Source organism: Macaca fascicularis, chromosome 8 (genome assembly GCF_037993035.2).
Source record: "Macaca fascicularis isolate 582-1 chromosome 8, T2T-MFA8v1.1".
Classification (NCBI taxonomy): Eukaryota; Metazoa; Chordata; class Mammalia; order Primates; family Cercopithecidae; genus Macaca; species Macaca fascicularis.
Window position 1 is genome coordinate 19,100,863 of NC_088382.1, and position 144,179 is coordinate 19,245,041.

The window sequence follows — 144,179 nt, forward strand, 5'->3', positions numbered from 1 at the left end:
TGTTTTGGAGATTATCTACATACTTATAGGTATGCGTTGTTGAGTGAAGATTTATAGGGAAGAAAAGTTTACAATTTAAGTTTTCATGGAAGAATGTGGGGGAAATAATAATGTGTGTATCTTCTTATTGGCTTGTATTTGAATAGACACTGGAAGAGTAAACAAACAAAAATATCTGTGAAGGAACAGAGGAAGACAACATTAAGTTATAGAAATCAGATGTTTCGTGCATAATTTAAAATACAGTTTGTACTTTGTAGATGCTAATAAATATTTCTTAAAAAGAACGGAAAGTCCAGGGGGTTCCAAGAGAGCCACCTTGGATCCAGTGTGAATGGATTCTGTGATGCGATGCTCTCCACAGCAGCAGGATTAACACAGGAAGGCTCTGAGTCCCAATGTCTGCAGTGTCTATTTTTAAGCATCAATGTGGCCATTCTGATATTGTAGATATAAAAATATGCTGAGACTTGAATTGGGGTCGAGGACAAAGATAGAGGAAAGATGTACGGAGCTAGGTCAGCTCCAGGGTAGGGCCAACAGCTACTTATTGAGACAATGATAAGGGTTTGAAGCCTATCTAATGTAGTGTGTTCAAAGATTAGAGGAGAGGGAAATAAGACATTCATATCAAAATTCTGAGAAATTGAATAGAAATTGTGTCAGGCAATTTCTAACAGACCTATGTGCAAATTAGGAGCAGTTGAGGAAGTACTAAAGCCAGCATTTTCAGTGTATTAATATGGTTTCATTGAGGACGAAGCCAATCCAGCCTGGCTGGACTGTTTCCTTAAGTTAAGCAGTACCATGAAGATAAGAGCGTATATGTAAATCATGCCAGCAGGTCCTGTGGGAAAGGGTACATACATCGTTTTCATTCTAATATGGTGTATTAGTCCAACTTTCATTACTATAAAAGAATACCTGAAACTGGGTAATTTATGAAGAAAGATATTTATTTGGCTTACAGTTCTACAGGGTGTACAAGAAGCATAGGGCTGGCATCTGCTTCTGGTAAGGGCCCCAGGAAACTTCTACTCATGGCTGATGGTGAAGGGGAAGCAGATATATCACAAAGCACTAGAGGTAGCAAGAGAGCAATAGCATGCTCTTTATTTATTTTTGAGATGGGGTTCTGCTCTATCACCCAAGCTGGAATATAGTGGGATAATCATAGCCCACTGCAGCCTGAAACCTCTGGGCTCAAGTGGTCCTCCTGCTCAACCTCCAGACTATAAACATGTGTACCACCTCACCAGCTAATGCTTGTATGCTTATTTTATTTTATTTTTTATAGGTGGGATCTCGCTATGTTGCCCAGGCTGGTAACATTCCTGGGCTCAAGAGATCCTCCTACCTCAGCTTCCCAAAGTGCTGGGAATTCTCTTCTCCATGTCTTATCAAAACATATGGTATGGGTAGGTTTTCAAGTGCGTTCACATCCATTATCTCATGTGAAGCTCAGACTAGCCCTGTTAAATGGCTGGAACTCTTATTTGTTATACTTTCTTAGATGAGAAAACGGATACTTAAGTGGGTAAAACGGCACGTGCATGTTCACTTAACTAGAAGTAGGTTGTGCAAGGATCAAATAGAATTCTCCTTCCTGCTCACTGACTGGGTCATTCATTTATTCATTTATCACTCATTATTGAGTGCCTAGTAAGTCAGGCACTAGGCATCTAAGTATTTTAAGAAGCAATTTCTCCCCTGGCTGGAACAGCTCACCATACTATGAAGCCTCTCTCTGCTAACGCTGTATCCAAAAGGAATTCTCTTCTCCATGCCTTCTATGACACTGTCAAGAAGAAACATGCAAGAAAGGTAAGAAATTCATCTCCAAGGGTTTTCAAGGTCTCCATGGGAGGTCAGAAGGCCTATTTATTCAGGCTCTAATTATTTAGTTTTATGGTTTGATAGGATTCCCCACCCACCACACCAATGCATTTCTTAGGATATTAGCAGCATATCAAGGAGAGCATAGGGAAATTTTTTTTTTTTTTTTTTTTTTTTTTTTTTTTTGAGACGGAGTCTTGCTCTGTCACCCAGGCTGGAGTGCAGTGGCCGGATCTCAGCTCACTGCAAGCTCCGCCTCCCGGGTTTACGCCGTTCTCCCGCCTCAGCCTCCCGAGTAGCTGGGACTACAAGCGCCCGCCACCTCGCCCGGCTAGTTCTTTTTTGTATTTTTTAGTAGAGACGGGGTTTCACCGTGTTAGCCCGGATCGTCTCTCGATCTCCTGGCCTCGTGATCCGCCCGTCTCGGCCTCCCAAAGTGCTGGGATTACAGGCTTGAGCCACCGCGCCCGGCCAGCATAGGGAAATTTTAAAAGGTGGAATACAAATGCATCATTTTTTAATGCATTTTATTATTTTTATAGATTTGGGGGTACAAGTGCAGTTTTGTTACATGGATATATTACATGGTGACAAAGTCTGGGTTTTTAGTGAACTCATTACCCAAACAGTGAACACCCTGTTACTAGCCTTTGAATGAGATGATGAAGAGGCAGCTGGGACACTCACAAAGTGAGGTGCTTGGATTATTTCAAGATAAAAATTATTCATCCTAAACTCTACCCCAACTGCACCATGGATAGGAAAATTAAAGCTTTCCCACAGGCATACTGCAATTTGCCTTGTATGTTATATTTTTATTCTTTTATGTTAAAAACTATTAAAGGCCTTCCCAAATATATTGAATTATTTTCACTTCAGGAATCATTGTTTGCTTACTCATTTGCTTGCTTCGCTTTAAGTTGATGTAGGCAGTGAATAATACAAAGTAGAGATCCTAAAAATGATAGAGCTGAAGCCAATTTGAGGACTGAGGTCTACTGACATATTTTTGCTTTAAAAATGTGGAAACTGTAATCCCAGCACTTTGGGAGGCCGAGGTGGGCGGATCATGAGGTCAGGAGAGCAAGACCATCTTGGCTAATATGGTCAAACCCCATCTCTACTAAAAATACAAAAAAATTAGCCTGGCGTGGTGGCAGGCACCTGTAGTCCCAGCTACTCAGGAGGCTGAGGCAGGAGAATGGCGTGAACCCGGGAGGCGGAGCTTGCAGTGAGCCGAGATCGCACCACTGCACTCCAGCCTGGGTGACAGAGCGAGACTCCGTCTCAAAAAAAAAAAAAAAAAAAAAAAGAAAATCGAATTTAGAGACATCCACAGAAGCTATGTGAAAAAATATTTTTGTCTCTGGCAATTTTCTGGAAGCTGCCATCAATATTCCACTAAGAGTGATTTCAATGACAGTCATAAGTGATTACCGTTTTCAGAACCATTGGTTACTTATTGGTTTCTTTAAAAAAAGGCAAATCTTTGATAACATTGAAAAGAAAATGTGGTTCTCTAACATTCTTCTAAACAGAAGTTTGTGCTAGCCAGGGAGAAAACTGCAGCAAGGTGTTTTAGAAGTAATTTGCTCCTATAATTTTGATTATTTGTCAAGCTTCTATCTTTTTTCCAGTCTGCTCAGTTTGTCCTGTTCTCAACTCAATGTACTCAAAGACTAAAGGAATAAAGGAACAATAGAAAGAAAACCGAAGCATCTCTCATCTTTCACTTTTTTCCCCTCTCAAGTACAATCTTGGTTGAGCAAAACGTCATCACATTTTCATGTAGTGGGCAAACATGACCAAACCCATTACAGTGGGATGAACTAAGATAATCCATTAACCATAGAAAGTTAAACACAGATGTGCACATAGTGAATAATCAAGTTCCATGAAGTATGTCACCCTGATATATTAGGCAAATACCTAGAAGGGAAGCTTCAGGTTAGAGAGAGATTTGAAGAAACTATAAAACTAAAGCCTATTTAACAAATTAATTCAAAAGTAACCATATATATGATAGAAATAGATTTATTCCATTAATCTGATATAATAAAGTCCTGATTCAAGAAAATTGAAATGAAATGTACTGGAATATGAGAGAAATTAAAAATTTATGATAGTAACCCAAATGGTTTGCATGTCACCAAATGAGTTCTACTTGACTTACATATTTTTCATTTCTGATCTGGGCCAATACAGGTTTGATATGTAAAATATTTTATATAGACTTAAACATGTGAATATGTTAGGATAAAATATCTGTGCTTTTTCTTTTTCCCCTCTCTTTTTCCTATTCCATTATTTCCATCATCATCACTCTACTTTTGGCAGTAAATTCTAAAATACAATCTTAGAATAAATGTCATTAGTCTTTAACATGTAGTTAGGGATACATGTTATTAGAATGTTTCTCAAAAATGTTCATTTCAGGCTCAGAAACTGATGTTGGTGTCTTCACCCCTAAGTGATGACCACTGCCTTATTTTTCTTTTGATTGTAATAAAAGTAGATTCAAATGGACAAAATATTAACTATTAGTCCTTTTGACTTTAGGACTCTGGAATATTGTTTCATAGTCACTCTCATGTTTATTGGCTTTGTGCTACCTACCAAGACATTTATTATAGGTATTTACTAACTACTTTTCGATCTCTGTAATTCCCAAGTTAGCATATTTTAAATTTAGATTTCTTATTTTTGATGAATAGTGACATTTTAATTTTACTCACATGGTTGGAGACTTATTTTCTGTTTATGCAATTCTCCCTTCCCTTCACTCCAACCCTCCATTCCCTTCCTCCTTCTCCTTCATACCCTCATTTTCTATCCCTTCTCTTCTTTCTCTCCTTGCCAACCTCTGCATCCTTCTATCTTTTTGGTTGTTTCTTTATACAAATATTTGATGAGTTTCTACCATATGCCCATCGCTACGCTTAGTTCCAGTGATATGGGAACGATTTCTGCTATTGAGGAGATCAAACTAAGATAGCATTAATAGAAGGCAACAATAAGATATTTACAAGGTACTGTGGGTAAAGCTAGAGGAAGAAAGGGGCAGTTACTTGGAGGGTCAAGGGTAGAATGGAAGCATTGGAAACATTCTGATTGTTAACCTTTTAGGAATCTACCAGAGAAATAAGGAGGACATTTTAAGGAAAGGGAAAAATAAAGCAAGTTTGAACAGAGATAGGAAAATGCAAAGGGCGTTGGTGGAGGTGAGTAGCCAGCTCTAGCTCATTGATATGATTTGGCTGTGTCCATACTCAAATGTCACCTTGAATTGTAATAATCCCCACGTGACCAGAGCCGGCCCAGGCGGAGAGAATTGAATCCTGGGGGCGATTTCCCCCATGCTGTTCTCGCAGTAGTAAGTCTCACGAGATCTGATGGTTTTATAAATCGGCGGTCCCCTAAACAAGCTCTTGCCAGCAGCCGTTTAAGAGCCCGCGTTTGCTCTTCCTTTGTCTTCTGCTGTGATTGTGAGGCTTCTCCAGTCATGTGGAGCTGTGAGTCCATTAAACTCTTTCTTTGAAAAATTACCTAGTCTCGGATATGTCTTTATTAGCAGCATGAGAATGACTAATACACTCATGCAGGAGCAAAAGCAGCACAGTTTGAGGCAGCGGAAGCATTAGGTATCAGGAAAGATTTTAAAGGGCCTTCCATTCCGTGGTAATCATCATGTATTTTATCTTGTAGGCAATGCTCCCCTTCAAGTGTTTTCAAAATAGTAAATAGAGTGAACTGTTTTGCTTTAAAAGTTTTTCTAATGTAAGTTGATTAGAGATTTTCTAAGGAAATATATAAACAAATAAGCAAAAACTTTATTTATGATCCCTTCCCAAATAATTTTTATAACCAAATTGCCTGACGCTGTCTTCTCAGGAGCATCTCCTGCTGGGGAAGTGCTGAACCCATTATTTGCTTCAAACCCTACCAGTGAGGCTTTGTGTGGCCAGCACTGCTTAAAGAGGAGATGCAAGGTGTATGCAGAGTCACTCACAGCTGTTCGTGAGCCTCTGTCAGTGAGTTTCAGGAAGCTCAAGTTCATTCCCTTCAGTGTATATTTTGAGTGCATCCAAGCTGTACTATAGCAATCTGAAATGCTGGGGGAAAAAGGACCCCAAATAATATCAGAATAAAGGCATTTATTCAGTGCATTGTTCCTTTCACCCCAAATGCCTAATGGCAGCATATTATTTCTTGAGAAAGATTTCACTCATTTGTTGTGATTAGGATCCATTTTCAGGTAGATGTGGGGGCAGCACGAAATATTTGCTATTGAGTTTTAATCAGTGCCATGGAAAAATTGTGGAACATCTCATACAAAATTGCAGTGATCTTCCTTGATAGCTTCAGCAGAAAAAGTGGAAAATTGAAGAACACTTTTTTAAAAAGAAAGCAGTTAAAATGGTTTCCAATTACTGACAACCTGTCTCTCTCAAACCCTGCTATTTTATCATTTATTTAATGCAATCTATGATTTAGCTACAGTCTTAAATTTCACTGTCAGTTTTCTTTCTTACATTAAGACTGTCTGGCCTTCTCCATCTGGCATCCCAGGAGCAAGCATTTATTCATTCCTGATTACCAAACACCTGGGCAGTTGCATATTTAGGTCTACAGCTCTAAGTGGTGATTAATGCTTATTAAAGACTACCATTTTATGCACATATTTTGTGATCATTCCTGTCTTTAATTAAATCGCAAACATTTCAAACTTTCTGTTGCAGACATTTGAAACTCCTTTTCTTTTTAAAAAGTTATTTATTTTTAATTGATAAAAATTTATATATTCATTACATTAAACATGTTTATGAATATGTATACATTATGAAATGGCTGCATCAAACTAAATATGTATACATTATGAAATGGCTAAATCAAGAGTATATGAAGTAATGATACGTTACCTCATATACTCATCATATTTTTGTGGTGAAAACACTTAAAATCTATTCTCCTAGCAATTCACAAGAATACAGCGTATTGTTATTAACTATGATATACAATAAATCTCTTGAACTTTTTCCTTCTGCTTTCATATCCTTTGACCAACATCAGTGCACCCCACCCTCCCACACCCACTCCTGGTAAACACCATTCTACTCTATACTTCTGTGAGTTCAACTTTTAAAAAATTCTACATAAAAGTGAGATCACGTCTTCCTTTTCAAGCTCAAACCTAATGCTTTTAAATGATAGTAAAATGGATAACCTCTAGCCACACTGAAACTGCCTTTTTAATTAAACAAGGATGTTTGGGCTTTTAATAATCAACAAGTTATTGGTTTCAAAATCATATACAAAAAGTACAGAAAAATGTGCATTATTAATAGAAATACATTTTAAAATAATAATACAATAGTATCAAGGCACTGATCTAAGTCATAAAACGCCTTTCTCCTCTGATTTTGGAGTTGTGATGGTTTGTTCCATTTATTCACCACTTAATCAAAAGTGACCTTGTATTACCCCTTATTTTCTTGTGCAATTATTTGTGTTGCAGGTTTTCTCACTGTAAGTAAACTGAACTCCCAGAAGGCATGAAGTGTACACCATTCTTTTCTAGTATCTAAAACCCCACCTCCAGAACCATACCTGCTGCCTGGGATATTCTGGATTAAAAAATATTCCCTTGGAATTAAATATTTTGATGAGAAACTTGCTTCCACTTCTTTAATATGTTTAAGATACAAATCAGGAAAGTTGATTTGCCTAACATTTGTTATAATCTTATTTGTTCATTTTATTTTTTTTCTTTATCTTAAAGTTCTCTTTATCACATGCTGCTAGCTTTTCTTCCCTCATTATTACAAATTGTCACTTATCTTTACTCACATGTGTGGATCCCCAGAATTCTTAAATTCAGACTGTTGTCACCTTGTAAACTTTGTGTGGTACAGAAGGAGCCAAAGTACTTTCTCCAACAATGGAGAAGTAGGTTTGGAGATAAACTATATTTTTAAATATATAAAATGTGACGACCTGGCCCAGAGAGATGTCTACAACATGTATTTTAAATAGTCACTGTAATGCAATGTGAGAAGGCAGGCAGAGACATCGATAAATGAGAAAAGATAGGAATGCTAGCATTGAAAATGGAGCAGAAGAACCTAGAATGAAACAGAAGGAGTCAGAAAAGAAAACAATTCCGGCAAGAAATGTGAAAGAGTTCAAAAATTAACTTTTATAGGAAATGAGTAAGGTTAGAAAAAAAAATTACAGGAAATATAAAAAAAATATATAGAAGTGTGATCATAGAAAAGGTAGAGAACACTAAAAATGTTCTTTGTAAAGGAACTCATCGTAGTAAGAAAAATCACCTTCTTAGCCCTAGAACTGAAAAACTACAACTTGTAAGTTAAAAATAAAACCTTATAAATCAGTCGAAGATACTAGAGAAATAAGAAAAGCATACTTACACTCTAGAAAATAGACAGGTTAAAAAGTATATATATTGAAAAGGAGCTGAAGTAACTCCTGAGATAAAATTTGTTTAAAAGACAAGATAATTCAAAATAATGGCAAGATTTTTCAATTGTATGTTGAAAGAAAACACATTTTCCAATATGAGAAGGAGAAAAGTGATTCAATACCATTGAAACCCATCAGATGAACAACTCTTTCAACAGCCACTTTGGAGAAGAAGGTCATATTCTCAAACTTCATAGAATTTGCAGAATGTGGTTCAATGCTCTGGAATTTATTCCCAGCTAAAATAATAGCACATGTACATGAAAGAAAAATGAAGTATTTCAAGATTAAAATAGACTTTAGAGAAGTAATAGGTTTTGCAAGTTTAAGAAACTGTCAGCAAAATAGACACCGAATTCCTAGGCACCAGTATATACTCACATAAATTGACGTGTGAAAAATTGATTTCCAGAAATAATTCACAAGCATGTTTTCCAATTTAATTGTGAAACATATATCGAGTCCATCCTATGCAAAAACCAATGTGCTAAGTAGACAAAGAGCTTTATAAGTTGGTGAGGCTGCCTAGAAATCAAATATTGGATGCCACCATTTTTTTTTTTTTTTTTTGGCAACTGGAGAACCAGCCACTATTGTCACTAATTGACTTAGATATCAAGAGACTGGGGCAATGTGATGCTTTAAAAAGATTTCATTGAAGCTGTGACTGACATTTAATGTTCTTCCCAAGTAATGGAGAAGTATTGTTTCCTTGTACTTAGATATATTCACATAGAACCTTGTTAGCCCTGACCTATCAGGAGTGAGGACAAGATAGAATCTTTGATACATTATTGATCTCAAGGAATTATTTGGCCAAAACAAATCTCTGATTATCATTATAGGATGGTACGTGTGTGGGGGATGCCTATGTTATACTTGACTTTTTTTTCTTTCATCAAATTTACAGAGAGTACTAATGGGTCCAATCAATGTAGTATAGGACACCCAATTTCCTCCCCCCTTTCCTAGTTTATATCTACTTATATCCTCTTTTATTAATACAGTTTTTTTGTACCATTATGAGTCCAAACTAATATTTCTTTTAATAGTCAATTTGCATAGGTTCATAGGAACCCAAAGTTCCCCATGCAGTATTAGTGAGGGATATGCCTACACATTTTTCTCATTAAAAAGCCATGCCTGACCCCACTTTTTGCTTTTGGCCGAAGCTTGAGATGTGAGGCTAAGTCTCCTGATAACCAGAACTGTTAGGAGCATCTTCATCTAAGGTAGGGATCTGGAGTCAAATACTTTGGTGCTATGTGGAAAATGATTTGAGTATAAATGAATCAGTCAAGAATTCTGTCCAGTACTCCTTTTAAATCAATATGGAAAACAAATGGAAAGGAAAAGGCCTTCCTTACTACGAACTCTGGAAAGATAATCAAGATTCTTTTAGGCTGTTTTCTCATAATTTTGAATGTTTATACACTCACAAGATGTACCTTCATATCCATTGTTGTCAGTAACCCAGGGCTTTTCTTATCAAAGATGAACTAGCTGACATCATTGTGAATGCTATTACAAAAATCAGATAAAAATATCAACAAGAGCTGAAATATCTTTAAAAACAATGGTTGCAAACAAAAAGATGATTAACGTTATCTCAGCAAGAGCAAGGGTGGAAATGAGCAAATTAATTAATGAGAGCTCAGGCCAAAAGATATAATTTTGAAATTATACTTATGCTTTCGAATATTTCAACGTATGGGAAGAATCTTTTGATGGCACTCCTTTTTATAATTGGATAAATTTGTATTCAGTTCTGCACTGCAATGAAATGAAAAGGACTATGATTTTGCAGCATCTAAATTTTACAAAACATTTAAAAGTGCCATAAATAGGAACAAATTATCCTGGTCTTGCAAAAATGTTTATAGAATAAAGGTACTCTAAAAGGAGGCAAAAACAGTATTTTTGTAAACATCTTAGCTGAAGTATTTATGCATTTTAATACAGAAAATAGAATTGAAAATATATTCTATCTAGCAGATTTTGTACCTGCAGAGAGAATAATTTCTCAATTAAAATATAATCTATAGAATAGAGTCAATTGAAAGCACTAATAATTTTAAAGTTTTTAACCATAAATTGCATCTTGGAAGAAAATTGCAAGCATGGCAGCTTCAAATAGCTATTCTTTCTATAGTGTCTATTAAGCAGGAGTGGTTCCTTCTCTCCACCCTGGAGCACAGCTCTCTCAGCCATTTGGCAAGTACTTCCTTTCCCATTCTACCAACCAGAGTCAGCAATATTTACATTAGCCTACACTTGGGCAGTTCTCCAGTAGTCATTCCGGCAGAAACCACTCCACTCAGCTTTCTTACTGAGGTTTGTGAGCACCTAGGAAGCAATTTAAAGGATTTATCACGTGTCCACCCATGAGACAGAGTCTGTAGAGAAGACCCCTTCTTTGCCATGCTTTATACTTCCACATTTTTACAAAGCATAGTCTAGACTTTGTACTGTATTTTTTTTTAAAAAAATCTAATTCTGGAACTAAAAAAAAAAATCCTTCTTGAATCATCTATTAAATTTTCTGTCAAATAGATAATTCTGTGCTAACATTTTCCTAAAGGTGACTCTAAAGCAAAGGTAGAGACCATCTACAAAGATATTTTCTCCTTTATCCTCCCACAAATTTTGACCTAGAGAAGAAACAAGTAACAGAAGAGGGTGGAAGAAGAGGGAAAAGAAGGCTTTTCAATTGCTCTTGGTTAACAAAAGATGAGCCCCTTTTTGGAATGCAGGCTGGAGCCAACCGTTTTCTGATTTGGGGGTAGATGAATGTTATCATGAGGTCTACTCAGGAAATATTGAGATGGAAGTGATCTGAGAGGCTGCTTTATCTTAGGTGGCCTGATTAAAGTTCTGTCCATTTATTAAAAGTAGCTATAGCAAAGGAAATGACTGGTAGACACCTGGCCTATCAGTCCCAGTTATCAAAACATCCTTGCTTCCAAATCTCTTAGAGGAATATTCCTACTTATCTCAGTACTATGAGCCCCGCACCATGACAAATGTTTCTAACATAGTGTTAAATATTAATTTGTCTCCTGTCACTGCTTTTGCCCTGATCTTATCTGTTACTGTTTTATTTTATTCCTTTCTTTATCATCACCATAGACATTTTACAGAGAGGAAATTATTCTATATATGTATATGGATTTATATGTTTAACTTTTTACTTTATAATTTTCATTTGCAAAACTCTACACAGATACTTCAAGACTTAGAATGAGGTTATGTCCCAATAAACCCATCACACACTGAAAATATCACAAATTGAAAATGCATTTAATACACCTAAACTATCAAACATCATAGCTTAGCCTAGCCTACCTTAAATGTGCTAAGAACACTTACATTAGCCTACACTTGGGCAGAATCATCTCACACAAAGGGTATTTCATAATAAAGTATCAAATATCTCATGTAATTTATTGAATGCTGTATATTATGTCAAAATTGTGACAATTTAGTACCATTGTAAAGTCAACAAATTAAGTCAAACCATCCTAAGTCATTATTGCCTGTACTCAAGAGTTTTATAGAACTTCTTAACTAGAGGGGAATGCATTATGAATGGAATGCATAGAAAAAGGAGGTGGAGGAAGATTTGGGAGTAAAATTCTTAGAGAGCATGAGCGTCTCATCTCATTTGGACAAATGTAATAACAGAAAGGTCCTTGGAAAGAGATAGATGGAAAAAACAGAATATATGCAAGCCAAGGTAAGAAAATGGCATTTCAATCATAGTTTAAGACAGCAGAATAGTGACAGAGAAGGACTGTGATTCTACTCAGGGAAGAAGACAGCCTGGGAGTGGGGGCCTCTCTAGGCATCAGAATCATGTCAACAGGAATAGAAGAGGAACAATTGAGAAACATAGTTAATGGGATTTCTTCTTCTTTATTTTGGATCTAGATAACTGAAAGTTGATTTTAACTGATTACTAATGTGGGAACACCATCATAAAAATCAATAGAAACATTAATAAGCTAATTTCTAAAACTTTGTAATATCTTCATCCTAATCTAGTTCTGAGGGGGCACCAGTCATTAGAAATTTGTTTCACCATAAATGGGAATGAGACAATGTGTCAAAACCAGTCAAGTAGTAAGCTAATCAATAGGAAGATAAAGGTGGATCTAAGACCTAGACAAGAAGTTAATATAAAATACACTAGGCAACCACAACAAATGAGACTAGGTCAGCTTCCTACCATGACCAGTCCTCAACAGGGTGTGGGTAATGAAATCCTGAACTCAGTGAGGTGACTCTGTAACAATCAATCCTCTCAATTCGTAGACATGGTTATAACTCATGCCATGAACTGGGTCAGTGAAGCAATTATGCTTTTCTGATGCCAACGCTTTCCCTGAAACTGTAGCATCAAGGAAAATTCTCTACAAGTAAGGCAGCTTGTAGTACCTGGATTCAGAGAGAAAGGAATTATGAGATCTATTAGAGGTAAGTTCAACATAAGCTCTACATAATATTGTAATTATCTTTAAGTTTGTGGATATAAGAAAACTACCTTCTTTAATAGCAGTGGGGGCTGGGCACAGTGGCTCATGCTTGTAACCCCAGCACTTTGGGAGGCCCAGGAGGGTGGATCACCTGAGGTCAGAAGTTCGAGAACCCAGCCTGGCCAACACGGCACCCTGTCTCTACTAACAATACAAAAATTAGCCAGGCATGGTGGCGGGCACCTGTAATCTCAGCTACTCAGGAGGCTGAGGCAGGAGAATCACTTGAACCCGGGAGGTGGAGGTTGCAGTGAGTCGAGATCATGCCACTGCACTCTAGCCTCAGCAACAAGAGTGAAACTCCATTCAAAACAAAGCAAGAACAACAATAACAAAAATAGCAGTGGGATGTAAGAAAACTTCATTTTTCATAATAGCAGTGTTAAATGGTATAACATTTATACAAAGCAGTGTGGTATTACACAGCAGTTCTTGAACTGTGTTTGTTTTAGTTCTTCTATATTCTATATGTCTTATACCCTTAGCTTTAATCTTTCTATTTATAAAATAGGGATTATAGCATGGGCTCTTACCCAATTGTGGGTTCGAATGTCTCAGTTGTAATGTTTCAAAGTGTCTATTAATTTATATTTGTCATTTAAATTAATAAAATATAAATAATTATGATTTCTCCCAAATATGAGAAAAAAACAACATTCCTGAAACAAACAGAAGAACCCGTTAGATTAGAAAGGGGAAAGATTTCCCCCAAAGTTTATACTGTATAGTTATCTGTCTTCCCCTCTGTCTACCAATATATCTTTTTACAAAGTATAAACTAGTATGTTTCTCAAATTTATAATATATGTGCTGTCTAAAGAGGTGATTCTTTAAAAAAATTTTTCATTTGTTATTTTTGGCACTTATGTTTCAAATTTATTGGCTTGCTATTACCTAGAATTTTGACTTTGGCTTCTCAGTAGCATGCAACATATTTTCAGAATTTAGAAATCAGACAGAACAGGATTGCTTTTTTTCTTTCTTTCTGGTAGTTTTACACGTGAGAAGATTATCCTGGACTTTCCTGTTTGGTCCCTAAATCTAATGACATTTGTGTGGCAGAGAGGTTTGACACAGAATGAAGAGGGAGGAGGCAATGCGACCTTGGAGGAAGAGATTGCAGTGATGTAGCTACTAGTCAAGAGGCTGCCTGAAGCTGGAAGAGGAAGAAATTTGCACAAATTTAGTGGTTTAACACAACACAAATACAGTCAGAAGTCTGAGGTGGATATTAACAGGCAAAAATCAAGATCTCAGCAGTTTGCCTTTCTTTTCTTTTTCTTTTTTTTGGGGGGGAGGCTCTAGAGGAAAATCCGTTTTCTTACCTTTTCCAGCTTCTAGATGCTCCTGCATTCCTTGGTCCAAGGTTTTCTTCATCCATCTTTGGAGCCAGCAATGGTGGAGAAGGTCATCCTCCCTCGTCTAGTTTTAAAGTATTACACTGAGCTCACAAGGATGGTTTTCCTATTTTAAAGTCAGCTGATAAGCATCTTAATTTTATCTGTAACTTTAATCTTCCTTTGCCATACAGCAAAATATAATACTCATGGCTTCGGGGAATAAGGACGTGGGCATCTTTGACCATCTTTACTTCTATAATTCTACCTGTAAACTTAATTTTCTTTGTCATATAACGTAACATATGTATGAATTCAGGGAAGAAGGAAGTGAGTATCTTTGACCATCTTTACTCCTGTATAAACATTCCAGAATTCCTCTAAATTATCTTTAGGTTCTTAATCACCGAAGCAGGTGTGAACACTTCCTTCAGGAAGTCTCTCCTACTCCCTTGTTTTGATGGGTAGGTATTCATCTTGCGTCCTCCTATGACAATCTTCAGTGCCCTTAACCCTTGCACATATTGTACTGAATTTAAGCCACCCCTCTGTACTTTTCTTTTACCTGTAAAATACTTCCAAAATTCTTAACTGTTAAACTCCTTGAAAGCTGTTCTAGTATGCTTCCACCATTTGCCTATGTTCACTTCAATAACTTCACTACCTCAAATAAGTATTTCTCTCTTTCTAGTTTTCCATGACATTTAGCTATTGTGTAACTATAAATACAGATATATTAGTTTAGTATTCTTGATGTCTGAGTTCAGGTACACCTATTTCTCTGGACCCTGACTTGCCTGTTAATTTTTAAGCTTCTTCGGGAATAGTGAAATTCTCAGTTGTTACTCCTTAGTAGTTTATCATACGTACTCACTACTTGTTAGCACTAAATACAGGGTGACCACAGTCACGTTCTTCCAAAATACAACAGTGAGATTGATGTGGGATAAATATTCCCATCCAAAAAGGGAGAAAGAAGAAGAAAAGAAGGGATGCTGGGCCCCAGGCAAGCCCCAAACCTGGCAGGGCAAATTCTATGAGATCTTAAGTCTTGTTAATAATCTTCTTTGGCTTGATGAGCTGACTTCTGTCCCACTAGGGTGACATGGACCCCATGACTCAGCAAGGCCCTGCCCAAATCACTGCTCCTTGGGGTTGAGATACTGCCCCAAAGGCTCTGCTGTGCATCCCCCAGTCCGCAACTCCAGATGGCCTATTCCCACGACTTCTGTTGGAGGCCATCTGCCATGTTGAAACCTAGACAGTGGCCCAGATAGTCTCCAAATCGCCTTTGGGGTTCTCCTTCCCCTTTCTTGAAGGACAGCACACCTTCACAGTCTTTCTTCATTCTGTCTCACTTTGTGTTTCCATTTGTCCCAGTTGTCAGGGTATCTGCTGGTATGAGCCCATCTCTAGTCCTGGTTTCTGTTGAGATGGGTGGTTGAATCTGTGGTTCTCATCCACCCTAATCTCTTTATCAAATGGCAGGTGTGTCACACCCTTTGTGTTCTCTTTCCAACGCACTTTTCACATTTCTTCTAATGTGGACAGGCTGAGAATTTGCCAGATCTTTAGTTCTCATTCATTTTGCTTAACAATTCCATTTTCAACTCATTTTTTTTCTTCTCTTCTCATATTTTACCATAAGCAGTCAGGAAGAACCAAACTGCTCCTCCAACACTTTGTTTAGTATTTTCTTCAGCTGACCATCCAACTTCCATCCTCTCAAGGTTGATTTGTCATAAAACATGAGAACACAAGCACAATTCACCCAGGCTCTTTGCCACTTTGAGATCAGGATCTCCTTTTCTCCACTGCCCAATAACGTGTTCCTTATTGCTGTCTAAGACTGCATCACAGTCACTATTCGTATTCATATTTCTGCCCACATTCTATAGCTGATTCTTTGTGTATTCTCTAAGAATTTTCAGGTCTCCCCTTTTCTTTCTGAGCCCTCACCAGAATCACCTTTATAAGTCACTTAATGATAATAGCAGCCTTTTCTAGCATGCAGCTCAAAACCCTTCCAGCCTCTCTACTTATTACCTAGTAACAAAGCTGCTTCCACATTGTTAGGTATTTGTTGCATGAGCACTCCACTTCTCAGTACCAATTTCTGTTTTAGTCAGTGGGGGCTGCTATAACTGAGTACCATAGACTGGGTGGCTGGAACGATATTTACTTCTCACAATTCTGAAGGCTGGAACTCGGTTCCAGATTAGGTTGCCACAATGGCCAATTCTTGGTGAAGTCCCTCTTCTTGGTTTACTTATGTCATGTTTTTGTTGTATCCTCACATGGTAAAGAGACAAATCGTCTATCTTGTGTTTCTTCTTAGAAGGGCACTAACCCCATTCATGAGGGCTCCACACTCTAATTGTCTCTCAAAGGCTCCCCTCCCACCTCCTAATGCCATTACACTGGGAATTAGGATTTCAGCTATGATTTGGCTTCTTCGTTGATACCTTTCAGGCTGAAAATGGAGGAAGAAAGAGAGAGAGAGAAAGATTCAGAGGGAAATGTTATGGATGATGCCTGTGAGTAGTTTATATTATTTCTTCCCACATTTCTTTAGTTAGAACTCAGCAGTGTGGTCATACCTATCTGTACCTGCATTACTAAGAGGAAGGCAAGCAGATTTGGTGGTAGCTTTTTTTTTTTTTTTCCTTGCCACAAAAGGAAAGATGAGAGATCCGATCTGAGTTTCACAGTTGAGTTCGAAATAATGCATCAAATGGTAACAGAGGTAGGAGTTTGCAAGAGAGTAGTTCTGAAGATCTAAGTTTTATAGATCCAGGGAGGTGACATGTCACTAAGAAAATTTCTTTCTCCATCCTCCTCTTATACATCTTATGAGAGCCAACATACAGATATCAAGTAGCTGGGACAGGGGAAGAGGATGAAAAGATGAAAAATATGACTGGAAAAAGTCATTGGAAGGTTTCCTGACAACATTCTTTCTACTTTGCTATGTTTTCACCTTTCTATAGGGAAGGTGTGAGGAATCCTAAACGATTGTGAATGTCCATATAATAAATGTTAATGCTTCTAAATGGAAAAAAGACTCAGATGTAAGATTCCCCACTGATAAATGGTACCAGGAACACTCAGAATCATTCGGGCATTAAAAATGTTTTGCTTGCATTAGTATTTTTAACTTTCACAGTAGCCTTAGAAAGCAGTTCTCTAATTAGATCAGTTTTACAAAAATAAAAATTGAGCTACAGAGTTTAAGTGGCTTATAAAATGAGTGGAGCTAGGGCTAAGTCCCACGTTAGTTTTACTACAAAGCATTGTACTTCTTTGGTGATATTGGGAATATACAGCAATATAATCAATAATATGGATGTAGACTTTATTTGGAAAAGAATAAAATGTTATTTATCTTGAGAAAGCTATTTACCTTAAGAAGAATACTTTAAAATGTTAATAGGTTACATTTAGTGAGAATCAAATTATAAATGTTTATTTCACATGGATAATTTCAAGGGAAATGAAGACACAGATTTGAATACAACTGCAAAGCATGTAAAGTTTTTGTAAAATCCCTTGTACTTTAACAGCCTTTTCATATAACAAAGTAAAACTTAATGCATTTAAAATTTACTGAGAGAAATGCGTTGCTCTTGGAATAAATCATTTTAATCCATTTTTATATTTGTATTTGGAGAGAGTATCAAGCAATGAAATCTACCTTAGGTTTGGAGGATTGATTTTCCTAAATGAATATCTTGACTGTCTTTTACTGCACAAAGGGAGTTGATGGAGATTGGTATAGAGTTCCACATGAGCCACATTTGCAAAAGTAATCCGTATTAACATAGCCATGTCTATTTCCCAGAGTCGCTTTCAGAGTAATTCTTTCAATGTTTTAAAAAATTGCTTGTTTCTGTGTTGGAATGAAAACTATTCATGACACTCATTAAAAACAGTAGGGAAGACTTCATTTGAGGGAGGCTACTGTAAGAAGGTTTTGTAATAGAGGAGAGAGATGGGGCTCCATTACAAGGAAATGTGAAAATTTATAGCCAAGTAGCAGGATCAGGGTAAAGGTGGGGAGCCAGTGGGGGAAAATGCAGGAGTATGGGTAGCTTCTGGCTAAGCTGACCTACCAGAATTCTTGCTGAAGGCTAGCCAGGATGATTAGACCTAACCTCTGGGATGGTGGAGGAGGAGAAACCTGATTAGATATCAACAGTGATCAGATACTGAAGATGGGGGATTATTGCTAAATTGACTTAGATTTCCTTCTAAAATTGGACAATGTACAGACAAACACGAAAGTTCAAACGTCAGGACCTAATTGAGAAGAGATTTAGGAGGAGCCTGACTAGAGTTTAGTCAAGGAGAGAATCTTTGTCATTTGTCAACATGAAGCTAACATTTCTTGCATCTGTAACAAAATGTATGGTAGTATAACCAAAGCGTTTTTCAACTAAGTTTACTGAAAAGCCAAAATTCAGAGACATAAAATTTAGAACTAGGTCTTCCGAACAAAATTAATTTTAAGGCCAAGTAGAATACTAATGACCTCTTACCAGAAATATGTCAAAGTGTGACTAGATAATTGAGAAAAGGTTCTAAATAAAGAAATTAGTCTAAAACATAAGATCTCAGATAACTGAAACTTCATTATATTTGTTACTACTCTGAAAGATATACAATACTAAAAAAAGAGAATATGACAGAAAAATTGAAAATGAAATTGAGCAAGAAACAGAAAGAAGGTAACTGTTTAACTCTGAAGATGAGTGAGAGCACTTGCGAAATGGAACTGTCAGGTAAAATATAGAGCCCTCAGTTAAAACTCAAGTTCATATAAACAGCAAATTAAGGTTTTCAATAAAGTCTGTTTTACATATTGCATGGAACATAATTATACCGTAAAAATTATTTGTCTTTTATTTTAAATTCAAATTTAACTGATCATCCTGTCATTGTCGCTAAATCTGGCAACCCTATTGAGAACAGATCATTGACTATCTTTTATTTTGATTATCACTATTAAATTCTTATCTTCCACTTTTACATTTTAGGATGGTGTTCTGACTTAACCTTCATTTGTGATCATTTATTTCTGACTTTACTTGGTACACAAAATCCTCTGGTAGTTGTTGCCACAGGATTAACATTTTTGTAAGCATTTAGTTAACTACCTCAGCTTGGCTGCTTCAAGAAGAGGGCACGTAGTTTTACAATGTGTTATACACAGATAATTCATTTTTAACTGTGAATTAATTTACTGAAGGCAAAGGAAGTATTAAATGTACTCTCATGGGTCAGGAATCGCAAACTGAGGAAGGCTTTTCGTAATCTTCATTTCTCATACTATTTTATTTCTCCTAGTCTCATTTGTCTCTTCCTGATTCTTGGATCTATTCCTCTCCATCTTTCACTTTCCTCCTAACCCCTTAAACGGAGTCAACGATTGGGAACTCCCCTTCCACCTCTAGTTCATTCCTACTTAAGGTAAATCTGCCCCTAATGTACCCATCCTGTTGAACTTTTATTGGCTGCTTGTCATTTATGTATAGTGGCCTGAAGTCAAAGCAGTCAAGGTCTCTAAAAATGCATATTGCATGACTACAAGCACTTGCTGCATCTTTACTGCTTCTCAGCAGAGAAACTGCTTACAATGTGTATCGGTTTAAAGTGCAATGAGAATACACACAGAGAAAAACATGTGATAAACCTCTTCAAGCTAGGTCTGTTTTTGAACTGTGTCCAGGCCATCTTACAACAGAATTGTATTGGAATAAATACACCTTTCCCATACGTTGTTGCTATTCCTTGTCTTTATCTCACAATTTCCTATCGCTTCTCAACCTCCATTCATACTACACCACTCAAACAACTTCCAAGTCAACAAGAATATACTAGGTCCTTCAATCCAAAGGACACTTGTTACTTCTCACATTTGAACTCTCTGCAGCATTTGATATACTGCCACCATTCCCTCTCTCTGCAGTCACCTTCAAATACACCCCTGTCAGAAGCGTTTGAACCAGAGTGGCTCCATCTTGAATAGGGGCTGGGCAAAATAAGGCTGGGACCTACTAGGCTACATTCCCAGGAGGTTAAGACATTCTTAGTCACAGGATGAGATGGAAGGTTGGCACAAGATACAGGTCACAAAGACCTTACTGATAAAACACGTTGCAGTAAAGAAGCCAGACAAAATCCTATGACAACCAAGATGGCGAAAAGAGTGACCTCTGACCATCCTCACTGCTCATTATATGCTAATTATAAGGCATTAGCATGCTAGAAGACACTCCCACCAGTGCCATGACAGTTTACAAATTCCATAACAACGTCAGGAAGTTACCCTATATGATCTAAAAGGGGAGGAACTCTGAGTTCCAGGAATGGTCCACTATTGCGGAAAACTCATGAATAATCCACCCCTTATTTAACATATAATTAAAAAGTAACAATAAGTGTAAGTAGCTGAGCAGCCCATGCAGCTGCTCTGCCTATCGAGTAGCCTTTCTTTTATTTCTTTACTTTCTTAATAAACTTGCTTTCACTCGGCTCTATGGACTTGCCCCAAATTCTTTCTTGCACGAGATCCAAGAATCCCCTCTTGGAGTCCGGATCGGGACCCCTTTCCAGTAACACCACTATACTACCTTTTCCTTTAAACATTGTAATGAAATAATTAAAATTACACAAAAGTTTGAATAATAATAGAATGAACACCTATGAGGCCACCATCTGTCTTGAGAGTTAAAATATTATAAATGCAGTTAAAACTTCCTGTACATCTTGTTAAAAGAAAAACTTTAGAAAAATTAGATTTAACAGTGTTCAATTGAGCAAAGAATAATTCACGAATAGGCAGCCCAATGAACTGGAATAGGTTCAGAGAGACTCTATGCTACTTCATGGCTGCAGAGGATTTATGGACAGAAAAAGGAAAGTGACATACAGAAAATGGAACTGAGGTACTGAAACAGTCAAATTGGTTACAGTATTTGCCTTATTGGAACATTGTTTGAACAGCTGGCCACAACTCATGACTGGTACAAGAGTAAGTTACAGTCTGTGTACACATCTGATTAAGTTACAGTTCACTATGTACAGAGAAACCTATAGCCCAAACCTAAAATATGTAAGGCAGCACACTCCATCAAGTTAGAACTATTTTAAACCAGAAAGCAGGAAGATGGCTCACTGACTCAAGGATTTTAAAGTATGAAGCTATCATATTAGGAAGAGATGATTTAACACTAACCACTGATAATTCACTTAACCCAGCAGTTTTCCTAACAGGCAATCCAAATCTAAAAGGACTTCAGCATTAGTGTTTATATTTCATTGATTATCACACAAAAGTCAGGCCCGATTTAAGAGAGATCCCTTTCAAAATAGGGTGGCACTTATTCATAGATGGCTCTTCCTGGGTAATTGAAAGAAAAAGACACAACGGGTATTCAGTAGTTGATGGGGAAGCCCTGGCAGGAATAGTCAGGAAGATTGCCTAATAATTGGTCCACCCAAACTTGTGAATTGTTTATATTAAATGAGGCTTTGAATCACTTGCAAAACCAGGAAGGGACTGTTTATACTGATTACTTATTAGTGATAGTAGATCGCCTCACTCACTAGGTGGAAGCGATTCCCTTTTCAAGTGCAACTGCTAATGATGTAGTTAAAGCATTGATTGAAAATATTATACCCAGGTATGGCAGATAATGAGACTCATTTCACTGCACATGTCGTTAAGAAATTAATCCAAGCACTACACATGACATGGGAATACCATACTCCCTGGCACCCACCTTCATCAGGAAGACTGGAGAAAATGAACCAAATTTTGAAGAGTCACTTAACCAAATTAGTCTTAGAGACTCGGTTGCCATGGACTAAATGCCTTCCCATTGCCTTGTTAAGAATCCAAACTGGCCCTCAGAAAGATGTTGGTTTATCTCCTTGTGAGATGCAAATGGGTTGCCCTGTTGACACTCCACTGCTCACATTCCTATGTTTGAAACAAAAGATCAGATCTTCCACTTTCTCTTCCCTCAGAACTAAAGGTCTTTTAGCACAGGCGCCACCCCTAGAGTTCCTAGCACACCAGCATCAGCCTGGGGATTACATCCTCATCAAAAGTTGGAAAGAAAGAAAACTTGAACCGGCTTGGGAAGGACCTTACCTAGTGTTTCTAACCACCGAAACTGCAGTCCGAACAGCAGAAAGAGGATGAAGTCATCATACTCGAATCAAGAAGGCATCGCCACCTCCAGAGTCATGGGCCATTGTTCCTGGGGAAAGTCCTACCAGACTAAAACTAAGATACCTCCTTTATCTCTTCCAGCTGAGAGGACATGAGCTGTATGGTAACTCTCTTCTAAGACCCCACAGCCTGGGGTAATGAATTCTGCCAAGCTCTCCCTCTCTCTCTCTCTGCTGTTCCCTGAAGTCTGACACCCTGTGGGTCAGCCCCTGAGGGCCATCCAGCCTCTGTCTCCTGATGCCAGTTTTACCTCGTGCCTCTCACGACGGGGAACATTTAGCATTCCTTGGAGACCTAATGGGATGCAGTGAGCTTAAGCCCTTCCAAGAGCATACCAACCAGCCTGTCCTTATTCTATCCCTAATAACACAGCCCCCAGTGGAACAATTACAAAGGTATTTACAAGGCCTTACCTCTTGCAGTTGTTATAGATGTACTTATTCTTGTAGGTAGATTCTAAAAAGTTTGAAGAGGAAAAATTATGAATATCAAGAGGGAGAACTTGTTGGAAACAATGAGTTCCTCCTCAAAGGTTACACTTGTCCTGTTTTCAAAGCCTAACTTCCTTGCCTCCTTGCCCCTAGTTAGAATAAACAACCTTCCAGCCATTCCCAATCTGTAACCCACATCCATTAAACCACATCTGTTCCCAATCTGTAACCCACATCCATTCCCGATCATCTGTAACAACTCACATCTGTTCCTTATTTGGCACCCTTAGTTCCGAACCTGCTCTGTAGCCCCCACCCCTAGCTCCATTTGAAGTAGTCAAGCAGGAACAGCTTAGGTTGCGTCATCCAACCCCAGCCTATGGAGACTGGACACAGTTAGCAGGGACTGACTATGTTAGAGACAAAAATCTTTCCCTTTGTTCTGTGTGTTCTTGCCATTGCTCCCTCCACGAGGCCCAACCTCCTATACAAGTAAATTTGCTCTGCTGAGAAATCCTTTATTTGAGTGTTCGCTTTCTTTGCGACTCCAAGTTCTTATTTCCAACATTTCCCACTGCTTAGTAGACCTTCTTCTGGTAAAAAAAATAAAAGCCACTTTTCAGGCCCTGCTACCAGGCTTGCTGATGTTCTTAACAGATGGAGCACATGAAAAACTAAAGTTTTCAGAGCACTTTCTTTGGGTATCAGACATCACCTTTTCTTTTGGCAGGATTAGACTCGTGGGCTCTATGCCTCCCAGGATGCATTGCACCACTGCCAGCTCTCTCCTTTACCCACCATCTTGCCTACTTGTTTTCTGGAAGCACCAGTCTTCTTTATTGGGTGAAGTGCACCATTCAAACTGCCTCAAAAAGCAGCATTCAGGAAATAGGGAATTTTTTGTAGTCTTTTGAAAGGTTCCCACTATGCTGGGGTTAAGTTTTAATACATGGTTATGGATATTAACACATATTTGAGTCCATAAACAATATTGTTTTAAATATTTGAATATTAACATAGATATAAGGAATTATATTGTATGTATCATTTTGGAATTTGCTGTAGTCAGTGCATATTTTGTGAAATTTTTATATGAAGATCTGATTTATTCATTGTATTTTTATATATAGTATTCTATAGTAAAAATGAAACAAGTTGTATTTATCCATTTGCCACTGTAGGATAATTAGGATATCATTACATTAAAAAAATGACAGTGCCAATGCAAACATGCTTGACAGGATGCCTTATGTACATCAGGGGGATTTTTTTTAAAAAGTAGATTTCAGCCAGGCACGGTCGCTCATGCCTATAATATGAGCACTTTGAGTGGCCATGTCGGATGGATTGCTTGAGCCCAAGAGTTTGAGACCTACTTGGGCAACATTGTGAAACCCTGTCTCTACAAAATATACAAAAATTAGCCGGTGTGGTGGTGTGCGTCTGTGGTCCCAGCTATTCAGGAGGCTGAAGTGGGAGGATTGCTTGAGCTTGAGAGGCAAGAGTTTGCAGTGAGCCATGATTGCACCACTGCACTCCAGTCTGGACCACAGAGTGAGACCCTGTCTCAAAAACATAGTAGATTTCAGAAAATAGATTTGCTGGGTTACAGGTTAAGCATATTGTGTAATGTCACTAGATACCAAAATTGTACTCAAAAGACATGATGCCAGTCTATATTTCCACAAGCAATGTGCAAGAGCTCCATACAAACACATAGTTTTTGTTTGTTTCATTTCCTTGCATAAACGTGCAGTATCAATAGATTTATTAATTTTTGTTCATCTAATGAGTATAAAAATATAGGATAGTATCTCATTTTAATTAGTATTTTCCTAATTATTCGTGAGACTAAGCAATTTATTATTTGTCTTTGGATATTTAGGTTTCTCCTTCTGAGAAAACTATTTTTAGAAATTTGTAGAAATTCTTTATGTATGCTGTATACTAATCATCTGATAGTGATAGTTACATACATTAATTTACTGATTTCTTTTTCTGATGATTTAATATAGGTGTATAGAAACAGAACTAACTTTTGCATAATTTTGTACTCTGCAGTTTTGCTGAACTTATTATCTCTAATACGCATTCTTGTGAATTCTTTGGGATTTTCTACATATGGTGTAATGTCATCTGTAAATAGAAACAGTTTTATTTCTTCCTTCCTTATTTGGATGCCTATTATTTCCTTTTCTTGTATAATGGTTCTAGCTAGAACTTTCCACACAATGCTGAATTATCATGGTGAAAGCCTTGTCCTGTTCCTGATCTTTGTGGGAGTCATTTAGTCTTTCATAATGGAATATGATATTGGTTATATTGTTTCCATAAATGCCTATTATCACGTTAAGAAAGCTCCCTTTGATTTCTAGTTTTCTCTTTTGTTGGATTCTCTCAAATGCTTTTCCTGTATTAATTGAAATGATCATGTGTCTTTTTTTGCCTCGGTTTTATTAATGTGGTATATTATATTGATTTTCTTATGTTGCACCACCTTTGCATTATTGGCAATGGTGTATAATCTTTTTAATATTCTGTTGGATTCAGTTTTCTAGTATTTTGTTAATAATTTGTTTACATTTATATTCATAAGGGATATTGTTACTGTTCTGTAATTTTCTTTTCTTGCAATGTCTTTATCTGGTTTTGACATCAGGATAATTTTGGCCCCATATTTTCACTTAGGAAATGCTTCTCCTCTTCAATTGTTTTTTGTGTGTTTTGAAAGACTTTGAGACTGGTGCAAATTCTTTAAAAGTTTCATAGAATTCACCAGTGAAGCCATCTGGCTCTGGGCCTTGCTGGAAAGCTATTACTAATTCAACCTCTTTAGTTGTTATAGGTCTATTGAGATTTTCTATTTCATGTTGAGTTAATTTAGGTAATTGTATCTTTCTAGGAATTTGTCTATTTAATTAATGTTACCTAATTTGTTTGTCAAAATTTTTTAAAGTCCGTGTTATTTTTGCAGGGCAGTAGTAATGCCCCCACTGTCATTTCTGATTATTTTGTCTTCTCTCCTGTTTCATTTGTCAATCTACTAAAATTCTGTTAATTTTATTCATCTTTTCAAATAACCAGCTTTTGGTTTTGTTGATTCTCTTTATTGTATTTTTATTCTCTATTTTTATCATATCTGCTCTAATTGCTATTATTTCCTTCCTTCCACTGGCTTTAGGTTTACCTTGCTCTTCTTTTACTAGTTCTTCGTGTGTAAAGTTAGGTTTTTAACTTGAGATCTATGTAGGGAAGACTCTCTTTAACTGCATTTCACCTCTACTGTCACTCCAAAACAACAATCACTGATATGGAAGAAGAATTATGTGACTAAATATGTGTGTGTGGGGGGGGGTTTCCCTATGCATTAAGCAGCAGACACCAGCTGAGGGCCTTCTAATTCAGTTTTGACACTATCTACCAGGTTGGAGGCTTAGTCACTAAGACTGTCCCCCATACCCTCAAACACTAGTTGCAAGTTTCTGAACAAATGGCTTCATGTTGGGGTTCCCACATCTTCTTAAAATTGGGTTCATTTAATTTTCTAGAGTAGCTCACAGAACTCAGGGAAACACTTACATTTACCAGTTTCGTATAAATAATACTGCAAAGGATACAGATAAAAAGATGCATAGAATTAAGTATGGGGGAAGGGGTGCGGAGCATCCATGCTCTCCCTGGGCATGCCACCCTTCAGGAACCTCTGCATGTTCAGCTATTTGGAAGCTCTTCAAATTCAGCCTTTTGGGTTTTTATTAAAGCTTCATCATGTCAGCATTCCTTCCCCCAAAGTATAGGTCAGGACTCTTTCTGTTGGAAGGCCTGAAGACCCACAATCAGATAGGTGAGGGAAGACTAGAGTCCTGCCTTGGGGCAGGTGAAAAGAAGGTAGGAAAAGGTCAGTAGCCTCCCCCTGTGGCCTAACACACCCAACATTATAACAAAAGTCTGTAACAAGGCCTAGGGAAGTTATAAATCAGGAGACTTGGGTGAAAATCAACATGTATATCATAACACCAAAAGATCATTCTTCTTTTTAATGTACGTATTTACAGCTATAAATTTTCCTTTGAGTACAGCTTATACTGCATTCCCTAAGTGTTGGTGTATTATGTTTTAATTTTCATTCACCTCCTCCAAGTATTTTTAATTTCCCATGTGAGTTAATTTTTGACCCATTGGTTAAGAGTGTGTTAATTTCCACAAATTTATACATTTTCCAGTTTTCCTTGTATAATAATGCAATACTTACGATAATTTCTAGCTTTATTCTACTGTGCCTAGAAAAGACACTTGTACAATTTCAGTCTTTTAAGATTTATTGAGCTTTTATGGTGGCCATTCAATAACAAATAGGTTGCAAGCCAGATAACATTTCATGTGCATTTGAGAAGAATGTGCATTTTACTGCTGTTGGGTAAAATGTTGTGTGTGTGTGTGTGTGTGTGTGTGTATGCTTGTTAGGTCTAGTTGTTGTATAGGGTAGTTCAAGTCCTCTATCTCCTTATTGATCTCCTTTTTAGAAATGTTAAGCATCATTGAAAGTATTGTATTGAAGTCTTCAACTACTATTGAACTGTTTATTTCTCCCTTTGTTCTGTCAATGTTTGCTTCATATATTTTGGGGCTCAGAGTTTTGGTGCATATCTGTTTATAATTGTTACATCTTTTTGATGAATTTGTGTCTTATCTCTTTTATCAATATATAATGTCCTTTTATTGATATATAATGGTCTTTTCATTTTTTAAGAGTTTTTGACTTAAATTATATTTTGTCTGATATTAAAAGAACAACTTCATTTCTCTTCTGGTTACTATTGGCATGAAATACCTTTTATCATCACTTCACTTTGAATGTGTTTGTGTCTTTGAATCTAAAGTGAGTCTCATGCAGACAACATATAGTTATCATTTTTTAAAAAAATTCATTCTGCCAATTGCTGCCTTAGAGAACCTAATCCATTTGACTTTAATGTAATTCTGAGAAGAACTAATTTTGACATTTTGACATTTTTCTATATGCTTCATACCTTTATGGTTCTCATTTCTTCCATTAATACCTTCTTTTGTATTTAGTTAACTTTTTTGTAGTGAACCATTTTGATTTTCTTCTTATTCCCTTTTGTGAATATATTTTTAGATGTTTTGTTAGTGACTACCATGGTGATTAACATCCTAAATTTATAACATCTATCTTAAATTGATACCAACTTGACTTCAATAGCATTTAAAATCTCTGCTTCTAAGTATTCCATATTTCTCACACTTCATGTTGTTGTCCCAAATTACATGTTTATATGTGTATAATACCATAAACATATAGTTATTTTTAACACTTCCATCTTTTAAATCATGCAGGAAATTATAAAATGACATTATAAACATAAAATACAACAAGACTAGCTTTTATATTTTCTCAGGTACTTACCATTACTGAGGATCTTTATTTCTTCATATGACTTTAATTTAATGTCGAGTGTTCTTCCATTTCAACATGAAGGAGTCCCTTTAGCATATCTCAGAGGGCAGGGCATAGTGGCAATAAACTTCCTCAGCTTTTGTTTATCTGGGAAAGTCTTAATTTCTCTCTCATTTTTGAAGGACAGTTTTACCAGACATGGTATTCTTGGCTAACAGATTTGGGGGGATTTTTTCTTCTTCTTTTTCTTTCGGTACTTTAAATATGTCATCCAAATGTCTTCTGGCCTTATGGTTTCTGTTGATGAGAAATCAGCTATTAATCTTTTTGAAGGTCCATTGTATATGACAAGTTGCTTCTCCCTTGCTACTTTCAAGATTCTCTTTGTCTTTTTCTTTCAGCGGTTTGACCAGTTTGTCTTTATGTGGGTCTCTTGGTGTTGGAGTTTTTGAGATTCTTGGACTTGTAGATTTATGCCCACCATCAAATTTGGGAAGTTTTGTGTGGTATTTATTTACATATTCTTTCTTCTACTTTCTCTCTATCTCTGGGTCTCTCATAATGCATATTTTGGCCCACTTGATGGTGTTCCACATGTCCCTTAAGCTCATTTTACTTTTCTTCATTATTTTTTTCTATCTGTTTCTCAGACTCAATTTAATTGTCCTATTTTCAGATGAACTGATTCTCTTGCTTGTTGAAATCTGCTGTTAAAGCCCTCTAATAACATTTTCATTTTGGTAATTGTACTTTCAGATGCTGTTTCTGTTTGGCTCTATTTTTTGTAATTTGTGTCTCTTTATTGATATTCTAATATGGCTACTACATTGTTTTTCTTATTTCCTTTAATTGTCCATTACTTTTTAAAGAATATTTAAGACAATTGTTTTAATGCCTTTGTCAAGTAGGTACAACATCTGTACTTCCTCAGTGACTATTCTTTTAATTCCTTTTGCTTATTTTTGTTTTGTGATTATCCTGAATTATTTTTACCAAGACTGTGTTCTTTATTGTTGAGGATCACTGAACTCTGTGTTCCTTACTTTGTGTTAAACTAGTGTTTTTGAATGCCAAGCACTAAAAACAAAAATAAAATACAAAATCTGCAACAAACAAACACAACCAACAACAATCCATCTCCCTCAGTATTGCAGATTGTTTCTGAACCTGGGCACGCCTTCAACATTTAGCCAGATTTGCACTAAGCCTGGAGATCAGCCCAAAGTGAAACCTTAGGTTCTTTTCAAGGCATGTGTTTTGCCCTGGGCATGCAGGGGACTTTCTAAATTTCCCTGCATTCATTTTCTTTTTAAACAACCTAATTTCCCAAAGAAACTCTCTTCAGCTTTTGCTACCAAGCCTTATGCTCTCTATTTCATGTTTCAACTATAATGTTGTGACCCACACATTTGAGGGTTGTTACTTCAGCTTACAGTGTTTTTTAACAATGGTCACTACTTTAGCAAACTGAATTCAAAATTAAGTGAAACAGAGATGAATGCTTTGCATCAGTCCTTCAAGGAATGTCTTAGACAGATTAAAACAGACATACATAACCATTTGTGAAGAAGGTCGTCTCTGCTTCCTCTGGAACTAGGGACCAAGGGCCCAAGCTACGAATGTAGACTGCCTACCACTGCCTCAAGACAAAAAGCATTGCTGCATTCAGGAGGAGGTAGGGGGAAGGCAGGTAAAACCATCACAAACTTCATTGTTGTTTCAAAGTTGCCTTTTTCTTGACTTAACATTTGCTTAGTTGCTCTAAAATTTTGACTTTTTTTCAGAGTCCTGACAAAGTTGATTCTAACAGTTTCTATTTATTTTTTGATATTTCTCTAAAGGAATGAGTTCATGAACCTGCCAACTCCACCATTTTGTTAATATTGCTCTTTGTTTCTGTTTAAGTAAATGTACTCAATACTAACATCTACATAAAATCAGTTCTTGTTAAGATACTAACATTTTAAAAATATAAATTCTAAGAGTTTTAAATATAAATTACTCTGCAAAGAAAAATAGCTGATAAATATCAGAAAGGAATACATATTTCACTATGTTATGTGATCAGAAGATTGGTGTGGTTAAAGAAAAAACATTTAAAAATCTATTACCTAACATTCAATAAAGAAAAAGTGCAAAGAAAATGCATAGTTGAAAAAAAATCAGGCTATATTATGGTTATACGGGTGATTGAAAGCCAAAGCCACATCTAGTGCCAAACAGATGTTCCTAAAATTCCTATATACTGTCTCAATGAATTAAAAAAAAATTCAACATAATTGTCTCCTAATTTTGCTTTTCTGAGGGAACATTATTAATTGTCTACCTGATAAACATTGGACTTTTTCCTCCTCTCTGCCAGAATCTTGATTTTATTTAGTTAACATGGGATCTTGAGCTTCACCAGCCTTGAGCTTCTTCAACTCTGGAGGGTAAATAATGCTTATCACTGTAACCCAAGGATGGTTATGTCTTGACTGTGATTGCTTTGGGCATCCTGATCAAACAAATTACTGAGGGTAGAAATATTTCATTTTACCCTTAATAGCAAATATTATTACAGTTGACCCTTAAACAATTTGAGTTTGAACTGTGCACTGTTCCATTTATATATGGGTCCTCCACCTCTACGACCCCTGAGAAAGCAAATCCAAATCCCATCTTTCTCCTTCTCAGCCTATTCAATATGAAAACAACAATAAAGGATGAAGACATTTATGATGGTTCACTTCCACTTGATTAATAGTAAATACATTTCTCTTCCTCATGATTTTCTTAATATTTTCTTTTCTCTATTTTATTGTCATAATACAGTACATCATGCATATAAAATGTGTTAATTGACTACATTATTAGTAATACAAAATGTGTTAATTGACTACATTATTAGTAATACAAAATGTGTTAATTGACTATTTATGTTATTGGTAAAGATTCTGGTCACCCGCGGGCTCTTAGTGGCTAACTTTTTGGGGAGTCAAAAGTTATATGTGGATTTTTCACTGTGCAGGGGGTCAGTGCTCCCAACCTCTGTGTGGTTCAAGGGTCAACTGTATATGATTTGTAATAGGCACATGCTTTAATGTAATACTTTACTTGAGTACAAACTACGATGGTCTATACATTTTGAAAAAATGGAAAGTTTTGATTTGAAGCTATTTAGATAATTTAGGTGGAATATGTTTGGCCCTTAGATATCAATGGTTATTCTTCATTTTCTACATCCCTTTGCTCTTTCTTTTTTCTTCTTCTTTTATTTAAATATACATTTTGCATTTAATGTGATGCTAGATGGCTCAACAAGTAGAATACATTCATTCTGGTCAGCTGAGCTATTTTTTCAAAAAAACCAAATCACAAATTTCTGTTTTTTTAATGGAGTGAATTCAATTCAACATTCCAAAGTAAATTAAGTCCTCAATTTGTATTAGTGCTATTAGGTTCTTTTCTACACTGGACTGAACTTCATAGATTCTCTCAAATACAAAAAGGATTTTTAGATTACTTATTAAAGATGTAACTATGCATAAGTGATAAATCAGCACACATATACCAGACAGCAATAAAGTATTAACAACCCATAGGCACTGATCTCAGACATCCCAAGCAGGCTAATAATGCACATCATTCTTTCAAAAACCATTGTATTTACCTTTTGAAGAAAATACCTAGATAGTGGAATTGAACACAAAGAATTAATAACTAGCTGAAAGTACAGCCAGGGTTTGAGACAGAAAGTGTACATTCAGAATTCATTCTCTTAACCACAAAATTATGCTGCCAGAGAAAATCAGCAATGTTAAACAAGTAGAAGAATGTTACATGATAAAAGTGCATTTTCAGTAGGCTGTTTACAATAATTCCAATTCCAAGGTAAGTTTTTGCCTTTTTAAGTTGGAGGGTTGTGAATCTACCACTTGGTTACTGTGTGTGGTGAGACTTCAGAATATGAAAGAGTGTTTAAGCTTATGCTTTCATTTGCCACTATTAAAGAAAGAACAGTAGAGTAATTCCATAATAGTACTAGTTTACAATTACATTTTTTTGTGAATTGGTCATAGGAAACTTGAAGAATTCTGTTATTTTCAGGGCTGAGGTTGAATTCATTTGGGCTTTAATATCAACTATTGGTCTTTCTGCAGACAGTCACTTTCAGAGTAGAATCACTGTTTTCAGGGTAGCTTTTCACACTCTACACTGTGGCCCTGGGGATGGGTTGACTACCAACAAAAAGTTGCTAAGCTACTTTTTGGGGCATGCTCCGAGTTATTGTCCCTTTAGGACTAAAGAGGCCTCCCCCACCCCCGGTTGTAAATGTTGACTGACTTCATAAAAGACTCCAAAAAACTGAAATTTCTCTTTCTTCTGCACTCAAGATGTTTGCATTCTGTTTGTTAAAATGGAGTAATGAGCTTTACATTTTAACCACCATGTCCTAGAATTGTAACAAGCTAATTATTCAATTTAAAACACATAACAAACTAAGCTTCCTGTTAACAAGTGGCATTTTTGATCCACCAATTATCTGGACAAATATTATGATGGTAAGTTTTCTCATATGTTCTGCTTTCAATTTACTTCATGATTCAATTAAACAGTTGTCAATACATGACAAGAAAAATAAGCTCCCTAGTCCATCGTGGCCAAGACATATCATTAACATTGATATCTACTACACAAGTTATTGCACACTGAGATATCTTAATAGTTGGATAACATCCTTCTTTTAAAATAATATGTGTGGATTGGAGGTTTTGCAGTCTAGGCACAAAAGATATCTTCTGAATCCTTCTATTATTCAGAAAGTAATTAAAATCAACTAAATAGATTACAGAGACAAAAAGAGCAAGAAATTGTAATCTCCTGATGAACATATTATGAATTGGAGTCAATTATTGTTATGCATTTCTATTACACTTGGCCTTTGTAATCTGGAAGCTATAAACTTCAATACGTTCAATTCAACATATAAGTCATTATATTAGAAAATTCCATTTAAAAACCTATAGAAGTTAAAATGGTTTAAATATAGATATAAATGGTAAGTATGAAGGTTTTCAATATGTTAATCCTGTGATTTAAAAATATTATTTGGGCAATATTCTTAATCTCTTAAATATTCATTAAATGGATTTTACAGGAAGAAGGTAATAAAATCATTTTTGAGCAGCGATTTCATAGTTGTGAATGAAAATATGGTGCATTATAAAGTGCAAGTGACTCCAGCATCTTCAGAATGTGAACAGGTTCTTGTCCCCCATTGTCGAATTTTACATTCTTCAATAGATGATTCTCTCCCAAAACAATACACTTCATTCAGCCATATTGGACCAGTACCTGCAATAATGAGGCGCAACTGCATTAGTAAATTTAGAGTTTAGTGTTTCTGTTCGTGTGGGGCAAAGCCATTAATTCCTTCACTAATTAAACAACAAAAGTGTTTATTATTTTCTGTATTCAAGTTCTGTGCTCTCTAGTAGGAATCAAACATTAATCTCCTGCTTCAGAACACTTTATACTGTTAACCTGTAAACTACTAAAATGCAAAGTACCTACACAGTTCTATGAAAGTAGAGATTAAGAATTTTTTAAAGGATTTGACAAATTAGTTTTATTATTAATCTAAAAATAAGAAAGTTTCAGCCTTAATAATCATGAGTGTATGTAATAACCTGATGATCCAAGTGTATATGTATGTCAAAAGATCTTGGGGGTATATTTGTATGTAAGATAAACTGGAAAAAGGAAAACTTAATCGAAGCATCTTCCTCCTTTTCTTATCTTCCCATGTATTTCAACTTATGTGTGCCTGGTTTATCAAATACATTATCTATTTTTAATTAAAGTAGAACTAATTAATCAGCCAAGGGCCTACAAACCATCCTGTAAGGAAACCATGGATTAAGAATGTTACTAATTGCAAGCACAAACAAACAGCAAGAAAATGACAGAGCAAAGGTTTTCATGAGCTGATCAATTAAGAGAGTGGTAATAGTAAGTTGGAGAGCCCAAGTATTTTGTGAGGTGTTTATAACAGTATTGAGCCTTTTTGACTTGAACTTTTAAGGCAGAAGAAGGAAAAGAGTAAAGGAATATGATCTCAAAATCAGAAACCTTGCCAGGGACACTTTTTAGTTCCCAAATTAATCTTACTAGGCATGGCATGTTCCCTTTTGTGTTTGTGATTGTATGTGTGAGCATATTTTTATGTGTATATGTGTTTGTATATCTGTGTTTCCTTTTAAGTATATAAAGTCTATAAAAACTTTTTGAAAGCCTCAAAGGGCTACTTAAAAATACATGCAAATACAAACAATTGCGCAAATAGTAAGACTATTCCCATGTTAATACAGGAGGAAGCCAAAGTACTGAGACATTTGTAAATTGTATCTATTATATTTATTGTCATTTATAAATTGTATAAACAAACAGAAATTAAACTTTTGATGAAAGCCATGGCTCTTTCATAATTTGGAGAGTGTGAGAGTGGCTCCATGAATTCTGAACCTGGGCTACTGTGATGCTTTGGCATTATATTTTGTAGGTCTAGTCAGTGAATTTAGATTTCAGCAGTGCAGAATTTGTACAATCCAGGAAAAGGAAATTGAGAGTGGGAATTCTCCAAATGTCCACAGCACCAGCAAGGTCGTCCCAACATGAACAGCAAAGGAAAAACATTATTTAGTTGATTAATATGCTGACATGTAAACACATGTTTTTAGAAACTGCGGTAAGGGAATTCATGAATGTTAGAATACCAAGGTTGTGGTTGTAATAATGAAAATTTAAGTCCACTCTTTTAAGAATTTTATGTGGCAGGAAACACTTACACATTTGATGTATTATTCCATGGAATCCTCAAATAAATTTCAAAAACTGAATGCCATTATTGTGTCATTTTACTGTTTAGGAAACTGAAAATCAGCGAGGATAAGGAACTATGTGTGCTCAAAGTCACATAGCATTCCCACCCCGTGTCTACCCTGAGCCACTGCCTTTAATCAATGACTTACTGCAACCTCCTTCATTGTTAGACTTACTTATTTAGCAAATCTGCTTTGAGTGCCTACATGAGTGAACAAGACCAAAGTCCACACTCTTGTGGACTGACTTCCTGGGAGGGCTTATCTTCTAGGTAGATGAAGCAACTGAGATCACATATGCAATCATGCCAGAGCAAATATCGTATCTAGAGCCTCTGATTCTTATTCCGGTTATTTTTCCTCTGAGGACACATGGATGTGACAAATGTATTGTGGAATTTGGTATCTCTGTCTTTTGCTATGTGGAAAAGTTTCAGACACAGTGAAATTTTTTTAAGCGCTTGTGTATAAGGTAATATGCTAGGTCTTTTCACATACATTTCTAAATTTACTTTTTATAATTACCTTGTTAAATAATGGTAATTATCTCCATTTCATAGATACATAAACTGAGACTCAGAAAGGGTGTATGACTTTCTCAAAATTACAAAGAATAGATCCAGGCAACAGAACATCATGACACTTAAAGCTTAGTGATATGTATTGGTTACACAGATGTCTAGAGAGAATTATAGAAGTAATTTCCAAAGATTTGTTGTTTTATTTTTACATTAATATACTCAAGACTATTGAGCCCAGGGGAAAAATTTATTTAATACATATTTTCCATCTCATTCCAAATTGTTTTCTGCATTAAAAAATTAATGCAGAGATAGTATAAAATTCATAAAATTTTATCCTTGTGTAAGCCAATGAGATAAAAAACAAATTTGTTTTTATTTCTTTAGATAATAACTGTTACTCAAGGATTTTCGTTGTTGGGGCTGTCATTGTTATTATTTTCTTTGTGCCTCTGAACTATTATTTCTAGTCAGTAGAAAGCTGTACAAAAAGTATGTGTGTTTCTTAGATATGTTTTTAGTCTCTAATCCTCTTCCTCTCTCTCTTTCTCTCTCTCTTATCTTTCCACCTGTATACCTAGCCATATATACATCTATGATTTCTTTTATAATTTGAGGGTTGTAGGGATTGATATTGATTTTATATATACGATATATGATATTGATTATATATATATAAAAGATATATATATTTTATATATATATATCTTTTTTTTTTTTTTTTTGAGACAGAGCCTCCCTCTGTCACTCAGGCTGTAGAGCAATGGTGTGATCTCGGCTCACTGCAACCTCCGCCTCCTGGGTTCAAATGATTCTCCTGCCTCAACCTCCTGAGTAGCTGGGATTACAGGTGTGCACCACCACGCCCAGCTAATTCTTGTATTTTTAGTAGAGACGGGGTTTCACCATGTTGGCCAGGATGGTCTTGATCTCTTGACCTTGTGATCCACCCACCTCAGCCTCCCAATGTGCTGGGATTACAGGGGTGAGCCACTGCGCCTGGCATCCTCTTAACTCTTTATAAAAAATGAAAGATACTGATATTTCTTTGGGGTATTTGGGTATCTTTAATCTTACCAGCATTTCTATGAAAAATAAAAGATAATCAGTTTCATACATCACCCAGATATATTATAAAATGATGAGATTTGAGATCAGCTGCTGAATAGATAAATGGGGGAGCAAATATCGTTAATAGTAAAAAGTGTCTGAATGTGTATTTTCATTATATCTAGTCATGGCTGAGTGACATAAATTTCTATCACTTTTAAGCCTAGTTGGGAAGTGTTTTGTGAACAGTGTCTGCTTTGAGAAAAACATTGTGAATGAAAGTTGAAAACACTGTGGGAATCAAAGTAGAGATGAATGGGTAAATAGTGCATATAGTTTGGATTCTAGTTTTGTGCTTATAGAGAAATCACTTATTTTTCCTCAATTTTATGATATGCAGAATACAGGGGTAAGGGTAACATAGCTTTAAGACTTTGTCTACCTTTAATATTTCATGATTCTAAGATTCTGAAGAAGCAAGCTCTTTAGAAATGAAGTTCTCAAGTATAAAGGACTTGGAAGGATGTTTCATCTGGCGGAGAAAGCATGGTATGAGAGCCAGGTTAAGGCATGAATCTTGACCCTTCTTCCCACCCCCATGCACCCACAATCAACATAATGACTATGTAAATGTGTACAAGTTTGGTGACCTCTGCTAGCCCTACTTATTTTCTCTATGGAAAAAAAAAAAAGCTATTTTTCTATGATTACCCAGCTCTATGGACTGGCCCTATATTACTTTCCATAATATTTGACATTCAAACATTTACATTTTAAAACATTCAACGCACAAAAAGCACTATGTAAAAATTTGACTTGTGACCCTTTGATATATTTATTTATCTTTGAGATTAGTTTTACTCCCATTCATTAAAGGATAGTTCAGAGGTATAGAGTTGTATTTTTTGATTGCCTTCTGTTTGCACTTATTTTTTTTTTTTTGAAAATTTCACATAGAAAATTGATTATAGTATATGAAAGTGGTAATAAAAAAGCAAAGAAAAGTTAGCTAAGAATAACTTCTAAATGGCATTTATGTTTAGATGTTACTTTTGTTTCTGTTTTCAGGTTTGGAATTTCAGCACTCTAAACTCAGGAGAGGATGCAATAGTTACTCCAGATCTTACTTCCTTCACCAGCATCCACACAGGCTCAGATATACCTGGAGCAAATTCTTGAAGGTACCACTGTTGTCTGATAAAGCTCATCCAAGTTTGCTGCAGGGAGGCCACAGGCACAAGAGCTTGGAAAGCCTGGATACAGGGCCAAAAGTACTCACTCTCCTTTCGCTGCCCTGTGCATTGATGAACAGTAGATGCCCCTCAGTGCTTACTTAATTAAACTTGTTTTGGCTGGTCAGAAAAAAGGTGCATCCAAATGAAAGAACCTATTTAAAGGAGCATGCTTGAAACTTTATTACTGTAAGTCATTTTACTGGCAACTGCAAAACTAATTGTTCTTAACACTAACAAGGATTCTATCTGCGAAGCCAGGTTTGCTATTTAAAACTAGAAAAAAAATATGTGGAGACTGTCCAAAAATTACATTGTTTCTGCAATGAGGGATTATATAAAGAGGATTCATTTAAGTTGTTTTCTGGCTGGGCACGGTGGCTCATGCCTGTAATCCCAGCACTCTGGGAGGCCGAGGTGGGCAGATCTCGTGAGGTCAGGAGTTCGAGACCAGCCTGATCACCATGGAGAAACCCCGTCTCTACTAAATACACAAAAAATTAGCTGGGTGTGGTGGAGCATGCCTGTAATCCCAGCTCCTTGGGAGGCTGAGGTAGGAGAATCGCTTGAACCTGGGAGGCAGAGGTTGCAGTGAGCAGAGATTGTGCCACTGCACTCTGGCCTGGGCAAAAAGAGCAAAACTCCATCTCAATAAATAAATAAATAAATAAAACTTGTTTTCCTTTTTGTTTCAATTTTGGTAATTACGTACAATATGATATGAACCTGATTCTTCTCACTTTCCTAAGAGAATGATAAATAATTAAAACATTAATGCATGTTTCTCTTTCACTTCTTTACTCATCCACTCATTTTTCTAAGTCTCTTGTCTCTGCTCTGCATTCAAAATTGCTTTTTTCTTTTTCTCTTACAGTGAAACTGTAAATTTAAGGTGGAGGAGTGAAAAAATGAGGAATGTTTTAAACAGCTTTCCATAAAAACCTCGTTAGCCATGTCAAATCCCCAATCAGTTAATAATGTAAGCCTGTCTCTTGAAATACAATGTCCAGTGAAGTAGATCATAAAACTTACTTTTCAAATCATTTTCTTCAGAGCAAATAATATTGGTTCTATTTTTTTCTCTCAGCTCATTTTGCTTTATTATTTTAAAATTTGCATAATTATTCTTTAGTTGTTTGGTACTGAACTTTAGGCAGGGAGTGGAAACAAGAGCTAAGTCAAACCAGGTGCAGTGGCTCACACCTGTCATTCCAGTACTTTGGGAAGCTGAGGCAGAAGGATTGCTTGAGGCTAGGAGTTTTAAATGAACCTGAGCAACATAGCAAGGCCCTGTCTTGATAAGAAATTAAGATTAAAAAAAAAAATTAGCCAGGTATGTGGTGCATACCTGTGGTCCCAAGAAACTCTGGAGGTGAAGGTGGGAAGATCATGTGAATGTGCAGGAGTTTGAGGCTGCATTAAGCTGTGATTGTACCATTGTACTCCAGCCTAGGTGACAGAGTAAGACCCTGTCTATAAAACAAACAAACAAGCAAAATCTAAGTCATATTAGTGGGATATCTACTTTGAGTTATCCTTGGAATATCACTAATGTCAATATACAATGTAATAGTGATCTGACTCTTTCAAAGATAATAGCAAATAAATGTGTGATTATACAGTTTGTATTGCTGCTAGGAGTGATCTCCTTCAGTATTGCGCAACACAACATTGTGAGTCAGATTTTGTAGTGGTGCTTTCCATATGCTAGTTAACTTAGACTTCAAGACAAATCCACCAGATCGGTGTTATTCTCACTTTATTGGAAAGGAAATTGAAATTCTGAAACACAATAACCACAGCTAAAGTTTAAACTTGCAATGTTTTAAGTTAGAAAACTCCTAATCTTTCCAGTTTGCTTCACTAGATGCTGAAAAATGTAAAAGGATTGTTTGATGATAATAAAACTCTGGGACAATGTACAGAATCACCAACTACCATAAACAAACAGCCTCCTGAAAATTTAGACAAAATTATGTCAAGAAAACTTGAGAGACTTATCTTCACATAGCCAAGTAAATAATTTCACATGAGACTAAACTCTGTCATTGTATTCTTATTTAAACTTAAAAAAAAATTCTCTTCTTAGTATCTCAATATACCTATTGTCTTCCTTTCTTACCAGTTCTTTAGATCAGAAATCCCTATCTTATGGAGATATAAGTAGGAATGAATAAAAGCTCTGAGGAAAATACTATTTTACTCGTGAGACTAAGCCTTAAAGTTAATGCAATTTTAGGGCAATAGTCTTCCAACTATGTGTTTCTCACCTATGTTTGTAACTACGGTGGAAAAATATCTTTGAAGTCCACGGCAAAGCTTCATGCTGAGAGAAAAAATAAAGCTACAGATGATGTCTTGTTCACTTTCATACCACAGGTTGTATTTTGCCAGCACTTACTAGTTTTCCTTGAATTAAAGTACGTATACTACTACTGTTGCTCTCCATTTGATTTCGTGCTCTCCACGAAAAAGCCTCACCTCAACCGCTGTACTACTGGGCTAGTTTCTTAAAGCAAGGGTCCCCAGCCCACAGACCATGGACCAGTAGTGGTCCATGGCCTGTTAGAAACAGGGCTGCACAGCAGGAAGTGAGCAGCAGGCGAGCGAACAAAGCTTCATCTGTATTTACAGCCGCCCCCTATCACTCACATTACTGCCTGAGTGCCGCCTCCTGTTAGATGAGTGGCAGCATTAGCTTCTCATAGGAACACAAACCGTATTGTCAATTACACATGTGAGGGACATAGGTTGCATGCTCCTTATGAGAATCTAATGTCTGCTGATCTGAGGTGGGGCTGCAGCCGTGATGCTAGAGCTGGGGAGTGGCTGCAAATGAAGATTAACATTAGCAGAGAAGTGTGACGGCACAGAGGCAATAATAAATCAATTGCTTGCAGACTCATATCAAAACCCTGTCAGTGAGTGGCAAGTGACAAGCTGCATCTGAGGGCAGGCTTTAGAGTGGAAAGTGAGTTGATGTACTTCAGTTGTACAGCTGCATTTGGTGCCTTTAAAAGTATGTCTGAGACAACTTCAAATCTCCATACCTTCTGGATTAAAGTTTTAAAGCAGAATATCCTGAAACTGCCACAAAAGCACTGAAAAGGTTGCTTCCATTTCCAACATCTTATCTTAGTGAAGCAGGGTTTTCTGCAGTGACAGCAACCAAAATGAGATTATGGAGTAGACCGGACATAAGCAACACACTTTTGGTGTCACTGTCTCCCATAAGCCCCAGATGGGACCGTCTAGTTGCAGGAAAGCAAGCTCAGAGCTCCCACTGATTCCACATAGTGAGTGGTATAATCTACATCAGAATGACTTGTATAATCATTTCATTATATATTACAGTATAATAATCACAGAAATAATGTGCACAATAAATGTCATGTGCTTGAATCATCCCCAAACTTTCTCCCATCCCTGGTCCAGAGAAAAATTGTCTTCCATAAATCTGGTTCATGGTGCCAAAAAGGTTGGGAACCACTGTCTTAAAGAAACAATGCTAAAGGCAGAGTTGTCAAATCCTGCATAATGTAAGCATCAAAATAATTCATCCAGACTAGGGGTATTTTAGGGTACTTTTCTTTTTTTATACTGAGCTTGTCTGCATTTATTATATTATCTAAATAACTGGCAATTTTTATACTTCATTTGTCAACAAAAGCACATCTTGAGAATCCAAAACATCCACATGCTTTTATTTCTAAAGCTGAAGAATCTTCAGTCATTTACCAGGTGACTAAGAACATGGATAATAATCGTTATGTCCTCTGTTAGAACTCTGGGTGTCCCCTTCATAGATGGTAATAGTCACTTGAAATGTTTTATGTGATTATGTATTTAAAATAAATGGTCTTTCATTCTGTGAATGTTAGTTATCATAGAAATGGATTCTGTTCCCACAAAACAATTTGGAAACGTGGGCTGGGTGTGGTGGCTCACAACTGTAATCCCAGCACTTTGGGAAGCCAAGGTGGGTAGATAGTTTGAGCCAAGGAGTTTGAGACCAGCCTGGGCAACATGATGAAACCCCATAGCCACCAAAAATATAAAAACTAGCCAGGCATGGTGGTGCATGCCGGCAGTCACAGCTTCTCAGGGGCCTGAGGAGGGAGAATCACTTGAACCCAGGAGGCAGAGGTTGCAGTGAGCCGAGACTGCGCCCTGCACTCCAGCCTAGGTGATAGAGGGAGACCTGTCTCCAAAACCAAAAAAACAAAAACAAAAACAAAACAAAAGACCAATGTGGAAACTCAAATTAGGAGCTCAGTCTTGTTAAATAACTGAGGGCATCATTCAATTCTCTAGGGATGAAGAGTTGAGGATTGTTTTTTCTTTTTCCTCTTCTCTAAAACAACAAAAAAGAAAAACAAAACAAAAGCAAATATCTAGCTGTTGACCTTGAAAATATCTTACTGTTTTACTTTTGGAGATAAATTTTATAGGTGCAAGAATGATTTCAAACCCACACTTTTCAACCTGGGAAAAATGTTCTAAATATGGGACAGGGATGGAAAATTTGGAAACTCCAGAGATCTATTTGAAGCTGTTTATTTCCTTTGTTTCTTCTATGTAAACCTTTAGGGTGCAAGTTACAAACTGGGGCCAGGGGCTGAACCTGGCTACAGAAGTTCTGCACATTACCACTCTGTTTTCTGACATCTCCTCTCTTCATAAAATTAAATTATCCTTCTGGGATCTGAAGACTCTAGAACCTGAGCCTTCTGCTTAAATCCATCTCTTAAACCTAATATGATAATAATAATATATATATTTTTGAGACAGAATATCACTCTGTCACCCATGGTGGAGTACAGCTTGGCTCACTGCAACCTCTACCTCCTGGGTTCAAGCGATTCTCCTGCCTCAGCCTCCCGAGTAGCTGGGATTACAGGCATGCACCACCATGCCTGGCTAATTTTTGTATTTTTAGTAGAGATGGGGTTTCACCATGTTGGCCAGGCTGGTCTCAAATTCCTGACCTCAAGTGATCCACCCACTTCAGCACCCCAAAGTGCTGGGATAACAGGTATGAGCCACCATGCCCGGCCTAATACGAAAATCATTTTAGGATGTAATTGTGACCTATTATTATTACTATGCAGGTATTTAACACAATGCCTGGCACATACTCATTACTCAATAAATCATAGTATATTAGCACTTGGCAATATCTTCTAGGCATTTGAGAAGTTCATCTTACCTTTTTCTAGTTTTCTGTAAAAATTTGTTTTTCAGAGACAGGCCTTGCTCTGTCACCCAGGCTGCAGTGCAGCAGCATGACCATAGCTCGTGTAACCTGGAACTCTTGAGCCCAAGCGACCCTCCCACCTCAGCCTCTGTAGTAGTTAGGACTGCAGGTGCATGCTATCATGCCTCGCTTTTTTCTTTTCTTTCTTTCTTTCTTTTTTTTTTAATTGGTAGCGATAGCATCTTACTATGCTGTCCACGCTGGTCTTGAACTCATTTATTCTAGTGATCTTCCCGCTTCAGCCTCCCAAAGTGCTGGGACTATAAGTGTGAGCCACTGTACCCAGCCTAGACTATGTTCCTGTCACTACTTTGTTCTGTGTCATTAGAAAATGCCTGCATTTCATTTTTTTAAAAACAAAACTTTCTGACCAAGCATCGGTGGCTCACGCCTGTAATCCCGCACTGTAGGTGGCCGAGGCAAGCAGATTACGAGGTCAGGAGATCGAGACCATCCTGGCGAACGTGGTGAAACCCCGTCTCTACTAAAAATACAAAAAATGAGCCGGGCGTGGTGGCGGGCACCTGTAGTCCCAGCTACTAGGGACGTTGAGGGAGGAGAATCGCTTGAACCCGGGAGGCAGAGGTTGCAGTGAGCCGAGATCGCGCCACTGCACTGCAGCCTGGGCGACAGAATGAGACTGCATCTCAAACAGCAGCAACAACAACGACAACAAACCCCACAAGATTTTCTTTCAATTACCTTGTCCAAAATGAGCTGCCTTGTGCACGGCTTGAACACCTGGGTATCCCAAACTCCTACAGATGACCTGTCCAACACGCACTTCCCAGCGATCGTCACAAATTGTACCCCACTGGCCGCTGTGGAGTATCTCCACTCTCCCCTCGTGAGGGCCGCTCCCACCGACCAGTCGAACTTTCTTAAATGAGGCTGTTAAAAAAAAAATTCAGACAAGCAAGGACTAATTATGTACACACTGCTTTATAGCACCTTTTTACAACACACAGAAAAACATTTTAGCACATTTTTCCAGTAAGTTAAACTATTGCAATAAATATTAAACTTTCTAGCACCACCTATTGGTAAAGAGTTTAACTGCAAATATTGCAGTTTTAACAGTTGAAGAGCAAAATCCAATCTGTCTTACATGTAAGTTATATACATATGAGGACACTTCAAACATTATATTCCAACGACTTTCAATTTTAACAGATACAAGTTTACTGTCATATAGATCTTTCATACCATTGAAAAATTATAACTAAATGGTTCATTATTTTCTTGACATGAAAACATACAAACTTATGAACATATAATGCAGAGATTTTCAATGGTATAGGAGGTCGGGGAGCAGATATTTTAGAATATCACAAACACAAAAATAGGTGACCAAACTTCATATCTTTTACCAAGGGAAACGAGGGAACTATAGTGACAACATTCATTTAGAAATAGCAAAGACTTTCCTTGTAGTGAGGTTCCTGGATTCTGTACCAAAGTCTTTGTGTTTTTCTTTTACAGAAAAAAATATTAACGAGATGAAAAATCAGACAATTTTGTGTATTTTGAGAAATGATTCAAATAGTAAAAACAAAGAAATAAACTTTGTTTACAATTATGAAAGTAATTTTGTTCTATAGCGTTTAATCAAAATGACCATGTGTACAATAAACTTTTGTAAACTCTTGATCCTCCTACAGAAAGATTTATATAAATATGAAATGGCTCTTTTCTATTTTTAAAAACCAATATATATGCACTTTGACCTAGGGACAGATTAAATAAAATAGTACAACAAATATTACAAGAGCAATTCACTTGGTGTATGAAAATTCTTTTAAACAGCCTGTATTATTCTGCTAAGTATTTGTTTAGAAAATTATTTGGTTAAAGAACAGAATGAAAGGCAGAGACAAAAAATGTTTTTTAAAATTTAGTTAATACCAGATAAAAATAACAATATTTTCTAATAATCATAAAACACATTAATGTAAGTCTATTTAAACAAAACATATCTTTTCAAATATAAGTTTGAGGAATGTTATATTATAAAAAAGCAAGATGTAATGTTTACAACAAAAATATCTCTCTAATATGAAAACAGAGTTTTAGGGTATGGCTTTTTGGAGCTTAATAAATTGAAGAAATATTCAGTAACTTTTTTTTCTCCAATTTGAATTCATTTTGTTAGAATGGTAATCTAATAACATTAAAAGTTATTGGATTATCATTCCAACAAATGTTTTTAACTTATGCTTATTACTGTGTTAACAGTAATTTAATAACATTTAAAATTATTAGATTACTGACAATTTCCTGTAATGAAACTGAGTGACCTGAGCCATGCAGAAACATAAAACGTGGCATGTTACTCTATATATATACTTATATTTATTCTCTTGATTCTTCCAAAATATAATTCAGTGCTAAATACTGAATTAGTGTAAGCATGCCTGAGTGGATAAGCCCTTCTTCACTTAATAAGCATAAGTTAAAAACGTTTTTAAAAATGAAAATAATTTGTTTTTATGGTATCTCAGCTTTCATTTACTAGTAAAATTCCTGAGTGGCCCGATCATTTCCTGTAATTGCCTAAAGAAAATGAGAAAGAAAAATCCAAGAAAGGATTGTGAGAAGTCTTTACATATTAGAGTCATGTTTTATTAACTAGTGTGATATCCAAATGTTTATTTTTATACAAGTCAAATACATCTAAACATAATATATTTATCATGCATGCATGCTATGAAATTTCAGGCATATTCGAACATTTGATTATATAAGCATCATTGTCCTGTTGCCCAAACAAGTGTATGTAAGCATTCTCACTGTCCATTGTTTACCTCTTATTCCTTCCAAAATGTCATGAATGAGCCATGCTTGTCCCGGAGCAGTGGTTCTCAAACAATAATATGTAGCAGAACAAGCTCCCAATAGCTAACGCTGTTGGTCCAGGGACCACACTTTGAGAACCACTAACCTAGATGATTGCAGTATATATTTAGAAGAGGAGACATATTATATCAGAAACAGATGGTGCTGCTGATACAATCCTTTGATCTCATTTATTGCAAAGAGAATGGCTGACTGTAAATTTCTACCAAATTCCCTATGCTCAAAGGATCCTGAGGCGGGGTAGGTACGTGCATTCAAATTCTTCAGGGCCAAATATGTTTGGGTATGCTGATCCATATCTGTCACCTGAAATATTGTTCAATTATAAATCAACTATTAATAGGTGACCACACATTGCTGATCCTTGACCATCTCTGAAGTAATACAGAGGAAGAGTGTCTGAATATGTCAGTAGACTCATTTGAGAGTTGGCTTCACCTGCCATTCAACTGCTCTGTTTTGGTGATGTAGAAAAGTTTGTTTTGTCATGAACCTTGATCATAGCATTTTCTCTGTAAGACTGAAGGATCGAAACTTCTCTGAAACTAGCTAACTCATTGTCATAGATATGTAAAACATGTCTATGGTTTCTTTGACATCAAGCTAATATATTTAGTCAGACATGGCTTTTTTTTTCCATTTGGGTATTTTTTTTTGTATATAAAGATTTCAGAAGACACACGTGTGTGTGTGTGTGTGTGTGTGTTTGTGTGTGTGTGTGTGTTTCTGGATAGCTGTTTCCTCTTAACTTTATTTGTGTAGACATTTTCTAGATCCAAATCAAATAAACACAGATAAGCATTGACTATGTGCCTAAACAACAAATCCCTGTATTATTACTTCTTAATTGGTGAAAAAACAGAAACAGAAACTAAAGTAACTTACATCAAAACCAAAATAATACTGTATTTTAAGGATCATTGGATGTTTCATAGAACCCAAGGATAAGATTATAGTTAGGAATCTGGAATAGCCGACCCAAGACCCGAATCCGCTTAGGAGGCTCCAACTTGTACCCAGGCTTCTTTCTGTAGGTTGCTTACTTCTTCTTTTTGTTGTGGCAAGGTAGATATCTTTGCTCTCCTGTTCACTTGATAGAACATGTCTGTTAACAGCTCCTAAGTTTATGTTTTACAGTTTCTTTCTCGATGACAGTTACTGTCTCTTTCTCAGTGGCAGACTGACAGTTCTAACACTCACCTAACTTGATATTTTACAGCCTATTTCTTAGTGATAGATTCTAAAATATCCAGGGAAGTTCTTCAATGGCCTAGTTTGGGCCAAATGCCCATCTGTGGACTGGACAAACAGGCAGTGTCACTTGCATGAACATGGCATTCCCAGAGTGAGAATGGGGAGGCATTTCCATGTTGAAACAGTTTTGAGCAGACAAAATATATTAAGTCCATTCCATAAAAGATATTTTAATAATCTTGCTGCTTTTATGCAAATATTTGCTGTTTCTTTATAGAACAAGTTTGGGAATCCCTGATAGAATTACAAACATAGTAGACTAGAATGATAGAGGACTTCATAAGAATACTCTTGCCAAGTGACTTGTGGAATAAATAAGGTCATGATTAATCTCTGTTCACCTTTCCAATCTAACCCTTGAGAAATTCTCCTTACCTGCATTGCTTTGTCTTTTTACTTTAGTTATATAACTACTCACATTTTTCAAGTAAGTCTCATTCTCCTTTATTCCTGGGGCTTTGGTTCCTGTCTGGAATGTTCCTTCTTCCCTTCCCACTTCCCCTCTCATTTCTACACTCTCAATCTCCAAATTTGGATTGGTTACTTTATAGCACTATTACAGATGCTGTACCAAACCACAGGAAACTTGTTTGTTTTCCCTGTTAGACTGAAAGAAACCCCTTATGGTCATGTTTTCAGCATCTGACAAAATGCAAGTTGTCACTTAGTAGTCACTTGATGAAGAGTTATGGCATGAATGAGTAAACGAATGAATGGTGAGCTTCTCTTGATACATGAACTGCATTACCCAGTGAGATTAAATTGGCAAATGCTTAAAATATCAAATCATAGAAGAAACAGAATTTAATATTTCATAAGTCTTTAGAGGGAATAGAATATAGTTTCTATGTGTAGAAACAGAAAAATCATGAAGGAAAGACTGATTTAACTGGCATAAACATAAGTGTTTTTATGGAAAAAATGCATATGGCTGGCTACCGAGAGCCTCTGCAAATACGAGGGTTTGGTGGAAGGCTCTGATCAGAGAAGCCTGAGACATTGGAAAATCTGATTTTGTCAGCTCAGTGAGCAGATCTCTCTCTTAGAGGCAGACTAATGTTAAACAGAATCTTGGGACTAAATGTCAATTCAATTTACAATGAGAAATGTAATTGCCTCAAAAACTGGAATATTTGAATCTGCTTGACAAGGCCATTTTCTCCCCTTGGGCAATCTGCATGGGAAGCCAAATCACAGGCAGTGAACTCTTAGTTTAATTAATTTATTAATTTACAATGAGACCTAGCAGTGAGATTTTGCTTCTGGGACTGGCCAGTGATCTTTGGTTAACACATTTTTCTTTATATATGTTAATATATTCAGTCAGGTTAAATGATGTGACATATCTCTGCTGATTCATTGAATGTTCATTCTATAGTTTAACTTTTTAAAGGCAATCTCACCATTCTTATGTCCCAGTTATTTACATTTCTATGACAGTGAGTTATCTAGTTTCAGAGAAGTTCCAATCCTTTCTTTAGGAAAGAACCGGGACATAAGAATAGTACATACATATATAGCAAATGCACAAAAGCATGAATGGAAGGAAACAAACTCCAGGATGAAGGTTTACCCTGGAAAGGAAGACAGGTAGACATACTAGGACTTCAACTCTGTTCATAACATTATATTTCTCTTAAACATTTTTAAAAATTTTTCTTTAGAGACAAGGTGTCCCTGTGCCTCCCAGATTGAAGTGTTATGGTGCAATGATAGCTCACTGCGGCCTCAAACTCCTGGGCTCAAGTGATCCTCCTGCCTCAGCCTCCCAAGTAGCTGGGATTACAGGCGTATGCCACCACATCCAACTAATTTAAACATTTTTTGTAGAGAAGGGGTCTTACTATGTTGCACAGACTAGTCTCAAACTCCTAAGCTCAAGTGATCCTCCTGCCTTGGCCCCCCAAGGTGATGCCATTACAGGTAGGAGCCCCTGCACCCAGCCGAAATTATATTTCTTAAAAAACAAATACTTGTAGTCAAGACGGTAAATGTGAACATTTCAAAGGTCCAAGTGGTGTACACATGACTATGTATTAGCTATTTATGATAAGTGCTATTTCTTTTCTTTATTTTTGAAATATATTTTATTTAAAGAAGAAAACAACACTTTCACAGCAATGTTGACAGAGCCATAGCAGAACCCTGAACAAATTATTTAAAGTGTTCCATATACAAGTCAACCCTTAAAAGTTAGAGAAAAGATACCACGAATCTATTAATCACTGTTGGAAAGACAACATTTAAACTTGAAAAGTCAGGGAATATGTAAGGTCTTCTTTGCATGTGTCAATTACCACTACTCATTGGAAAGAAATAACTGAAGTTAGAAATGACTTTTGAGGAGCATAACAGTTATTATCCTATTTTTTACTCATAGTCATGATTTCTTTTTTGTATCGTTTATTGGAATTAGGATTTAGGTTAAATCCTAACCTATGGATTAGGTTATGAATCACAAAATAGAGTCTATTATGGATTAGGTTAAATTCCATAACAATGGAAGTTATGATATTTGAGATGCAAATGTAACACAGAAATTTAAAAATATCTGGTTGCAGTTGGACCTGGAAGTTCTCACAACATGGCAAAATTCCTTTAAGAAAATAACTGATCCTTTATTTAAGATAATTACCTTACTGAGATACTTAGCAATGAAATGTACAATCCAAGTATCAGATACCTGCAGAAACTGAGTTAAATTTCTTTAGAAAATTTCTCTAGAAAAATAACATAACAGATTGTGTTACTCCTAAAGTCAGAGAGAGAAGTATTTTGGAGGTCCTGGGACAGAGTTAAGAGGAGATATTTTTGTATTTTTTGAAGACACGGGATTTCACCATGTAGCCTAGGCTGGTCTCCAACTCCTGAGCTCAAGTGATTTGCTTACTTTGGCCTCCCAAAGTACTGCGATTACAGACATAAACCACTGCACCTGGCCATAGGTGTAATTTTGCAGTTTACTTAATGGTTCTAAATCCTCAAGGGGAAGACATCAGAGTGACAGATTCCTTGTGGGGATTAAGTAAAGGAGGTATAGAAAGTGCTTTTCAGAGTGTCTGGTTCATTCTACGTATTATAGGTATTAGTGATACTATTATTTCTTAGAAATTCAGATTTCTGGCCTAAAGATGGGAAATAGGTGATGCGAGGACAAACATATCATATATTAAATAACAGTTTCTCAACTAGTTTGTGCTTCAGAATCCCAAGGAGAACTTTTGGGAATCACATGTATCGAGGCCACAGCACAAACTCCCTGAAATCAGAGTATCTGTATGTCATATCCAGGCAACTTTATATAATAAAAGCCTCACGGTCATTCTGATGTTCACCATATCCTAAGCCCAACTTGTAGAACAATACTAGAATACATAGGATCACTTAGAGAGCTACAAATCATTCGCATTATGGAATAATTAAACTAACACATCACTGCCGAATAAGCAATCAGCAAGACTATTTCTAAATATGATTGAACAAGTTAGTGAGTTTGATCCACTTTTTAGTGGACCCTGCATTCTGAGATTCTTAAAGGAAATCTTGCCTTATCCACCATTTGGTATTTATCTCTTCGGGTTAGGCAATGAGTACATCTTATCTCTACACACAATAGCTTGTCAAGGGGAAAGCTCAGGATCAAAAGTAGAGATGGAAAAAGTTATTTTGAAGGAAAAAATGCAGCATTCTTTCTCAGTCATGGCTAGATGTTAAGATAATGCCACACAGCAAGAGCTGACTTTACAACAAATATAACATATCTAACAAGAAAGAGAGAAAGAGCAAGAGCAAGACTGAGTCCAAATGATTTACTTTGAACACCTGGATCCTGCTATGCCTGAAGCCATCTGTTGGAATTGTAATTCTTAATTATGTAAACCAACAGACTCTATTTTGTGATTCAGGATGTTTCTCTTACTTTCTACTTAACAGTTCATACAAATACTTCGATGGTGATTATTTGTCAAAGAATATTAGAAGTGATTGCCCAGGTCACCCTGTTTGTCATTGATCCCATCACCATTGGTTATTGTCTATTTAAACTGCATTATTCTAGTAATTTTTATTATTTCATGAGACACAATGTAAAAGAACATCACTAGAATGTAAATACACAATACTAGCTATAAAGAAAAATAAAATTGTTCTCATAACTATAAAAGCATCAGAATGCATCAAATTTATTTATGGTGCGATCTAGGCCCTCTTTGAGAACAAAGTTACAGAAAGATAGACAAAGAAAACTGAATTCATTCTGAAACAGTTCCAGCCGTGTGCTGCAGAGATCCTGCCCACAGACACAGGATCAGTTCTTGATGCCTTCCTATTATGTACTGAATTGTGTCACTCCAATATTTGCATGTTGAAGTCCTAAACCCCAACGTGACTGTATTTAAAGAGAGAGGCTGTATGGAGGTAATTCAGGTTAAATTAGGTCACAAGGGCAGAATCCTAACTTGGTAGGACTGGTGCCCTATAGGAAGAGATAAAGACATTAGGAGCTCAGTGCTCACACAGAAACTGCCTCACGAAGTCACAATGAGGAGGTGGCCATCTGCAAGCCAACGAGAAGCCTCAGGGAAACCAATCCTGCCACAGGCTTGATCATGGGCTTTTAATGTCCAGAACTGTGAGGAAATAAATGTCTATAATTTAAGCTATGTTATCTGCGGTATTCTGTTCTGACAGCCCAAGCAGACTAATACGTTTTCTTTTTTCACTTACGTTGTGTGTTTTTATTTGCAAAGGAGAAATAGCATACTTCAGGGCATATAAACTTAAAAATACAAGCTTCTTCTTTAATTTATAGGTGGAGTTAAGCTGCTATACTTGCTATGTTGTGATTTGAACACATTGAAAATCCCTTTTCTGAAAATGACTTTGTCCCTAAAACACCTACTTTAAAGGCTTAGATTTTTATTTAAAAATGACACAAGTATTTACAAAGGGCCTATTAGATGTTTTAATACATTAATAATAATAATAATAGTTCATTAGCTTACGCTCTGTGATTGATAAAGTACATATCCTTTTGACGCAGAAATAGTATTTCTAGGTGCAGGTAATGTACTGGATAACAGGATTAAGTGAGAATGTAACAGGAAAGAGTTTGAGGTGGAAGATGTTTTATAATAGAACAGATAATCATTTTATAGGGGACAAATAAATTTTGTTGTAAATCCTGAAGTTTTTGGGAAAATATTGTACACAGAAACTGAATATTTGTATGCAAAGAGGTTTACTTGTCTTTTGGGCTTTCTAGGAAATAAAAATGCAGAAATATACAAAACATCATTAGGAAATGGGTCATTTTGCTAAATAATTCACATTAGAATTCCTTTATATAGGTCCTTACAATACCTGAGGGTCAAATATTTTACTTTGGCATGGATTAAGCAGGATGTGAGTAAGAAGTAGAACACGAAAATAACTACAGCATCCAGGAAAGGATTACGAGTCTGTAGGCTAAGCCGTAATGGCGGGATTTCTTGGAGACTCCATGTGAAGCAAGCCAACCGAGTCGTTCTGAGAAATTTGGTCTTAAGATTCACCTCAGGTTGGGTGCCGTGGTTCACGTCTGTAACCCCAGCACTTTAGGAGGTCAAGACAGGTAGATCATTTGAGTTTAGCAGTTAGAGACCAGACTGGGCAAGACAGCAAAACCCTGTTGCCTACAAAAATTTAAAGAAAATAGCTGAGTGTGGTGATGTGTGCGTGTAGTTCCAGCTACTTGGAAGACTGAGGCGGGAGGATCACTTGAGCCCAGGAGGCGGAGATTGCAGTGAGCCAAGATCATGCCACTGCACTCCAGTCTGGGAAACAGAAAGAGACTATCCCCCAACACCCCCTAAAATAGATTTACATTTTAAGGGCAGCACATTTCCAGAGACACTAGGCTGAGGGGGGCAAATAATAGGCTGTGAGCCTGTACAAGGAAAGTGCTTTAATTTGAGCAACATAAATAATCTTGTGTGAGTATCAGGCTAAATTTCTACTACACAATAGGAAACCCGGAGTCATGTCTTCAAAGGGCAGGAAAGCCACTTGGTACCCAGGTTATAGAGGAAAGGGAAGTGGTGTGTAGGGTCTCTGCTTCATCTGCATTCCTGCACATAATTGCATGAATTTCCACTTCTGTTGCTGTGAAAAACAGGGCTGATGTTTTTCCTTCGAATTGGTTCTGGTGAGAGTGAGGCTGTGAGAGTTAGTCGGGATAGGGACTAAGCAGGACAAGTGCTAACTGCTGGATCCATCATTGATTTAAATCCTATTTCAAACGACAAAACATACAGGCATATCCGGTTTTATCGGTCTTCACTTTATTGCACTTCGCAGATACTGCATGTTTTACACATTGAAAGTTTGTGGCAATTCTGTGTCCTGCAAATCTGTCAGTCTCATTTTTCCAACAGCCTGTGCTCACTTTGTGTCTCTATGTCACATTTTGCAAATTCTCACAGTATTTCCAACTTTTCCCTTTGTTTCAAATGCTTTTTTTTCTGCACCTAGATGATCAGTTTTTTATCCTTAAGTATATTAACATGGTGACAAATTGATTTATTTCTTTTTTTTAAACTTTTCTATTAGGTTCAGGCATACCTGTGCAGGTTGGTTATACAGGTCAATTGCATGTCATGGCAATTTGGTGTACACAGATTATTTTGTCATCGAGGTAATAAGCACAGCAGCTGATAGCTTCTCAGTCCTCACCCTCCTCCCACCCTCCACCCTCAAGTAGACCCCACTGTCTGTTGTTCCCTTCTTTGTGTCAGTATCTACTCAAAGTTTAGTCCCCACTTGTAGGTGAGAACATGAGGTATTTGGTTTTCTGCTTCTCTGTGTGTTTGCAAAGGATAATGGCCTCCAGCTCCATCCATATTCCTTCAAAGAACGTAACTCATTTTTTGTATGGCTACATGGTATTCCACGGTGTATATGTACCACATTTTCTTTATCCAGTCTACGAATGATGGGCATTTAGGTTGATTCCATGTCTTCGCTCTTGTGAATAGTGCTGTGATGAACATATGCGAGTATGTGTTTTTATGGTAGAACGATTTATATTCTTCAGGTATATACTCAGTAATGGGATTGCTGGGTCAAATGGTAATTCTGTTTTAAGTTCTTTGAAACATCACCAAAGTGCTTTTCCATAATGGCTGAACTAATTTATATTTCCATGAGCAGACGATAAGCATTCTCTTTTCTCCACAGACTTGTCAGCACAGCATCTGTAATTTTTTGACTTTTTAATAAACAGCCATTCTGACCGGTATAAGATGGTATCTCATTGTGCTTTTGGTTTGCATTTCTCTAATGATTAGTAATGTTGAACATTTTTGCATATGCTTGTTGGCCATGTGTATGTCTTCCTTTGAAAATTGTCTGTTCTTGTCCTTTGTCCATTTTTTATCATGTTTGTTTGTTTTTTTTTTTTTTTTGCTTGTTAATTTAAGTTCCGTATAGATTTTGGATATTTGACATTTTTTCATACATAGTTTGCAAATATTTCCTCCCATTCTATGTATCTGTTTACTCTGTTGATAGTTTTTTTTTGGGGGGGGGCGCAGAAGCTGTCTAATTAGGACCCATTTGTCAAATTTTATTTTTGATGCAATTGCTTTTGGCATCTTCATCATGAAATCTTTACCAGGTCCTATGCTCAGAACGGTATTTTGTAGGTTATCTTCCAGAGTTTTTATAGTTTTAGGCTTTAAAGTCTTTAATCTATCTTGAGTTGATTTTTGTATATTGTGTAAGGAACGAGTTCAGTTTCAATCTTCTGCATATGGCTAATCAGGGATCCCAGCACCATTTATTAAAAAGGGAGTCCTATTCCTATTGCTTGTTTTTATTGGCTTTGTGAAAGATCAGATGTTTGTAGGTGGTTGGCAATGTTTCTGGGTTCTCTATTCTGTTCTGTTGGTGTATGTGTCTGTTTTTGTACTAGTATCATGCTGTTTTTGTTCTGTACCCTTGTAGTATAGTTCAAAGTCAGGTACCATGGTATCTCCAGCTTTGTTCTTTTTCCTAAAATTGGCTTGGCTATTTGGCTCTTGTTTGGTTCCATATACAGTTTAAAATAGTTTTTTTTTTTTTCTAATTATGTGAAGAATGTCATTGGTAGTTTAAGAGGAATAGCATTGAATGTATACATTGCTTTGGGCAGTGTGGCCATTTTAATGATACTGATTCTTCCTATACATGAGTATGGAATGTTTTTCTATTTGTTTGTGTCATCTAGGATTTCTTTGAGCAGTGGTTTGTAGTTCTCCTTGTAGAAGTCCTTCACTTCCCTTTTTAGCTGTATTCCTAGTAATTTTATTCTTTTTGTGGCAATTGTGAATGGGATTACATTCCTGATTTGGCTCTCAGCTTGACTGTTATTGGTATACAGAAATGCTAGTGATTTTCGTACGCTGATTTTGTATCCTGAAACTTTGTTGAAGTTGTTCATCAGCTGAAAGAGCTTTTGGGTCAAGACTATGGGAATATAGAATCACGTTGTCTGTAAACAGAGTCTGACTTTTTCTCTTCCTATTTGGATGCCGTATATTTCTTTTATTTTCATTGTTTTTTGTTGTTGTTGTTTTGTTGTGTTTTTTTGTTTGTTTGTTTTTCTTTTTCTTTTTTGAGACGGAGTCTCGCTCTGTCGCCCAGGCTGGAGTGCAGTGGCCAGATCTCAGCTCACTGCAAGCTCTGCCCTCCTGGGTTCACACCATTCTCCTGCCTCAGCCTCCCGAGTAGCTGGGACTACAGGCGCCCACCACCTCGCCCGGCTAGTTTTTTGTAATTTTTAGTAGAGACAGGGTTTCACTGTGTTAGCCAGGATGGTCTGAATCTCCTGACCTCGTGATCCGCCCGTCTCGGCCTCCCAAAGTGCTGGGATTACAGGCGTGAGCCACCGTGCCCAGCCTTTTGTTTGTTTTTTTGTTACGGAGTCTCACTCCGTCACCCAGGATGGAGTGCAGTGGCATGATCTTGACTCACTGCAACCCCTGCCTCCCAGGTTCAAGTGATTCTCCTGCCTCAGCCCCTCAGGTAGCTGGGACTATAGGCACCCACCACTACACCGGCTAATTTTCGTATTTTTAGTAAAGACAGGGTTTTGCCATTTGGCCAGGCTGGTCTGGAACTCCTCACCCTAGGTGATCTTCCCACTGCAGCCTCCCCAAGTAGATGCACTATATTTCTTTATCTTGCCTGATTGCTCTGGCCAGGACTTCCAATACCATGCTGAACAGGAGTAGTGGAGATGGCATCATTATCTTGTGTTGGTTTTCAAGGGGAATGTTTCCAGCTTTTGCCCATTTAATATGATGTCGCCCGTGGGTTTTTCACAGATGGCTCTTATTATTTTGAGATATGTTCCTTCAATACCTAGTGTATTGAGAGTTTCTAACATGAAGAGGTGTTGAATTTTATCAGAAGTGTTTGCTATATCTATTGAGATCATCATGTAGTTTTTGTTTTTAGTTCTATGTGGTGAATCACATTTATTGATTTGCAAACTTTTTCATTATTAGTAAAATATGGGGAGATTAAAACAAAGTTTGTTGAAAAATGCAATTAAAAAGTAAAAAACACAAAATATAAACTTTATTTCTCAACATAAGCTCCATCAAGTTCAAGACACTTTTATAGGTAATGATACTAGCCATTTAGTCCATCCCTAAAGACTTGAGGATCTTAGGAATTTAACTATATCAATGCTGTCATCTTCTCATTATTAAAAGAAGAAAAATTGGTGTCCTTTAAAAATATTTTGAGAGTGGGAAGCAAAAAGATGTCAGAAGCAGCCAAATGAAGATTGTAAGATGATTTTCCATTGAAACTCTCCCCAAAATTGTCCTAGTTTGATGAGAGCAATGAGCAAGAACACTGTCATGATGGAGACTCTCTGGAGAAGCTTTCCTGTGAGTTTGCTGTTAAAACTTCGGACGACTTTCTCAAAATACTCTCATAGTAAGCCTAGGTTATCATTATTTGGCCCTTCAGGAAGTCAACAAGAAAAATCACTTGAGCATCCTCAAAACCTGTTGTGAGAACCTTTGTTCATGACTGGTCCACTTTTGCTTTGACTGTAACACTTCCACCTCTTGGTAGCCATTGCTTTGATTATGCATTGTCTTCAGGATTATACTGGTAAATCCATGTTTTACCTTCTCCTGTAATTCTTCAAATAAATGCCTCAGGATCGTGACCCCACTTATTTAAAATTTCTATTGAAAGCTCTGCTCTTGTCTACAGCTGATCTGGACACAACAGTTTTGGCACCCATCTAGAAAAAACTTTACTCAACCTTCATTTCTAAGTCACAGTTGTGCAAGTCAAACCAGTTAGGATGTCTGAGGTGTTGGCTCTTGTTCTGCTGTCTCAGTTCTTTTCAATTAAGGCACAAACAAGATGAATTTTTTTTTTCCTTACAAATTGATGTGGCTAGTCAGCTACTGCAGGCTTCATCTTCAACATTTTCTTATCCCTTTGTAAAATTGAGTTCTGTTTTTTTCTAAACTGATAATTCCTTTGGGACACTGTGCCTATAAACTTTTCTTAAAGTATCAGTGATTTCATCATTCTTCCAAACAAGTTTCATCACAAATTTTATGTGTGTTCTTGGTTCCATTTTAGCAATATTTATGTGGCTCTGATAGGGGCTTTTTTAAAACAGATACCTTATTGTTCTTTGTGCATCAAATTAGATTCTATTCAGACACGTTATAATAAGCTAGCTTGTTTTAGTGCAAAATTTTTGAAACCCAAGTGTAGTGTTTTCATTGTACATATTTTCCATGATTCTTTTGAAGACCCCTTGAATTTGTTATGGCAATCAGTGATTTTGGAGATTACTATTGTGATTAGTTTGGGGAACCACAAACCATGCCCATAAAAGATGGCAAACTTAGTCGATATATGTTGTGGGTATTCTGACGGCTGCACCAACTGGCTGTTCCCCCTTCTGTCTCTCTTCCTCTCCTCAGGCATCCCTATTCCCTGAGACACAACAATATTGAAAGTAGACAAATAGTAACCTAACAATGGCCTCTAAATATTCCAGGGAAAGGAAGAGTTGCATATCTCTCATTTAAACCAAAAGCTATATACGATTAAGCTTAGCGAGAAAGGCATGTTGAAAGTCAAGATAGGCTGAAAGGATGAAAGATATCTAAGTTGTAAATGTGAGAAAAAGTTCTTGAAAGCAATTAAAAGTGCTACGCCAGTGAACACAAAAATAATAAGAAAACAAACCACCTTATTGCCGATATAAAGTTTTAGTTAGTTAGTGGCCTTCATATATGATCAAAACAACCATGACATTCACTTAAGACAAATCCAAGTCCAGAGCAAGGCTCTACCTCTCTTCAACTCTGTGGAGGCTGAGAAAGGTAAGGAAACTTCAGGAGAAATGTTGGAAGCTAGCAAAGGTTGGTTCATAAGGTTTAAGTAAAGAAGTCATCTCTGTAACATAAAAGTACAAAGGGAATTAGCAAATGTGGATATAGAAGCTTCAGAAAATTGTCCAGAAGATCTAGTTAGGAAAACTGGTGAAGGTGACTACACTAAACAACAGATTTTCAATGTAGATGAAACAGCTTGTGTTGAAAAAGATGCCATCTATAACTTTCATACTTACAGAGGAGAAGTTCATGCTTGACTTCAAAGCTTTAAAGTATAGGCTAATTCCCTTGTTAGGAGCTAATGCAGCTGGTGACTTTAAGTTGAAGGAAATGCTCATTTACTACTTTGAAAAGTTTAGGGCCCTTAAGAGGTAAGCTAAATGTCCTCTCCCTTTGCTCTAGAAATAGGACAATGAGGCCTGGGTGACAGCACGTCTGTTGACAGCGTGAATATTTTAATCTCACTGTTGAGACTTATTGCTCAGAAAAAAAAAAATCCTTTTAAAATATTACTGCTCATTGACAGTGCACCTGCTCACCCAAGAGCTCTGATGGAGATGGACTAAAAGACTGGTGGTGTTTTCATGCCTGCTAACACAGTATCCACTGTGTAGCCCATAGATCAAGGATTAATTTTTACTTTCAAGTCTTATTATTTAAGAAATACATCTTGTAAGGCTATAACTGCCATACAGAGTGATTCCTCTGATGTATCTGAGCAAAGTAAATTGAAAACTTTTCGGAAAGGTTTCACAATCCTATATGGCATTAAAAGAATTTATAATTCATGGGAGAAGGTCAAAGTATTGAGGTTAACTGGAATTTGGAAGAAGTTGATTCCAACCCTCATGAATGACTGTGAGGGGTTCAAGACTTTAATGGAGAAAGTCACTAGAAATGTGGTATAAATAATAAGAGAAGCAGAGAACTAGAATTAGAAGTGGAGACTGAGGATATGGCTGAATTGCTGCAATCGATAAAACTTGAACCGATTAGGGGTTGCTTCTTATGGATGAGCACAGAAAGTGGTTTCTTGAGATAAAACCTACTCCTGAGGGGAAGATGCGGTGAACATTGTTGAGATGACAACAAAGGATTTAGAATATTATATAAATTTAGTTGCTAAAGCAGCAGTAGAGTATGAGAGGACTGATTTTAATTTTGAAAGAAGTTCTAAAGTGGGTAAGTGCTATCAAATAGCATCCATTGCATGCAGCAGAGAAATTTCTCATGAACAGAAGACTCAATCAATGTGGCATATTTCACTGTTATCTTAAGAAATTGCCACAGTCACCCCAATCTTCAGCAACCATCACGCTGATCAGTCAGCATCCATCAACACTGAGGCAAGAGCCTCTACCAGAAAAAGATTATGACTTCCGGAAGGTTCAAATGATTGTCAGCATTTTTTAGCAACAAAGTATTTTAAAATTAAAGAATGTACATTATTTTAAAGACATAATGCTATGCCACACTTAATAGACTCTAGTGTAGTGTAAATATAACTATTGTATGCACTGGGAAACCAAAAAAATTGTCTGGCATGTTTCATTGTGATAATTGCTTTTTTTTTTTTTTTTTTTCCATGGTCTGGAACTAAACCCACAATATGTCCACAGTATGCCTGTATTAGCTATACACTCTATTAAGGAACACATCTATTGTTAATGGAATGCTGCATTTTTTTTTCTTTTGAGAAGGAGTCTTGCTCTGTCTCCAGGCTGGAGTACAGTGGTATGATCTCGGGTCCCCACAACCTCTGCCTCCCAGGTTCAAGTGATTCTCCTGCCTCAGCCTCCCAAGTATTTGGGACTACAAGCTTGCACCACCACACCCAGCTAATTTTTGTATTTTTAGCAGAGACAGGGCTTCACCATGTTGGCCAGGATGGTCTCAATCTCTTGACCTTGTGATCTGCCCACCTTGGCCTCCCAAAGTACTGGGATTACAGGTGTGAGCCAACGCTAATTTGTGAATCCACGGAAACACCATGTAACTGTCAAGGATGAGCAGCATTTACCTAAGAAACCTGGAACCATCCCTACTCAGGTACACTCAGTTCTGCTAACTCATAACTAATGCTACTAACAAAGTACATTATGGAGTTAAAAAAGAGACACAATAGAAAAGAGAGACATTGCAGCGGCCAAATAATAGTGAAAAATGTTAAGGCTGAGCCCGTTACCAAAATAAAGATAGAATATTAACAGGTAGCGCTTCCCCAGGCGCACATAAGTAGCTCTCATTAGTGATAATGGAAGCTTTGTGAGCGTTCCGGGAAGACTATGTTTCTGAGTAATATCCTTAGGAGGAAGACTACAGGCAATAGCTGGAGTAGTTATGAAGGTGGAAACATAAACAAAGAATAATTGAGAATGCTTATTTGGAATTTGATCTGCTGTAAGAATTTTTATCTCTTTAGCACTTCAAATTACTAGGCCCATTCTAGAAAACCAAACCGCTCATTACAAATTTCTTCCTTTTCTGCCTTTCTCTCTCTCTACCTATCTCTTTGTATCTTTCTCTTTGCACACTCTCCACATGACATATCTGTGATATTTATATATAAAAATACATAACACTAGCATGGGAATAGTGAATGGAGTCATAAGGACTTTGGAGATTTAAAGACCTGGCTTTGAGTTTCTGTTCTTCCACTAATTAGCAGTAAGCCTCAGCTTGTAATTCTAGAAATTGGGATAATAGTTCTTCACCCAAATGCTCTTCTGAGGATTAATGTATAATGCACCAAAAACCCTCTTGAGTTAGGTATGGTGGCTCACACCTGTAATTTCAAGATTTTGGGATTACTTGAGGCCAATAGTTTGAGATCAGTCTTGGCAATATAGTGAGATCCCATCTTTTTTTTCTCTTTTTTAAATAGCCAAGCATAGTGGTGTGTGCCTGAAGTCCTAGCTACTCAGGAGGCAGAGGTGGGAGGATCATTTAAGCCCAGGAGCTCAAAGCTGCAGTGAGCTATGGAGGTGCCACTGTAGTCCAGCCTGTGCAACAGAGCAAGACTCTGTCTCTTAAAAAAAAGATAAAGAAAAGGAAAAAAAAAAAAAAAAAAAAAAAAAAAAAAAAAAAAAAAAAAAAAAAGCCCTTGCCTCACAGGCTTTACTTTGATCAAAAATGCTTTGTAAAAAGACTAGTGTTCATTTAAGATTGAGCTGAGTCCTCAGTAAAAATCAAATGAAAAACCAATGGATTTTGTCCTATCATTGTTTGAGTTTTAGATAGGATACTCAAAATTCACATCCTAGTTGTAGTCTCATTGCACATGAGCAAAGAATGATGAGAAATACTACCAAACCACATACTGGTAATTGAGATACTTAGGACAGAGCCTCACACAAGTGTTATGTTTTATGGTAGGAATCATTTTGCTTGACTAAAACATCACTCTTCCAAGTTAAGGTGAGAACACAGCAGACAATTCACTATGACTAGCATTAGAGCTTATTGCAGGCTTCTTTTCTCTTCATTATACATTTTTAAAGTTGATAAAATTTGTGCCATTTGTGCCAATAATTTGAACAGGGCATCCAGCATCCATTTTTTGTCTACAGAGAGAAGAGAAGCCTTTCTTCCCTAATTTGAAAAGTTTGGGAAAAATTTTCACACTGAAAAATCTGTATTTAGTCTAGGATATCAGATGACTTTTTAACTGAATCCTTGGAATGGTCTCCCAGCATCTCTGGGACTGAGGCCATCCTGTGCCTGATGTGGACCAAGGCCTGCTGAAGAAACCTGCTCATACTCTACCTGACTTCCAGTGCAGAATGGGACAGGAGGTCTCATCAAATTAAACCAAGGAAAAAGAGATACAACTTATCTCTAGATGTTTGTGTAAACTGGCTATTCAATGTTGCTAGCCTGCTAATATTTGGGAGTATCTGAACAAGCGGCTAATTCTTCTCTCCCTTTTACTTCTGGAGATTTTAATGTCATGTAGGCATGAAACCAGAGTACCCATTGACAGCTCTAACTTGTTTCAACCTTTCTCGGAATTTTCTCACCAGCAGTGTCTTGAGCCCATGCTTTGTCCTTCAGAGCCTGGACTCTTGTTTTATTAGCCTGACATTTTGTTCTGACCTCTGGTGACAGCTTCTGGCCTCTGGCGTGTACCCTGTTTAGTCGCTTATTTATAACTAATGTTCTTCTGCTCGACTCAGACAAACTCATTGATTTGCGATCTGGTCACACTTGCGTTGCTCTGTCTAATATAAAATCTTCTCTTTTTCTCTAGCATCTCTCTTTTTGCCATGACATTTATTCAGCTTCTTGCATTTTCATTTTGCTTTCTCTCCTACTCTGATTACAAATTAAAAATGTCTGCATTATACCAGCGAGGAAAAGCTATTCCAGTTCAGAGAGATTACTGCGAAGCATACCTTACATCTTTAAAGCACTTTATGATTTCATAGAGCATCTTCACACACACAGTATCTTACTTGATCCTCACAACAACCCTGTGAGGTAGGTGTTAACATGTTCATTACACAAATGTGGAAATCAAAATGCTGAGATACCCATAGGCATACTATCTAGAGTTCTACTAGAATCTGAATTGTATGAATCTTGGGTCTTAAAGGAAAGAAGAGTTGTGAAAATGTGGTCTGTTGATCACTAGAGAGAAACCAAAAATATAACATGGAATCCCATAAGAGCTTTTTACAACAAGAGAATATTGGTATTCTTTTTCATGATCAAAATGTTTTTGTTTGAAATGACCAGGTAATATAAGTTTTATTTTTGGTTTAAATGGGTTGGATAAATCGCCCAAGTTCGACTTCACTTCAAAACTTTTATATATATAAAATATACATATATATAAAATATACATATATATGTATATATACACATACACACACTGTAATTTGGAAAATAGGAAGATGAGAAGGTAAACTCAGAATCAATTTTTTTTTTTTTTGAGACGGAGTCTCGCTCTGTCGCCCAGGCTGGAGTGCAGTGGCCGGATCTCAGCTCACTGCAAGCTTCGCCTCCCGGGTTCACGCCATTCTCCTGCCTCAGCCTCCCGAGTAGCTGGGACTACAGGCGCCCGCCACCGCACCCGGCTAATTTTTTGTATTTTTCAGTAAAGACGGGGTTTCGCCGTGTTAGCCAGGATGGTCTCCATCTCCTGACCTCGTGATCCGCCCGTCTCGGCCTCCCAAAGTGCTGGGATTACAGGCTTGAGCCACCACGCCTGGCCCAGAATCAATTTTTAAAAAAATATTCTAAGGAATTAAAAACTCTTTATCTCCTCTGCATACCTATCCAGCCCTATTCTTCCCCCAGTATAGCTTACATGTATTGTAATTGCTTGTTCATTTGTCTACATCTCTCAGGGACAATTAGCTCTGTAAAACCAGAGACAGCATCTCCCTTATTAGGTTATGTCCAGCTCATGGAGGTACACAATGGACATGTGAATTAATGAATTAATGAGTGAATGAATGGATTTTCTTCTGACATCGCTATCTCTGGTTGAGAATAATGTTTGAATAGAAAGAACTTGCATATTATCAGTACCTGTGATAGTTCTCCTAGAACCCAATAAATTAAATTGGGTTCTAGACTCTAGGTGAATGGGTGTAGTCCAGACTGTGAAACAGAGCGAGACTCTGTCTCTTAAAAAAAGAAAAAGAAAAAAAAAAAAAAGCCCTTGACTCACAGGCTTTACTTGGATCAAAAATGCGTTGGAAAAAGACCAGCATTCATTTAAGATTGAGCTGAGTCCGCAGTAAAAATCAAATGAAAAACCAATGGATTTTTCCTATCATTGTATGAGTTTTAGATAGGATACTTAAAATTCACATCCTAGTTGTAGTCTCATTGCACATGAGCAAAGAATGATGAGAAATACTACCAAACCACATATTGGTAATTGAGATATTTAGGACAGAGCCTCACATAAGTGTTACATGATATGGTAGGAATCATTTTGCTTGACTGAAACATCACTCTTCCACGTTAGGGTGAGAACACAGCAGTTCTCCTAGAACTCAATAAACTAAATTGGGTTCAAGACTCAAGGTGAACGGGTGACAGAGAACTGAGGACTGGTTAGAGCAGCCCTCCAGTCCATGCATTAGAGGTGTCTAGGTTGGGGGTGATAGGGGAGAGGAGTGATGGTGGCGTAACTGGAGTAAGTAGAGGTATGAGCGTGGGAGCAGAGACCCAAACAGCACCAGGGAGCAGGAGAGGAGGCCACGTGGAAGTCAGGTACAACACAGGAACCAAGGTCATTTGGAGGAGTCACAAAAGGATCTTGGAAGTCAGTTGTGCAGATGACTTGTCCAGAGGCGAAGGGCCTTTTAATGAGATGGTAGCAGAGGATGTCCCGCCCAACCCACCTGATCTTAAAAGGGCCCCGCCCTCATGTGATCAGTGAGTTGTACTGGTCCTGACACATGTATGAAAGAGGAAATTAATTAGTATTTTTAATCATATTTAAAGAAAGCCTGAAAAAATTTTAAAAATGCATATTAAAAAACTCAGTATATATTTTCACCTACCAGAAGTAACTAAAGATGTGGGGAATCAGGCACTTTCATACAGAATAAGTTGGTACAAGCGTTTAGCAGCCATTTACAAGAATTCATCAAATGGTAAAATGAATATAACCTTTGAACCATTGATTCTACTTCTAGTAAATTCCCTATTAAAAAGTATTCCCACAAGATTATATGTTGGAGTGTTGAATATAGCATTGCTTATTAAAGTCTGACCAAAGCAAACAAAAATCATTTAGTGTTCAGGACGAGAGGGGTGAATGGCTATATTATGGTAATTACGGTATAGCTGAGTAATAGAATAACGTGTAGCCATTGAGAGAAAAGAGATAGAGCCATATTTAATATAGACAGATGACTGACATATTAACATCAGCAAAAAGCAGAATATACCACATTAGATGTTTATGTGTATCATTCTTTTTTAAGCATTATGCAGTTGTTATATACTCTATATGAGGAGGGAGGACCTGGTGGAGAATTCAGAGGCTGTATACAAGCATCACTCTTACTGCTTCCTCAAAGAAAGTATGTACATAAACTCCAAAATAGCCATTAAAATATCTGTAACTGAAAACATTTCTGAACATATCTGAAGAAAATGTTCAAAGCATTTGATAACCTTAGGTGATGGAAGACAGTGGGGTGCTATTTGCAGACTAAAAATTAAAAAATTGCTTCTTATTTGCAAAGCTTGACTAGAGTCAATGTTAAGAAGCTCAGAGAAAGCCTCAGGAAAAGGAGATAAAGAAAAAGAAAAGATAAAATAAAGGCAGAGATAAAGATAAACATAAGGATAAGAAGGAGAACTTTTCAGGAGGAGCTTAGCTGAAAGTAAATGGAGTGAAAAGGAGAAAGAAAGAAGTAAGTCGAGTAAAACATATACAGCAGGTGGGCCGGGCACAGTGGCTCATGCCTGTAATCCCAGCACTGTGGGAGGCCGAGGTGGGCAGATCACAAGGTCAGGAGATTGAGACTAGCCTGGCCAACATGGTGAAACTCTGTCTCTACTAAACAACAAAAATTAGCTGGGCCTGATGGTGTGCACCTATAGTCCCAGCTACTCAGGAGGCTGAGGCAGGAGAAGAATCATTTGAACCCAGGAGGTGGAGGTTGCAGTGAGCCAAGATGGTGCCACTGCACTCCAGCCTGGTGACAGAGTGAGACTCCATCTCAAAACAAACAAACAAACAAAAAACACCAAACGAAAAAAGTATACAGCAGGCAAAAGTGACCACTTTAAAGAACAAATGGATACAATGGAGAAAAGACAGACTAATGTTTCTTTGTTTTAATATAATAATAACAATAATACTCATTAAGTAACACTAAAGTACTCAGAAAAAACACAATACTCTGTTGTACTTTGAAAGCATCATGATTACACTAATGACTATTCTAATGGCTGGTATTCACCACCACACCCTACTTTGCCTAAATATGGCATACCTACACAGTACTAGGTTAAAATAATTAGGTTTTGTAAGACAGAGAGATTGGTAGTGTATATTTCTAGATAATGATTACGACTAAAAACTGCTAGATTTTGGTACATAAAAGGATTTGCCATTATCTGTCTAAAACAGACCCCTGATGATTAACTATGATCACCCTGTTTGTATCAGCTATCCCATGGACACATAGACACACACCCATCACAGGTAGTTCCTACTGGGAATACATAACAGGGAGCTTTTTGATTCTGAGAAGTTAAGTGGGTGTTCCACATTCCTCTTCATAATCCTTTCATCATATCAGTATACATTGAGCCTAGACACAACAATTGACTTACAGCATGGCAAATAGAAGACATCTCATCTAATACTCAGTTTTTAAGGTCCAATTAGCAGATTGTTTATATTGTAACATGAGGTCAGCATTAGATTGACAAATATTCTTGTGAAATCTATTCTGTTGCAGGTTTAAAGGTTTAGAACATGGAATACCACATTTCAAGTTTTTAGTAAAATAAACAAAACAAAAAGCCCCAGCCATCAGAGTGTTAAATTTTCAGGGTTCTTAAACTGTTCAAATTCTTATATTTAAGGGTTCATTTAGTAAGGAAGGAGGTTGTAATTGTTTCTACTCAGAAGCTTGATTTTCCCTCAGTGGATAGAAATTGACTTGAAAATTGAACAATTTTCTATGTGGAATATTTAGAAAATAGTGTTCATCAGAAAAACAAAAGACAAACGGATAATGAGATTGAAAGAGTTGTATAATAGAATGTATTTGTTTTACCCCAATTAGCATGCTTATTTGTAGAAAATTATGTTTGGCTTCCATACAGTCTCTCTGGATCTGTGCTGAAGTTCCCAACATTTGCCTCAAACCCGGATCTCTAGTATCATAGACTTACTTATTACAAGAATTCACACAGAAAACAAAATACTATATACTTACTTAGTGTGTTTCCACTCCCCTTTTCCCCTTTCTGGCCTTTTGGTCCAGAATTTCCTTGAGAAAAGAAAAAAAAAAATATTTGTTTTTAATCAGGGCAATTCACAATGTTTGCTTTAACTGCAGACAGATCGTCACAAGCTAATTAAAACATAAATTTATAAGAACTGACAGATATTGAAATGTATAATAGCATTGACATTAATAATAATAATAGTTATTACTTAGGAAGCTCCATTCTGAACCCAGTATTGTGATATTTCAAATTTTTACAAGGCCCTAAATGCCCCATTTTCGTAAATCAAGCAAATCTGAAGAATAAGGAGCTTGTTTTGTACTTATTCATCGTCCTTTTCTCCTCTTCCTTTGACTGGTCTTACTCACACCCCCAGGAAGTCCAGTGCCTTCCATCAGCTCCCACATCCCATTCTTCTATTCACATTACAATTTATGGTTTTCATTTCTTTAGAGTGTACCATCCCCCAAAACTGGGCTGCCAAGGAATTTCTGGGAGTGTTGAGATTCTTAGTCATGGAGAAGGTGGGAAGATCCTTGGAGCATTCTCATCTCTAGGATGATCACCTTTAGTTTGGAGAAATCTCATCCATTTATACAGGGGTGTGGTACAAATATTTTATACGAGGGTCAGGGCTTCAAATGGATGCGGAAACATTGCTAGATCTTGGTCTTTGCCAAGGGGTTGCTACTTCACCCACTGTTGATTTTTAAAGGGGTCTGCAGATCTTTCTTTAGTATCAAAAAGATATTTCATCTCATAAGTTTGGTGCTGTTCCTGCTTAGTGATTTTTCTTCCAACAGCCATCAGATACAATCAGATCTTGTTAATTATTGTCTTGACACAAATGTAGAACTGATCCGAGTGCTCTCTGTCTCTAAGTCAAAATCTTTGTTAATGTTTTTGATTCCCTCCAGCAAAATTGAGAACCTTCAACCTTTTCATCCTAGAGCTCAGGGGATGTAGTTTAACAATCATAGACTTTGAGAGAATAATAGTAATAATTTAGAAACCCTTGTGTTGAGTTATTTTGCTCTGCCACTTACTGGGTATGTGACTTGGGACAAGTCTTTAAATCTTTCTGAGCTAAAGTTTATTCTTCTAGGAAATAAAAAAATAATGCTTTCCATTGTAGAGTTGCCTGTTCATTACGCACTTTGCCCATAAAAGATACACATAAAAGATCTAGTTCTTCTTATTTCTATTCTTCACCTCCTAAAGCTTAGCTGGAATCTTCTCTCTGTGATTTTATTCTCAGGGAATGAGAGAAAACCTTTTTCATCTCAATTCATTTTTTATGGTACAATTATATATAATTTTAGTGTTTATATGTATTTTTGATTTCTCTAGTTTACATTATCTTCATCTGTGCTTTATTTTGAACACGTGTCATTATGTATTTCTTAGAGAAGATTTTTGGATCCTAATTTACCAACTTAAAAAAATACATATATATAATATAATGTATATAATTAGTAGCATGAGACTTGAGGCACTTAAAGAGTAAAAATTATTCCCAATTGAAACTGTATTTTGAAGATTTAATGAAATGCCAACCATTTTATATCAGGGTCATAATACCAAATTTCTAATTCTCTAATTGCTTTGCATAATGTGATTATACTTCATATCATTACATTCATTTCTTAATTGTAACTGAGTTGTTTCAGGTACTGTAAAATTGGCAAAAATCATTGTTACCACAAAGCACCCAAAACCTTTCCTATTTTTTGAGAGCATGCTTTAATAAAATATAGTACCAAATTTTCAGATTGTCCAAGAGGAAAAAGGTCTAAGAAACTGTTAAAAACTTGGGAAGGGAGGAGTTAAAACAAAGTGTAACTGATCAGTTCTAATTCTTTTCATAAAAGAGAACATAATAAGCAAGCTTAATTTCATTATTTCAACATTATCTTCACAATGAGAAAAGAGAAAGAAACTATGTATTGTTCTTAGAAGTCTTTTCACACAGCAACTTGTCTTAGATATTTCAGAACAGACATACTTAAGCCAGAGCACTGACCCACGAAAGGCCCTTGTAGCTCTCAGATTCCATGATAAATAAAAAATTACTTTCATGTTTTTATTTTGCTTTTGTTCTTACACCACTGTGACTTTTCCTCTTAAAGATGGTAAAATGAAATGCCTTATCTCCTTATAAATAAACAAATGTTTTGTATCATTTTAACATGATTCAGAGATTTGCTTACCGATGATACTTGGAAATTTTTTTTCACACTTGAAAACATTAAAAATATCCTTTCTAAAGGAGAAGAATGTATTGGCTCCTCAGAATGATACCTTTGGTAAAAAATGAATGCAAGAGCTTGGTCCAAACCTAGAGTTAACTATCTCCTGTTCTATGTATGACTCTTTTAAAAAAGGTAACTTACATTTCTAAAAGCCATTTAAAAATAAGAACCAGGTCATATGTAAGAGGATAGTCTAACTTGAAAGAATGTAAGAGGAGGTGTCTTCAATAACATCATCATGATGTCAAGCATTTTTAAGTGCCTCTTCTATGAGCCAGATACTAGGTTAGACGTTTTTGCATACATGCCTTAATTACAGTAACCAAATTTTCGCAGCTGTAGCCCGCCTCTCCACCCCCCGTGTTTTTTAAGCTATTTTGAAATGTGATCATCCTCTCTCCTAAGTCTAGTGCTTCTTCCTGGTCCCTGAATTCCTCACCTTATACCCTCTCATTAACCCTACACTATGTTTTTGCTTTGCTTTCCTCTGTCTTCAGCCACTCCTCCTCTATTTTATCTTTCCATAAGCATGTAAATGGTACTCAGATCCCTCCTACAAAGAAAAAACAACGAAACCAACAAAACTAACTAAAAGTGCATCTCTTCCTCCTCCTCTGCATAGCAAGGCAGCTCAAGAGTTGGCTGTACCCCATCTCCAACCCTTATCAACCATTCCCTCCTCCATATACCCTGATCTGGTTATCACCCCACCCCACAGAATCTGCTCTGAACAATGGCGACATCCCTGAAGCAGCAGTTGCAAAGAGCTTTTTGTAGACTTCACCTTACTTGACCACCTTTGAAACTCTGTCTTTGTCTTTTTTCATGCTCTATTCTCTGGGTTTTCTTCTTCAGTTGGGCTACTTCTCTTCCATTTGCTACTTTGTTCATCTCAGCCTGTATTTCTGGAACTACTTAAAGCTTTATGCTAAGCCTCTTCTCTTTGTACTTTCCCACTCTCTACCCATAAAATATTATTAAAATCAGGGTTCTGAAGAATATTTATATGATCATAGCTAAACTTTGTCTTTTAATCTCTGGCCTCTCTTCAAAACTTCAGACTCATGTGTTCAACCATCTGTAGATAGCTCTATGAATCACACAGAGAAAATGTTCAGTAAATGTGTTGAATTAATAAATGATATGTATGTCTAATATTTTAGATAATCCTGAAAATGACCATAACTTACCCTGAGGGAGACAATCAGGCTTTGAATGAACTTCAAGAGGCAAAATGGACAGAAGCACATCATTTGCATGCTGAAAGTTCTACTTTGTTGAACAAGGTAGAACAGAGCCTTCTATGGATTTTGAAGATATGCAAGGTTTCACTTCAATTAAATCCTCCAAACTTTCTGAAGTAAATATGTCAGGTCTTATAAATGCACTACTCTATAGATCTGCTATGCATGGAGAAAGTATGAAGTCTTCTCTTTCTCTCCTTGTGTTTGTGTATCTTTTCAGTTGTAGACTGTCTTATTTACTTTCCATTTCCCTGTTTCTAGCACTGTATCCTTATGAGCAGTGTGTACTTAATCCATATAGAAAGAAAGAGCAAGGTGGGAAGAAAAGGAGTGTGGGAGGGAGAATAGAAGAAAATAGATGGAGGAAGTTCTTTTTGAACTTTTTGCTTCAGAATCTGATAACGTTTTTGATGTTATTCACATAGTCCAGGCTGTTAAAAAACTACAACTCAAGCAATGTGAAGTATCAAAGTGTGTTTATAACATAAATCAGTGTCTTAGCTCTGAAACACATTACTTTATATATCATGGACCTGTGTTTACATATTTCATTTTTGACAATTATTGGACTTATTTCTAATTTTACCACCTTCTTCAGACTCTTATAGAGGAGAGACTGTATTGTTCCTTCTTCTAGTCTGCAGTACAACCAGAGCAGCACCCGGCACTGCTGCTCACATCTCTACCAGATTGGTGTCTTTTAACAAGAAGTGATGTCCTAAGGATATGTTTTGTCAAGGGACTTATTACCTCTGCCCTTGTTTTTCTTTGTGCTTGATTACTTTTTCTCTGCTGTTTTTTCCCACCTAAACATAATGGTTTTCAAAATATAGTCCCTGGACCAATAGCATCACCTTCACCTGGAAATTGGTGAGGATGCAAGCCCAATCCCAGACCTACCACATCAGAAACTCTGGGGTGGAGTCCTGTAAGCTGTTTTAACACATCCTCGTGGTGATTCCAATGCCTCCTTTAGTTTGAGAAATACAAACCTAAAGAAATTCTAGGCCTCTTTTAGTCTGGCACTAACAAACACTACTACTTTGTATGTAACACATTTTCTTACGGTATGGAATTATTCACTCCATACTCTCTACTTCCATACAGCATTTCGTCCAACGGCACCAAGGTTGTTTACTTACCACATGGCATTATAGCTAATTGCTTATGCATTTTTTTTTTTGTCTCCAGCTCCTTAAGAACAGCAGCTGTGCTGTATTTATCTCCAGCACACAGTGACCCCTCATCAAGTTGTGTGGGCTGGGTGAATGAATGAAATAATCCTCTCCAAAGCTAAACATATGTTTACCATTTGATCCAGCAATCACACTCCTAGGTAAACTCGTGTCCACACAAAAGCCAGCACATTAATGTTTATAGCTGCTTTATGCATAATTTCTAAAACTCTTTTTTTTTTTTTTTTTTTTTTTGAGTCAGGGTCTCACTCTGTCACCCAGACTGGAGTGCAGTGGCATGATCTCGGCTCACTGCAACCTCTGCCTCCTGGGTTCAACTGATCCTCACACCTCAGCCTCCTGAATAGCTAGGATTACAGGCATGTACCACCATGCCTGGCTAATTTTTGTATTTTTTGGTAGAGACAGGGTTTCACCATGTTGGCCAGGCTGGTCTCAAACTGCTGATCTCAAGTGATCTGCCCACCTCAGTAATCTGCCTGCCTTGGCCTCCAAAAGTTCTAGGATTACAGGTGTGAGCCACCATGCCCAGCCTAAAACTTCGAAGCAACCAAAATGTCCTTTAATAGATGAATGGATAAACAAATTGTGGTAAATCCATAAAATGGAATACTATTGAGTAATAAAAAGAAATGAGTGGCCGGGCTCGGTGGCTCACGCCTGTAATCCCAGCACTTTGGGAGGCCGAGGCGGGCGGATCACGAGGTCAGGAGATCGAGACCATCCTGGCTAATAGGGTGAAACCCTGTCTCTACTAAAAATACAAAAAATTAGCCGGGCGTGGGGGCGGGAGCCTGTAGTCCCAGCTACTCGGGAGGCTGAGGCAGGAGAATGGCGTGAACCCGGAAGGCGGAGCTTGCAGTGAGCCAAGATCGAACCAGTGAACTCCAGCCTGGGAGATAGAGCGAGACTCCATCTCAAAAAAAAAAAAAAAAAAAAAAAAAAAAAAAAGAAATGGGCAATCAGACCAGGAAAAGATATAGAGAAACCTTACATTCATATTGCTAAGTGAAAGAAGCCCGTCTGACAAAGCTACATACTGTATGATTCCAACTATATGACATTCTGGAAAAGGCAAAACTACGGAGTCAGTCAAAAGATGAGTGGCTGCCAAGAGATTGTGGCGGGGAGGAATAGAGTTGGTGGAGCACAGGGGACCTTCCAGGCAGCAAAACTCTTCTGTCTAATACTGTAATGATGGATACATGACATTATACCTCTGCTGAAACACATTAAATGTACAACACAAAGAGTGGCCACTAATGTACATTATAGATTTTGGTTAATAGTGATACATCAATGTTGGTTTATTAATGGTGACATATGTACCACACTAATGCAAGATGTTCATAGTAGAGGAAACCGTGTGTGCATGGGTGGTTTATGGGAACTCGCTATGCTTTCTGTGCAGTTTTTCTATAAATGTAAAACTGTTCTAAAAATAAAATGTATTTTTAAAATACCTCAATGATAGGGACCCTATTCCTTTTATTTCTTTTTCTTATTTTTTAGAGACAGGGCCTCACTGTGTGGCTCAGGCTTGTCTCAAACTCCTGAGCTAAGCAATCCTCCCACCTCAGCGTCTCAAATAGCTGGGACTACAGGTGCTCACCTCTGCACTTGGTCCAACTCTATTCTCTTGATGATTATTCACTTTGAAATTAGGAGACAGTAAGCCTAGCTCTTTCTAAAATTGCTGTTCAAAGTTTGCAATTCAAGCTTAGGCTATTGGCAGAGCTGATGGAAATAATATCATCATGCGTGTACATTTCAAAATGCTGAACAACCCCGATGATTAAGCACTAGTAGATAATAGCAGACAATTTATTTTGCAGAGGATAGGATTTCAGACTTCTCTGTATTTTGCTAACTGTAACTTCACAAGGTCTGGCCGGTTGTGGTTAAATGGGTGTTTATACTTTGCTTCTTTTTTTTTTCTTTGCCAGTCTTTCAACTATCTTTGTTCAAAGATGGATATCATTGTTCGTGATGATTTATTATTGTGAAAAGTTTATAAATCCTGTGTGTTTTTTAAAATGATTTTCCTTTGGGATATAGAAACTTTCCTCAGGTGAACAGAAGTCAGTTTCAAAAATGTGATTTCAGAAATCATTTTTAGACCACAAAATGTGAATACTAGTATTGACACAATGACCACTTTTTATCATCCAAGAATTTAAAAAAATATATACTACATATATAACATTATGTATATATATAAATTATTTGGTGTTTCTTCTACATATTCTATAAAGAAAATACACATTATCATAATACCTGGCCTTCCAGCATATCCTGGGAGTCCTCGACTTCCAGGAAAGCCAATTGCTCCCCGATCACCTTTAAGACCTGGAGGACCTACATTATTAATGAAGAAAAAAAGGAGGTAATAATTCATTTTCATACAGACTTGAGAGTATAATGAAAACATCTAGTTTTATAAGTGAATATGAAATTAGAGAATCTCCAAATGAAGGAATAGTATCTTTCCTAAAATGTATTGTTTGACATTGAAAGATAATACAAGCCATAAATATAAACCTTAGTACATTCAGCACATTGTAGCTATTCAAAAAATAACATATTGTTAGTAGAAATAAAAGCACATTAGAAAAAATAGATCTTAGAGTTTTAACCAGAAGACTTATGTAGTCAACCAGTAATCATCAAATGGCAGGATTTTGCTGTAGCTGAAATGACAACTTTAAAATGTATAAGCTGAAAATTGAATTCTTAAGATTCGCCTTAGAAAAAATACAACTCAAGCAATGTAAAGTATCAATGAGTGTTTATAAAATAAATTGGTGTCTTGGCTCTGAAATATATTACTTTATCTATCATGGACCTCTTCTTACATATTTCATTGTCATCCCAGTGTAAATAAACATAAACACACACACACATACACACACACACGATACACAGATTTACTTACGAGTATGTACTATATACTGAAACAAATCTAGGGTTTTATATGCTTAAATTAAAACTGAAAATGGCTATTTTTTAACCCAATATTACTATGGTGATCATAACAACTGCATACAAAAGAAAATGTTATATTCCTATGAAATAAAATATTTTATCCTAGAGTTCAGTGGTTCTTGATAAACTATTGTGATAGTTTCGGCATCTTATGTTGTGTCATTATCAATTCACAGAGATCTCATTCACCCAGTTTCACTTGATCCCTTGGGGAGGCACATTGTAAGAAACTGATTACACATCTTTTCCCAATATCAGCATTTTGGAATATTACTTTTAGTTCATAAGTTCCAGAAGACAGGGCTTATATATATTAAATATATTTTAAAAACCTTTTCTTGAGGTTTATTAATAGAGACACCTAAAACTGGGCTAACTTCCCTCTAAGAAGCTCTCAGTTTAAAAAGTATATTACTCTTAATAGTAAGAAATATTAATTAATCCAGTATAAAACTTTGATTCCAACAGATATTAAGCAAACTTCCAAAGCAATAAAGTGATAAACTATGTTTAGAATGATTCCTCCCAAAGCAATAAAGTGATAAACTATGTATAGAAATATTAGTAAAGTCAGGACATTTCAACTCAATTTAATTACGAAGTAGTATATATTGGCTGGATTTCATAGTATACAGCCTAACAAAGACCTAACATCTGTTCTCAGTACAGGCTGATTAATATTTATACCTTCCTTCACTATGTAAGCAAGGTAGTGAGACTTCTGTACTTGTGGTTACTGAAACTTGTCATTCAAATTTACAAATAGAAACACTGACAGTAAATTCTGCCAATTTAAACAATTTGAAAACATTCCCCTACTCTTTGTAGAGTGCCATTCACAAGTAACCTCCACTTTTACTATTTCCTTCATTAATTCAATAAATATATGTTGTACCAGTCTCAGTACATTCCTGGAGTTAAAAATAACCTTATCCAAACAGATCTTCCAGAGTGGAGAAACAATGAGAGACAGATAGCGAGAAAGGTAGCAAAGAAAGACGGTAATTTGGGGGTTATAATTTTAGAAAAACTGGGTAATGGAATAGAGAATGCCATGGTGCCTGCTTTAGACAGGAGCAACAGAGAAGCCTCTCCAATGCTGACTTCTCAAGTGCCTTACAGTGATGCTCAGAACACAGCTGTTCAACTAAAAATCAAGGTTGTTCAACTACAAATCAAGTACATTTTCAATGGGTGAGCAAATAAATCTGTAAATGAAGCATATCAGATACTTTCATAGAAATCAGGCAGTCATAGAGTTCTGTTCTGGGAGATGGTTAATCAGACTTTATATGGCCTATGGAGTTATGTGACTTGTTTGCTTAATGATGTTTGAAAATGTTGTCCCCAAAATATAAGCACCGCTGTTGAGCTTTACTGCATACGATCAGATTCCCTGAGGCTTTCAGGAGGCAATTAACTAATTTTCTACAATAATCTGTGGCAATGGGAAAGGGTCTGGCACCTAATTCTAACTCATGGAGAATGTAAGTACAATTACACGGAATCTCAGCCATGGGATGTTCCAAGAGACATTAGACATCATCCAATCAGAATCCATCATTTTACAGACAGTTCCGTAAGATCCCAGTGATCAAATCAGTTACATAAAGCTGGTCTGATAATTATTCACACATCCTAGGTGTCCTGCTCTGTTCTGGCTCCTTTCTGCAATGTAGCAGACTGGTTAAGGGCATGGACTCTGCACTCATGCCCATTGGGGTTCAAATACCATCTTTGCCACTTACTAGTTGCTGACTGACCTCGAGCAAGTCATTTAACCTCCCTGTGCATTGCACCTGTAAAATGGGTGTATTATTTGTCTCCGCATCATTAGGCTGATGTGATAATTAAAAGAGCTCATACATGTAAACCACTTAGAAAAGTGCCTGGCATGTCATGAATACTTTGTAAATGTTAGCTTTTCTTGTTCTCCTCTCCCTCCTCCTCATCCTCATTATTTTCACCAGCCTGTTGTAAAGGCTTCTAAATTTAGTTTTATTTAACGATATGTACACAGTTAGCAGTGACACTGTTGTAAAGGCTTCTAAATTTAGTTTTATTTAACAATATGTACACAGTTAGCAGTGACACTGTTTGATTCATTGGCACCATTTGTTACCTCCAGAAGAAACCCACTTTCAACACTCAGGCGTAGAGCGACAGCCTGGAACCAGGCAACGTTCCTTACTCAGGTGTATATGTAGGAATCCTGTCCTTGTTGAAGCCTGAGGGAGAGGCCTTCTTGGGCCACAGCCTATGGGAAGGGGTGGGCCAGGGTAAAGATATATGTGGATATAAACATTAATAAAATATGGTTCCTCTCTTCCAATATCCATGGTTAAGATGAGCTTTATATTCTCTTCTGGAGGCACGATTCCTATGGTAGAAAATTCAGACTATGTAAGGAAAGTAAATAGTATTGGTTGATGACGAAAAGTTTGCAGCCAGAGGAGCCTTCAGTTCTCTCCCAGGGCATCTCACGTAGGTAGCCCCTTCCATGCCTACAGGTCAAACTACCTTGTTATTGATCACATGGACATAAACAGCTCCTTAGATGGCCCACCCAGAGATTCCTTTAGAAAAGAAAGTTGTTTCTCCTTCAAAACACTGTTGTCATGGGAAAACAACTCTAAAATGAGCCCCTTAAAAGGAATGCACGTGAGATCAAAAATCCTTGATCATGACATTTGCCTCACTTATATTATTACTTATCGTCCTGGAAGCTCTGTGGATTCAGAGATTCTGTATCTGTTTACACATACTCTACAGGGTATTGTAGAAAACCAGGCCTGCAGAAAGTGGTCAGCATATATTTTTTGAGTGAAAAGTGATAGGGCGTTCTCCCTAACATGCTTTCAGGGAAATAGTCCTCTAAAATACATTTGTTCTTATTTGGGGAATAAAGCATATGTAAACATAATATCCACCGCAGTATATCAGTCACAATTCTACGATATTTAATGTATTAGTTATTTGAGGCTACTAGGACAGCCATTTAGGTTTTGCAGATATTTGCATCATGATTGTGAGTCTAGATGAGTTTGATTTGGTCAAGCTGAGTTTAGTAGGCTCAAATGGATGTACAGATGGGGACGTGATAAGCCTGTTCAATTTAGAAAGTAGAATTACTATGGTTGTCCATCATATACTCTTTGCTTCCTGATTTCAGTATCAAATATGAGGCAGTTAGACAATCTGGTGGAGAAATGAACAGAATGTAGCAAGTAATCAGGGAATAATTCATTAGGAAAGATGCCTGATATTTTGAATACTTTTCTTGCAGTGCACCAAACTAAATGGTAACCTGATACCCTAAAAGAGTCATTTGATTACCCCAGGAACTCGACCTGTCTTTTATGAGGAACTGGGTAATGCCTATTTGTGTAAATGAGCAGTACCAAAAGCAAGAAATTATGACATCACTTTTTACCCTGTAAATTTAAACCATGACAAATTGTAAATTTACAATAAAAAAAAAAACAAAATCAAAGACACAAGCTGAAATTTACAAATCCTTCTATTTCATATATTCATAGTTCAGAAACAGCTGCAGCAGATTTTCCCAAGATGAAGCATTGTATGGCAAGCTGTAGCCCAGACTGAACTTTTATGGTTGAGTTATAGAGCTCTGACAATTGCAGTTTGTATGGAGGAGCTAACAGACCCTTGACAACAGTAGTCTGGCAGCAGATTTAATACTGATTGTTTCCCCTGCTTATGACATTAATGCAACATTGTTAGTATCTGCTTAGCATTAGTCAAGTAGAAACGCTTTCCTGAATAAAAGTTCTTTCCTGGCAAGGCATTCAAAAGCACACCAATGCCAACACCATCTGACCTGGCATATTATATATATGGGGAGGATTGCTATTTTATATACATAATATAAAACACATGTACCTGGATGTATCATCTGTCTTTCCATATAATATGCCACATACACAACACACACTATATATGTACATACGTAAACATATATCTGCTTAGGTAGGTATCAAGTTCATGCTTTTCATTGTCAAAAATTATTTTTCTGATGTGACCAGGGCTAGTCAATACATTGATCAGAAAGAAGAACCTTTTATATAATCAAAAGACAGAAAAATAAGATGAAGTACGTGGTATTTAGACATTTTTTGGTAACACAAACCATTCTAGTTATAATTAGACCTTACAATATACTTCCTATCATCAAACAGCATGCAGGATATTTGATTTCTAGCCAAGGCTAACATAACAATCATGTTATTATCTTTTTTATTTTTTCAAGCAAAGAAAGTTCATGTTCTCTCTTCTGTGTCTTCTATTGTCTTTTTCCAAAATATTTCTTTCAATATTATAACTTAGAGGAAAACAATTTGAAGCAGTTTTGCTCTTAGTAAAGCACAGAGAATGACTGTCAGCAAAGGTAAATGTCATCCATATTTTAGCCAATATTTACATTCAGATTTCATTAGTTTAAACAGATATATTCCAAATACTACATAAGAAATACAGTCCAATTTGCTTGTGATTCATAACTCACTACTAGTATGAGTTTTTATGTCTTAAAAATGAGATAGCTTGCAAATGTGAAGATGATATATTCAATGCAAAGATAATTTTTGTACTCCCCTTCACATATGATCTAAGGTTGGGTCTGCTTTATACTGTTTGCTGTCTATTATATACATGTCACTCTCGAGACTTATGAACAATTCCATTTGGTTACTCTGGTTAAAGCATTTATTTTCTTCAAAAATCATGAGTAATGCTTATCATTCAATATATGATATGATTAGGCTACTACAACAGTTACTACCCCCCACCAACATTCTCTCTGTCTCTCTCTCTCACACACACACACACACACATACACACACACACCCTCTGCAGGATATAAATAAAATAGTGATCCTCCCCTACACATGTACCTGGATGTATATCATCTATCTTCACAGTATACGATTAGCTATAATTGCCATACCTACTGGACCTGGAAATCCTCGTGGACCACTTTCTCCAGTTGGACCTCGATCTCCTTTTTCACCTGGAGGTCCAGGAGGACCTTTAAAAAAATTACAGTTATTGATCATAGTTATAAAGCATAGGAAAAATAGGTTAGTCGTCTGTCAATATACTTATATAAGGAAATCCAAGGTCTTTTATTTGTTGTGCAATAATACAGAAAATGTATAAGACCAAACTTCATGAACGGAGGAGTATTCTGCTATTCAGTAATATAATGCCTTATGCTAATAAGGATGACATTGCCTCAAAACAAACAACCTAACAATATATTAAATGTGAGTGTGCCTCACACTTTTCTATGTTCTGAGAACCTGGGGGCAGAGAAAAGACAGCAGGCTGTCACAAAGTCGCATTAGCGTTGTACACTTCCTAGGCAGTTAAACTTTGAGTTAGATACAATATGCAGTTAACTACTATATGGAAAATCTGTAAGTAAGAACTTAAAAGACATTTCTGATACCCTCAAGGGAAAGGAAAATTCACACACAGGAGACAACCAGAAGCACTTTGTTGGAACTGACCATAAACTCAGATATTTGTCAGTGAGCTGGAGATCGGCGTGCATGGTGATGGTTGAAGTCTTCATTGAGAAAGTAGGATAATGAGGGGTACTTTCAAGAACGAAGAGAAGGGGAAGGAAGATAATTCTTAGGGAGTAGGAAAGGTATGAAGAAAGGCAGGAAGACTAAAATGAGTAGAGGAATTCTTTTTTCAAGTAAAATCCTAAGTCAAACTCCTAGATTGGTATAGATGCTATAAACAATATGGAGACACTGCTAGGAAAACTTCGCTCTCATCATTTTTGTCAGGTGGCTCTCCTGAGAGCTGTGATTAAACAACACCGATTTAGTCATTTGTATTTTCTGTGTCCAGCAAAATAGATACCTGGTCATCACGTCTTTAAAATGATTTTACCTAGCTTGTCTTTAGAACTCAGAGGTAATCCTACCTACATACCATGTTCCATATGGAGTACAGAGGACAAATATTCTCTTCTTTATTTAAAGAAGAACACTTAGTTTCTTTTCCAACACCAAAAGAAAGAAACAGAAACATTATTCCACAGATTCACCACAGAATAGGGAAATAGTGATATTTTAAAGGAAACATTTTCATTTGTTACTGTCTGGTCACATACATGGTCCAAGGAAAACATACAATTGTATACAGCATCCCTGGTTAGAATGCACTTGTTTACAAATTTTAATCAGCTGGGAGGTATAATACCTGAAGAAAACTAAGAGGGGGCCACATAAATAAATAAAGATTATCTCATGAATAAGTATATTTTGTCCATTTTTTTGTTGCTTATTTTGACATCATTGACTCTACTTCTGTCTATTCCTCTGGTATGTCCCATTTTCAAGGTACAATTTGGGTTTTAGAGGCTCAAGACATCATTACTCTTCTCAATAGAATGCCCCTTTCTCTTCATATGCAGCATTGGACACACATTTAATTGTATTTTTATAATAAAAGCAACTCTACTTATAGGAAACATAAAAGCCTAGAAAAGCCATGAGGAAAAATATAATTCGTAGTTGTATTATTTTAACTAAAGATCTTTAACACTTCTTTCCTAAGTGTGTATGTGTATTTTTCTCCACATAATCGTCATGCAAACAACATATTACCAGGCTTTTAGAAATTAACCAGGGTATTATAATCTAAGGTATAGCTTAATTGTTGTGAGACATATATTTAGTGCTGCACAAGAAATGCCAGGTTTCTATATCTAAGGGAATTTGTATGTGCTCCCTATCCTCTGCAGAAGAATGTAGTACTTCCCAAGAAAAGGGGTTTAACCTGCATAACCATGAACACAGCTGTATCCATTCATCACTACATAGTGATGAATCAGAGGGGAGGGGGGCAAGCAGGACAGACATTCAATTTGCAACCTGAATTTTGTTGAACTAAGTGAAGGGAAGCACAGTGATAGTATTCAACGATGGTGTTTGGAAAAAAGTGCACAAGCAAAGATTTCAGTTTAGTAACTAAGAATCCAAAGCAAGACTCAGACATTCCAGGAAAAACTAGAACATGAAACAAAAAGAAACAACGGACACAGAGAATAGATCTAGCCTCTTAGCCTCTGAGATGGACTTCTCACCATTTCTTTGGTAGGTAAGAGATAGAAGGAACTCTCGTAATTACTAATTATCCTTTCAATTATGCTACATGTAATTATGAGAACTGCATACAGCTTTAATTTTGGAGTATTAGTTCAATCACAGCAAATACATCTGTTATTTTACAAAATTTGGAGTTAAAGATCCCTCTCTGTAATTTTATATAAAAATACTGATACCCAGTATTCGAATTCTAGAATAAGAAAAACAGGTAAAGCTTTTTGTTAGAGTTCTAACTAGGCATGTTGAATGTACATTTTTATTGTTATTCTATTCTTCACGTAACATTAATCTTACTTATTATGTTTCATTTTTGTACATTGTTATAGCTCTTTTACTGTTTCTAACAAAATGTTGGAAGAATCTCAATAAATGTTTTAGGTGTCTTTTAGATACATTGGGGGAATAAAATAACAAATTATATACCACTTTACTCTTAGTTTCTGATGCAGAACTTTTCAGAACAATATCCACTACCTTGCCACCTTCCAAAACTAACCTCCTCTCCATTCCCATTGTAGCTCACGTCTTCACCGTCACATGGCTGGACTATTGCTAGAGCTTTTTTATCTGGTCTGAATGCGTTTTGTCTATTTCATCTCTATTTCCCTCAGTGTTGGCTTTCTTCTTCTTTTTGATAAGAATCTGTTTTGCAATGTCTCCATCAAATTAAGGAAATGCAGTAATCTATTCTGCCATATTATGGAAAAAAGAATAAAGACTCAGAGTCTCTTGTAGTCACCTTCTTTGTTCGTAGTTTCCATTCAGTCTTTTCAAAATTTTGTTCCATATCGACATAATAACTGCCTCGTGGCATCAATAAATGGACAAAATGCTACCTGTCAGCTCCCTTGCTGATATATGTCAAAAAAAACTGGGTTAATATTGGCCAAAATATATGATTTACTCTAGTTCAATAAGCCACAGAATTTACATTATTTTTCATCTTTAATATTTTCAATTATAGTTATAGGAATAATTCATAAATACTATCACAATAATCTGCCATAAAGAATTACCTTTACAAAACACATGCACAAAATCTACTATTTAGCTTCCTCCATGATCATTTCTTAAAAAGGAAAATTAAGATTTCTATATAACCACAAAAAAGTACTGATATATAATATGTGATAATCATCAATATCATAGATCAAAATTACCCAATTTACTAGAAAAGCAAACCCAGGCATATCATATCATTTAAAATTCTCAGATAACATAGCACTAATAATATCTGACTAAGTTTCCAGAGCTATGCTTCTCTAGTTTTTATTCATTACAAGCATTAATTTTCTACTTTGTTTTCAATCTTGTCTCATATTCAGATCATCATAAAAATCCGCCACATCTTCTAGTCTATTGCTGCCTAAACCGGCATCTTTTTTTTCTAGTTTTCATTCTCATTGATTTAGATATGTTTAATCTGGAAGACACTTTAATTATTGTTTAACTAAACATATTTATAGAGGGTCAGAGAGTGACTTGCTCAGGGTCTTAAAGCTAGTCGGGTAAAATCAGAACTAGAACATTTCATTTCTTTCCTGACATCCTATGCTACCATGTTCTAAATTTAATTGACTTCGTTTTCCGTATCTTTTCTTCCATTATTCCTGAGCTGAGTTTTTTCTTTACACAGTGGTTAGATAAACTCACAATTCAGGTTTTTTCCTTTTGTTAAGTGTTCGGTTTTTGTTGTTGTTGTTGTTGTTGTTGTTGTTTTCAGAGATGGGGTCTTGCTACTTTGCCTAGGCTGGTCTTGAACTCCTGGGCTCAAATGGCCCTCTTGTCTCAGCCTCCCAAAGTGCTGGGATTACACTGTCTCAGCCTCCCAACGTGCTAGGATTACATTGTCTCAGCCTCCCAAAGTGCTGGGATTACACTGTCTCAGCCTCCCAACGTGCTAGGATTACATTGTCTCAGCCTCCCTAAGTGCTGGGATTACAGGCATGAGCCTACAGTCCAGCTGCTAAAATCTCAGTAATTAATTGTACAAAACTCCAAATTCAAATGTCCTCAGTTGCTTTTTCATTTTCTCTACTATAAAAATCAATATTTCTTTTTTGGTGCTCTTATATCCTAGGAAGCCAATATATCTAAAATCTTTCCAAGTAAACAAAATGTTAGCTATTCTCACCACAGAGCCATATTATATTTCATTTCTCTTAAATAACTTTCTCTAGAGTTCATCTTTGCTTCTTTAAATCATGTTATCCCAACTCTCCACCAAACTCTACTTCACCATTTCCACAATGAAATTGTATGTAGTACTTTAAGAGTCTAATTATTATAACTACTTGAGAAATGTATTAAAAATCTTTGTCTCTTTTAACTGTATAATTATTTAGTGATTATTAATACAAGGGAAGAAAGAACACAAAGTAATTACACTCATCCTACAATCAACACATGATAAAGGATAAAGCACTCATTAATTTCTAAAGTATGCTTCTTAAGTTATAATTTAATTAATATATATTTTACGGCTAGGTGCTATAAGAGATATAAAGAATAGTTTCTAATTGAAATAACTTGTGTCCAGGAAGAGTTAACACTGTTCTGGAAGAGAATATGAGATACTTTTAAACTTAACTATCACATTAAGAATTCTCTTGTGAGAGAATACTTAATGTTCTGTATTAAGACAGAAATAAATGTCAGCTGGGCCTTACTATTGGTAGAACCAGCAAAGGTTTCATGTGAGAGGTAGCATCTTAAATGGACTTTGAATGATAAATAAGATATTTTCGAATACAAATCGAAGAGAAAATATTTCAAATAAAGGAAAATACATGAGGCAGCATGCACAAAGTACTGGGTGCATTAGAATCACAGTCAAATTAGTTGAAATATTTGATATACAAAATAGACAAGGGAGGGAATGAAACATTCAAGATTAGTTAAGAGACACACTGAAGAAGATCTTGAGTACTACAGGCAAAATAGTATGTCTAATGAGGGGGCAACAGAGAGTCTTTATGCAATCTAAGACTTGCATTAGGAAGGCTGTATTCTACAAGGGTGCAAAAAGTATTACAGTCTGGGCAGGAAACAACTGCAACTCTGGCAAAGAAGTGATAAGAATAATTTATATGAGGATATAAAGAAATGACAAGGGAATAGAGAATACAGAACGGTGAGAACTAATAGTGGTCTTGGGAGATATAAAATAATTAAAATTGATAGCTTGCAAACCAGGAAGAATGACACTGCTATAACAGAGTGTAACTTGCTAAGAAGAAAGTGTGAGTTTCACTTATTCACTCAACACATATATAATTGCTCTCCCACTATTTTCCAGGCACTCTGACAGGCATTGGGAATGCAGAGGTAGACAAGAAGGAGAAGACTTAACCTCACAGAGCTCACATTCTACTGGAGAAGATACAAGCTAAACAAGTAAGCAAATGTACAGATGACATAATTTCATATAGTGGTAAACACTATGGGGAGATTAAAGGAAATCATGGTAGAGAGAGATGGGGGAGGTTAGAGTGAGAATGGTGGAAGTTAGAGGAGGTAACTTCAAGTGGAGCCAAGAAGGAGTAGGGATGTAGAGAAGAACATTTCAAGAGAAAGAGAAAATGTCTAATGTTCATTATGGACAGCATGAAATGAAACAAGCACTTTCTCTTTATTAACTTTTACTTGTTCATGGCACTTAATTCTTCCACATTTCCAAGCAAGGCTGAAGGATGACAGAGGGAAGATTTAGAAAATTAGAGCAGAGAAGTAGACAGGTGAAAGACCAAGTAGAAGTTTAAATTTCATCCCAAGACTAATGAGAAGATATTGGAGGATTTAAGCACGAGAGAGAAAAGACACATCTAGTGTAAAGAGAGAAACCACACAACCACACACAACTAGTAATTTGTGTGGGTTTTCTTAAATAGCATTGTTGTTTGTTTGTTTGCTCTATTTAGAATGGACTAAGAGCAGAGGCAGGGGAAAGCAACTGAGAAATGGATTCCAGACTGGGATATGGTTGCTTGAATGAGAGTAGTAATAGAGAATAAGAAGAAGTTTGATTTGAGATATTGTATGAAACAAGAATTAGTAGGATTTACAAATGGATTACATAGAGAATGAGAGCAGGGAAGTCAAAGACAGCTTCCAAGATCATGGAGTGAGCAGGTAGTTGGAAAATGACAAAACCATCAAAAAGACTGAAAATGCAACAGATTTGGGGAGGCGGATGGGGGTGGCTAGTTAAGAAGCGAGGATTTCGTTTTGAATTTGTAAAGCTTTGGACATTTATTTGAAATCCAAAGTGGAGGTATCTAATTGTTAGAGAAAAATCTGATTAATTCAAATTTTTCTTTATCATCTGTTTCACTATGATAAATACTATATGTGATATGTATTCTGTATAAGCAAGCTATAAAATACAACAATAATGAGAATATCCTTGCAACATCACAATCCAAGAAATCGGTATCTACCTAGATGTTCCCCCTTCTCATTCATCTATTTCCTTTTCACAGATAAACATTACCCTGAATTTTGTGTTTATCATTTTCTTAAATTTTAAAACAACCATTCTATTACATATTTATGTGTCTGTAAATTTACATTATTTAATTTTACTAACTATAAGCATTAGAAGTAAAAATTATCTATGTATCGTTTTCTGGGACTTGTTTTTATTTTTTTTTTCATTGTCATCACTTGATTATAAGGCTTCTTAATTTTCTCAAACTAATGTATTTGAAATGAAATCACATGAAGTTCTTAGTTCTGTTTTTCTAGTTGCTAATGATATAAAATGAGACAAAATATTAAAATCATGAAATAGAGCTTAACAGACATGGAAGCTGGAATGAGAACATCCAATATGAATTTTACGTCAGTTACAGAGGAAAAGAGAGAAAGAATTGTGAAGAAGCAACAGTCAGAGTGAATGAAGCTGGTTATATTCACAAACTGATAGACATAAATCTACTAATATAAGAAGTACAACAAATGTTAAATGGATAAATTATCAATACAAAAACACAGATAAGTAAAACTGCAGATATGAAAGACATAAAGAATGACAAACCGATTGGTGGCAGTCATTTTAAGAACCATAAGAAAAGCTTGAAGCCAGGGGACCAATATTTTCAGCACACTGATGGAAGTAATCAAAATAACTGTCAACCTAAGAAGTGTGTATGTAGTACAACAATTTCAAAGATCAAAACAAAATAGAGAAAATGAAATCAGAAGGTTTCATTACCAATTTACTTTCACTAAATGAACTTCCAAAAGATATACTTCAGGCAGAAGGAAAATAATCCCAGAAGAAATGACTGAGGTGCATGTATAAGGGAGAACAATTGGTAAATTCATGGGCAAATTTAAATAAATATTTGTTGTGGGTGAGTGATGACTATCTGAGCCAGTGGTGCAGAGTTAAATAATTAACCAAGATGGCTGTAGATAAAGAAAGACAGATTTATTAGCAAAAGCAGGAAAATACGTTGCAACGAGGCAATGAGCAGGCCAGCAGAAGAGAAACTGATTGCCAGGAAACAAAGGTTTGCTGAAGATTTTATAGAATAGTGTTTATACCATATGCTGAAGAGAGCTTGTGCAGTACTGATAAGCCGAGGTTACAGTGGGTTAACTTGCAGGTATCTGGTGATAAGTTTCATGCAGGAAGGACCTACATGTTCTGGACCATGAAGAAAGGCAGATTTATAGCTTCTCTTCTTTCTCTTTTTGCTTTCCCTGGTCCTACCAGCCTGACTACTTTTCCCTAATTAGGGCTCCACAATATTGTCTGTATAAAAAAAGAAAAATAATATTGACTAAGTTCTCGATTAAAAAACTAATGTAGAATGAGCTATACAAAAATATTAGCAGGCAACTAGGGAAGAGGATAATCAAAGCATTTTCAGTTCCTTGTGTATTTTAGGATGAACGTTAAGATACTGATCAACTATAGGCTTCAAGATAAATGTTAAGGTCAACAATCAATAAAAATTACAAATATACTACAAAGTTTCTAAAACCTTTTTGGTAACTTTGGTAGAGAGAAAAATTCACCAAGAGAAAAATCTTCATGGCCAAAAGTGGCAATAAAGGAAAGCAAAAGAAACATAAAATAAACTGGAGAAAACCAGAGCACAAAATAAGAGAGTGGAAATAAATACAGTCAAAAGAGATGGTCAGATTATATATTTTTTAAAAAGAAAAGGTAAGTGTTCATTACAAGAGACAAACCTAAAATAAAGGATAACAAAAGGCAAAAGGTTGCAGTGAAAATATAGAAAAATACCTGCAAATTGTTGAAATCAAAATATAGAAAAAAATCTACAATGTAAAGCTAAAACTAAAATATCTAAAATGTAAAGCCAAAACTGAAAGTGCATATATATATATATCTTTGGTAATATTGGTAGAGAGAAAAATTCTTATATATTCTATATGCATATATAGGCAAGATTTAGTTCACTGTTTTTCACTAAAAGGTGTTGCAGAAGAAATGGACAAATCCATCATTATTTTGGAGAGTTCAAAGGATCCTTTTAATTAATAATACAGTCAGGTAAGAAGTAAAAAAGACTGAAAGTTTTGAAAAAACATTATTAACAAGCTTGGTTTGTAAACATGTGAAGAAACTTGTAATTACAGAAAACTTGTATTCAGTACTTATGAGGTAGTTTTTAACAACGAGCAAATCATTAGACCTTAAGATATATTTGGCTTATCCCTTTCTATTTAAATGACACTCGGCTACTGGTTATTGTACCCTGTCTTGATCTGATTTTAATATTCTTTCCTCTGGGTATCTGCAGTAAATATATGCTCAAAAACTATTTATTTCAAACTGCAGGATTTCAAATATCAAATCTCTGCATGTATCAGTATATTTTAATATATGTCATTTTCTGGAGGAATGACAAGATGTTTTACCTTGAATTAAAGTGATATTTCTCAAGGTCTGAGAATGTTCCCAGTCTTTCAGTCTGAGATCATTGGTGATGTTATTCAGTACTTTCACTTCTCCTTTTATTTCCTGTTCCAAATGCACTTGTTCTTCTTTCATAGCCATAATTTCTGCTGATACATTGTAAACACGCTCCTCTAATTTACTGATTTCCTGTAAGACACAAGTAGGCATTCACAACCTTTTACATACATAATTATCAAATATGAAAGTTCAAGAAACCCTCGGAGTTCAGGTTTTTAAAAACATATGACAGGAATTTTATGGAATAAAAATATGGAGATTAGAAAACTGTTTTGAAAGTAGTAATTCTTTAATTGTGAAACATTTCCTCTTTTGACTGAATGGCTGAATGTTTATAATCACAACCTCTTTCAAAAAATCAATTTAATATATCTATGATATGTTTCTATTCCCCTATATAGAGATGTCAAAATGCTAACAAAATTAAATAAACATCATAAGGTTTTAATTTATCTGAAGTAAAACATCTTCATACTGTACTTAGAGTGGCAACATATTCAAATTCCATAAATTTGATAGATTTATATGGGAAATTGTTTTATAGTAATAAGCAAAGTTTAATGTCATAAGCCTCAGTGGTGATGAACATGACAACAGATTTTCATACCCAATAAAACCCCAAACTCGCATATTAACAGTGCTTTCCCTTCAATTTGCATTGCCTCTGTATTTGAGGCATTAGTATTTTGTGTCTTCAGATATATATATATTTTGTGTTTATTTATACATACGCATTCATAGACTTAGAGTGTGAAAAAGAGAGAGGATCTTCCCATATCCTGGAATATGCTTTTATATTTTACTCAATAATATATTAAGGATATTTATCTATTAAAATACTTTAGAGACTGACATTTTCAGTAATTTAGTGGAATTGAATCTATTTCTCAAAATTTATTTAGGATTCCTATTCATAGTGTTTTGAGCTGTGCACTTTTCTACAACTTTAAACAATGCTGCCATGAACGTCATTTTAAATGTATTTATATATTGATGTAAGTACTTCTATAGAACATCTTCCTGGAAGCGGATTTGACCAAAGGGACTAAACATTAAACAGTATTTTTGTCCAACCATTGCTGTACTTCTCTCTAAATATATGCGACCATTTTTCTTCCTGTTACTGCGTGTCAGTGCCCACTTTTTGCAGCTAAATACTGGGTACCATTAATATATTTAAATTTGCATAATAAGAGTAGGTACATAGCAAATCATTATTATTTAACTTGTTTTTCAAATTATAATGAGGTTAAAGCATCCAGTCATTCAATTTCTGACAATTAATATTAATTAATTTTTCTTTTAGACCCTTTGCTTGGTTTTCTCTTTTGGTGTTGGGCTTTCTCTTTTTGACGAACCAAATCTTCTCATCTATTCTGGTAATAATTTTTGTCTCTCTGTTCTACTTGTATCCCATTTTCTGTCTTCACTGTATGCTTTATCATTGTATTAATTACTCCTATGTTCTAAAGTTGATAAATACTCATTTCCCATTTGCACATGGAAATAAGCCCGTGGTATATTTTTCTTTAATCCAGATGTAAAGAGAAAATTACACTCTCCTGTGCTGGACTGGACTAGACAAGCTGAGGTGAGAGGATCAAGATGGTCAGGAAGTAAGACCTTTGAAAATAAATGAATGTGCATCTAGATTTGCCTCTTCAATGACACTATACGTAAGCAGAGAGGCTTATCAGCTTTCACTGCTCTAACTGTGCCTTCTTCCAAACGAAACCTTATTCTAGATTAGAATTTCTCTGTCCTGCACCTCCTCCTTCCCTGACCATTTGACATTTTCTGTACATACCATCATCACAATAAAGGTGAAATGGTGAGCATGGATGTTTGTAGAGCACACCACCATGATAAATACGCTTGACTTAATTTAGGTGGCTAAAAATTGCTGCAAGTATGTCAGGTAGTTCTAGACGTTCAGCATAAAGTGTTAAGGGACTAGAAAGTGATTTTGCTTCCTAGAAACCAGGAATCACTCAGCTTTTTCATCATACCGAAAAGCTGAGGCTACTTTTTATTTTTATCTTTTTGAGATGGAGTCTCGCACTGTCACCGAGGCTGTAGTGCAATGGCATGATCTCGGCTCACTGCAACCTCCGACTCCTGGGTTCAAGTGGTTCTCCCAAGTAGCCGGGATTACAGGTGCACACCACCACACTGGGTTAATTTTTTTTTTTTTTTTTTTTTGTAGAGATGGGGTTTCACTATGTTGGCCAGACTGGCCTCAAACTCCTGACTTCGTGGTCTGCCCACCTTAGCCTCCCAAACTGCTGAGATTACAGGCGTGAAGCACTGCGGCCAGCCGATGAGGCTACCTTCTTATTCCCTTCTTTGAAAACTGCATATGGTGCTTACATTTGTCAAATTTCACTGGAAATTATTTTCCCTGGGAGGAGGAAAAGTATGTTTAATTTCAAAATATCCTATACAGCATCCATGCACTCCCTCCACACGCTACCACCAGTCACCCTCCTAGAAACAGGCATTTAATTTTGTAGTCATACAGTCCTTTTGACCTCTATCGATGGAGATGATAGATGCCACCCCTGTTTTTCATTTGCTGCCAATGTTCTTCCTTTTTCTTTCAAATTAATGTTTGGTGTGTCCTTAATAAGTGTTATGCTGGTGTCACTTATAAGCCATTTCCTCAAACGACATTTACAAATTCAGGCATTCATTTAATTTATTCCTACATTGAGCTAAACATTCAAAGATCAATAAAATTATTCAAGCAATGGGGATGAGAGTCCCAACATTGTTTTTCAGTGTACACAGGAGTACACACACACACACTGGCACTGACCTAGTTCCTAAGTCTCTGTGAGTGACTACTGTTTCTAAAGATGTATATAGGTTTCAAAGTTTCACCATTCCCTTGTATTTCCTTTTCTAATGCTGGAATTCCCTCCAAAACGTGTCTACGCAAACTTGAACAGCTCACTGATACCAGATTTTGATTGTTTCCATTAACTATCACCTCAAACAGGTTCAAAATTTCTACCAACTTCCAAATGGTTTCCAATTTGCTTTCAATTTCTCACATATTTGGGTGCAAAAGCATACCACAGTCAGCCAGACACTGTGGCTCATGCCTGTAATCCCAGCACTTTGGGAAGCCAAGATGGGTAGATCATCTGAGGCTAGGAGTTTGAGACCAGCCTGACCAACATGGTACAAACCCCATCTCTACTAAAAATACAAAAATTAGCCAGATGTGGTGGCACGTGCCTTTGATCCTAGCTACATGGGATGCTGAGGCACGAGAATCACTTGAACCTGGGAGGCAGAGGTTGCAGTGAGCCAAGATCATGCCGTTGCACTCCAGCCTGGGCAACAGAGTGAGATTCCATCTCAAAAACAAAGAAACAAACAAAAGCACTCCATGGTCCTCCAGGATTTAATGCACTGCCAGAATCAAATGTATCCTTCTTCTTCCATCTCATCCAGCTTCCCTCTCTCCTTACCTCATCTCAGTGCTCTTCTGACCCTATTTTTACATCAATAGTATTTCTTCTCCACTCTTCTTTCCCCCCAACTTAATCAATGTCTATCCCGATAACTAACATTTTAGCTTCCTCTCTTTTTTGTATCATCAAAACTATGGACAGTTTCTTCTTTGTACACTTTCTCTAATCTTTTGATAGCCCAAGACTTTAATATCCCAATACCCTTTGATATACTTACTTATTAACAATGTAGGAAACACTGATAGATTTTAGAAGTGACATGGAATAGAAACGGAATATCAAGGCATTGGGATGAGGTTCACCAACAGACTCCCGATACACAAACTGTAATACCATTGTCTTCTGACACCTTAAGTTGAGGACCATGTACAAGTTCAAAAGTTCTGAGTGAAACTTACAAGTCAAAAAAATCTAAGCACATCAAATGGGTCTGTTGCAAAATTCACACATACAGAGTGTTCACGTCCCAAGATCTGCTAAGATACTCTAAAAATTATGATCGGTTTAGGCAGTCTAAAAAGACATTTTAACAGTATTTATAAAATATGTAAAGGGAGTCTATATTCAATGGGAAAATTTCCCCCTTTTTCTAAGAGTTTGGAGACAGCTAATCCATTTTAAATCCCTTAACATTCATTTAAAGTCTTTTGATAAGTTCACCACAGAAATCAGGGTAAACAGGATAATGAAACAGGGTTTGCAATTTTTGCTTTCCTGTACCGCCTAAGGAGAAGAGACTTGGATAGATTCAGTTCCAGCACGTGACCTTGCCGTCACAAACTCTTACCTCTTGTTGTTTGAAGGTTTTCTCTTGGATTTTGCCATTCAGCTTTTCTATGTTGAGCTGCAAATCAAGCAGTGTGGTATTCAAACTTATTAAGGACTTGGAGATTTCATCTATTGTATTCCCATGTCCCTGGACTGAGGAAAACAAGGTACTTAGCTGGAGAAGAATGTCATTAAATCTTTGATCAGTTGTCATGCTGAAGTTTTGGAAATGCTCTGCATCTATGAGATTGGCTTCCATGTCTGAAATGTGCTGGATTCTCTTCTCCATGTTGCTCATGTGTTCCATAAAGACTTCTTGAAATCTCGTTTCCGCTTCACTGTCATTTCCTTTTCCTGTGAGACTTTGAGTTATATCGTCTGCATTAGTAGAACCAATGGAGCAATTCTTCGTTTCCCACTTCAGAAGCTGAGCTGTGTATTTAAGTAAAAATAAACCAGTCATGGTCTGATCCTTAAATGCACACACTATCCCATCCCATATCATTCCCTTCCGTTCGTTTTATTCCATTCCATTCCAACATTTTTAATGCTAGGCTAAATCAAGTATTCACTTTTCATCTACAATGTGTGAACTACGCTAAGTATATTGCTGAGAAGCACACATTCTCCCTTTCCCATTTTATGTTAAGATGATTCCAGGATTATATCATGCTTTCTGAATTGCTGCTTATAGGAATCTTCTTGGCCACTGATTTTGGTTTTGCCAATTCAAAACAATTCTATAGATTATGAAAGGCAATGTATCTACAGAACTGTTGTTAGAATAAAGTGAACTAATGCTTAATCCAGTTTCTGAAGTAAGCCTGTTGAATAAGTTAACAATGATAATGATGATCATGAGGATGACAAAAGCAATATGTGGTTAAATACTGGTATCATGAACAGTATGGATAAATTGCTGGTTTATCTTCTTCATTCTTTCACTTGAGCTGCCAGAAAAGTGTCATTTTCAGTTAACACAGACCTAATTCACAGTTGGTAGAGCAGGAAGTTGGGCAAATACTTTTTTTTCTCTTTATAAAGGTACTATTCCCATAACACTCCTTTTTAACTATTATAAAATATATATTCACAGCAGAAAATTTAGAAAATATAGATAATATGAAAAAACAATTTACCATGAATCTCTCATCCTAGCTTAAACTCTAGGATTTTGGTGTATATGTCTCAAACCTTATCATATTATTAATCTTAATGTGACATTTTTAAATAATCTGGACACCACTTTTTAATGTAATGCTCTATCATAAGTACTTTTTCATATTATTAATATTTAATATTTTTTTACAAAAATAATTTAAGAAACTCCATTGTATTATATGCATGGATCTGCCAGATTTATTTTAGAAAACAGCTGCATTTAGTTTGCCTCTGTTTTCAGTAATATAGTCAATGTTTTGATGAACAATCTTGTGATTAATTATTTACCAAATTAAAAAAATTGCATTCCAAAACAGTATTTTAGGAACATAGCAAGTTGCTGATAGATATCCCCAAATGGGCATGTGTTCTCTAAACAAGCTAATTATCATTCTGAAATAATCTAAAGCAATATGTTTTATAGTTTCAAAAAATAAAAGGCATAAACATTAACTTTTTATACAAAAATAGGCGGGGTGCATTGGCTTATGCCTATAATCCCAGCACTTTGGGAGACTGAAGCAGGTGGATCACGAGGTCAGGAGATCAAGACCATCCTGGCCAACATGATGAAACCCTGTCTCTATTAAAAATACAAAAATTAGCTGGCATGGTGGCGGGCACCTACAGTCCCATGTACTCAGGAGGCTGAGGCAGGAGAATCGTTTGAACCTGGAAGGCAGAGGTTGCAGTGAGCTGAGATCATGCCACTGTACTCCAGCCTGGGCAACAGAGCGAGATTCCATCTCAAAACAAAACAAATTCTTAATTATAGACAATGAGGAAAATGTTAAGCACAATCTTATCACTATTCAGTGATGGTTGAGGTTTTCTGTTTTCCTGTATTTCTATATATGTATCTGTTTATATCTTTTACTGACATGTATGTTACTCATATTCATATTAGATTGGATGTATAAGATTTTCCACATTTGACAATTATGGAACAATAAAAAGAATAATTTCATGTTGCTAAAAAATATATGCAGCTCCACCTGAGTCTATCAATTTTCTTAATAAAAGTGATATGACAATACAATTTTTATAGATTTTTGAGAATTAAACAACACAAGAAAAACATTTAGTTCTACCCCTAACTCAAGGGTTTTGTTCCATAAATGAGAGCTTGGTGTTTACACAGAATCTAGTTCCCTGATTCTAGAATCTTCCTACACTACTCCGTTACCAACTAGGCTACTCCGAACAAGTTACTTATTCCTCTCCTTGCTTTGGTTTTCTCAATTTGTAAAAGTAACAATTACCTCAACAATGGTGCTGAGCACAAATGAAACAGGCATATCTATTCTTCTACAGTGCCTTATAAATGAGAGATACTATCTATCAGTTATATCCACCGTATTTACTACCTTTGCTTAAAGAGGCTGTGGTTGGATCACCTGAGGTCAGGAGTTCGAGACTAGCCTGGCGAACATGGTGAAATCCCGTCTCTACTAAGATTGTAAAAATTAGCTGGGCGTGGTGGCACACACCTATAATCCCATCTACTCTAGATGCTGAGGCAGGAGAATTGCTTGAGCCTGGGAGGTGGAGGTTGCAGTGAGCCGAGATCCTGCCACTGCACTCCAGCCTGGCTGACAGAGCTAGACTCTGTCTCAAAAAAAAAAAAAAAAAGAAGAAGCTGTTTGATGAGCATTACTACTGTAGCTATTATTAGATTAAGAGTGTCATCCTAAATATGTAGTTAAATTCTAATTTCAAAAAATATATGATACCATATTTTTCCTGGTTTTATTAATTTAATATTAGCTTATCTGAAATAACAAAATGTGTGTGACAATATTTTGATGTGATCTACAATAGAATTTGTATTGAGTATGTTATTCTGTATTTCTTAATGTATCAATAGCTTGGAAATAAAAGTGTATTTCTTAACTGTATTTCATCACATTTACTAAATTCAGTGTGGGGAGCAAGTTTTGGGTTGACAGCGTCGTCCGTGCATTCGTTAATTCTATGATTTAATTATTATATACTATGCGGAAAGCACTGCTTGAGTAACTCTGGGAATAAAAGAACAATCAGGAATGGAATTTGACTGTAACAATCAGAAGCCCAAATAAACATTTTTTTCAAAATTACTTCAAAATTTTCCTCTAGCATTGTCCTTTTTTGATTATTATTTCTTTTGAAGTAGCAGTTAAGAATTTAGATTCTACAACAGAACTGCCTAGATTAGCAATTCTGGCTCTGCACTTTATAAACTATGGCACTGGACAAGTTACTTAATCTGTCATTGCCTCTATTTCACCATCTGTGTAAATGGGGTACTAACAGTCAGTGTCCAAATAATTAAATGAACTATATGTAAAATACTTAGACAACTTCCTGGCATGTAATAAGCATTTGATAAGTTTCAGATTTTTGCTGTTATTAATATTTCGATTCAAGATGTGTGATTCAAGTACCTATATGCCCAATATTGATTGACTATGGGGAATTAGCATTGTTGTGATAAAAATATTTTTCTGGAGTTGGATGTTACCATGAACACAGTTATCTCTATGCTTTATTTTACTATGCACATTGCCCTTATTACTCAGCCATATAGTTTTACTTTCATTGGAAATAAGATTTATCAGTAAAGCTAATATTTTTCACAATATGGAAAGAGAAGCCCCAATTTGACTAAGGTCACATGACCAACTATTTTTAATTTGACAACAAGTTAAACATGAGTTGACAGTAAATGCTACATTTTATTAACAGATCTAAAAACACAAATTGCCTGTTTCATCAAACCCTGAGTGAAAACTAATTTTTCATTAAAATGTTAACTTTTTGTCGTATATCTAGGTAAAGAATGCCAGGGTTTATATTTCAAAAGTTCACTTATTTTTATTGGAGAGATGGCATTTTGTGACTTTTCTGTTTCACATATGAAAGGAGACAGAATTTTATGGTCTGTGCAAAAACCTAAGGACAGGGTTATATTTGATTCTATAGATCATAACTACTCTTTCATATTGGAATTATCTTTTCCTACCCCCAATGGATATTGTTTTCAGCTAAAGAATTTTTAGTATTTCAGTAACAATTTATACATATATAAACCTAAATTCTTGATTTTTCCTTATTGTTCTGACACAGTATTATGTTGTCACACTGATAGTGTTTCAGCAGCTTCTTTAAGGAAAGGTTGTAAATGGAATAAACCTTATAATTAAGAAAATAACCCTCAATATATAATTCACTTCATATTTAGAGTTTTATATATAATATTCTATTTCACCCATCAATTCATAGTTGCCAAACTTCTATCATTTTAGGGATCTATTTTGTCTACATTTGTAATTTTTTATGCCAGTAGAGATATATATTGCTTTTCCGTTTCTTTTAGAAAAATGTACTGATCTACAACTTAATTAAAGTTGTAAGTGGATTGTCAATTATTTCTTATTAATACATAATAAACATAGTGAAGCCTTTTCCAAATTCTGGTGAATCCGGTACTGATGTGAACTTATAAAATTTGAACATTCTTAGCATCTAGTCAATTTTAGTAGGTACCTATTGTAGTTTTAGTAAACAGACTAGTTCAATCGTTGTAAACTCCAGAACAAATCTGTTGACTTGGTAGTATTTTCTAATAGCTCAGGGACTTTGAACTTGGTTAGAACCTTGAATTATTTTCCGACTCCTGTCTGCATTCTGCATGAGCCTATCAGAAGCTGCAGTCCCTGGTCTTGGCTCTGCAGGCAGTGATTTGCATAAAAGTGATGAAATGTACTCAAATTCTAATTGGCTTATAGGCAATAATCCCAACAATGAAGCATCCTTTAGTTAAGCATTTCAAATTACAGATAAGCATAGACATAAACAAACATACAGATAACCTTGATTATGAGGAAATTGACTGTTTAATGCCAAACATTAACATGCCCTTTTACTCAGACAACAATAGTTTGGTTGGTTGGTTTGGTTGTTATGGTTGGATTTTTGTTTTAGTTCATTTTTAACAGTCAAAAAGAAGTTAATTGTTACCTGTGGGAAATATTTTCTTGAGGTGACTTTTTTGTTTTTTGTTGGCCAACCATATTGTTTTATAAAAACTTAATTAAACTGGGAGACAATAGACCAGAGGTTAGGGTTCAGAAGTCTTGGATGGGAACTCCAGCTCCAATACTGAGCTGTCTGAATTTTCTTATGTAGATAATGAGAATAATTACAGTATCTATACAGAGGTTAATTGTAAGGGTATATTATTGTTTTTATCATTTCTTTCTTAGTGAAATTTTTGCTGTGTCTTGGAATACTTCCTTAGACTGCCCTGTAGCAGAGGAAGTTTGGCCTGGTCTTTAGAAACTTTTTTGTTGTTGTTGTTAAGCTGCTTAGTATGCACATAAAAATGTATCTTATTCCCCGCATATCTCTTATTAGAGCATATGGGCAGACATTTTATCAGTCATATAGAGAAGAGGAGAGCTATAAGGCATATAAATTCAAATGCCGATCAAAATACACCAAATCCATCCAAAATGCTACAAGGGGAATAATATTTACATATGTGCTTAAGGTGTATACAAGCTATCTACCCTTGTAGAAACAGTCAAATCTAACTCCAGTTCAAGTCAGCCTCTCCAAAGAAATATGTACCTCAAGAACATCATTTTGAGCCCAAGTAACAAGTTCTATATTTTTTCTTTGAGAGGATGCTATCAGGTTATTTTTAGAGATATTTTAAATAATATCCCTGTGAAAAGTATGGTCACATAAACTGGATTTCACTAAGTTGTATGCCATTATTCTACAAGGTCTCCTCTCTTTAAAAACTGACAGAAATATTTTTTCCTCTCTCAGTACTAAGAATAGAAGAGCTTCTCCTGGACAACAGGTTTGTTTGTTATATTACAGCCATTGTTAATGTAAATGATCATGTTATTTCTTCACATTGGTAAAACAAATACTTTGGAAATTTGTCACCCACATTAGAAAGAGAGGACTCTAAAGGATAATATATTTTTGAAAGCGTTTAGTCCTTTTCATTTTACTTTTACAAATCTGTATTTTTATCTTGCACTTCTTATTTTCATTCTATTTTGTTTTTTCCAATTTAAAAACTATTCTTTCTACTTAACTTTGCAGAATCTGTTTTTTAATTTAATAAATTTGAAGGACTCTTTGTAATATAGTGTTTTCTTTATGAATGTACCATATATAAAAGACTGAATGCTTCTTTATCGCTGTGGCAATGAATAATTCACGGGATGAATTACTAAATTTCAGAACTCTGGATTACGTTACCTGCCACTATTCCAATGAGAGGGATGAGAACTGCAAACACAAGGAGGTAAAGGGCAATCAGTGCAGCTTTGAAGGACTTCAGTTTCTCTTGAAGGGGAGGGCTGTTTTTAGGATCTAATAAAACAAAAAAGCCCAGCCTTCTGTTAGAAAGTGTTATCTTCTTCCATAATTAAAATTGTTTTAATCTCCAATTACATTGTTACTACCAAGCCTATTGGAATAAAAAACAAGAAAAAATGGTCCACATTTATGCAGTAGAAAGCAAAGGGACAGTCACAGGAAAAGCCAATCCAGGTATTATTATAGACCCTTGATTGACTTATCCACTCACTAAATATCCACAAGAAAGTTACCATGCTCTACAAGTTGTGCTTGTCTGATTTTTTGGAATCAGTTGGTAAATTTGAATATTGACACTTACATATACAAACATAAATTTTATTCAGTGTTCACATGGGAAGATATTCTGGATGACAATAAAATTTTCTAAAGTAACTATGTAATTTTTAATATTTTAAAATCAGATAAGGGAAATATTTATTTTCAATGACTACAATGTTAAAATAATTTTATTGTCCAATTCCTCCTCAGTAGTTTTGTATTTGGATACCTCTTATGATTTGAATACAATGTAAACAATATTTAAGAAAAATGAAATAAACCAAGTGATTCACATTTTGACTAATCTTTAGAATGGATCAATGAAGCCCACCTTCTCTATATTTCAGAACATATTAATAACAGCAACCTTTTATTCATATGCACTTATATGGCACTGTGATTTATATAATGAGATATTAATTGTAGTAGAGACAAATCAATATAGAGGGGAAATAGTAGATGAGGAAGTCCTTTCTCTGATTAGGTGAATACAATGGTCATTAAAAATTTATTTTCTATGGTCATTGCTTTCATTGATCAATTAAGAAAAAAAGTAAATTTTACTTTCAGGTTGCAACAAACAAGGTTAAGGTATTGAAAAGAAAAGAAGAGAACTTTTTTTTTTTTTTTTTTGAGACGTAGTCTCGCTCTGTCGCCCAGGCTGGAGTGCAGTGGCATGATCTCGGCTCACTGCAAGCTCTGCCTCCGGGGTTCACGCCATTCTCCTGCCTCAGCCTCCGGAGTAGCTGGGACTACAGGCACCCGCCACCTCGCCCGGCTAAGTTTTTGTAGTTTTAGTGGAGTCGGGGTTTCACCGTGTTAACCAGGATGGTCTGGATCTCCAGATCTGGTGATCTGCCCACCTAGGCCTCCCAAAGTGTTGGGATTACAGGCCTGAGCCACTGTGCCCGGCCAAGAAAGTTTTTAAAAAGTAAAGAAAAGAAAAGAGCTGGATGCAGTGGCTCAAGCCTGTAATCCCAACACTTTGGGAGGCCGAGGCGGGAGGATGGCTTGAGCCTAGGAGTTTGAGACCAGCCTGGGCCATGTGGAGAAACCCTGTCTCTACAAGAAATATAAAAAGTAGCCAGTCGTGGTAGCATGTCCCTGTAATCCAAGCTACTTAGGAGGCTGAGGTGGGAGAATTGCTTGAGCCCGAGAGGTTGAGGCTGCAACAGGCTGTTATCACACCACTGCACTCCAGCCTAGGCGAAAAAGTGAGATCCTGTCTCAAAAAAAAAAAAAAAAAAAAAAGACAAGACAGAAAAGGAAAGGAAAGAAAAGATTGAAGGAAAAAAGAAAAAGAACCCATAATAGAAGCAAGTTGAGGTGTGGTCCACCCGCCGGGTTGATTAAGCCTGAAAAGTAGGAGTCATTTTCTTCATCTCTAAATTATCATCACAAATGTAAATTCTACCTTTTAAATAGCTCTCAAACATTTCGATTGCTTTTTCTCTGCTCCCAATGACTCTCTCCTCCTTCTTCAAACGCTCATTATTTCTGTGCGTAACAGCCCTCACTATTATCTTTACTTGTATGCGTCTCGCTTGTGCCACATCCTCCCATCCACCCTTTACACAGAACACAAGATCCACTGTCACCCTGGAGTTGAGGCCTGTATTTCAGGTTTGCTCTGCAAGAACTCATAAATGAGCCTTTAGCTTTGTATATGCTGCTTCTTCACACTGAAATGTCTTCTCTGTCTTCTCCGCCTCCACCCATCCCCTTAGCGACATGTATTTAGACTTTTAGGTTGAGCAGAATTATAAGTAACTCCTCCTGACACCTTAAATGATCCCGTTGAGATACAGCTGAGGATTGCTACTTTTGAGCTGTTGTCATAACCTGTGCAAACGTGTTTCACCACTGCTATACGGGGTTGAATTGTGTGCCCGCAAAAGATATGTTGAAGTTTTAACCACAGGTACCTGTGAAAGTGAGTTTATTTGGAAATAGGGTCTTTGGAGATGTAATCAAGTTAAAATGAAGTGATACTGGATTAGGGTGAACCCTAATCTAAAGACTGATGTCTTTGTAAGAAAAGAACAAATGGCTACACAGAGAAGACCACATGAAGAAGGAGGGAGAGATGAGAGTGGTGCAGCTACAAAGGCAAGGAACACTAAGGACTGCCAGGAGCCCCTAGAAGCTGGGAGGAGACACAGGAAGATTCTTCACTAGAGTCTTCAAAAAGGCACATGGTCTGACACCTGCATTTTAGACTTCTGGGTCTCAGAACTGTGAGTGAATAAATTTCTGTTGTTTTAAGCCTCCCAATTTGCAGCCATTTGTTACAACAACTCTAGAAAAACGAATACAGGCACCTACAACCCATGATTTTCAAATATTAGTTCACGGTGCTAGGATCATATTTATCCCCAGGACCTAATTATAGCTGGGAAGTCAGAGGGCTCAATCAGTGTTGTAGATTAATTTAATTTCATGTAATACTGCCTTACTTTTATTTAAGCTTATTTTTATTCTGTCTCAAGAACACCCCTATTTGTCAAATAAGTGTTATTTTAACATCCATATACATTTAAGGTAAGTTTCAAGACTATAATTTTATATATTGTCAAAAACTCTAAGAATGACCTCCATGGGCAGCCCATCCCCCTCCACTTACTCGGAGGAAGCAGAGCTGTCATTGAGCGAGCATCAAATTTCACAGATTCGGAGCAGCTATCAACGTCCTCCTGTTGATCACGAAAGCAATCCCACTGCTCCATACTTCTGTGAAACAAATGGAAAAATATATTAATTCCACATGAAATGGCTAGGGCTCTTTTGCATAGTGTTTTAAACTGAAATTTCAGTTTGAAATGGAATCTACATTCTGTGACACAATCTATAATAAATAACATTTAATTTTAGCAAAAAACCATATTTTGTTAAATTTGTATATCTGTCATATACAGCAATATATTAAAGTTACCCATCAGTTTTAACTTGCATGTAAAAAGACAGATGTATGTGGAACCCTCTCATGTATCTTTCTGTGTGCAAATGTGTATCTCTATTTTTAGAGGTGTGTTTATTGAGTGTGGGAAAAGAGGTAGCTCTTCTTTCTTAGCTGAAAAATTTTTTACAAGTGACAGAAAATAACTTGTAAAATGATTTAATCAGTAATTTAATAGGGTAAAAGGAAGGAAACAAAAGAAACGTCTGGATCTGAATAACCTGATTTCACTTCTCACAAAAGTCAATTTTCCCAGATAATTATTTTAATTTGCCTCTACCTGAGAAAAGAGAGGATTTGAGCACTATGCCTGCCTTCCTCCATCCTCTTCCTCCACAGTGTTTAAATCCATTAGAGATCATAGTCCTTGTCCATATCAACACAGGATTCAGGAAAACCAGTGATGGTGAGCATTTTTTCATGTGTCTGTTGGCTGCATAAATGTCTTCTTTTGAGAAGTGTCTGTTCATATCCTTCACCCACTTTTTGATGGGGTTGTTTAATTTTTTTTTCTTGTAAATTTGTTTAAGTTCTTTGTAGATTCTGGATATTAGCCCTTTGTCAGATGGGCACATCATCACTGGTCATCAGAGAAATGCAAATCAAAACCACAATGAGATACCATCTCACTCCAGTTAGAATGGAGATCGTTAAAAATTCAGGAAGCAACAGGTGCTGGAGAGGATGTGGAGAAATAGGAATGCTTTTACACTGTTGGTGGGATTATAAACTAGTTCAACCATTGTGGAAGACAGTGTGGCGACTCCTCAGGGATCTAGAACTAGAAATACCATTTGACCCAAACATCTCATTACTGGGTATATACCCAAAGGATTATAAATCATGCTGCTATAAAGACACTTGCACACGTATGTTTATTGTGGAACTACTCACAATAGCAAAGACTTGGAACCAATCCAAATGTCCATCAGTGATAGACTGGATTAAGAAAATGTGGCACATATACCCCATGGATACTATGCAGCCATAAAAAAGGATGAGTTCATGTCCTTTGTAGGGACATGGATGAAGCTGGAAACCATCATTCTGAGCAAACTATCGCAAGGACAGAAAACCAAACACTGCATGTTCTCACTCACAGGTGGGAACTGAACAATGAGAACACTTAGACACAGGATAGGGAACATCACACACTGTGGCCTGTCATAGGGTGGGAGGAGTGGAGAAGAATAGCATTAGGAGATATACCTAATGTAAATGACGAGTTAATGGGTACAGCACACCAACATGGCACATGTATACATATGTAACAGATTTGTACGTTATGCACATATAACCTAAAAAAAAAAAAGGATTCAGGAAAACTAATTCTCAGAAATGATGTACACACAAATTGTCATTGCAAACTGCCAAATAAGGAATTTCCTTAGTATTATTTTAATTACTCTATTCACTGAAAAAACAATTTCCCTTAGAACAAATAGTTTTTGCATATTTGGAAAAAATACATATTTCCTGGCTGTTTAAAAAAATTATTTATTGGCCAGGCACAGCAGCTCATACCTGTAATCCCAGCACTTTGGGAGGCTGAAGCGGGTGAATCTCCTGAGGTCAGGAGTTCGAGACCAGCCTGGCCAATGTGGTGAAACCCCATCTCCACTAAAAATACAAAAAAACTAGCCAGGTGTGGTGGCAGGCACCTGTAATCCCAGCTATTCGGGAGGCTGAGGCAGGAAAATCGCTTGTACTCGGGAGGCAGAGCTTCCAGTGAGCCGAGATTGTGCCATTGTACTCCAGCCTGGGCAAGAAGAGAGAAACTCTGTCTCAAAAAAAAGTATTTATTTATTTGTTTGTTTGTTGGCTTGTTTGTTTTGAGATGGAGTCTCACTCTGTTGCCCAGGCTGGAGTGCAGTGGTACAATTTCAGCTCTCTGCTACCATGTTGGCCAGGCTGATCTTGAACTCCTGACCTCAAGTCAACCTCCCAAAGTGCTGAGATTACAGGTGTGAGCCATAGCACCCGGTCTCTCTCTTCCTCTCTGTCTCTCTCCCTTTCTCCCTCTCCCTCTCCCCTCTCTTTCCTTTCTCTCTCTCTCTTCTCTCTCTCTCTTTCACTTTCCAGGCCTTTTCTCATTTTACATTGGCAGCCATACAAATATGTCCTTGTACCTTTTTCAGCATAATCTAAATTTTATGTGCATACTAAGTAGCTTAACAACAACAACAAAAATGTTCCTGTGTCTCTTTAACATGTATCAGAAACATTGGAAAGGTTTGATAACAGGAGACTGATGGGCCTCATCCCCAGAGTTTCTGATATTTGGGGTGACGGCTCAAGAATTTACAATTCCAACAAATTCTCAAGAGGTGATGCAATTGGTCCGAGGACCACATTTTAAGAATCTTTTCCATAAAAAGACATTATATGACTTCTTTTGTTGGACACAGTTTAGTTCATGTGATTGATAGATTTAGCCTAAAGCCAATATCTTCTGATCATTTCTTATTTTCTTGAATACTGAGTAATGGACTTAGCACAGCACAGTTCTAACTGAGTGCACCGGCAGCGTCAGGACAGCAAACTCAAATCCAGCCCAGGAAATGAAAGGCGATCATTCAGATGCAAGTGTTCATCCCACTGTGGGGAGAGGCAGTGACATGTAAGGATATGACTCAACTCCTGTCAATATATTTTGAAAACATCACTAAGGATATTCTTTATTTGGCAGTTTGCAATGACAATCTTTGCATATTCCTCCTTTCTGAGAGTTGGTTTTCATGAATCCTATGTTGATCTGACCAAGGACTGTGTTCTTTAATGGATATGACCACTGTGGCGGAAGGGAATGAAGGGAGGTAGGCACAGAACCCAAATCTCCTTTCTCAGGGAGAGGCAAAGCAAAATAAATAAACAATTATCTGGGAAAATGAACTACTGTAAGAAGCCAAACTGGATTATTTAGATTCACACTCCTATTTCCTCCCTTTAAATTTACCCTATTAGATTTAAATAGCAGTTTTACTCACCAAGCAAAACAAATGAACAAAAAATCCAAATAATTTTAAAAAACTGAGATGACAATAAAACTTAGCAAAATTCACTTTAAAACTATAGTTGAATGATTTATAATCCTTTGGGTATATGCCCAGTAATGCGATTGCTGGGTCAAATGATATTTCTGGTTCTAAATCCTTGAGGAACCGCCACACTGTCTTCCACAATGATTGAACTAATTTACACTCCCACCGACAGTGTAAAAGCGTTCCTATTTCTCCATATCCTCTCCAGCATCTGTTGTTTCTTGACTTTTTAATGATCGCCATTCTTGGAACCAATCCAAATGCCCATCAATGATAGACTGGATAAAGAAAATGTGGCACATATACACCATGGAATACTATGCAACCATAAAAATGACTGAGTTCATGTCCTTTGCAGGGACATGCATGAAGCTGGAAACCATGATTCTCAGCAAACTAACACAGGAACAGAAAACAAAACATCACATGTTCTCACTCATAAGTGGGAGCTGAACAATGAGAACACATGGACCCAGGGAGGGGAACATCACACACTAGGGCCTGTCAGCGGGTGGGAGGCAAAGGGATGGATAGCATTAAGAGAAACACCTAATGTAAATGATGGGTTGATGGGTGCAGCAAACCACCATGGCATGTGTATACCTATGTAACAAACCTGCACATTCTGCACATGTATCCCAGAACTTAAAATATAATTTTAAAAAAGTTGAAGAAAGAAAACCCTATAGTTTAAGGCAATTGGAACTATGTACTAATGCTTTTTAACTTTGAACTCAGTTTGTAAGAGATGGATTCGCAAAAATTGTGTTCATGTATACCTGGTATGTACAGACATGTGTCACTTAAGGACAAAGATACATTCTGAGAAATGCATTGCTAGTCAATTTCATTGCTGTATGAACATCATAGAGTGCACTTACACAAACCTAGATGGTCTGGCCTATTGCTCCTAGGTTACACACCTATACAGCATGTTATACTGTGCTGAATCCTGTAGGCAGGTTGGAACACGATGGGAAGTATGTGTGTTTCTAACATATCTACACGTAGAGAAATGCAGTCAAAATATGGTATAAAAGATACAAAGTTGTGCATCTGTACAGGGCAATTAGGATACATGAAACTTGCAGGACTGGAAGGTGCTTTGGGTGAGTGAGTAGTGAGTGAATGTGAAACACTGTAGACTTCATAAACATTGCACACTTCAGCTACACTAAATGTATAAACAATTTTATTTCCTCAATAATAAATTAGCCCTAGTTTACAGTACTGTTTATACTTTATACACTTTTTTAAAACAACTTTTTGACTCTTTTGTAATAACACTTAGCTTAAACCATAAATTGTATAGCTGTACACAAATAGTTTCTTTCTAAACTGCTTTATCCTATAAGCTATTTTAACCTTTATTTTTTTAATGTTTCTACTTCTTTAACTTTTTTTGTTGATAACTAAGACGCAAACACACACATTAGCCTAGGCCTACACAGGGTCCGGCTCATCAATGGCACTGTCTTTCCCTCCATATCTTCTCCCACTGAAAGATCTTCAGAAACAATAACAGGCATGGAGCTGTCATTTCCTATGATATCAATGTGTTCTTCCAGAAGACCTCCTAAATGACCTGCCTGAGGCTGTTTTACGGTTAAATCTTTTTTTATAAGTAGGAAGAGTACACACACTAAAATAATGATTAAAAAGTGTAATGTGGTAAATACATAAACCATTAACATTTGTTATCAAGTATTACATACTTACGTAACTGTAGGTGCTATACTTTTAAATGACTGGCAGAGCAGTAGGCTTGTTTACACCAGCATCACCACAAATACGTGAGTAATGCAATGTGCTACTCCCTTAGAACAGCTGTGAGGTCAATAGGTGATAGAATTTTTCAATTCCATTATAATCTTATGAGGCCACCATCATATATATGATCCTGTGTTGACTGAAACATTATTACTTAGTGCGTGTCTATAACCAGAAATGGTTTCCTTTTAGGCTACCTACTGGCCCCTTCTCCACGTGTTTGATTATGGCTTTGATCCTCGCATTTGAGATATTCTGGCTCCATTTTTACTGAAATGCAAAAGAAACATCTCAGATTATTCTATCTACCAGGTAATAACGTTTGTGAAAAAAGCTGAAGCCTTAGGATCTGATAAATATCTTTACACTGTGAACTCTGAATGAGTAGGGACCATGTCTGATTTTGTACACATTACGCCACTAGAGCCTAAAGCAACCCGGAACATAGAATATACTGAATATTGAATATACTGAAAAATACAACATACTGAGTAAATAGAATATATAAATATATGAATAACTGTATAAATATTCATTATATATACATTTATAACATATAATACATATTTATATATAAATTATACAATATATAATTTATATTATATGTTAATATACAATATATTATATAATTGACAAATATATAATACATAAATGTCATAAAATAAATGCTATAGTAAATATATTATTATATTAATATAACATATATTATATATTTGCCATTATATTATATATAATACTATATATTTGCCAATTATATATTATATAATATAAATATATAATATGTATAATTATATGTAATTTATATTATGTTAATATAGTATATATTATATATTATATAATATATAGTATATATTATATAACATAATATATATTATATATTATATAATATGTTATATAATATAAATATATAATATGTATAATTATATGTAATTTATATTATGTTAATATAGTATATATTATATAATTGGCAAATATATTATATATATTTTATATATCATATAATTGGCAACATATCATATAATATATTTATATTATTATATAATATATATTTAATATAATATAATTATTATATATTTTTTATATATATATAAGGCACAGGCATAGTACAAAAGGGAGTGATTACCTCTTTTGGGGAAGTGGGTAATCAAGGTAGGAATACAGAAAAGATGACAATGAATCAGGGTTTTGAAAATGAGCAGAATCTGGGGTACGGTCATTCCAGGATGGAAAATATCATGTTAAAAAGCATTAAGGTATGAACAACATGGAACTGCAAGCAGTTTTAATTTTTCATAAAGACATCATTTAGTTTTCTCCTTTACATATTTATTTCTAATATGCCTTACCTAGGTTAAGAGAAAACAAAGATTTAAAAAGCCAAGTGTCCCTTTTATTATACTTTCTTTTCACATAACCTTTTCAGCCTAGATTCAGGTAACTTCCTGTCTCTCCCATGAAAGGAGAGGGGTAGTGCACATCACAATAGACAAAAAAGGCTTTCAGGAAATAAAGTGTTTTAATTTGATCTATTACATCTGTTCAATTTTCTTGAGTACCTTGGAAAGTGGGAAAAAGACAAAAGGAGAAAACAATGGTATTTTAAACAACCAGACTATAATAACCTTGGTTAGGTTGGTAGTACACTCTTTATTCTTTTTCTCCAGACAGGTACAAAAGAGGTTCAAAAAGAAGAGGCTGGAGAGGCAAGTACCTGGTAGCATCTGACTCATCAATTTCTTCCTTTATTTTTCTGATCACATAAATTGATCTGGCTTTCACGACCTACCCAAAATATAACACTGAATCACTATCTATACAAATAAAGTTTAAAAAAAAAAGTATTCTTTGCTTTGGCAGTAGTGACCTGGATTAATATTATTAGTGACACAATATATATTGTTTATTAAACATTTTGCCTTTCTCCCTTTCACTTTGAACTAGACATGAAGCTTGATTTTGTTTTTCTTTAAGTCTCTAACCTTTGGTTTATCTTTTTTTAGCATATAGAGGTGATAATAAACATTTTGTGGACTACTGTATTTTAAACTGTGGTTAACCTGGGAAGATTTATTTAAACTCTGAAAAAGGAAAACTCTCTAGTACATGTCTATGAGTGGTTTAGACTAACTGACAATATTTGGTCTATAAAATGTCCCTGACAAGTGTGGTGGACCAGAAGGGAGGTGCGCACTAAAGCATACTCGGCGGAATGAGGAATGAACAATATTCCCTATCGCTACATTTGGGCACCATGGAAAGTCTGTTTGCTTTCTGGGGCCAGCGTTCAAAAGCGATTGGTTTATCATGAACTGCATGAAATGTTGGTATATATGTTTTCCAGAAAAAAAAAAGATCATGTTCGTCAGAGATAATGCAGTCATAGGATTTGTGGCATTTTCTGATGTTACTGCCTTTTTTCTTAGTCTGCACAGTCTCTCCAAGAATCTCATCTGCTTCCATGGCTTGAACTACTGCCTGTGTGCTGATCGAGCGAATAGAGCCAACATAGATCTCAGTCTCAGAATCAGCTTTTGTTTTACATAATACAACCAGCTACAAGGTGGATTTTCTATAGCAGCCTACCTTTTATTTTTCCAGGATTTTCATTGTGGGTATATCATCCATTTACATCATCTATTTATTATCATACCCACGTATTATTATTATTTACTTACTATGTAGTGGAGAATACATGATACAGTTAGGCATATGCCAGCAAAGCACAGTCACTCAAATCTGAAGCCAGAGCTTCTTTTCTAGACCACTCTCATGTATAAGACCCATATCTGATTGCACAAAAACTCCTGATTTCCTTAGATCCATTCCTTCCATTCTATTCCAATTTTTGGACTTCAGCTTATTTTTATCTACCCCAGCCAGGCATCTTGGGTAGCAGCAATGGTGCAGACAATTAGGAGGAAAATCCCAGGGCATTAAAAGAGAGGACAAATTAATAGCATCTAAACCATAGCACTTTAACAAAGAATAGGAGGAAAAAATCAAAAAGTAGAAGATACCTTTTTTTCAGAAAAAAAACACCAGAGACATAAATTTGAAAAACATGATATTCAGTGGGTGAGTAGAGGAAGAAGACTCAGTACAAAAGACAAGGAAGAACTTTTTGACACTGCAGGAGAAAAACAAGAAGCAGTCAGGGTCATGGAAAAGAACAAAGAAGTTGGTGTCCTGCAAGAAATCCATAACCTGCCACATAGAATTTAAGTTGTTTTTTTCTTGTGTGGTAGAAGCAGAAATAAAACCTTGCAAGATTGGCAGCGGTAAATGTATAAAAATGAAAGTCCCTGAATGCATAAATTAAAGTTGTTCATGCTCATGGTTTTCTGTTGAGAAGAGAGATACTGATGATTGCACTGAGATAGCACATCCAGGGGAGTTTTATTTATTTCTGGATATTCCTCCTCTTCTCCCTAGTATCTCAATAGCAGAGTGAGCGAGGGCCCAGTTTCTGTTCTGTTTTCTCTCCTTCTATTTTCACTCCCTTGGTGATCTCACTGGCCTCACTGCTTTAAATATAATCTGGAAGACTGATGACTCTTAGATCTTTATCTCTTGCCCATACCTCGCCTCTCAATTCCAGACCCATATATGCCGCTGCCTCAGAACATCTCTGCTTAGAATTCTAATATGGTCCAAACCTAGAGGTCTTCCTTGTTCCTCGCCTTTTCTCATCCACTACTTCCCATCTCTCATCCGATCCTGTTGCTTTGTTTTCAAATACTATGCAGAAACTGAGGGCTTCTTGTCACTTCCTTGCTAGCATCCTGTCCAAGCCCCATCATCCTTTTCGCCTTGACAATTTGTTTTTTTTTTTTTTTTTGAGACAAGGTCTTGCTCTCGTGCCCAGGCTGCAGTGCAGCCGCGTGATCACATCACTGCAACCTTGACCTTCTGGGTTCAAGCGATTCTTCCGCCTCAGCCTCCTGAGTAGCTGGGTCTACAGGTGCATGACACCATGCTCAGTTACCTGTTTATTTTTTTTCTAGAGATGCAGTCTTGCTATGTTGCCTAGGCTGATCTCAAACTCTTTAGCCTCAAGCAATCTTCCCACCTCAGCCTCCCAAATTTCTGGGATTATAGGCATGAGCTATTGAGCGTTGATGTTAATAGCACCCTGACTTTCATTCTTATACTCTTGAATTAATTCTCCACACAGTTTCCAAAAGAATCCTCTTAAAAAGTAAGGCAGGTTGAGTCACTCCCATGCTAAAAGCCCCTGAATGCCTTCTTGTCTCACTCAGGCCTTCACTAAAGTCTGACTCAATAAAACAGACCACCTGTAATCCCTGCACTTTGGGAGGCCGAGGTGGGTGGATCACCTGAAGTCAGGAGTTTGAGACCATCCTGGCCAACATGATGAAACCTCGTCTCTACTAAAAATACAAAAAATTAGCTGAGTGTGGTGGTGGGCACCTGTAATACCAGCCACTCAAGAGGCTGAGACAGAAGAATCTCTTGAACCTTGGAGGCAGAGGTAGCAGTGAGCCAACATCAGGCCACTGCATTCCAGCCTGGGCAACAAGAATAAAACTCTGTCTCAAAAAAAAAAAAAAAAGGAAGAAAGAAAGAAGAAAGAAGAAAGAAAAAGCAAGTAAGGAAGCAGACTGTTCCTGAACATCCAGTTTCAACCTACAACCCCTTGGGGCCTTGTCTTCCCCATCCTGGCTTCATTTTCTTTCCCCTAAAACATATTTTCCTTATTTGTCTTATCTATCATGTGTCTTCTCTCATCCAAGCCAGATCCATGATATGGAGTTTTGATCTCTTTGGTTCAGGAATCAGAGAGTTCCTGAAGGTGCTCATTACATACATAATGCAGTATTTAAAATTACATTAATAAATGAAATGAAAGGCAGGATCTTTTTCAAGATGACTGGATTTTCTATCTTGGGTTATGCCTCAAGAAAACTTTGTGGTTCACTAAAGTGGGAATTTTAAAAATTCTTCTGTTACACATTGGAAAATAAAATATTTCTCTCTGCACTGCATGTAACTAGCAAACTGAAACAAAAACTATTACCCTCAGTGAAGCCACTTTGCTTCAAAAGCATTTATTATTAAAATTACCAGATTATTTCAGCTCCTTACTCTGGCTATAATCATTGTAATTTTTTAGTAACGTGAACATACATACATGCATGAGCCTTCATTAGCAGGCAGTGAACGACTCACACTGTCCAAGTGTGCCTTTTAATATCAGTTCCAAAGTTAGGAAAAACAGTAGCTTCACATAAAGTGACTTTTCCTATTAAATGTCAATGTACTGATAAAGGATTGTGAAATCCTTTGCGTTTGTGTAATCTATTAAAAGCACGTGCTCACGAGAAGTGAAACACGTTTCTGTAATATCAGCTTTTTATCAAGTGGATGAAAAGTTTACAGGAAATTCATAATGAAAGAATTTCAAGGTTAATTTGTTTGGAACCATACACTTACTTTTTCTTGTTTTTCTTATAAAACATGATCATAATATTATAGATATGTTAGGATAAAATTTCTGTCACCTCATCACCCTAATAAAGGAAAAAAAAACCCTTAATTTTTTAAATGAAACTGAAGTCTTTGGATATATGTACACATGTAACATAGTTCATGTTGTCATGCAAATATCATTTGGTATTATGCATTTTCCTTAAAATCATCACATTATTTTAATATTTCAAATGAATTTTTCAAACCTGAAATTTTTTTTATTATTCTTTAAGTTCTGGGACACACATGCAGATTGTGCAGGTTTGCTACACTGGTATACATGTGCCATGGTGGTTTGCTGCACCCATCCGCCCATCATCCAGGTTTTAAGCCCCGCATGCATTCGGTATTTGTCTTAATGCTATCTCTCCCCTTGCCTCCCACCCACTAACAGGCCCCGGTGTGTGATGTTCCCCTCCCTGTGTCCATGTGTTCTCATTGTTCAACTCTCACTTATGAGTGAGAACATGCAGTGTTTGTTTTTCTGTTCCTGTGTTAGTTTGCTGAGAATGATGGTTTCCGGCTTCATCCATGTCCCTGCAAAGAACATGAGCTCATCCTTTTTTATGGCTGCATAGTATTCCATGATGTATATGTGCCACATTTTCTTTATTCAGTCTATCACTGAGGGACATTTGGGCTGGTTCCAAGTCTTTGCTACATAGTAATTCAACATATATATATATGTGTGTGTGTGTGTATATATATGTATGTGTGTGTATATATATAATCTTATTTATATAGTCATTTTTCTAAAATATAATTTTTTTCTTTTAAACTTTTTTTTCCTTTTGTCAGGTGGCAATGCTTCACTGATACAAATAATGATGTTATAAATATTTCCTTTTTTTTTTTTTCAGATGGATTCTCGCTTTGTCACCCAGACTAGAGTTTAATGGTGCGATCTCAGCCCAATGAAACCCCTGTCTCCTGGGTTCAAGCGGTTGTCCTGCCTCAGCCTCCCAAGTAGCTGGGATTATAGGCATTTGCCACCATGCCCAGCTGATTTTTGTATTTTTCACCATGTTCATCAGGTGATCCACCCGCCTTGGCCTCCAAAAGTGCTGGGATTACAGGCATGAGCCACCAGACCTGGTCATTATTTTCATAATTTAGCTTTCTTCTTTTAAAACATTTCTTTAGGATAATTCACCATATGTGAAATTCAAAGGTGAAAGGAAAACTATTTTGAACTTCTTGGGCTCTACTGTCTCAGTGATCTTTAAAAAGATTGCATAAATTTATAAATATTCCAGACTTATATATGAATATGGCAGTTTCAAGCAAAATTCACTACCATTGAATAATAAAGCTTATTTTAGAATCATTTAGATTTTGATAAGAGTTAAATAATACTAAAAGTGGTTTTCATTTTTATTTTTTATTATTAATGTTAAGAGAGAGACTTCACTGTAATTGTTTGTCATATATTTTTCTTCTTGGGTTATTATCTATTCATATTCACTGCTTACACATCCCCACAGGTTGCTTTTAGCTGTGCATGTGAATAAGTTCTTTATATTTAATACATATTTACCATCTGTCTTTTCATACTTGACATGTATTCATTTTTCCAAGATTTTTCCCTATTTAGTTTTTTCATCATATTCTTAAGGTCAACTTTATCTTCAAGATTTGGAATAAATAATAACCTTGTGATCCTCTTTATAATATAAAATAAAAACTTTGAGTTTTGTAACAGCAGTTGAATGTGTATATAACATGGAAATTAAGTTAAGATTATTTGTGAAACTAACAGTTTTATGCTTAAGGAACAGCTTAAGGAACCTGTCTGTAAGAAGGATTTTAGTAAGAAATGGAAATATTTATATTGCGCCTGAGGTCACTGATATTCATCCTTGGTAGCAAAGAAGAAAGAGTACCAACTTTTGAATCTGAAATCTAGATTTGAGTATTGACTGTGACATCATTTAGCTGTGTGACCTTAGGCAAATATTTTAACTTATTTGAACTGAAGTTTCTTTAGATATGTAAAATATGATCACAATATAAGTTTAAAGAATTATTGTGAGCATTAAAAATAATTTTTGTAAATTGCCTGATACACAAAAAACCATCAATATATGCATCACTGTTATTTTAAAATGCTGTTTTTAAAAAAATATGAGCTTTTCTTATTTTGTTCTCACAGTGTGTTCATGAGGTACACAGCAGTATTTTCTCCATTTTACAGGGTAGGGAACTAAGACCTGAAATGTGTAAGTAACTAGTCAATGTTATGCGGCTAGGGAGCGGGGGAGCTGGCATTTAAACACAGGCAGTCTACTCCCAGAAGATCAGCTCTTACCCACTGCAAAAAACTGCTAATCACTGCATGAAACATTCATAATCTCAGTTCTATGGTTTTTCTATAACTATATTTACCTGGTCAATGCAAACGCCAACCTCCCATTGTATGCTGTGTGAATCTTACTTATTCTTCAAGATTAACAGGATTTCTAGCATCTCCATGAAGATTTATTTCTGATAGACTTTTTTCCCATAGAAGTAATTTTGGCCTCGCCTATATTTTCATAGTAATTATCTATAGCTCTTTCATATTACTTAAGGTGCTCAAATTACATTATGCCTAGTTGGGGATGTTTTAAATCATTAAGATTCCCAAACACAAAAAGAACTATATTTTATTTTTTGTATCCTTTCCCCACATCTAGTTCAATGAAGTGCATATAGTAGATACCCAGCCAATATTTGCTATATAATCAAGGAAAGATAATAAAAGGCATTAAATTAAAGCCAAACATGTTCCATGAAAAGTTATGAAAGGAGAATACCTGAAATATATCAAATTATACTTTGAATAAAGTCAATATTTTAAACAAAATATGCTTAATTATATGAAAAAAAAAACACCTTGCCAGTTCAAACTACAAAGCATTTAGTATATTTCATGTGTATTTGTGAACACATATGTTTTTCACTCACGGAAAATTTAGCAGAAATCTCTATTTTTTGATTATCTCAAAAAAAAAAAATAAATTACTGCTGATAGAATAGAGCATTCTACTAGAAATCATTCATCATATATATATACACACACGCACACAGAAACATATCATATATCACACACACACATACACACATAGAGCAGACACATAACAATCAATAGAAACAATTCTGGAATAAAACATTAAAATAAGCCTTTTTTTACCTTTGGTCCTAAAGAAAGCAGCACTGATTTATCCACTTTTCTCTCTTTACAACTGAAACCTAAAATCTTTATCTCGTAGTATTTCAGCATCTGGTACATGAAGAAAGGAAATGACACATTCGTGTGTTGAAAATCTTTGTTAATGTGTTTCAATAGCACTCTCATCAATGCACAGGTTTGCAAAATCTAAATTTGTCAGATAACTCACTCTTCACCCCATTTAGGCCGCTTAAAAAAAAAAAAAAAAGAGAAGTGAAAAGAAAAGGAAACAAGGGTTGTTGAAACAAGCACATAATGTATGGCAGATTGAGCTTTTTTTTTTTTTTTTTTTTTTTTTTGGAGACGGAATCTTGCTCTGTCGCCAGGCTGGAGTGCAGTGGCTCGATCTCGGCTCAATGCAACCTCCGCCTCCCGGGTTCTACAGGCGTGTGCCACCACGCACAGCTAATTTTTTGTATTTTAGTAGAGATGGGGTTTAGCCATGTTGGTCAGGATGGTCTTGATCCTCTTACCTCGTGATCTACCCGCCTCAGCCTCCCAAAGTGCTAGGATTACAGGCGTGAGTCACTGCGCCCGGCCTGATCTTTCCTTTTTTATAAGTAATCCATGCCTTCTAAAACATTCATTAATTCTCATGATCTCCCCTTTCATGTTACTATAATGTTGAGTAAAGACTCCATGTTTGGCCGGGTGTGGTGGCTCACGCCTGTAATCCCAGCACTTTGGGTGGCCGACATGGCTGGATCACTGGAGGTTAGGAGTTCTAGACCAGCCTGGCCAACATACTGAAACCCATCTCTACTAAAAATACAAAAATTAGCCAGGCATGGTGGCATGCTCCTGTAATCCCAGCTACTCAGGAGGCTGAGGGCGAAGAATTGCTTGAACCCAGGAGGTGGAGGTTGCAGTGAACAGAGATCACACCACTGCACGCCAGCCTGGGCAACAGAGTGAGTGAGACTCCATCTCAAAAAAAACAAAAAAACAAAAAAACAAAAACAAAAACAAAAAGAAGAGTCCATGTTTAGTGATTTGGGTTTTATTCTTAAATCCTTTTTCCTGTACCTTTATCCCTAGTCTCAAACACAAAACACATGAAGAAAGAATATGATGTCTTTCTAAGTACAAGTAATAACCTAAAAACACTCACTTCTGTTCTCTCTATAATGATAACAGGATTAATTTTTAAAGCACCAGACAAGTTGTTAATTTCCAGTAGTATAGCAGAGGGAAGGAATCTCAGGCATGGGATCAGATGAAAGGGATGTTCTTTCCCTTCTGCCACCCATCAGGGTTTTATACAATTCCACTCAGTTATTGACTCACATTCAAGAAGTTCAAGTATGACTCAGGTAAAAACGTCCAACACTATATTAATGAGTTAACTTTTACAACTGATAACTTCTGGGAGAAGGTGTTTAGTTTATATTCCATAGCCACTTCTTTGTTTCCAAACAGGAGAAATCATGCTTCCTACCAAAAGATGTCCCAAATTGCCGTGCCCATGGGCACCATCCTTCAGAAGACAATATGTCTGAAAGCAAGCATGCAGGAACAGGGCATGGCCTTTGAGAGATGCAAAGTAACAGTATTCTTCAGTCATTCTTAAGGTAACCACTAAAAGGCTAATAGTAGTAGTAAGACAGGCATCAAAGCAAGCTGCATAATTTCTAACCAGGCAGCTTTAAGACAAGAAGTGGGATCACAATTTGATCCAGCCTGGAGCAGCGTAAATGCTATTGGCTATTCCTCATCAAATTGTTACTGACACGAAACTGGAGACTACAAAACTCACACTCTTTCCTTTATCATTATTTGTATATGCTTCTTATCTTAAAATATAGTCCTTTTGGGTTTTTATTTTTTTGACAAAATCTGAAGTTTAAAATGTAGACATCCCTGACAATACTACATGATTAGAAAAGTCAGACTCTGGGAATAGCAAGCGAAGACACCAACTTTCCAGAATTCTATCCTAATGAGGTTTCTTTCTGTCAGTGTGCTTTATTTCTAATATGTCTCTGTAATATTGTTTGGTATATATCCACAATGCTAATCACTTCCCTACGTGATGATTTCCACACTCTTCAGACAATCTAATTTTTCATTAAAAATTTTCCCTTTCCATATGTCTAAATAGGTACTATATATTTTTATATAGTTTTATATATAACAATTATAGATTATATAACACAATATTATCTATTAGGTCTTACTCTGTGTAAAAACACCTTTAGCAGGGAACCATGTAAGAAATATTCAGTTCAAGCCAATGATTGATTGAGAACAGAGGTAATGTGTAAGGGGTTGGGACTTTGCATTCGTTCTTTCACTTGACTTCACAGCAACTTTGTCATATCACTTCCCTAATTGAGAAGTTAACGTTTAGAGATGTTAAGTTTCTCGAGATCATAGAGTTATGAGTCATCAGAGCTGGTATTTAAACCCAGTCTGATTATAAAATTTGGCAAAATATAGTTTTTTCTTAATCTGAAGTAGTATATGTATTATTAGGGGACTATAAAATCTCCATAAAAACTGGTATACAGAAAACAAACCCAAATATGGGCAAATTCCAGATCATGCGGATAGTTACTTTATTAATAATTATTGTGATGGATCCCAATTACTGCATTTTTGTTGCTTATGGATATATGTGTCTAGAATGAGGTATATGTAAGATTATGTCCAGTGACCAAATAGAGATTCATAATCAAATAGACAAATGGCTCGAAAGAATTGATTCACATGTCCTAGGGCTCATTGTGGTAGAGGTATACTGAACTCAAAAGAAGATTTAACATTTTATACTCATTAAGAGTTTTTTTTTGTTTTTTGGTTTTTTTTTTTGAGATGGAGTCTTGCTTTGTCACCAAACTGTAGTGCAGTGGCGGATCTCGGCTCACTGCAACCTCCGCCTCCAGGGTTCAAATGATTCTCCTGCCTCAGCCTCCCAAGTAGCTGGGACTACAGGTGCATGCCACCAAACCCAGCTAATTCTTGCATTTTTACTAGAGATGGAGTTTCACCATGTTTGCTAGGATGATCTCGATCTCTTGACCTTGTGATCCACCTGCCTTGGCCTCCCAAAGTGCTGGGATTATAGGCATGAGCCAACGCACCTGGCTAAGAGGTATTTTTGTATGTCTAAAGTTACAACAGGTTGTTAATCATAATATATAGTTAATATATTGTTACTTATTTATTGTATGATATACATGTGATAAAGTTTCAGAGATAAAATTTTTCATGTTCTTAATTCAAAGCAATAATAAAGATTTTAATAATGCTGCAATGGACACATATTGCTTTGGGATTATAAAGCATTTACAGAATTATCAAAACATACTTTATTAAAATTGACATTGAAAAATTGCATATTGGCAGAGCTTTTTGTTTGATAATCATAAGTAGAAAACTGTGAAGTTACCAGTAACATTTTTTATAGCCTTATTAAACAGAACTTTCCTATATGAGAATTATTGAAGTCAAAAAACAGAAACAGACCAAGGATAATATCAGAATTAAATAGTATCTTCCTTCTATTAAACATATAATAATATTTTGGCTCACCCACACAGTCTTAAATTGGTGGTGTTAGTTAAAATTTTAATATTTTGGTGAGATTTTAAAATTTAACATATGCATTATATTTCAAAAACTTGGTTAAGAACTGTAGGCTCATGGTGTTTAGGTCTAAATTTGTATTTCTCTATTTTAACATAAAATTATAATAAAATAATATATCAACACTTAATAAGGTGCAGAGATCAATATATTTATTTCCTTTTGAGAAACATTGCACAATGCCGTACTGTCTATTTTTTAAAGAAAGTGCGTGGAAGACCTCTAGTTCCAGCTTCAACATCTAAAGAGCTTGGAAGTCATCACTCATATCTCGACACCACGAAAACGGGTGGAGAAACTAAACATCAATGACGTCTTGGACCCATCAGAGACTGAGGTCTCAAGGAAACCACTGGCCTGAAACCGGGAGAGAGAGGAGATTACAGAGCATCACAGCAGAGATCAGATCACGTGCAGCAGATGCCGGTGGAACCACAAACTGGCAGGAACACCTAAGCAGACATTTGGCAAGAGGCCGAGTATGGACCAGTGTGAGCACTGGAGCCTCCTGCAGGCTGCAGTCTTACAGGAGCCCCTAAACCCTTACAGGCTTTACTTCCCGGAATACCACCTGCTTCTCACAGTATATACCAAAAAACATCACCTGATGTCCCTGGCAGAGAGAGGGGAAATCTAATGATTTTAAAATATACATAGAGCATTTCCTGTAACAAAGGCCTACTCCCCAGGGAAAAGAGTTTATCAGAGCGTTATCTTAGCTAGGCAGCTGAAGGGCAACCATTCAGCTCTCACTCCCTCTAGTCTTCCAGTTCCAGTTCGACTTGACGGAGAAAAAGGGAAAAAAAAAAAGGTTTAGAAATGCTCACGTAGGTCATAGTCCAGGGACAAGGGCCCACTAAAAGACTGAGATTTAATCATAAGACTGTAGAACGCTTCCCCCTGCCCCCACATCTCACCCCTCCGTCAACAGAGCTCCAGTGTGATAACAGTGGATGACAGCTGAAAGAGATGCGAGGATTTTTTTGAAAGGGAAGTTTGTAGGGGAACCTAAATACAGTAGAGGCAACAAAGAGACCCTACAGGTAATTTCAGCTTCTGACAGCTGCATCTACAGGCAATGTTAGACGCAACCTAGTTCCTAGCTAGATTAATATACAACCTCACACTAAAAGGCAAGTAAGCATATCTAAGACCCTAAAAGTCACACTGTCCTTAGAGAGTTAGGGAAGTAGAATGGGTAACATATGCCCAAAATACGAATGACTAATTTCCTTGCAAGATCAGCTGTCTCCTGCAAGCAACATTTGACAATTCACCCTTTCCTCGTGATGATGTCTTAACTAAGAAGACACAAAAATGCAAGGAAACAAAAGTGAATATGAGATCACTTTTATGTGCTATTTTAAGAACAGTAATGCACACTGCGCTGTGTTTAGGGAAGTATGGCTTCAGAATTTTGGGAAAGATCCATGTCGTTTAAATGAGTTTCAAAGTTGTAAAAGTGTCAATTAATTTAAGCCAGAGCAAAATGCATTAGCAAATTCTTACCCAGAAGTCTGTGAAATCATGATGGAATGTCAGCCTAGGGGCCCAAATGAGAGAACAGAATTTATGCTGTAGCCAAAAGGATTATTGCAAGGTGGATACCATTGACTTTATAGCAATTTCACATGCTCCATTGTCTTTTATTCTCATAGCAAATCCACTTCATTTTGCAATGAGAAAATTTAAAGACTCTTCAATAAATTATCTAGGGTTACGGGGCTAGCGACAGAGAATGAACTAGAATGTATGTTCTGTGATGTTCTAAGCCACATGGCTCACGTTGCCTTCATAAACATACATAATTGCTTATTCTACACATCTTCAGTTCCCCTCAAAATATCTCCATAAACTACTGCTTAAAGCTCCAGGATGGCCTTTGTGAAAGGGAAATAGGAACTCAGGAACCCAATTAATTTTGGCAAAAGAAAAAAGCAATTAAGTTGAAAGCTGAATCATGTAAGAAACTGCCGTTCATTTTGTTCCTAAGCAGATAGCTAGAGATAAAAGGTTAAATACCTCCACAGGTAGCTATTTTATGTTCACCTTATCTTATGCAAACTATAGATTTACTGAGCAAGACAGAAATATATATGATTGATTATTCCCCTACCTGCTCCATTTCTCTTGCAAGATGTGGATTGCCATACCCTCCCTCTTTCTCCTCCAGCCAGCTTTTCCCCTTTAAATATGGAAGTTCTCAAAATCAACTATGGAGAAAGTCACAGACTAGATGGTTTCTGTGACTCTGTGTTCTTTTTTTCCAGGAATGTCCTTAACCTTGGCAAAATAAACATCTAAATTAATTGAGACCAGTCTCTGATACTTTTTGGTTTGCACCTCCAAAGCTCAAACCTGTCATTTGCTGTTTGTCTTCCTGCGATCCGAGAATACATGTGTTTTTCTCTTTTGCTCCCCAAATCACTTGGGAGAACCACTCATTGGCAAATTCTAACCTGGTGATGAGAACCGTAAAAATGATTGATAGGGACACTCCACTCAAATGCCTGCACTGAGAGGTGTCACCAAACTTGTTTTGTTTTCTATTATCTACTCTTCAAAAAGCAATCATCAAACTTGAACATGGCTTCCAGCAGCTCAAGGCCATATGTCTGGGACCACCCAACCCCCTTTTGAGTTCCTGCCTAGGATAGCTCAGGACTGTCACTGAATTTACTGTTTGTTCTACCCAATACCTGACAATAAGTCCCTGGTCTCCTTTAATAGAACATTTTCTAAAAAAGGGCTTACAATGTCGAATTCTTTCTCTGTCTTTTCATATGTATATATGTTTCCTATCACCTAGGAGTGTCTTCTTCAATGACTTGGGAGTATTTTTTTGTAAGGACCTGAGAGCCATTCCTTTGAAAAGTAGTCATTAGGAAGGATAAGATTTCTGTCTCCTGGTCTCTGTTGAGGGATAGAACCTTTCTCATTTATCACTCCAGATCCACTCTTCACCCTGCTGTTTCCTCCAAAAGGATGATCTTTTTGGACACAATCACATGACTCTCCTGACCTCTGGTTCCTGATTAGGGTTGGCAGACTGGCAGGCTAGCGGGATATTTGTGAGGCGGAGAAGAGTGAATCCTCCATATTAATTATCTAAACATGAAATAAATATTTATGGTCTAGGAATGTTGGGTGACCTCTTAATGAGTTACTTGGCTTATATAATCCAAAAATTTTCAAGTCTGCTGAGTAGAAACCCAATTGTCATTATTGTGGAGACTCATAACATCCTATTTTGAAAACTATATCAGTTCAAAAATCCACTACTTCTTCAATGATCGGCCCCTAGAGAAGCAGCCCAGCAATTTGGCTATTAGGACTGGGGTACAGAGACTAATGCCCTCCTCACAAAGGTGTCCATATCTGAACTCCCACAATAATATTATATTATAGGGCAAAGGAAAATTAAGATTACACGTGGAATTATGGTTACAATGGGCTCGTTCAGATGACATCAAAATAAGGATGTTATTCTGGATTATACAAGTGAGTCCAATTCAGCCACAAGGATCTTTAAGAGCAGCAGAGGGAGGCAGAGGAGATTCAGAGAAAATAATGTGATGACGGAAGAATGACCAGAAAGATGCAAGGTTGTGGACTTTGATGATGGAAGAAAGAAGACCACAGACCAAAGAATGTGGGTGGCCTCTAGAAGCTGGAAAAGGCAGAGAAATAGATTTTCTCCTAGAGTATCCAGAAAGGAATGCAGTCATGTTGACAACTTGATTTTAGCCCAGGGTGACACATTTGGACACGTAACCTGCAGAAATGTAAGATAACTCATTTGTTTTATTTTAAGCCACTAAGTTAGTGCTGCTTTATTATAGCAGCAGAATTGTATTAATTTGCTTGAGTGCCACAACAAAATACCTCAGGCTGAATGGCTTAAAAATCAGAAATTTATATCTCACAATTCTGGAGTCTCAAAGACCGAGAGCAAGGTGTCAGCAGCTCTGGCTTCCCCTGAGACCCCTTCTCCTCGGTTTGCAAATTCCTGCATTCTTTCTGTTTCTTCATGTGGTTGTCACTCTGTGCTGCATGAGTGCCCCTGGTGTGTTTTTTTAATGTGTTCAAATTTCCTCTTCTTATAAGGACACTAGTCAGATTGGATGATGAACACCCCCCACCACCACCCACACAATAGCTTCATTTTAGCTTAATTACTTAATTAAAGGTATCATCTTCAAATACACTCAGTCACATCCTGAGGTGTTCAGGGCTAGGATTTGGGGGCCATGTTTCAGTTCATAACAAGGGCTATATTATAAAACCTTCCTTGAAGCCATGTCTAGAGGGCCCCTCGGGGATAAAACAAAGCTACATACTGGGGCTTATTAATAGAGGCTCAGAACTCTGACCATCCTGAGCACTGTGGAAAGTCTTGACCCAACTGCCTAGTAAGTCCAACAGAACTGTAGACCCAACTGGCGGTTATTTCTACAGATATAAACTGCGAACTAAGAAGATATATATTGAATTATTGGCAGCATCCATATTCGTTTCCTGATCTATGGAGTGAAAACTCTTATGGTAGAAGGGCCAAATGGAAGCCACTGAAATGACCCCTTCCCACCAGGATGGTAATCCAAAAACAATATTGCATCTCCGGGAGAACTGTTGACATCAGGGTCACCATCAAATGTTAATGTTGCAAAATTGTGTTTCTGGGGGAATGATATGCGGCTGAAACTCTTAAAATGGGCAACAATGTGAAAACATCCATTTTCTGTGCCAATGTCCACAAGAGAGCATTCACTATGTAGAGTCAATAATGTGGTTGACAAGGTGACCTATCTGGTAAAGTCAGTCAGCTTTTGCCGTAGCCATCACATATGGGAAATGGCCACGCAGAGAAGACTGAAGTGGTTCATGGGCTGAACGACGTAGGCTTTTCTCAACAAGCCGATCTGGATACTGGTGCTCCTGAGTTTCCAATATGCAAATAGCAGAGGCTGAAAACTCAGTAAGCTGGTCTGGATACTGGTACTCCTGAGTGTCTAATATGCAAATAGCAGAGACAAATACTGAAAACTCCTGAGATGGCCCAGCCAGTCATCTGGCAGCACATTGATTACACCTGATCTTTTCCAGGGAGGCATGTTTAATTCTCTATGGAAAAAGCACCGGCTAAAGAGGTGGACTTTCCCTTCCTGCTTCAGTGATGCCCCCAGCACCACAACGAGCGGACACACTGAATATATATTCAACAACGATGCATACGACGCAGTATTGCTTCTGACCAGGAGCACACTTCATAGATGGTTCCAAGTTTAAAAGTTTTAGGAATTAGTTCTGATGGGTCACGTTCGATGAAAGATCCATCATTAGACCAGTCACTTCTTTCTACAGTTGGGGTTTTATAAGAATGTCAACTCCCTCACACACAAAAATGGATGGCTGGATTGGGAGAAAGATCCCCAATGCAGGGGAGTACCTCAACATTAATTTTCTGCTCTCCTAATTGTTTCATATTTATCATAGCACTGTTTTTTCTTTTTCATCCATTTGTCTTAATTTTCAAACAATGAAAAATAAATACGTATATTTTCAATATATTTGTAAACAAAAATGTTGCTAATACCTCATACCTCACATTTATATATTTCTTAGCAAATAAATAGTTACTATTAACTTCTTTCTTCCTTTTTTTTTTTTTTTTTTTGTATTTTGCTCACACAGGTAGACTATTACCACATTTTTTGAATGAAAAGAAATGGAAAGAAACTTTGCATAAATTATCTCATTTCACTCTTTACAATGCAATGAGATATTCTGGGCAAAACAATATCACCCCAGTTTAAAACTGAGGACACCCAGGCTTAGAGAAAGTCACACAACGCTAAGAACTGAATTTGAATAGAACCCAGGTTGTTTTTCAGTTAGCTTCTTTTCAGCATTCTATTATCTGTGGATATGACAGTGATGACTGATGTGGGCCATAGTCTTTCGACTAAACAACATTTGGCTGGGCGCGGTGGCTCACGCCTGTAATCCCAGCACTTTGGGAAGCTGAGGCAGGCAGATCACGAGGTCAGGAGATCGAGACCATCCTGGCTAACATGGTGAGATCCCCTGTCTCTACTAAAACAACAACAACAAAAAAAATTAGCCAGGCACAGTGGCGGGCACCTGTAGTCCCAGCTACTCAGGAGGCTGAGGCAGGAGAATGGCGGGAACCCGGGAAGTGGAGCTTGCAGTGAGCTGAGATCGCACCACTGCACTCCAGCCTGGGCAACAGAGTGAGACTCCGTCTCAAAAAACAAAACAAAACAAAACAAAAAAAACAAAAAAAACCAGACAAATCAACAAACAAAATCCATTTGAGATCCTTCCAGTTTTAAATCCCTCCTTGCAAATGCCTTTTGGAGAACAGGGTCCATTTCTCCATCACAAGGCTGACAGCACCAGCGACTCTCTCTCTGTTCCTCCATAACTGCAGTGTAGGCTGTGACCTAGGTCAAGTCAATTACTTAATCCTGCTTGGATTTTGAGTCTTGAAAAAAATAATACGAAGATGTTAAAATAATAATAATAACAACTCATAGCAAAGACCACAATGAGAGTCCAGCAGAAGACTGATTATCACACATCCTGTGTTACTCGTGCTATTAGCAGCCTCCTTAACTGGAGGAGGCTCTGGGCTTGTATGCTTAGCATCCTTTGCTTCCTGCATGCCCTTTTCTCTAGCTGGGCTCTTCAGCCTCCCCAGTGATTCTCTAAGGGATCAGATATTCTTCCAGCACATTTCTCTGTTGCTTACATTAGCCAGAGTTCTTACAACTATAATACTAATCATACTTAATGTCACCAAAGAGAATCCGACACAGAGAAACCAGAGGATCAAAAGAATACCAATCACTCTTCATTAATTTCCATTGTCCAGGACTGTTTCTGTCTGTCTTTGTTTGTTTCCTTTTTCAATTCAGTTGTTATAGTTCACAATATAGCAGTTTACACTATTCCAACGGTAACTCTATACATGGCATGCAATCTCTACCACATCATGGGCGCTACAAATAAACAGATTCTTACATGAAAATGTGTCATGCTCTATTTCTCTTTATCAGATATGTAATGTGGATATGTGATATGCTTTATGATCTTTAGCACTGATCCATTTTAAAGTATTCACTCAATCCTAAGACACTTAGCTGTAAACATCCTCATTTACCAAAGCTATGATAAAAAGAGAAGTTAGAACTTCCTTAATTAGGCTCAGGTGCCCGAACAGATCTGATGGAATCCTGCAGCTCTCTGCAGGACAAGGATGACATCCAAAAAGCACCCAACTAAAGAGAACAATGAGTATGGTAATGAGGATGAAGGGAAATGGCAAGTTTTTAATCATCAGCCAAAGTGCAGGATACCCCACAAAGGACAGAAAGAAAACACTACCTTTGGAATAATTGTTCAAAGAAGATGATGATTCAGAAAAAATAAAAGAAAATGGAACATAAATGGCTCGATTGCATTTTTCTTTGCGCTATAAATGGCAATTAAAGTGCTTAATCTTGAGCCTTTTATGATTTAGATATGAATACAAATTATCTTAAGAAAATTCCTCTGCAAGGCAGAAGCTTTCTCAAAATGTAAATTAGTTCTCTCCCGTCTGTCATAATGCTTACAGCGAATTTACACAGCACTTCACATGAAACGATCTAAGAGTCTTCTCTGGCTGTTTTTACAGCATATGGAAGAGACTTTTGTTTATTTGTTCATTTTATTTTGTTTTACAGTAGTGGAGACTAGTGTATCAAATATCAAAGGCTGACTTTAAAATCTATAACAAAAACACTGCATTTCTTAAATTTGTAAAATAACTACTAGCTAAGGCAGATTAAGGAGAATTGTTAGAAAACTGGTTACTGACATGATTATATTTACATCTGTAAATAAACTCCTTGCATCCAAATCCCTGGTTATATTCATATAACATGAAACATGAGCAAGGTAGGGCCTCTACAATCAGCTAGTAAAAAAGTATTTCAATAAAGAAACAGTGTTATTTACATAAGAAACGCATTGCAGCATTTCAGTATTTTCCAGGAACCAAACATTTTTATATTTTATAATTCATTCATTTTTATACACAAAGTTTTTATACGAATAACAATGAAGAATTTTGCCCCTGGAACTTACTAACTGTGTGACATCTGAAAAGTAAAATCAGGATTAGAAAAGAACCTCTTAGAATTGAATTCATTTATATATATATATATATAAAAATCATGCTTGACCTTTAGTATTCCCTCTATAAATGTATTGTAAAATTGTAAACAGTAAATTAAGGTATTGAAGTTTGAAATTATAACACCAACATTTACTTCTCTTCAGTAGTGTTAAAAAACAAATGAGTTTTAAGGAACTCTCAGAAATGTTTTGAAATGTCTTTAAAATGAAATCAACTTTATGAGATTCATAGATTCTGTGAAAAAGAATACCCTTTTGTTCATAAATCACAGGAACTCAAGTCATTTTTTTTGGTTACTTAGTAAAACAAAGTTGTGGAAATGTTATTGGTGCATCTATCATAGGACTGAATAAAATAATTTTATTCTAAAAATACATTTAAGCTTCTCAAAACACCTGAATCAAATGGTGATAAGAACCATTCTAGAAGAATTATGCCCATTTACCCTTTCATTAGCAATTCATAGAAGTAAATAGCTGGTTCCTTAAAGCTTTGTTGTTCTCAAGTTTGGTCTGTTATTTTTAACATTGTCAAATTAATGAGATTGCTTTCACCATTTTTCTTTTCTTTCTTTAAAAGTTTTAAATTATGTTTTTTTGAGACAGGGTCACATTTTGTCGTCCTGGATGGAGTGCAGTGGCAACATCTTGGCTCACTGCAGCCTCAAGCTCCTGGCCTCAAGTAATCCTCCTGCTTCAGCCACTTGGGTGGCTGGTACTACAGGCAAGCGCCACCACACCTAACTAATTTTTTTAAAAAATTTTTTGTAGAGATAGGGTCTTGCTATTTTGCCTAGGCTAGTCTCAAACTCCTAGCCTCAAGAAACCCTCCTGCCTTGGCCTCCCAAAGTGCTGGGATTACAGGTGTGAGTCACCAGGGCGGTTAATTTTCTTTTCTTTTTGATACGTTTTACACATTCATCTGATTATAAGTACAGTTAATCTTATTTTCTTAGTGCATTTGTCATCTATGTTTATTTTGTGAATAGCTTTCCCATGTATAATCTCATCAATCAGGCTAGTTTTTCTTTTTCCTCGTTACTTTTATGAGAATTTGTACGCCAAAGATTTTGACTCTTATTTCCTTTTTTTTTTTTTTTTTTTTTTGCATTTGGTTATGTCTATTGTGGTATTTTAATAATACAATTTTTTTAAAAATCCTTGAACTCAGATCTATCAATCTTCTATGGTTTTATTTCGTGTTTTTTTTTTTTTTTTTGGAAAGGATCTTTTCTAACTCAGTATCATATAAACAATGTTTTAGTAAGAAAAATTAAAAGAAAAAAACAGAGTGACAGAAAATACTTGTAATATGCCTAATGTGAAAAGGCCTAGTAACCAGACTATATAAAATATTTCTGAAAATAATTACCTAGTAATAGAAGATATAGTAATTCAGTAATTTTGCGTCTAGGTAAGTACCTCAAAGAAATTTTTGCACATATGTACCAAGAAATATGTACCACAATCTTCAAAGAAATGTTCATTACAACCCTATTGGAAACAACCCAAGTACCACTTAAGAATAAAATTAAAATATATTGTAGTACACTGATTCATACAATGATTGATCTCATTAGGAATTATATGTATATTATATCTATATGCTATATATGCTTGTTTAGACTTGAGAACATATATGTGTGTGTGTGCGTGTGTGTATCTAGCTATCTATTTATCTATCTATCTATCTATCATTTTTGTTTGCGGTCTTACTCTATCGCCCAGACTGGAGTGCAGTGGCATGACCATGGCTCACTGTAGCCTCAACCTCCCCGGACTCAGGGGATCCTTCTGCCACGGCCTCTCAAGTAGCTGAAACTACGGGTATGCACCACTGTGCCTGGTTAATTTTTGTTTTCTTTGTTTGTAGAGACAGGGTTTTGCCATGTTACCTAAACTGGTCTTGAACTCCTGGGCTTAAGTTATCCAACTGCCTTGACCTCCTAAAGTGCTGGGATTACAGGCAACCGTGAGCAATTATTTTAGTAAAAACAGCATTTCATGAAAAAGTCATGAGTTTAGTTCACAATTTAAACTATTGCACAGTGGCTACTGTGACAGTTTATTGCCACTGCATTGATTCATGTTAAGTCACAAGCAGTGTTACCTGCTTTTTACTTTGCAACATCCATGCAAATGAAACAAAAAAGTCAAACAGCATTATAGTATTATAATAAAAACAGTTCTGACCTTGTGGACCCCCTGAAAAAGATTTGAGAACACAAGAGATCAGCAGACCACACTTTGAGGATTACTGTTTCAGTGTATTGTTTTAATGGGATATTACTCAGCAATGAAAATGTGCAAAATAAAGATGTAGAAAACAGTGTAACTCAATCTCCCAGCTATAATTTTGAAAAAAAAGAAGCAATGCTTACAAAACACATACTGTTGAAAGTAGAACTGTTTAGGGATGCATAGATGTGATAAAGCCAAAGAAACACTGAAGTACATGCTTATCACAAAAGTCATGCCAGTAGTTACCGCCTGCGAAGGGATGGTTCTATAACTGGGGAAGAGCAGATGATGAATTTCTGGGAGAACAACTATTTCTGCTGATCTATTTCTGGATCTGAGTGGTTCCACAGTTGTTTATTTCACAATAATTTCTTAAACTGTACACACCACTTCATTTACCTTTCTGTATTGATATCACATGTCAAAATTAGGTAACAAAATTGAATTAGCATGTATTCTAGTGCATTTGTATTTCTTTTCTTATCTTGGTTAATGCAGAGGAAGGGTCTAGTTTTTCTTCCACAAATGATAGTCAAATTCTCCCCTATCCCTTATTAAATGTTCTATTTTTTCCCTAGAGATTTGAAAAGCCACATGAGAAGACAATGTTTATGTTTTTTATAACTCTTCTCTTTTCTATATCCATGTGCAACCCTCACTGTGTGTGGATTAAATTGCTTCTACTTATGACATTCACTTTATTTGATTTTTTTTTTTTTTTGGCCTGGCAAGTTATTGCTTAATTTGTTTCACCTATTATGAATTCTATGGGTCACCATTCTCCTTGTCTTTTCCAAAGATAGCATAATGAGGTGCCCTTAACCATCTGCCCTGTAATTTGCATGCCTGAGAAAGAAGCTTACTTTTAAACCCTTCTCTAGTGACAGAATCCAAAGATCATGAGAAGGCACATCAGTTCAAGAAAAGGTACTATACACTGTTGGTATTTGAGGCTTGACTACTTGAAAAAAATGACCTGAAGGTTCAGAATATGTACTAATTTGCAATTTAGCTGAGAAAGAAATTTAGATGACACATGCTGTGAAGTTGGTGTATAGGAACATCACTTAGCTAGAGAGAACCTAACGGATCACACACCATCATCATTGCACCATCATCAATGAGACTCTATTATTCAGCCATACACAGAGAAACTTCTAAATATTTTCTCCATTTTATTGAACAGGAACTCTGAAAAGAATGTAATCCTCAGGAGCTGATAAGGAAAAGGGACTCAGGACACATACAATTAAAACCTTAGATAATAGCACAAAAATTATTTTAACAAATGTTAAATTACAAATGTTAATTAAAGATAAAAGGTAGTACACACTTTGGGAGGCCAAGGTGGGTAGATCACCTGAGGTCAGGAGTTCGAGACCAGCCTGGCCAACATGGTGAAACCCCATCTGTACTTAAAATACAAAAATTAGCCAGGTGTGGTGATGAGTACCTGTAATCCCAGTTACATGGGAGGGTGAGGCAGGAGAATTGTGGAGGTTGCAGTGAGCCGAGATTGAGCCACTGCACTCTAGCCTGGGCGACAAGATTGAAACTCCATCTTAAAAAAAGGAAAAAGATAGTACACACTGTTTTTGGTATAGATTTTTAAACCTTATGATTTTTGGTAAAAATCCATGTGGGCATTACTGCTAGAAAGGGAAATTTCATTTCAGAGAAGAAAAACAATCTATTTCCCTAATTATGAGAGTTCCTAGGTGACTTGGTAGGTTTAAATCCAAGTCTAACACCATGACATTTCCTCTCATTTAGAAACTGAGGGTAGAGACTGGACCTTGTAATTTTCCTAACACCGTTTCCCTTTTGAACAGTAATAGATTCAGAATGTATTAGGTTGAACTATACATGATTGGAGCTTATGTGAAAAAAAGTTTCCTAAATGATTAGCATATATTTATTGCTTTCCAGATATTAATGACATCCATTAGTTAATTTGTTCATGCATGCAGCCCTGACTGTGTTCATTCATTTGTGACAATCAAATCAGAAAACATATAAAGGCCCTTAGCAAACTAAAATAGTACACAAATATGTATGCTATTATTATATCTATTTCTACATAATTAATACCTATATGGTTAATGCCAGGTTAGTTGACACAGGAAATGCTATGAAGAGGTGATTGATAATTTGGTCAGAGCAAACATGGCTAGTTATGGACGCTTACATCACAGGCAGAATTGCTGTAGCTGAGAAGGACAGAATGAAAGCCAGGAAGTAAGCATATAAAGACAGCGAGTTGGAGAACATTTGATTTAGAAATAAGGCTGTGAAAAGAATGCAATAATTAATTCTGAGAAGGCTACTATGAGGATTCAGGAAAGGTATCATTAAAATATTAGGAGGAAAATAAAAGTTTTCAGACATGTGGAGTTTGCTGTGAAAAAGTCACATATTGTGGTTCTGGAGTAAGCCAGGTAAATGTGGGTCTCTGATATTCACTCAAAACACTTTCTTCAAAAAAACAAAAAACAAAAAAAAACCCCAATACTTTCTGGATATATAAAAAAGTCACTAAATTATTTAATAGTTTGTCACCATAGGATCTATAGTACATGTGAAAAAACACATTCTAAACAAAAAAAGTGAATTATCTTGTTTAAAATTACACAATTTTGAAATAGATTCTGACTAAATAATCATTCGGTAATCTTTTGACACTAAAATTTTAGATGATGCTGAGAATAAGCTCAGCTAGAACTACAGAGTCTTCAAATTGAGAAAATGTCAATGTTAATAAATCAGGAGGTAAGCAAAAATGGTTATAATTACTATGAGGTAACATCTGTATCAGGGTTGAAGCTAGTAAACTCTTAGTCTTTCCAAAAATAGAATATTCTTAGCATTTTAAGTTTCTGTTGAGCTATCAGACACATAATTTTTGAAAACTTTTCTGAGTTGAGCACAAATAGAATCAAACTGTATCCAATTTTAACTCCTATCATAAGCCATGAATGCAGCTTAGAAGCATGATAATATACTTTGTATTCTTGTTAGATTTTAAAAGAGAGAAATAAGATGTTTAAGGAAAGGATTTTAATGGTTAACCCAACCTCTGTTCTAGAGGTGAATTTTCTTTTCCTGCCATCCATTTTTTAATAATATTGATTCCTTCTGTTGTCTGATGAATGTAGTCATCTCAAGTCTTACAAGGGTGGGTTGTAAATCCAACAAACTGAAAAACTGCTGACTTTGAGCTGGGGAGCAATAAAGTTAATAGCCGTGTATTCTAAATTTGACATAATGATGTGCATCACTCTCAGAAATAAATATAAAGTTTCTTAAATCAGAGCATAAGAAGTAACCAGATTTGACATGCACACCAATCTAAGCAGAGTCATAGACAGGGGAACAACACAACTGTAGCATCCATAAACAAAAAATATATATAATACTGACATTATAACATACACATTTTATGGTCTTTCAGATGGAATAAGAACTGTTTAACAATGATTTTAAATACAGTAGCATGATTATCAGCATTATGATATAGAATTTTCAACTTTAGAATGAAAAGAGTGAAAACTTTTCATTATTTGACATAAAATAAATGGTCCTTCTCATGATTAGTTATCTTTACCCTCAACTAGTCTTTTATATATGTATTTTTTAAACATGATCTTACTGTGTTTCAGTCTGGAGTGCAGTAGTGCTATTTCTGCTTGCTGCAGCCTCATCCCCCTGGACTCAAGTGATTCTCCTGCCTCAGCCTCCTAAACAGCTGGGACCACAGGCGTGTTCCACTCAGTCCAGCTAATTTTTGTAATTTGTAGAGATATGGTCTCCGTATGTTGCCCAGCATGGTCTCAAACCCCGGGGCTCAAGCTTTCTACCCACCTTGGCCTCCCAAAGTCCTGGGATTAGAAGTTTGAGCCACTGCACCTGGCTCAAATACTCTTAAACATAAGTAATCCAGCTGTCCTCTTGTTTCAATATCACATTTCAAGTAGTCATGTAAGTCTTAAAGGGTTGGAAACTTCTAAATTGCTTTTTTCACATTTCACTGATGCCTTTCAAAAATCTGGGACACCTATGTGCAACTTAACTATATTTGCATACGAATTCCTCTGATTTGGGAATGCTATTCATAAATAATTGTCATGCTGTCATTTTAAAAAACAACCACTCAGGTGTACACATTCTAGACATAAATGCATAAAGTTTTAAAATGTGGTCCTATAATATTTCAGAGGGTGTATCTTCATTTAAAAATGTTTGACAGACAACATGGGACACAGATTAAGATTCAGTAGTTGGAATTGAGAATGAAAGAATTTGTCAGAAGTTTACCTAAGACCAATTATAAATTATTATACCTTGTAGGCAATCCACCACTTGGTCTTTAAATTTTCTCCAAGTGTTGGTTCCTCTTCTTCCTGACAATCCAGGAGACAAAGTTTAACAATTAGAACTACTTGATCACAGGTTCACCAAACTTTCCATTATCTTTTGAGTGTGCTGCCCTTCAAATCTCCAATTTTCATCAAACCTGTGATGTAACCTTTTGGTTTCTACTCCAGAGCTGCCAGTGAAGGACATGTGAGATGCTACAGGGTCTGCACTACAAATTTATTATTTCCAATGTGATTAAGGCCCCTTAACAGGCCAATATCTTTACTTGTTATTTATCCCTTCAGTATCTAATCTAAGCTATTTAGTAATCTCTTCAAGCTCCAATTGAACTTCCCTTTTCCTTTACACTCAGCAAAATATCAAATTTCATGCCTTCCTGAGAAAAACGAGATGAAGAAACTTGACTTTCCTCCAGATATGGACTCAAACATGCACACTTCCCTAGATATGCTTTCGTCAGGCTTGCCACTAATGCCAGAGGGTGACTTTATCCCTACAACTCCTGCTGTTCAGAGATAAAAACATATTCCCTTCTGACCTGAATTCTACCTTTCTGTAGCCTCATAAGTCTTTCCAATCAACTGTGCTTTCTTTTTTGATTTTTTTTTTCCGTTTTCTACTTCTTCCAGCACCTTCTCCTTGGTTTATGAAAATGTCTTCATAAAAGCAAATAAATATTTTAAAATTAAAATTTCTTTAGTTGACATTCTCCTCAATCTATTTCATTCCTTTTCCTTTTCATTCTTACCACCACATGATTTCTCAATCAATTGCAATGTGCCTTCATCCTCATCATCAGAGAAAACGTTCTAAAGTCACCACTGAGCCTAAAATCACTTATTAAAAATTTCTCCTCCTTTAACTTGTTTCTCTCCCATACCATTGAATCTTCTTTCTCAGCCAATTTCATTAACTATTTTTTGGTTTATTTTTTGCTTTACTTTTCACAAAATGCTCTCTACCTATGCAAGTTCAGGGATTTTGTGATTCTTAAAAGCACTTCCATAAAAGAGGCCTTCATTCATGTCTCTGGGTCCAGAGTTCACACATTACTTTGACCGTATAAGTTGAAATTCACATATACATTTTTTTCTGGATATTTTCACCTTTCAATTTCCTGAAAGTATTTTAAATTTAACATTTACAAAACTTTAAGTCGTTCAAATACAAAATGGTGGAAAAAGTAATCTCTCTCCTTCCGAAAATCAAGGGAAAACAACTTCATAAAATGATGACTGCACCTTTGACAAAATAAGAAAACAATCATAGCTCCTAATTACAATCTCTAAAGATAGAATTGTGAATTTTAGTAAAATTTTTCCTTGATGGAGAGAAGGCACACACAATTACTAACTCAGAAAGTTACCCCAAAATAGACATCATATCATGAGCTCCATCAGAATTCCCTCACTTGGAAAAAAGAATCTGACTGAGTAGTTGTGCTGCTTGCCACATGTTAGATCTTTATTTTGTATTACTAACTTGAAACGTGAGAAACAGAGGAATAATTTTTATGTAAAGCAGGCTGCTGGAATAGGATAATGGAGACTATGGGACCAAAACTATAATATAAACAACACAGTCTCCTCGATCTTGCAAGGAATAAAAATAATAAACAATAACCTGAGTAACATAGCAAGTCCTGATTTCTACTGGAAAAAAAAAATTGCCAGGTGTGGTGATGTACACCTACAGTTCCACCTACTTGGGAGCCCGAGGCAAGAGGATTGCTTGAGCCCAGGAGTGGAAGGCTGCAGTGAGTCATGATCATGCCACTGCACTCCAGCCTAGGTGACAGAGAGAGACTTTCTCAATTAAAAGAATAAAATAAATAAAAAATAATGTGAGGGATCAGTTAGAGTGGTGGGAAAAACTACAGAGAGAGGATGCAAACCTGCTAAAGGTGGGAAGGTTCTGCAAAGCCCCGGGGAAGAGTAATTGAATGCAGTTGTTCTATAACCCTGAGGCAGAGGGCAAGGAGCAGGTACAAGGGAGTATTGTGGGGATTTATCTTAAATAGGTTTGTTAACTTATGTTGACCATGAACTGACCTTTGATCATCCCGAGGGCATGACATTCCCTGAAAGGGGAACAATGAATGTTAATGAACTACAGGTTGTGTGGGCTCCAGGTTTTCCGCATTGTGCCTGCACTAAATAAAAAGCAAGCTCTCGTGGCTGCTGCTATTGGGGCTGCTGCTCTCTGGCCACTGGAGTTCGGTAGTCACCTAGTTGCTCTTACACTGCATACCTATGTCTGAGTACTCATGTCATTCGTCGACCAGGGTCTGTGGAAGATACCCTGCAAAATAAAAAGAATAAATATAGTGCTGTGATTTGAATGTCTCCTCCAGATCTCACGTTAGAATTTAATTGCCAGTGTACCATTGTTAACAGGTGGAGCCTTTCAGAAGTGATTAAGTCATGAAGGCTCTATCCCCATGAATGAATTAATGCTGTTACCATGGAAGTTTAGCCCCACTTTTCTCTTTGTCTCTCACATGTTTTCTTGCCATGTGATACTTCTGCTGTGGAATGACCCTTGCCAGATGTCAGTACCATAGTCTTGGACTTCCCAGCTCCAGAACTGTGAGCCAAATGAACTTCTATTGTTTATAAATTACCTAATTTGTGATATTCTCTTACAGCCAAAAAAAAAAAAAAAAATTGTACTAAGAAACATGGAAAGACAGAGCTTTAGTTAAAGCCAGGGAAGTTTAGTAAAACTAAACTATTGCAAAGTGATACCTAAACTGATTGTTGTTAAATTTAGAGAACACAGAATGAAGCATATGAGATATAAAGGGCACATCACTCTCCTGACCCCTGCTTCATTCCATCTTTTAATAAATATTTAATATAAAAATCTCCCATTCAATGATAAGTTATATCTGGAAGGCGTTCAACATGGATGCATGTGAGGACTACAAGAAAAAGCACTGATAGAACCATGGAAACAAATGGCAAATGAATATGTAAAAAATTCATGAGAAAATGGGTGAATATGATGAATAAGCATTACTCCAACAAATCAAATAAATTAAAGAAAACCTATTAGCTGAAACAAAAGCTCAAACAAGAGACACAAAACCTCAAAGAGGAGAGTTATTTTAAACAACAAATAGTAATCTGCCACAAATCAGTGAGAAAATGATTTAAAAACCAAGGCTATTCTAGAAAAGAGGAGAAATATGAACACATTCCACAGATAGCACAGTTAATCACAGGAAGAAGAATTTGGTCAAAATAAGTGAGTGAAGAGCAAGGAGTTAAAACTATACACAACATAGACATAATTAGTATCCTAACAAGTAAAACAATAGAACAAATCAAATGGCCAAAACATTCAGTCTTTTGGAATTAAAAATAGAAATCTATAGTTTGTAATGTTCATTTCCAGAGGAAGTATTGAATAAAAAATGAATGTCAATGAAGATCAACATAGTCAATTACTGGTAATGGTAATTAACTATAAAAGTAGCAATCCTATAGGATACCTAGTTGAAAAATCAAGTCACGTATTAAAGAGGTAAAAAGCAAATTTTCCACTTCCCCTTTAACGCTAAAATAACAGTAATGTCTTCAGAGTCCCCAGTGAAATTACTGTGACTCAATGATTTTTTTTTTTTTTTTTTTTTTTTTTTTGTTGTTGTTGTTGAGACAGAGTCTCGCTTTGTCGCCCAGGCTGGGGTGCAGTGGCCAGATCTCAGCTCACTGCAAGCTCCGCCTCCCGGGTTCACGCCATTCTCCTGCCTCAGCCTCCCGAGTAGCTGGGACTACAGGCACCCGCCACCTCGCCCGGCTAATTTTTTGTATATTTTTTAGTAGAGACGGGGTTTCACCATGTTAGCCAGGATGGTCTCCATCTCCTGACCTCGTGATCCGCCCGTCTCGGCCTCCCAAAGTGCTGGGATTACAGGCTTGAGCCACCGCGCCGGGCCGACTCAATGATTTTTTTACTCTTCCTAGTTGTTACTAGTTGTAAAGGAGACAGATATTTTCACAAAGGCAGAAATTCAAGGACCCTGAGATATGTATAATTAGAAAAATACCTGTGCCCCTACAAAATGCCCTAACTGAAGGGGACATAAGGTAAAAGTTGTAAAACTTCTCATAACTAACTAAAACAAAACAAAAATCTATACCACTGAGAACATAAATTCTACAAATCCCTTATTTCTCTATTTGCCTTTACAACCATAATAATTCTTTTATTTATTTATTTATTTTGAAATGGAGTCTCGCTCTGTCGCCCAGGCTGGAGTGCAGCAGCGCGATCTCAGCTCACTGCCAGCTCCGCCTCCCAGGTGCACGCCATTCTCCTGCCTCAGCTTCCCGAGTAGCTGGGACTACAGGCACCTGCCACCACGCCCGGCTAATTTTCTGTATTTCCAGTAGAGACAGGGTTTCACTGTGTTAGCCAGAAGGTCTCGGTCTCCTGACCTCGTGATCCGCCCACCTCCACCTCCCAAAGTGCTGGGAATACAGGTGTGAGCCACCACACCCAACCTACAACCATAATAATTCTTTAAAAGCAGTCTTTATAGTCATACTCCAGTTTCTGTAATCATATACTTTTTAAAAACCCATACTTATTAGATATAAATTACATACTAGAAAATTCCCATTTTAAATATTTATCTGATTTTTAATAAATTTACTGTATTGTGTAACCATCACCACAATCTAATTTTAGAACACTTCTGTTACCTCTCTGTAACTCTAACTGCTGGTTTACAGTTAATTCTCATTCCCACTCATTCCCAGCAACCAATAATCAATTTTCTGTCTCTATAGATTTGTCCTTTCTGGGATTTTTTTTTAAGTTTTATTTTAAGTTCAGGGATACATGTGCAAGTTTGTTACATAGGTAAACTTGTGTCCTGGGGGTCTGTTGTACAGATCATTTCATCATTCATGTATTAAGCCTAATACCTCCTATTTATCTTTCCTGATCCTCTCTCTCCTCTTACCCTCCACTCTCCAGTGGGCCCCAGTGTGTGTTGTTTCCCTCTATGTGTCCATGTGTTCTCATCATTTAGCTCCCACTTACAAGCGAGAACATGCAGTATTTGGTTTTCTGTTCCTGCATTAGTTTGCTAAGGATAATGTCCTCTGGGAATAGTGTTGCAATGAACATACGTGTGCATATGTCTTTATAACTGAACAATTTATATTCCTTTCAGTATATACTCAGTAATGGAATCTTTGGGTTGAATGCTATTTCTGTCTCTAGGTCTTTGAGGAATTGCCACAGTGTCTTCTACAATAGTTTAACTAATTTATACTCCCACCAACAGTGTAAAAGTGTTCCTTTTTCTCCAAAACCTTGCCAGCATCTGTTATTTTTTTACTTTTTAGTAGTAGTCATTCTGACTGGTGTGAGATGGTATCTCATTGTGGTTTTTATTTGTATTTCAAATAATCAGTGATGTTGATCTGTTTTTTTGTATGATGTTGGCTACACATATGTCTTCTTTTGAGAAGTGTCTGTTCATGTCCTTTATGCACTCCTTAATGGGGTTGTTTGTTTTTTTTCTTGCTTTTTTTTTTTTTTTTTCTTGTTTAAGTTCCTCATAGATGTTGGATATTAGACCTTTGTCAGATGCATAGTTTGCAAAAATTTTTTTCCCATTCTGTAGGTTGTCTGTTCACTCTGATGATAGTTTATTTTGCTGTGCAGAAGCTCCTTAGTTTAATTAGATCCCATTTGTCAATTTTTGCTTTTTTCGCAATTGGTTTTGGAATCTTCCTCATGAAATCTTTGACCATATCTATGTCCTAAATGGTATTGCCTAGGTTTGTTTCTAGGTTTTTTTATAGTTTTGAGTTTTACATTTAAGTCTTTAATCCGTCTTCATGTAATTTTTGTACATAATGTAAGAAAGGGGTCCAGTTTCAATTTTCTGCACATGACTTGCCAGTTATCATAGCACCATTTATTTTCCCATTGCTTATTTTTGTCAGTTTTCTTGAAGACCAGATAGTTGTAGGTGTGTAGTTGTATTTCTGTGTTCTCTATTCTGTTCCATTGGTTTACGTGTTTGTTCTTATACCAGTACCATGCTGTTTTGGTTACTGTAGCCCTGTTGAATACTTTAGGTCAGGTATTGTGATGTCTCTAGCTTTGTTCTTTTTGCTTAGAATTACCTAGAATAAATTTTAAATAAATTTTAAAATGATTTTTTTCTACTTCTGTGAAGAATGTCAATGGTAGTTTAAAGGGAATAACTTGAATCTATAAATTGCTTTGGGCAATATGGCCATTTTCACAATATTGATTTTTCCTATACATGAGCATGGAATGTTTTTCTATTTGTTTGTATCATCTATGATTTATTTGAGTAGTGGTTTGTAGTTCTCTTTGTAGAAGTCCTTCACTTCCCTTGTTAGCTGTGTTCCTAGGTATTTTATTCTTTTTGTGGCAATTGTGAATGTGAGTTAATTCATGATTTGGTTCTGAGTTTGACTGTTGTTGGTGTATAGGAATGCTAGCGAATTTCTTACATTGATTCTGTATTCTGAGACTTTGCTGAAGTTGCTTATCAGCTTAAGCAGCTTTGGGGCTGAGATGAGATGATGGGGTTTTCTAGATATAGGATCATGTCATCTGCAAACAAGGATAGTTTGACTTCCTCTCTTCCTATTTGAATACCTTTATTTCTTTCTCTTGCTTGATTGCCCTGGTCAGAACTTCTGATACTGTATTGAAAGGAGTGGTGAGAAACGGCATCTTTGTCTCATGCCTGTTTTCAAGGGGAATGCTTCCAACTTCTGCCTATTCAGTATGATATTGGCTGTTGGTTTTTCATATATGGCTCTTATTATTTTGAGGTATGTTCCTTTGATACCTAGTTTATTGAAAGTTTTTAACATGAAGGGATGTTGAATTTTATCAAAAGCCCTTTTTTTGCATCCATTGAGATGACAAGTGCTCTTTGTCATTACTTCTGTTATGTGATGGATCACTTTTATTGATTTCTGTATGTCGAACCAAACTTGCATCCCAGAGATGAAGCCTACTTGTTCATGATGGATAAGCTTTTTAGTGTGCTTTTGGATTGGGTTGCCAGTACTTTGTTGAGGATTTTTGCATTCGTATTCAGTAAGGATATTAGCCTGAGGTTGTCTTTTTTTGCTGGATCTCTGAAGTTGACTCTTCTTGCTGTATCTCTGAAATTGTCTTTCTTGTTGTATCTCTACCAGATTTTGGCATTTAAGATGATGCCGGCCTCATAGAATGAGTTAGGGAGGAATCCCTCCTTTTCAACTTTTGGGAAGAGTTTCAGTAGGAATAGTACCAGTTCTTCTTTGTATATATGGTAGAATTCAGCTGGGAATCCATCTGGCCATGGACTTTTATTGGCTGATAGCCTATTTATTACTGCCTCAATTTCAGAACTCATTATTGGTCTGTTCAGGGTTTCCATTTCTTCCTGGTTCTGCCTTGGAAGGATATATGTGTCCAGGAATTTATCCATTTCTTCTAGGTTTTCTAGTTTATGTGCATAGGAAGTGTTTCAACTATTTTCTGATTGTTGTTGTATTTCTGTGGGGTGAGTGGTAATATCCTCTTTATCATTTCTGATTGTGTTTATTTGAATCTTCTCTCTTTTTCTTAGGCTAGCTAGCAATATATTTTGTTATTATTTTCTTAAAAAAATCAGCTCCTAAATTCGTTGATCTTTGGAATCATGTTTTATATCTCCATCTCCTTCACTTCAGCTCTGATTTTGGTTATTTGTTGTCTTCCTAAAGCTTTAGGTTTTTTTTGCTCTTGGTTCTCTAGTTCTTTTAGTTGTGAAGTTAACTTGACATCTTTCTAGCTTTTTGATGTCGGCATTTAGTACTGTAAATTTTTATCTTCATCCTGCCCTAGCTGTGTCCCAGAGATTCTGGTACATGCCAGTATCCAGGCATCAGAGCACCCAAGCTGACCAGGAGCAGAATGGTACCCAGCACAGCACGGTTGCTCTATGAAATTGTGGCTAGATTGCTTGTTTCAGCAGGCCCCCAATTCCATTCCTCCTGACTGTGTGAGACCTTCCAACTTGGGTCTCCAGCCACCTCCTACAGGTATGTTCAGGCTGGCAACAGGTCCATACCCTGCTAAGATGGAGTTCCCAGAGGAAAGGGCAGGCTGCCATGTTTGCTGTTTCACAGGCTTCATTGGTAATACTTCTAGGTACTGAAAAATCCACGGCAACTAGGTTTCTTTGCTCTCATTAGTTTCAAATAACTTCTTGATTTCTGCCTTAATTCCATTATTTACCCAAAAGTCATTTAGGAGTGGGTTGTTCAATTTCCACGTAGTTTTATGGTTTTGAGTGAATTTCTTATTCTTGAGTTCTATTTTGATTGTGCTGTGGTCTGAGAGACTGTTATAATTTCAGTTCTTTTGCATTTACTGAGGATTATTCTACCTCCAATTATGTGATCAATTTTAGAGTATGTCCATGTGGCAATGAGAAGAATGTATATTTTGTTGTTTTGGGTGGAGAATTATGTAAATATTTATTAGGTCCATATGCTCCAGAGCTGAATTCAGGTCCTGAATATCATTGGAAATCTTCTATCTTGATGATCGGTCTAATATTGTCAGTGGGATATTAAAGTCCTCCACCGTTATTATGTGGCAGTCTACGTCTCTTTGAAGATCTCTAAGGATTTGCTTTATAAGTCTGGGTGCTCCTGTGTTGAGTGCATATATATTTAGTATAGTTAGGTCTTCTTGTTGAATTGACCCCTTTACCATTTTGTAATGCCCTTCTTTGTCTTTCTTAATCTTTGTTGGCTAATGTCTGTTTTGTCAGAAATTAGGATT

General features: G+C 36.4%; 1 protein-coding gene across 4 annotated transcripts; it reads right to left on the minus strand.

Moving 5' to 3' along the window:
* Positions 1 to 31,634: 31,634 nt before the first annotated feature.
* Positions 31,635 to 116,960, minus strand: MSR1 (macrophage scavenger receptor 1). 4 transcript variants are annotated; one of them, XM_005562648.5, is made up of 10 exons: positions 116,907 to 116,960; positions 103,101 to 103,207; positions 100,097 to 100,210; positions 93,693 to 94,105; positions 89,366 to 89,552; positions 80,290 to 80,370; positions 74,616 to 74,696; positions 67,634 to 67,687; positions 43,906 to 44,094; positions 31,635 to 33,617 (listed from the first exon to the last, which is right to left on the minus strand). In XM_005562648.5, the coding sequence occupies exons 2-10, from the start codon at positions 103,201 to 103,203 to the stop codon at positions 33,484 to 33,486; spliced, it is 1,356 nt and encodes a 451-aa protein (XP_005562705.2). In that variant the 5' UTR covers positions 103,204 to 103,207; positions 116,907 to 116,960; the 3' UTR covers positions 31,635 to 33,483. The 4 variants fall into 4 exon arrangements, with proteins under 4 accessions (XP_005562705.2, XP_005562706.2, XP_005562708.2 ...); XM_005562649.5 differs by lacking the exon at positions 100,097 to 100,210; XM_005562651.5 differs by lacking the exons at positions 31,635 to 33,617; positions 43,906 to 44,094 and adding an exon at positions 64,658 to 65,121.
* Between the last annotated feature and the right edge of the window lie 27,219 nt (positions 116,961 to 144,179).

What these genes read in the sequence shown, in the direction of transcription:
- MSR1 (XM_005562648.5), bottom strand. Translation starts at nt 103,203, where the DNA reads ATGGAGCAGTGGGATTGCTTTCGTGATCAACAGGAGGACGTTGATAGC. An exon ending in TCTCATTGGAATAGTGGCAG is followed by an intron (nt 94,106 to 100,096) that starts GTAACGTAATCC and finishes TTAAATACACAG; the next exon opens with CTCAGCTTCTGAAGTGGGAA. An exon ending in GGGGAGTGGAAACACACTAA is followed by an intron (nt 44,095 to 67,633) that starts GTAAGTATATAG and finishes TTTTTTTAACAG; the next exon opens with CCTCATTTAAGAAAGTTCGA.